The sequence below is a fragment of the Molothrus ater genome, chromosome 11, assembly GCF_012460135.2.
Source record: "Molothrus ater isolate BHLD 08-10-18 breed brown headed cowbird chromosome 11, BPBGC_Mater_1.1, whole genome shotgun sequence".
Lineage (NCBI taxonomy): Eukaryota > Metazoa > Chordata > Aves > Passeriformes > Icteridae > Molothrus > Molothrus ater.
In genome coordinates, this window is record NC_050488.2 from 8,730,499 (window position 1) to 8,842,526 (window position 112,028).

At 39.4% G+C, this 112,028-nt stretch overlaps 1 protein-coding gene across 1 annotated transcript; it reads right to left on the reverse strand.

Annotated features, from left to right (window-relative positions):
* Positions 1 to 1,634: 1,634 nt before the first annotated feature.
* Positions 1,635 to 108,470, reverse strand: ARHGEF3 (Rho guanine nucleotide exchange factor 3). The gene is given in 18 exon segments (XM_036391241.2): positions 1,635 to 3,798; positions 4,752 to 4,938; positions 5,655 to 5,825; positions 5,994 to 6,251; positions 7,515 to 7,591; positions 7,694 to 7,790; positions 8,078 to 8,140; positions 9,883 to 9,987; positions 9,989 to 10,054; positions 15,059 to 15,166; positions 52,567 to 52,629; positions 74,348 to 74,414; positions 96,662 to 96,757; positions 107,937 to 108,022; positions 108,025 to 108,170; positions 108,173 to 108,256; positions 108,259 to 108,382; positions 108,384 to 108,470. Coding segments are annotated over 18 exon segments (2,193 nt in total). The 3' UTR covers positions 1,635 to 3,490.
* Positions 108,471 to 112,028: the final 3,558 nt, after the last annotated feature.

The following is a 112,028-nucleotide window of genomic DNA, read 5'->3' on the forward strand; positions in this document are numbered from 1 at the left end:
AAAACTAAATCACAATAGTGTATAGAATTGTGACGTAAAAATTTGGAATAGAAACTGCTGATGAGTAAAAATTAGGAATAGAAACTGCTGAGAAAGCTGATGAGTACTGCTATAAATACCTGTAAGCCTCAACTACGGGTGTGCAGTTGGAGGGAAAACTTCCCCCACTGTACCCAGCGCTGTATTGCTCATACTTTACCATATTAATTAATAAATTGATTGCTGCTGGAATATTGGCCTAGTCAAGCTTCTCATTTATAACATACTCTGCAATTTTGGTCCTATCCTTACCCAGACTCTAGCAACTGTTCTTGGCACTGAGCTTCACAGATCTCAAACTTACAGTTCCTGGTGTCTCATTAGAGACCTTGGTGTTCCCGTTGTCATCCTGGCTTTGTTCTTTCCAGTGCTGCAGAGCAAATCTAGGGAAACAAAGACCACAGTTCAGTTTTGTGTTGCAGTCTCAGAGGACCCACGCAGTTCACAGTCCCAAGGCCATTCCCTTTGCTTACCTTTCCTTCTCAGTCAAAACAATTCCTGCTTTTACCTTTATTGCCTCTGGTCCATCAGGTCTTTCATAAGCTACAGCTACACTGACTCTCCTCATGAAGAGCAGAAGAGCAAACAGATTTGCCACAAAAGGATGGATCTGCCCCCTCAGACCACTGACATCCTGCTCTTGAGAGCAGGACAGCTCATCACTCACCCTTTTCCCCGAGTGGGAGATGCAGAGTGCTCGTGCCTCAGGTTTAGAGGTGTCTGTGTCCCTCTCCTCATTTTGCCATCTCCTCGTGGTGATCCTGGAAGCACTTGACACCTCAGGCTTTTCACTCACTGCCTCTTCACTGCTGCAACCTCAGCCTCCCCTCTGGACACCAGAATTACTGTGACAATCACTTGAACATATTTATGTATATGATTCTTCCTCTCTACTTCACACTCATAATTTTACACCTTACCCATTCTTTTTGGTACATTTTATTGTCCAAGCCCATCCCTCCACCACCATTCTCCTGCCACAATCTAAGTCATCCTTTCAAAAGCAGTGGCATTTTAAAAGTGCTAGAACTAAAACAAGCTTATGAAATCCAGCATGATAACAGTATTCTTAAACTGGAAAGCTTAATCCTTAGGATGATTTGAAGAGAAAAATCCAACATCATTAGGATTAGATCAATCAGTAGCTAAGTGCAGGTCAACTACAAAGCACAACCACAACACTCCAGAATGCTGAACAGTGAGTGGGTGGCTAAATTATAGTAAACAAATGTAAACTAATCTTCTGAGATTCCATGGCTGGTTGGAATAGCCGAAAATTAATAATTTCAATTATTAATTGTGACCCACAAGAATTATGAGAGAGCAACTGATGACAGGACAGTACATTTTTGTTCCACCTACTTACTAAATTAATTATGCCAAAGAGAACCTTGGGGAATGTGGTGAATTGAGTGTAGTGACTTGTTTCTGTTACTGCTGTGCATTTAGCAAATTAGACCCAAATATGTATCACTTTATCAGAACCAAAATACAAACTTTGGTCAATTACATTAAAGCCTCACTGCATGTACCACTGAAATATTTTTGTAGTCTTCTTCCACAACCAACCAAACAAAAAAAAAAAAAAATCAAAATGGTTTAATGTAATTTATTTGAAATGCTTCCAGAAAAGTTTAAGGCCATTAATAAAAAAAGTCAAAACACACATTCCTTCTTTCTTCTCTACCTGAACACCTTACATGCTTTTTGTTCTTTTTCAACATTTTTGCTTAACAACTTCCCTATGCCTTTCCTTTTGCACATTTTTCCTTTCATCTTCACTCATTCAGCTCTAAAAATGAAGCAGTTGAAATAAATTACAAAGCCTGAAACAGAAAAGAAAATTGCTTTTTTTTAAAAACTATAAATACAGAAATATGTTCTATAGGGTAAAAATGCCATTTTTTAAAAAATAAAAATACCTTGTTTTATATTGTTTATCATCTTGTCACACTGATTTCTGTAATGCACATCAGTATATATATATGTAAGTTAACTAGTAAATTTTATGTAAACTTGTAGAACACAAGAAAAATATTTTTGGCAATAACTTATTTTCTACTTTTGTTGTTACAAGTACTTTGCACAGGTTATCTTGTGTAATACCAAGAATCATTTAAAATTTGTAATATATCATTTTCATAGCTTGCCATACAGCACTGGCATTATTTCTTACAGTAAGAAATAAAATACTACCCAGGGATTCCTGAAAAATCACAGGATGATCACTACGTGTTTTAGACTGCATTTAAGTGACTCATCTGCTTCTCATCATAATGAGTAGGTTAAATCAGCCACCAGAAAACACAGTTACAATTCCAATTACAGTATGAAATGAAATGCAACAAAAACTTTTAAAACAAAACTTGAGGAAAGTAAAAAGGATGTAATACATCCTAAAGGACAAAAAATTCCCTTTTTGTTTAAACTCTCTCTACATAATCCCACAGGGTATATATGTAGAACATCATTTGTATAAAATCATCACTTAGTTTTAAAAACCAACTACATGTAATTGTAAACAGATATTTACAGAAAATTAAATGTTTTAACATTAGTGGTGCTTAAAACCAACAGTGGAGGTCAGTGGAGTGCAAAATGCTGAAGAGGGCCTATTCACAAGCAAAGCTCCTTTCCATTCTTATTCTGTTTGGGATAAGATAGATATATATATATATATATGTGGCACTGAAAGCAAATTACCAGCTTATTTACAAACATCCAGTATTCTCAGCATTTCATTTAATTCAGTGCTGGCTGTAAAGGTTTGGTTGTGGTTTTTTCAGTTTATTATTTTTAGCATTACATTCTTTGAAAAATAAACCATCTTACTAGGCTGACCATTTGAAATGTCCAGATTTTAGTAAGTTTGGCTGCTGGATCTTAGGACAGTGCTTCATTTTGAAAAATAAATCCCTAAAGAGTCCCTGGTTTCATGGCCCGCTGTTTGTAGTTCTTGCTGATTTAATATCACAGGAGTTTGGATAGCTTATTGCAAGATAGTTTTTGTTCCAAGAAACTACTTTTTCTTTCCATACCTTTAAGAAAACTTATTATCTTGAAATTCCATATTAAGTCCACATCTTCAGTTGCCCCCTTTAAAGGGCAAATAAAGTACTTAAAAATTAGGGAAAGGTTATTTATGTAATGCATATATAAACAGTAGTTTAGAGATTCTGTTTACAGCAGGACATTGAGAATAACTGGTCAAGTACCTCTTTCATCCACTTTGGGTGTTTATGGAATATAATCACAGGACACGAGTTGCAAGAGATTCCAGCTTATACAGATGGGCAGTTACAGTACGACACTCACAGGTACAAATACAAGAACTGCATTGACATTGTCACAAAAAACATTCTAAAAGTGCTTCTCCGATCGGTTCCACGAATGGAATGCAAATACTGTACAGGTAAGAGGCAGCCTCTCTTCCAGGAGCTGTAAGTTTTTGTCAAACATTGGTTTCTATTTGCTTTTGGCTGTCCCAGGAGTTCGTCTGCTCCATGCGCTCGCAGTCGGCGCCGAGCTCGCTGGTGTCCATGCTGCAGTCAGACTCGCAGTCCGACTGCTCCATGCGCTCCGGGGCCTCTGCCCGGGGGCACCCAGGGCCCCGCGCCTCCGCCGTGCCCGCCGCCAACTTCTCCTTGGCCTGCCGGATGCAGTTCAGCCACTGCTGCTTGTTGAAGGAGTCATTGGCTTGGAGAGAGTGAGTCTGGCTTTGGGATCCATTTTTGAAGCTGACTCGAAAGAAGTTTTTGACTGAAAGAAACAATATATATCAAACCCTGAATGATTTGGCTGAATGGATTTTATAATCAAAGAGTATATTTAAGTAACAAAATCTGCACAATTTTTGCTTTAAGGTCAGACAAGACCATATGAGACCAAGAAAAGAGTCTGGGTATCTTCTTGTTTTTGGGAGAAGACCACAGAACACTACAACTAGTTACTTCTAGTAACTTCATATTACTGGATTAAATAATTTTGGTTCTGTCATGCATGAGCTATCCATAAAGCTTAAAGTCAATCAGCAAGATTAAGGCTTCTCCCACACTTTAATGCCTTTCCTCCCACCTTCCTTCTCCTCTCCTTTCCTAAACCTTAACTGAATGCAGCGTCCTTGTGCCAGCCAAAGACTGCCTCATCTCTTCCTTTCACTTTGCTAATAGAGTGGATACATACAAAAACCCCTTGAAGTTTTGACCAGATGAAATTTAAAGGACCCTTGTAATAGAAAAAGTGTCTTCTATAATGTACTTAACTGGAAGGACATAAACATGAATAGCTGCAGTCTTGACCCTGAGTACTACAGTATCTGCCAGCTTCAAGAGTTATTGAATAGCAAACAGTGTCTCCAGTACAAGGAAAGGCAAAACAGCTCAAGATTTCAAAATATACTTGCTTATAACTTCACCTTGCAAAGTTTGCAAAACCACAAAACTTTGCAGTTTTGCCCCTACAGTCTGTATGTTCTCCCCTTCTCAATTCAGTACAGGAGCAGGCGTGTGGAGAAATTCTATTATCAACATAGGGAGCTTTGAGGAAGAATTGAAAAGAAACAACTTAGAACGTAATAAACTAGTCTGAAACAAGATTCAATATGTTGGATGGGGATAACGTTAATTTTAGAGAGACTATTCCCATGTCCCATTGGCTGGTATCTCCCAGTTGTGCTGAGCCCACAAGAGCAAGGCGAGGCAGCTGTTGCGTACTTCTCTCGTTGTTGCTGAAGGCCCCGCGCAGGGAGCCGCCCAGGCGCACCTCGCCGTCCTGCAGGTCCTCCAGCAGCAGCTCCCGCACGGGCATGGGCTGCCGGTACAGCTGGTAGCACAGCTGCTCGTTGTGGGTCACGGCGCGAGTGATCACCAGCACCTCCTCAAACAGGAACACGTGCAGCTTCTGTTCAAAGATGCACAGGTAGTACAGTTATTCCTTTCTTGAAACGTCATTAAACCAAATGGAAGAAGTAAAGTTTGCCAGAAAGATGAAAATTGCCAGTTTCTTCCTGGTAGTTTGGTACTGAGCTACCTGCCTGACCTTCATCAGGTGAGCCAGGAAACAGCACCTGTTCCACCTTTCCCTCTCAGCTGTGGGGTGAAACAGGACCCTTCCACTGTATGCAGAACCATGCTCCATAGAAGCAGTTCCAGAGCTGAAAAAATGCACTCCTTACTTTGTTACTTTCTAAAACAAATTTCCCCAAAGTTTTATCTACTTCCATAGGTGTCATACTTCCATTAGTGTCAGTAAATAGAAAAGATCATTTTTCATTGTTTGTCCATTCAAAAGTTCTATTTAACATTGAGGGAAAAAAAGCTAGGAAAGACTGAGTTCTCTTCTACTATTATAATCTTTCCCCCTTTTTAACTGAAAGCTCAGATTGTGAAACTTATCAGTAGTGCAGTATCCCTGTAGTGCAGTATCCAGAAACTGGAATTCAAAGTACCAAATTTCTCTAGTCAATAAATTAACCTTGATCTCAACGAAGAATCAAGTAAAGCATTTTGAATAACCACAGCCTTTGACAAATGTAATGTCTGTTGGTACATTTTGTGTGTACTTTATAGACATCTTAGATATCTTTTAAAGTTATTTATGACAAAATAGCTCCTTACCACTCCCCTGTTGTTCTTCAGTTCCCCATGACAACACACAGCACGTGAATTATCAATCAATGAATCCCTCTGGCCTTCTTCAAGATAAATAAGTCTCTCTTTGTAATACTGGCATTCAGATTCACCAGTCTTTATGTTGATTTCAGCCACAATGCCCTGAATTATATTTATCTGCAGAAACAAAATGAAAACACATGAATTTTAATAAAACATCCAATATTCAGCTGTTCATTTAAACATTTGTGGTTTTTTTATATTTTATATAGTTTCTCTTAATTCACTAATAAGCTAGAACTGCTATAATCTCCTAAAAAAACCCCAAACCCAACAGTAACTCACAGCTTCTTCCAGATGCTGTTGATCTGGATGATCATTTGGTGTGTGTCTTAAAATTTCTCTGAGCAGCAGAGGGTATTTCACCAAACGGCTTCTGGGGATGTCAAGGAAGTTCCACAGGTCCAGTTTGCGGCTGAAGGGAGACTCCAAGCAGCGCTGCAGGAAATCCTGCACTCTGTGGTCTTGCTTCTTGTGGTCCAATAAAGCTTTGGCTGCTACTTGATTGCTGCAGTAGCTGTCATAGGAGTTCAGGCATGGCAGCTGAGGAAAGAATAAATTATTCTGTAGCTGAACCAAAGCACAATTTCCTGCACTGAAATGTTCAGGTGATTCAGGACATCAGAATTCCTGCTGAGACTCCTTTAGCTGGAGATTTATCCACAGATAAATCCACAGATATCCACTCAGATCCTACAGATTCCTACAGATCTGTTACTATTGCAAAATATTAAAAAGATAAATTACTTAACACTGAACACTATTTAGTGCACAGAAAAATAGAACACAGAAGCCTGGCTCTAATTATGAATGGAGGTAAAAGTCTAGGAATGAGTACTCCCAAACCTGGCCTTTTTCAGATCAGCAAATTTCTACAATCAAGCTTCTACATTGCCCACAGGAACCTTGACCAAACTAAGATGACAAAACCGTATATATATATATAAACCTGAAAAAAACCCCCCTTGACTGTTGATTAGAGCATTATTGCTGTATTAACACCCAAAACCGCAAAATCTTTTAAGAAAGGAAATTATACTTGAATATATTTGAATCAAGAGAAGTTCACCTGATGTTCAACACACATCAGAAAATATATTTTAAATTACATAATGCAAAGATTATTTTGACATTTACAAATTATTTATCATTAACTATTTGCATTATATATATTATATAATGCTTCCCTTGTTGCCTATAGGTCACACTTTCACATAGAGCTGCTAAATATCATTACTTAATTCCTTAAAATTTCGAGCCTTTTTTTCCCCTGCTAAATTTCATTACTTACATTTACTTAAAAGCATACTTCTCACATATCTAAAACCAAAAATAACTCTTTCTGATAACAATGAACAATTTTATCAACAAAACTAACAAAAGTTATTTTCAGTATTTATGCTGTTGGATGCTAGTGAACATGAACCTATCTACTTTATCTTTTATGAGGCAGCAACATCTCTCTTGTATCCCTGTTTGACTTTCCAAGGAAACCAGAACAGAAACAGGAGCAGATTCTCAAAGGACCTACATAAGAAAAACTCTAGTCTGACTCTTGATTTTTATTTAAAGTATATTAAATAGTGCTCAACTCTGGAACAGCAAAACCTTTAAAACCAATATCCCAGTCTAAATCTTTTCATGGAAAATCCCTGAAAAGAGAAAATATTCTAATGTCTCCCTAAATAGTTGCCTTAACTTTTAAAAGTATTTTGAGAATATCTTTTTGACATGTTATAGAAAGGAAATTTTCTGAGAAAAACTACATTACTTAAGTCCCAAAATTAGTTATAAACTCTGCCTTACCCAACCCACAAGGATGTGGCCAACATGATCTGTTGATCCATCGGGTTTCCTGACTTCTTGAAGTCGCCTAAGAAGATCTGAGAGTGAATAGAACAAAAGAAGAGAAGCCTCACTTTAATAAACCTGACTTTAAATGTATCTGCTGTAATTATGCAGCCAAAGCCTATTAAGAGTTTTACCTTCATGCAGAGGAATTAGAGAGTCCAGTGTTCCAAAAATTTGGTTCAGCTCTTGCTCAGTCATTATGGAAAGCTTAAGCATTGGGTCATGATAAGCCTGAAAAGAAAAAACATTTGCGGTTTGTTGGTTGCAAAATTCATTATAGAATTTAGTGGTGTCTGTAAGTTTCATAACCATATATTAAATTATCAATTTCATACTAAAAAAAAAAGGCAGCACACTTAAGTGTTTCAGAAAGAATGGGAAGACTGAAATACGTTTTGGATTTTTTCCTCTTTTACTGTCTTAGCAATTATAAAAAACAAAGATTGTTTTAAATGTGTTATGAACCAATTAGTATTCTTTGTTGTGGTTTGGTTTTTGGTTTTGTTTTTTAAACAGACCTTTTTTGCCAACTTCAGATCTTCTATCAGGTCTTCTTCTCCCTGGGAAAGTTCAAAGATAGCCTGTAAAAACAGACACAAATATTAGAAAGTATCTTTATTTAATCTATGCTCCACTTCCTGGGTTGATGTTATATTTTGAACAGCTGTCTTAACACCATGTAACAGCATTTCTCTGCTAAATCTACAGAAATAAAGTAAGGCCTTATTCCATAACTACAGAATTAAGTGCATTGTTTTTAAAACAGTTATACCAGAATGTTCATTAAAAACTTATTTCAAATAGACAAAGATTTTTTTCCAAAGGGATGTGTTCCCAGATGTAGGAAACTACCTTCATTTTTGTGGTGTTTTGACTTTGACTTAGCCACTTATACAATTGCTTGCATATAGGAGTTTGTTGTGTTCCATTTTAGCACAAGCAGTGGCAGAAGTTACAGGGGATTCTGCCAAGTAGGAGACAGATCTTCCTTAAAGCATTTCATGGTACTGAGCACTTTTATTTTGGTACCAGTTCATTTTTTTTGTTACAAAGGCTGAGCTCTAGATAACTGTTGGCTGATGTTAGTTACTCCTCTTAAAGCACATTTCAGACTTTAAAGCTGGCAGATTAAAAATAACACCACCCTAATTCACTGGTTTATCAAAGCCCCATTGTTATTAACTTTTTACCTCCTTAAACTGGGGTACAGGAAGAGTTAAGGACATTTTGGGCTAGAATTCCTTGCTTTACAGTCAAAGCTTTCAACCAGTATAAATCATGGAAGGCCATCCCCAGCTGGAGCAGATTGCTGGGGCTCAGGAACCCCATTCCTGCCAGGTTTGCCCTAGTGCAGCTCACGGGCAGCAGGTCAGCTGTCCCAGCAAAGCACAAGATGGGATCAAACACAGAGCAGAACCCTCCTGCTGAACCTGCAGGGACACAGCTCACTTATTTGGGTTGTACCCAGAATCCTGGCTTTGCCCCCACACAGCAGTGACTGCTATACACTGTGCAAACAGTTTCTACAGTTAAGCTTTCAGTAAGCTGCCTTTGAAGTTCTCAATTACAAATTTATTTCCTATGAATTCCTGTACAATGTTAAAATTTGCACAAGAAATGCTTGACACTATTGTTGTTTGATTTATGACTCAGTCCTCGAAATACTTTCAGGGAGATTGTTACAAGCTTTGTTGATACAGCTAGAAATTTCTTTAGAAAATAACAATACCTTGATTCTGAAGGAGGTCTGCGTTGACTATAATATGGACTATTCAGACTTTGTCTTGTCTGACACATTAAAACCCCTGGCATGCTTTTGTTTTGCTTTGGAAGACACATCTTTTGATCAGTGTGTCATGTGTCTAGCACTGGAGCCTTCCTCAAGGACAGCCTTTCCCAAAAGGGAAATGATGGTGCATGTTTGTGTGTCTGCATCACCTGATGAACACCTGTTCCTGGCACAGCATGCTCACCTCACATTAACTGGACGACAAAATGAAACACCAAAATATCCACCATGACTAGAGCAAGTGTCAGACAGAACATGTACACACATGCAGCCAGCCACAAGACATCTCAGTGCCTTTGGTTTGTTAAGGAAATGCAATGAGCTGGATTGCACAAAGAATACATTAATCTAACGCAGCTTGGGTCATCATAAAGACTAGAGGTGGAATTCTGCTTCTGGAGCAGGTGGTGACACATTTGAACTTCTTCAAGTGCTGCCCCAATGCCTGGGAGCATTCCCAACTCTACACTTTAAAGGCAACTTTTGAACATGAAATTTATGGTTAATAAAACACATCCATATCTATATCTGTACCTCTTGCCTCTTGATTTCCTTGGATGTAAGCACATGATTGACACAGACATCGAAGGTCTCGCTCCAGAGTTTGCTGTCCCTCCTCTTGGTGTTGGCAGGGGGGCCCATTGCGGGACCACGGCCGCGGGCTGAACAGCTCGGGGCGGCTCTCGCTGCGGAAGCTGATGGAGCGCTGCGGAGAGACAAGGGGGCTTGTGTCACACAGCTTCAGCTCACACCCTCACTCTGCTCCTTTCTAAGGTTCAGTACAACAAACAAATGTTCTCTGATCTGTTTTTCCTTTGAACTTCATAGCAACACTTAGTACCAGGAACTCAAGAGAAATTATTTCAATACATTCTCGTGAAAGGGCAGGGCCTCCATTCCTGCAGTGAATTCTGTCCGTGTCCTGTCCTCAACATCTACAAAACTTCTGCAATGCATTCCCATACAACAGGCACCAAGAGTGTACTACAGGCACAGTGCAGAATGGTGCAGCACACTAAACTAACAGAACTGATCAAATACAGAGTTTCAGTTCAGTGAACAGACAGGAATTTCACTTCTGCTTCACCAAAAACTTAGAATTAATGCAAATATTAGACACTCTACCACTGTGTACCAGCACCTCTGTATCTACTATGTGGTCTGGTCCTAAACTTCAAAAAAGCCAATTTCAATTTTAAGGGAGACTTAAGAGTTCTAATTGCCTGTAAACTCTTAGAAGGATTCCAGGCTAAGGATGGATACTTTATGCTCTTACTATTCTATTTTGAAAAGGTTGGGGTTTTTTGCTTCATTAAAATGCAAGGCTTCTTTTTGAGGTCATACCTCTGAAATGCTTAAACTATCTCACATAGTTGAAATGCTCTACATTGTTATTGTTATTTAAAACCAACCTTGCATAACAAAATCATCTTTCAATTGCCTTGGGTAAGAATATTTAAAACAGAATAAATTCTCTCAATTTCCAAGTTGAAAGCAGCATATACAAAGGACAATATTTTAAATTCTTTTCTTAAGATAAGAGCCCATGAAATGCAAACCGAGCCTATAAATACTATGTTTTTACCATATCAGAAGACATGATATAAATAAAAAGCCTGTTCTTTAACAGAAGCCATTCTGTTGTACTTGGAATTGACAAAGACCTGAACAATAACCACACACACTCCCCCATCCAAAACTTTCCAAGTCAGGTGCTAGTCTTCCTTCAAGGGTTAAGAAGTACAGAAACACATATGAAATTACATGCTTAATTTGACTTGTTATAATGAGGAATCATGGAGCAAACTCAAATTCAGCAGTATTTTGGGAAAAGTGACCTTTCACATGCACTGACAGAATGTTCCTCCCTGCTGAAGGAGAACACTCCATTCAATTCTCCACAGCCCTAAATTGTCCTCATTGGGCAGAAGGGGCACAAAGAGGCTAAAAGACTCAAAATGAAACGAAATTCCCCAAAATCCTGCTTGTTTGTTTGCTTAGCATCCTTGCTCCCTAGACACAATGAGTATGTATTTAATTGATTCTCTCATCCATCATCCTTTTCATGAACCATACAAAGTGTACCTTGCTTAATAATGGACACAGAAACTGAGGTCATTTATTAGTGGAATACAGCCCTAAACTGAAGTTCTACCAAAAAATTCTAAAAACAAGTTTGTAGATACTCTCATACTATCTTTGATTTGCACTTGTCAAGAAGGAAAAATTTAAAAAACCAAAACAATCAGTCATGTGATAGAAACCCATGAAGGAACTGCAGGAATGTCAAAAGAGCATTTCTACATCTCCAGATTTTTTAAATCTTTTCCTATAAGGAAGTTTCTGGCTTCCTTAAAAAACATGTGCCACACACTGTTTAAAAATTATGGCCTTGTGAGATGATTAAAATTTTCATATAATTCCAAAAACTAAAGGAGCTGGGGAAAAATCCATCCACAACACCTCATTTTGTTTACCATATTTCTCTTGTGGCAACAGATTTCCCTGGCTGTTATAAGACTGTTTCTTAAAGGGTCTATATGTTACCAATGTTAATCAATGCAATTAAGAACCCTTAATTAGAGCTGCAGTAAAGCAAACAACTTCATATACTGGGCAAAAGCGACTACTTATCAAAGCTGTGGCATTCAGAACTGATATTAAAACCAATTCTCTTCTTGAGGATTTTTAGAAATTTTTGGTGTCCTAAGACAGAAAAAAGTAATTTGGACTCCCTACTTAAATTCAAGACACACTGATTAAAATGGAAGTTGCAGAGGAAGCCAGCCAGACTTCAATTTCTTTCTTCAGCATCAGCTGGAGTTCTTTTTCTGATCCTATTTTCTGCTTTAAGCCAAACAGCACAGCTGTGAATAAGACCAGGCAGATCATCACAATCATTGGTGTAGCTTGATGGAAACTGGAAATGCAGCTAATAAACTGGATTCCCAGGTGGGTTAACAAGTAAGAATACCTGCTTGGCATCAGGGATGCTGCAGCTGCACAGACAGAGTGTGGCTGGCAGAGATGAAGCTAACAGCATTTCATTGGTCAGCTGCTGTACACTGCCCTACACGACAGCACCAGAATGACTACAAAGAGTCAATAACAAACAAACCAAACAAACAAACAGAACAAAACAAAATGAAGGCCCAGAAAGAAAGCCTGAAAGACTTCAAATATTTTTTACTTGGAATCCTTATGAAAAAAGTATTGAAAATAAGTGGAAAATGGGAATAAAGTGAAGTACACACCAAAAAAATCAAATACTTCTATAATCAATAAAATATGCAAAATATAAAAAGTAGCCAAGAACATATCTTTAAAAAACTACACAAATCCCAGACTGAAAATTTTTTCCTCGTGCTGAAAGTCCATTAATGTCAATGGGAAGTCACATGTACAGAGGTAAGGAAAATTATACACAATAGGTGTTTTGTTTTTTTTCCTCTTGCATGTTTCTTCCATTTAGAATAATATCTAAGAAGGTTTGTTTGAAATGACATAAAGGAATCTCAGAATTTTCTAACTCATTTTACTGATGCTGTTGGAGTGGTCTTTTTAGATGGATGTTTTGTTGACTTTGTTCTGTTTTCTTCCAGGGGAAGAAGTTGTTTGTTCTGCATATTGTGGTGATGACAGAAGTTTTCTTCATTTTACAGACACAGAACATCTAACAGCAATGCAAGAAGAAACATGGGTTTGGACTGAAATAACAATGAAAATACATAAAAGTTCACTCAGTAAGAAAAATCAATTTTTTTTTTCTTTTTTACAGGAGATCACATGATGAAAAGAGACCTATACTGTTCCCAAGACACAGTGACAGCTATGTCAAAACATAATGAAGTGAAATAGCTATATGTACTTCCCAGAATGTTTCTAAGTAATTCCAAGTGGGACACCTGAGCACAAGGCCAGGTGCTCTATATAGCACCTGCTATATATTGTCCCTGCTCTGTAGCTATTGAGAAAATCAGATAAGACATCAATTTACAGCTGGGACATCACCAGCAGGATCTGGAGAACATAGAAGCTCATTTCTCATCACAGCTCCTTCAAGCACATAGTGAGAGGGGATGGTATAAATAATACCACTGTTTCATCTGCTAATTAAAATATATTCTTATGGGCAGCATGAACAGAGCAAAACAGAAATGCTTGCAACAGTAAGACTTGCAACAAAGCTGTTATTTTCCCTCCTATTTTTGACAAAGTATACCCTGAAACACATTAATATAGTTCTCATTTTGGGAAGCTGCTATTGCATACATGAAAGGATTGTTTTGGTTAGTCAGAAACAACTTTATTAAATACAATATTGTTCTGGGCACTGCATTGTGCTCTCCCAGAGGCTTTCACTGCAGAACAATAGCACAGGTACGTAAATGAGGCCAACAGCTGCCTAAGGCTGTGGAAAGGGAAGCACCCTGCTCAGCAGCAGCTTGGCCAAAAATTAAATCCTTTTCCACACTCCTCACAACTGGAACTGATGTGGCCCTTCCAGCTCTGAGCCAGTTTCCCCTGGAGGCAGACTGGCAGACTGTGCAGGAGATTCACAGAGCCCAGGGGATTAGGGAGCTCTGCTCCAGTCACGCAGACCTCACCTGCGCCGGGCCAGGCAGGGGCAGCCATTTGGCTGAGCCTCCAGCCCCGTGCAGAAATCTGCACTTTCAACATCACAGGAACCAAAGATGGGAAAACCAATGTCAGAAAATCCTGTAATATCAATTTTCTAGGTAATTACAACTACAGAAAAACTGAGTTCTTTCCCATTACTTTTTATTTCTCAATAGACTCTGATGTTTTATTTCTTTCCTTCTTAACAGGTAATTTCAGTAAAGCTCTAATTTAGGTAATTTTGATTAAGGAACATTTCTAACGCATTCAAGTTCCTTTTACAGTTCCTCTTGAAGAAATTAGGCTTGTTAAATAATTATCTTTAGATCTTTGACATACCTTCCTACATAAACTCTTTTAAAGAGGAAACAGTGGCTTTCTGGGCCAGACCCAGAGCAGTGCTGCAGCTCCCAGCTGTCACTGCAATTAGGAGTTGAGCACCCCAATACTTTGCCATCTCTAGGTCTGAAGGCTTTATGAACTAAAGTTTGAAGTTTGACTAATGAACTAAAGTTTCATTAGTCTCTAAGTATGTATAATATTACATTCCTAATCTGTAACATAGAAACAGCATTTAAAATTTGTTAGCCTTTTATTAATTTTCACCATCACCTTCAGAAAATGACGTGGAAATTTCCAATTATTCACTAACTCTTTTGTTTAGCTAAGGTCACTGTTCACTCTACAGGAGGAAATTTAGCAGTCCTACCTGACCAGCTATACCAAAAATAACACTTTCAAAGAAACCAATCAACATTAAGAAAAAGCATTACGGAATATTCTCATCATTAAATTTTAAAAGCAACTGTAATCCTTTAGTAAACTATTTTTAGATGCTACAGGTGCAATAGTTTTCTTCCTGGTAAGGGAAAAACATTAAACAGAGAAGTGTTTTTTTTGAGGTGACACTTGAGAGTTCTAAGCTGAGTGACCTTGTGGTGACGAGGCGCCTAAGCCTGTTTGGCACATTGCAGCAGTGGGGTGCCCGTGTGCATCCCTGCTGCAGGAAGGCAGCTGCAGCTGAGGGGGAGCACAGGAGCTGCAGCTGAGGGGGAGCAGCAGCAGCAGCAGCAGGAGGTGCTGCCCTTACCTGCAGGGTCTGGCTGAAGCGCTTCAGCGGAGTGGCTCGCACAGGGGGGATGAGGCTGGCCAGGGATGTGACTCTGGAAAGGGGCTTGAGCCGTTTGTTACTGGGCTCCTGCAGCACAAGGACGAGGAAGGAAAGGAAAAAAAGTCAGCAGAGTGTGAGCACAATCAGGTAAAGATTGCTAACAGTTCTGCTGATTTTCCTAAGAAAGCATTTGTAGCAAGAGTGTTTGCAAACCTGGTCTATCATTAGGGCAGTAAATAAACAAAAGCAGTTTCAAATGCTGACAGTGACAGATTGCTCTTGGCTGGTACATACAGGTCCTGGAAACTGCTGAAAAATGTAATGATGGAGAAGCTGCCATGGCCAGGAACGGGGAAGGGAGGCAAAGAAACAGAAAATAATTTGATTGTTTTTACTCATTCTTAGCAGAAAAAATTTCAGCAGTGCTCTGCAGCTAATGCACGTTATGATAATCTTCTCACTGAAAGGAATGCTTTCAAATAGAAACAATTCTGTGTGTGCCTTTGCTTCTGGCACTGTCAGCATGTGACTCTATTCAGTTAAATGTATTTTCTTCCAGAATATATAATTTAGACAGAAATCTTTAACTCTTACTGTCTCTGAATGCATGTTCTTATGAAAATACTCACATATACAGACAAACACATTAATAACATGCTTACATACACCTATTTTTTGCATACAATAGAAAGGAAAATCAACAAAATCTACCATAAAGCACTCAATTCAATGTTGTCCTTCTCATATATATTTTAACAGCACAAGAGCACCCAAAGTAATGTATAACCAAAATAATATGCCAATTGTCCTGCAGATATATATTTTAAAAAAAAACCCAAAAACCAGAAATCGTAACACAGAAAAAAGTGATTATAAATACATAAAAATAGAACAGTTACCCTTGACTTTCTAACCTCCATCTGACATTTAATGGATCTTGAACAGCACATGCAAAAGGCAACAGAAAAAGAGCCAAACCTTCCAAGTGAAGTTAAAAACCCCATCCAACACCATATTTCAAGGACATCCTAATGCAGTTCATCTTTCTTTTTCAGCCATGCTTATAAAGTTTGTGTAGGTTTGCTCTGCCTCCAGTTGTCTGGACATAGCTTTGAGAAAATGAAGCATGCCTATTATCCTTTTCTTAATATAAAGAAATATAAATCCTTCTGGAAATAATGCAGATTTGTCATCCTTCTTGATACCAAACAATAAACCTCAGCAGCGATGCCACCATCTGTATTACTGGCAAGAAAAATTCTCTTCCATTAGTGCAGCAACAGAGGAAAGGTGAGAAGCAGCCACATATTTAATTTACTTCTCAGCAGGCAGACCTGGAAATCCATAAAAACCAGCTGAGATGAGCGACAAAGTGTTTAACCCTCTAGCAAAAATAATGTATTCCATCACACATGACACCTGGCATTAAAGAAGTGCATCAGTCTAAAGCAAGTTAAATCCTGATCTTCATCACTGCACTGTTATTCACAACCCTTCCTTTTCAGCAGGCATGTCTTTGAGGCAGGTTTCAGGAGCATTGTTACGTCACTGCAGCACTCGCATGCTTATATACTCACACACCTCTCAGCCCCAGCATCCCACCCCCTCCCCAAAACAGAGAAAACCTTTGAGATTCCAGTGCAATTCTCCTCTAACTGGTGGCACAAGCAGGAGCTGTTTGTGCCCTGTTGTGAGTGCTGGTGCCCAGAGCAGAGCCCCTGGCAGGGCCAGCTGGTCAGGAAGGTGCTGCAGTGCAGGGCCACGGAGCCCAGGGCAGTGCCAGCAGCACAGCCTGTGCCAGCAGCTCTGCCTCAGCAGCACGGGCACTCAGCACCCCAGCCCTGCTGCAAAACCTGGAAATGAACAGTGTAGGGACTTCCCAGGAGATAGGGAGAGGAGGATTAGGATTAATAGAAATTATTATTCCTTCTTTATGCTGTATCCCTTCTGGTATCCATTGCCCCCATCCATTTCAAGGAGAAAAGTGCTAAAGCAGTATAATATTTAATTTCATGATGCAAAACCTCACTGAAAAAGAAACTGATTTTAAAGATGAACTCCAAGCAGAGTTCCAGCCACCATCAAACACCATTTAGATCTTGTGGAACCTCTTGCTGTGAGCCACTAGAGGCCAGCCGCTCCCCCAGCAGGCAAAGCCAGCTCGGGTAACTGCAGTCCCGCCCTTCTGTGCCAGCAGCCCACCTTGAATTCCTCATGCCATCTATCGTGCTCTGATTTCACATGGAAAATTCTGACCAGAATCAGAACAGCTAAATGTGCAGTTCAAACTGAGAATTCAATTTTATGTAAAGAAATCAGCATTATTACAGATTCTCTCAAATAACACTATTACAGATAACTTCAGAAGCCTGAGACTTTACACCTTTACCAATGAGTTCTAAAAGAAAATCTTGTTAATCCTAGGTTCTTAAATATGAGGAAAGCTTTTCTGAATACTTACAACATGATTTTCCCCTTCACTAGAAACTGTGTGGTAGGTGAAGATACTGAGCTGGAAGTGAAAAATCAAATCTTAGTGTTCCAGGTGTCATTTTATTCAGAGAAGTCTCCCAAAAGCCATCAGCATTGTGTCACCCTTTCTACTGTAGAAAAATGAAGTTTGTACAAATAAGGCTTCGATTGCAATGAAAATACAGCACTACCAGAGCAATTCTAACACTGCCAGACAGTAATGCTGAAACTGCTGCACATGTGATCCCAGGATTTCTGCTGTACTGTCTACATCCATTCTGCCTCTGCCTCCCCTCTCATCAGCACCCTCATTCCCAAGCTGGGTCACCTCTCCAAACCAGCACTGCAGAGAAGCTGAACAAACTACTGAGGCCAGTCCAGAGAGGGAAAACTTCCACAGCCAAGGGCAAGTTCTGAACAGGTGGGTGGTTTTTTCACCAAGTTCTGTTCATCACAGCCAACAACACAAATGGAAAGAGGGCACTGCATGAACTGTCCTGCTTTACCCAGAGATACTGACCAGAATCTGCACTTGCACATTAGTCCAACATGTTCATTATTACACTAATTTGTCTCTGAAGACTCTCCAATTTTCCAGTAAACCACAAGTCCCACAGCCATAAAACCCTTTGGGGAATGAATCTTGAGCAGTGTCTGGCCAGCAAGAGGAGGCTCCATGAGGACACACTGCACTGGTGGAATGAACCCCAGACTCCAGGCTGTCCTCAGAGCTGCCAAAGGCATCCCTGGTCCTCTCCTCCTGCCTCCCCCTCACAGCTCTGGGAACTTACAGGGGGGATCAAGAGAGAGGATTTAGGGGCTGGATCCACCGCAACAACCATCACCTGTCCAGACTGGGAAGCAGGCCAAGTTATGACAAAAAAATTGAGGAGTTACAATGTGCTGCCTGACCTTTTAAAGCCATTATGATTGGTATTTTTAAAAAACCTCTTCTTGCAGAGTTTTGAAATTACTGCATGTTGGACTGTATTTTCAGAGTTAGGAAGGCTTGCCAAAGCAATACGGGAAGTAAGTTTAAAAAAAAGACCCAGACTACAGTTTGGCAGAGTTTCCAAAACGTGGAGCTGGTATATGTGAATAAGTAACATTAATCTGACAGGGCTTTAAATTTGATATAAGGCTAAATAAAGCTGAGGGAAACATGAGTGCAGGAACTTCAAAGGCTGAACAGTCAAGTGAAGTCAAATTAATACCTGACTAGGCTAGAACAATGAGCAGATGGCTTTTGGAGGGAGCTGTATATTTGAACTCAAGATGACTTCAGGAACATTTGAATTCAGAGACAAAAAAAAAAAATTAGCTGCAAATACCATGAATACATGCAGCCTCAGAAAGAACTTGAAACTGTGAACAAACTCATAAAAGGAGCAAATCCATGTCCAAAATATAGACAGCTCTGAAAACCAGACAATGGACATTTCAAACACCTATTATGTCCTTTGTACATTTTTCTAATATAATATACTTTTCTGAAGAATTAGTAGGAAGAAAGACTAATCACCATAGCATAATCAGTGATTATCACCAATTTAAGATAGGAAGCTATCAAACAAGAAGTTTCAAAGGTGCTATTAATTAGGCATGAAGGACACAATGCTTCCAATTACTTCTTCATTCTAATTTACTTTTTATTTATAGGTACAATTATATCTCCAGTATCTTCTATATATTAAACTCTAAGCCGATGGTTTAGACTACTGAGTAAGCAAGGAAAGCTCGATCTTTTAATGTATAACTCTCAAAAAAGACCCTTCTGCTGTGGGACAGCAGGAAAATGCAGCATTCAGCTCCAACCAGAGCACTGCTGGGAAGCCACACTGAGCAGACTAGCAGACTAACAGCTGCCAGCTCCCTTTTCAGTAAAATTTAAGTCTTTTTGCCTTGCAGAACTGAGTAACGTCTTGCTTTCTAAACTGTCATACGGTAATTTCAAAATGATGACATCCTGACAAACAGGTAACTTTTGGGGCTGATGCACAGACCCAAACAGATTGCTATTTAAAAGCCTGAATCTCAGCACACAGCACGAGCTCCAAGGGCAAGCTGACCATTCCAACAGCCATGGAAGTGTGTAAAAGCAGAAGGTCCTGTGAAGAACTAGGCACTTACATTAGCTGAAATGCACTGACAGCTAAGCTCATGCTGTTTCTGCTTCTTCATTAGTGAAACTGGCACCTAATAATTGGTTACATTGTATCCAAGGACACAGTACACAGATATGAAATCTTCTAGAAGGCTGTTTAGGGGAAGAAGGTAATACTTTGGTGCTCTTCATCAGCAAAATTAAAAAAACCTCTTTTACTAGTATATGTAAAGAATGGAATATATTCCCTAAGTTCAAAGCAGAGTGAGTTAAACCCATTTAACTGTATCAGTTTTTGATACATTATCATTCAAGACCACACACAGCCTAATTATCACTCTTTGGTGGATAAATTACTCCAGCAAAAGACTGCTTTTCATTTCCTAACAAACAGAAAGAAAGGAAAGAAAAAGAATGAGGCCAGATTCCCTCCATATTGCCCTAAGAACATCAGAACCAATGACCTGGATAACACATGCTGAATAGCAGCCTAGGTGCCATATAAAAGGTCTTCACTTGCTCCAGTACCTCACTTCAAAATTCTTCCACTCTGTGCTCCTCAAGGGCTTAGCCACTGATTTCCTGCCAGTGAAGAGCCAATTATGTTCACTGCTGCTGAGATTGTTTTTCCACCTGACTCCCATCTCTTATCAGCAGCTTCAACAGTGGTCTCCGTGTCGGAGGGCTGGTGCTGAATCCCACGAACGAGGGAAAATGTTTCCCTGAGGGGCCATTATTCTTGTGTCTGCTGCACTACTGTGACCAGGATATTGTGCTGATTTTTCTGATTGTATTTAAAACCAAACTCAGCAAAAGGAACTTACAAAGGTTTTTACCCAGCACAGAAAATAAGTGCTATGTGAAAACTGGTACAGAAACTTAGCATTTTAGAATAGTAGAATTTATCCTGTTTACCTTTAACCTTCAGAGGCCAACTGAACCCACACACAAAGTGGCTGAAATTGCCAATGCCTCTTAGAACCTCAACTTACTGGAGTTCAGCAAGTTCTGAGACATTTACAGCAGTAATTTTGGATTTAAGGTGGCTACCTTGCTTAACATTTTATAAAAATAATGCTGGTTAACTTTTTTCCATTTTTGATGTGAATCAGGACAAACAGACATCCAAGCTATTCATTCTGTGCTATGGGAGCATTCATTAGGGAAAAATGTTTTAACTTAAATTAGTCTCAAGAGTGTTAAGAGTGTAATAAACAGAAGACACTATAAATTGAAACAGTACAGTAACCTTTGTTTCATACCTAATTCACAAGCAGTGCCAGGAAACTCAAACAGAACCATTCTGTTTCAGATTTCAAGTAACTGGCTATATTTCCATACGCCTTAAAGGTTTCCATACTTTAAAGGTTATTAGTTTTTAGTCAACTTTATAAGGGTAAGTCAACATTTGTCATGGCAGGAAGCCCAACAATATTATTTTTGTTAGTCTGCTACTAGTTAAATTGGCCTCAGATTAAACAGCTCTAATAAATGCCCCTGAAACTTGGAGTTTAATAAAAAAACCCCACATTCAAGCTCTGTTCCACAGGATGTTATCAGTATTTAACCTTCAGCAGGATAAAAAACAAAACAAAACAAAAAAGGTTAAAATAGAAAAAACAACCTATGTTACAACAATCCTTAACACAGCAAACACTTAAATCTAAAACTAAATTAAACCAAGCATCTCAAGCTTTTTGTACCTTCAGAGCGAAGAAAGTCTAAAACCAGAACAACATTCTCAATTAATTTTGGCACTAAAAAGACTGGGGTTTTATACTGAAACAGCAGAGAATTTCCCTTTGCTTCATAGTATCTTAGAAAGATTCTGATTGGAAAATTATAGAACAGGGCTTCTTCTAGAACTGAGGTGTATGGTAAAGAAAAACAAAGTAGGTGACTCTAAAGCAGATCTAAGTATAGTTCAGTGTTGTACAATGGTAACGAAATCACCCACCTGAGTCCATACTAAAACCTGGGGCATCCCTCTACTAAAACTGCCAGCATCTCAAGGAGAATTTAATAAGCAATTTTAGTGAATTGACACAAAGGCAACTTGATCATACAATTAAGTGTGTGCACTGGTGATACAATTTTCCTTGAAATCCATAAGCTCCCACACACCACCTGCACTCCCTGATGGTAGCAGGAAGAGGTTTGTTGTTCTTCCTCTGTCAGTCTCCTTGAAATCAGCGAGCAAACAAAGGAAAATCCAGAGACATTTTGTTTTAATCACAGCTTTACAAAGAAGAGAACCTGAAATGATAGCTGGGGTACAATCAACAACCATTTAGGGAAGTGATGAAATATTCCTGGTCAAAGACAACAGTGAAGTTTGCAGGATGTTATCCTAGCATGTGTTAATCAAGGATTGGCTCCTGGCTGCACACAGGCTGCCCTCCCTGGTCACCACCCTTAGGGCAGATTCCATTTGCCACAGACAGGGCAGAAGCACTCAAGTGTCAGCAGCATAAGCACAAGCTGCATCCAGCAATCTTCACTGATCATTTGTCTGCAATATCCAGAAATCAATGTCTCTATCAGGAGTTAGGAAATGAAGGCAAATTAACAGAAAAACCGCACACTGAGGTGAATTAACACAAGCAACAGAAACCCTGAAAAACCCAGACAACTAATGTAGAGTTGATTAAATTCTGCATTTCCTCTCATTACAAGCTGCTTGTACAGGCAATCTAAGAAAGACCTTTTCCATTCTGGAACTGACTGGATATTAACCTGGACTGCCAATTAACCAGCAGAAATCATACAGTGATTTACTGAATGGAAAAATAAAGACAAGCTGTTTGTTTCACACTGCCATTAAGCAGAACAGATCAGCAATTCTAAGTGCAGGGGTCTGACATGTTTCCAGCTACACTGCACATGAACTTACCTGAAATATGTCAAAACTGCAACTTACTAGTATTTCATTAACATGAAATACATACATTTAGGAAGATCAAAGAAAATTCATGACTTGGAGTTTATCTCATCATCTTCTGGCCTCTCTCCCTCTGGCTCCACACCTGGTTCCCTGTTAATGATGTGCCATAGCCTAGAGGCTGCTGGGTTTCCCTTCACATTCCCCACCCCCAAATAAACACAAATAAACACCAAATAAACACCATCCCGAGCAGCAGGCAGCCCAGAGCTCCTGCACCCGTGCTGGGAGGATGGCAGGAGACAACAGAAGACGGGCTGCAAACAGCCCTGGCCCCGAGGTCTGAGTCCTGCACTGCAAGGGCTGTAAGCAGATACACAACATACTGGACACACAGAGGAGTTGTCTGCCCCCTTTGTAGCTTTCAGAGCCTAAATCCTGTGTTGGATCCTGTATGGCAGAACAGGACATCCTTACTCTGAGGAATTCGGGAGTTCCTTGCCATGACCTCACATTGAGACCTTTAAACCTCAATCTGTGGCTGTGAATGCTCCTTCTCACCTGCTGCCCACCCAGCCTGGGTGGTGGCTTTAGAAGGGGAAAAATGGAAAATAGCGTTTGTCATCGGGAAAGGTGTGGGGCTTTTTATAACTACAGTAAGCAAGTTTCAAATGTTACTAATGTTTCTATTTTTGAACTATAAAAAAGTTGGGAAGAACCCAACACCTCTGTACTGTTCATCCCTAGAGTTGCACTACAGGATTTTAGGTGGGGCATGTAATGGTTCAAGTAAAGACCTTATAGTGTTTGCCATATTAACTCAGGTACTAGGTACTGCAGTGTTTTGCCTGCCCTTAAACTGCACTTAAAAAGAGCTATGATGACTTGGAACAGAACAACAGTTTTTTATCAGAATGCAGACTTTAGTGTTTACATATATTTTGGAAATTTCCTTTGTCATCGTTTTGTGACTGTGCAACTTTCCATGGAGTTTATGCCAAGGGAGCTGGCATAGCTGAAAGAAAGAGCCGGAAGCAGAAATCCTCACTTCTCTTTTCTGCTTTGTTCCTCAAAGCATCTACATAGCAGAAAATCTGTTCTAATCCAAATATACCAACGTTTATGCACAATTTGAGTTATTAAAAAAACCAACCAACTTCCCATGTTAATAACTAGAAGGCAATTGGCGTTTGCAAAGGCAGAAACGCCCAGCCCGGAGACAGGAGCGCTCTGCTGCAGTAACACCCAGCTGTGGTAGAAGGCGCCCAACAGCTTTAATTCCCCTTGTAAACGCTAAAAGCTGAAAGAACAGCTTCATGTTAGAGCTGAAGGATTTTTTCCCCGTACAGATTTCAAAGAAACAGGTTGCATACACCAGTCCTTATAATGCCTTTCCCAAAGAGTAGCTTTTATTTCTGCTTTCTTAATCAATGTTTTGGAGAGGTGGGTGGTCTTACAGGATATTTAAAAGTTTCTTTTTCAGAATGCTGGAATCCCATCCTACTCTCAGAAAACAGCTCGAAAGCAGAAGGGTGCATTTTCTTGTTCGTATAAAACACAAGCTATTTTCACGTTGTAATTTTGATTGATCACATCTGTTACTCAATACTTCCTCATGCTCTCAGCTTTCACTGAGTCTTTTTCTTTGGAATTTGATTATAATCCAGCTTCCTAACTGTAACAGCAACAATCCAGCTCTTCAGATCTCATAGTTCTATTAATTCACAAAAAATCCCTTCATGCAGTAAAGGCTAAAATCATGTTTCTTTAATATTATCATTAATATAATGAGTACCTTTGAGAAGAACATTTAGTACACCTAACAGCTTGTGTTTTCCATAGATGCATACACACACACACACACACACTTAAGGTGTTAATTTTTCAAAAACACATAGCTGAAAGAATTCCACTTCCCTTAAGCTCAATAATTTAGTCTCTCTATGTAAAAGTACACTGGAAAGCAACAGTGCAGCATCATCTCAGTTCTCAGCTGAACATCATGATTAAATAAGGTCACTGGGCTTATGTTACTTTTACTTTAGACCTAATCAAGTGGGGAGGTAATTAATCTTTGATGGAGATGTTTAAATGAACCTAACTTAATAAGCTGTCTTCAAGTTACTCAGCAAACAAAATTAATAAAGAAACTATATATTTAAGTAATAAAACCTTTCAGATAGATGTTCTGCCTTCCTCCAGAGCAGTCACAATCCTTAATGTCACTGGTTTTTTTCTAAACACAAACCAACGTTAACCTAAAGTATCAAATATTTAAGTTTTTCGTGAACATTGCTGAATTTGAGTTAGTGAATAAGATTTTGAATGTCACTTGAAAGGCTTCCATGCTTTTTAAGCAATACAGCAGTCAATCTGCTGATAGGACAGGATTTTCAGTTAACTGTACATCAGATTAATTTTTTGTTGATTGTGATGAGGAAAAGACAGTTAATGTAAAAGGTGTCCTAAAGTTAATGCTTTAAAGACACCATTTTACTGATTCCCTTCCAGGTCCTACATAAGTTTAACAATTTTAAGTAATGCTTAGTCCTGGAATAAATTACAACTAAGTCTCTTTAAGCTACTTATGTAAAACAGGTACATCTCAATCAGATATTTTAAAGATGAATTTTCCTAAAGTGACAGATGACAAAAAAAAAAAAAATCTAGATTCTGTTTCTGGCTTTATTCCAAAAGAAAGGTAAATACCTAGAGAAAGCAGTAAAGGATGCCTAAGCAAAACGGGTATCCATACACTGCAGCCTGTTCTCAAACCCCGTTAGTGTCCCCCAGCGCAATGCAGGTCACACAATAAAGAAAAATAAAGTTGCAACCGTGTCAGCAGTACCTCGGTCTCTTTAGCCGGGCTGGTCACCGTCTGCGCTCCCAGGGCGAAATTCGCCCTCTTGGCGGACAAGTAGCAGGGATAATCCTTGGCCACCATGGTGGCTGCGGGAGCGGCGCTCCCGGGGCTCGCTGCCGGCTCGGTGCGAGCGGCGGGCGGGAGGCGCCGGCCGTGCCCGGCCCCCGGCAGCGCTGTGGCTGAGCTGCGCCCCGGCCCGCGGCCCGGAGCGCGTCCCCGCGGCCGGCCCGCCGCACACTGCGAGCTGCGGCAGCGCCAGCGCCGGCCCGGGCGGGCCCAGGGGCGGGGCCGGGCCCCTCACGCACGCCCTCGGGGCCCGCCCGCTGTCGCTGCCGCGGAACGAGCGCTTTGGGCCTCGCTGTGCCTTCCGCTCCCCGTTCTGGCCGCCGCAGCACTGAGAGCGCACGGGGACAGGACACACGGAGCGGGCGCTGCCCGCAGGATGGCTGCGAGAGCGGCTCTGGCAGCCGAGTGACCCACAGGAGGCAGGGCAGGGGCAGGGCAGGAGGGCAGAACTGACAGCGCTCCCCCATGGCACAGACCCCAGTCCAGCCCGGGCTCCAGCCCTACACCCGGCACTGGCACCCACATTCAGTGCGCTGTGCTCCCGCTGATCCGAGCGGAACCTGCACCATGTCACTGAGGATGTCACGGCGCCACAACACAGAGCATTGCTTTTACTCCCTCCTCAGTATGCTTTTTCTTTTTTTTCTTTTTTTCCCCTCCTAGCCATATTGCTGCTTTTTTCCTGTCTGGCAAGCTGGAGTTTGTTTCTTGTGTTTTAAAAGTTCCACTTTTGTTCCTCTTGTTCAGCCAAATTGCTCCCCTGCCTGCATCTCTCATTGTACCGAGCTGAAAAAGTGGAAAACCACTTCTGACTATGGTATCTCACAGGGCATTTCAGTGTCTGTGCAGCCAGGCAAATTCTGTTCGATGGTTACCTTAAAACAAAGGTACTGAAAATTTCCTGAAAAGACATAGGAAGCATTAGGGGCCCTGTTTGCAACACAGGATCAGTCTGACACAGACTATAATACAGGGACAAGGAAAAGGAAATTGAGTAGGAAGCTGGATGGGGGAGGAGGGAAGAATATTTTCAGCCACATGGAAGCAGCCCAAACAAGAATAACTTCACAGACCTTGAAAATAACTGATTTTAAAGGGAGATCATATAATGGATGTAGCTTTACAAAAGGCTGTTTCTAAATAGCCTTTCTAAAGGCTGTTAATCAGATAATGATGACTTTAGAATAAGATTAGTCAAATAGCAAATCTAGTCCTGACTCGGACACTTTCCTTTGACTTCACCCACATCCCAAACGTATATAATAAGCTCTCACACTAATCCTCCCAGGCCGTTGGAGGAGTAGCTGCAGTACAATCAGAGATGCTCTCCTGTGCCTGTCATGCACATCTCTATTTAATGGTAGTCTGTCCTTAAAACACAACCTCCACTAGCTTCCCAACCCTGAAATTCCTGCAAAATCACTAGAACAGTTATCAGTACTTCTAGATGTGCAATGATTCTAGAACAAGATGTGACATTGGAACATTTGGATGTTCTGTGCCTCCTCATCTGCATCACAGTAGGGCAAGATAAGGTTGACTGAAAGTGAAAGTGCTGACAAGAGGCACAGAACAGCTTTCATGCAGATAATGGTTAAGCAGATAGGACGTACAGAAATGAGAGAGATTAGAGCAGATGCGATAAAGACCTACAAACCACAGCTGACAGAGGAAGCAAATATGGAATTATTTTTCACTGTGTTCAACAACAGGGAAAAAAATGGTGCATCAGATTAAATCAGACAGTGGCAGATTCAGAGCAAAGAACAAGAGCTAATTCTTCATATTATATACAACTTTTGTATTATACACAGTGGAAGTATCTGTCACAAGATGCTGCTCCTAAGAAACATTCTCAGACACAACTTCTTGACCGTTGGGGCAATATTTTGGGAATACCATGACTGGCTATTTCTGTTTTGGACTCTTGTCTAAGCATCTACTTCTCACTATCACTGGATATTTGGAGTTGCAGCCATCATGTTACTTAAAAAAAAAGAGAAAAATAATGTAGCATTTTATTTGAAGACTACATACAAGTCTTAGCTCAGGATCTCTGAAGCTATGAACAGTTACTTCAGTCACATGAATGCACACTCACTTCTGCAAGTCTTCCTCCATGTGATGTTCAGAGGACACAGCTCTGAGCGCTACAATGTTGGGTAGTTTATCCTCACATTTCAATCACATTAAAATACCACTACATACAAATTGTAAAAAATGGTCAAGAAGCTCCATGAGAACACTGCAGCTGCTGTGTAACCATCTAAACCCAAGAAGCCTTGATTTCAAATACCATCTGTGTATGTTTGTTTATGAAGGTGTATGTTAACACCATTTCAAAAATCAGCTTCACTTAAATCATTTAGACAAAATACCTTCAGGGCATGTTCTCAAAGCAATATAATCCTGTAACATGCTTCGTGGCATGAACAGCACTTCACACTGGACAAGAGTGTACTGGTTTGGAGATTGAATTAATGAACTTGAGTTTATACACAAAAAATATGCCAAGAAAGGGATCCTGTCATTTCTCCATTAATCAGGCCAGTGCATTTCAGCTTGACTAAGTATTCTGAAGAAACACAAGAAAAAATAATTCTAAGAGGAATATGATTGTCAATAGGCAGGACCTTTCATGTCAGTAAGTTTCAGAGCAACTTGTACCTACAAGACAGACTTCAATGAAAGTAGGATGCATTAGACTCCATGGACATTTGTTTACTCCACCAGAAAAGTGTAAATACAGTTTTAGAAATGAAATTTGGACCCAAAGTTCTTTGATGAATGGCACTGAACTTTGTAAGTATAATATTATCTGATGGAATAACAAATGCAAACAACTCTCAGAGAGATGAATGTCTGTAGAATGCCATGTGCATTTATAAACAATGAATTGTGATTACAGTTTAGTCATGGTATTGAATCCCCTCTGAACTGTGTATCAAACACTTGGAGTCCCTTCTGAAAGATCTTACAAACTTAGTGTGATTTATATTTCATTTCTGCATGAATTTAGATTGCACAGTGGCTGCCCATCAACATCACTGCACTGTGCATGTGCACATGGGCCCAGGCAGAGCCAAACATCAGCTCATAAACCTCTGGCTGAAAGACTCCCTAGAGAACTCCAGCTGTACAGCAGGAGAAACAAAGGTTTCAGTGATTCCACTAGGTGTGGAACCAGTGAGTCCACTCTTTCCTAAAATTATAGTTAGACTACAAGTCTACACTAACACTATAAAAATTGTGAATCTGAATTGTAAGGTACTTTCAAAAAAATCAACTAGTATTTCAGATAAAATGATGGTAGGAACTAGACTGCAGAGCAGGCCAGTGCATCAGTTTTGCCATTTCTGGAACACATTTTTTGTGGGTTTAGTTCAGTGGAGGAGGTGTAGGAGGGTTGTAAAACCTATTTAGGCCAACAAAGAGCTGACTTACCTGTCAGGGAGAAGTAAGGAAGGTACTTGGTAAGTCTGGAAAGCCCAGCTCAAAGGGCCCTAGCACTGCTGACCTGGTTGAGGTCTGAAGTTCACTGACAGAGCTGTTCTGTGGTCATGGTTCACACCTATGCCTTTAGTTCACTCCCTCACAGATTCAAAACTTAACACAGAAGTAACTCTTGCAAAAACATTTGTCAGCACAGCAAAGCCCTTTGAGATGTGCTCAGGTTCAAACTTTACAAAAGCCTTAAATTAAGCAGAAATATTTCATACACATTTCAAGGGAAAAAAAAAAACAGTAGCTTGCAGTTTATGAAGTATCTCTCATAACCTATGCACCCTTCCTTTCATTTAAATTGAAAGGAGGTAGATTTAGATTAAATATTGGGGAAAAAACTTGTCACTGTGAGGGTGGTGAGACCCTGGCACAGGTTCCCAGAGAAGTGGTGGGTGCCCCATCCCTGGAAGTGTCCAAGGCCAGGTTGGATGGGGCTCCCACCACCCTGGCCTAGTGGACAGCACCCCTGACCATTGCAGGGGGTTGGAATGAGAGGATCTTTAAGGTCCCTTCTAAATCAAACCATTCTGTGATTCCATGTATGTGGTTTCACAACAAACAAACCAACCAATAAACCAGAGGCCACTGCTTAGGAGAGATGCTATTCACTGCTAGGGATATTAAAGCAAAGCTACAATTCCTCCTATTCTGAAATGACCAGGGAAAGTCAGCCAGGCTAATGCTGCACATACTGAGTATCTCCAAAACCTCTCTCCAACATGCTCCAATCATTAGCAGTCTTTCCTTTCAGAAAAACAAACTAACAACCACCACTGAAACCACATTCAAACAATCCAAAAACTTTTCAAGCAGTCTTTTTAATCAAACTTGAAGAATTTGAATCTTCTCAGAAGATGCAATGCAGAATCACTGACAGTGTTGAATGAGAAGCCAGAAATTATATAAACTGCTAAAAAAAGAGCATTTATCAGGCAGTTACCCAGCTGTTCAAGAAACTGCAATTTCCTCATTGCAAATACAGAATGTTCACACGGTAACAAGTTCCAATTTACTAGGTAATAAATATTAGGAAGACACTGCTTGATTAAACACTTCGGTGCTGAGAAATTCCAATAAAATATTAGACACTAAGTGATTATCATTAAAAATGTGCTCTCAAAAACCACACCTGTAATTTTTCCAGAGTCCTAATCATGTAAAGATCAGTGCAGAAAAATGAAACACATTTCAATGAAACTCTGTGGAACATGTGACATCACCAATCTGAACCCCACATTCCTATTCTGTCTTGTTCTCCATTTGAAGACCTTTCACATGTTCATTATTAGTGCCACGTGTGGAGTACCATGAGAAGGAGGAAGTTATGTTTCCTCACTGTTATCATGGGCTGTGCTTTGGGATTTGCAGCCAAGATGCCCTGAACTATTCCCCAGCTTTTCAGTCAGTAGCAGGAGTCTCCCTTGTCTCCCACCATGAATGATGGCTGTTTCAAAACACCAGCCCTACCCTGAAGTACACTCATGTCAAAGTGATGGTCAGCCATGGTTCTCACACCAACCACCACAAATGGTTTGCTGTATAAACACACACCCAGTTCAGGCTGCAGGCTTTCAAACTCACACAGGGCTTCTCCATACAAATGTCACTGGTACAACAATTCTGCACTGGAAGAGAAACAGATCAAACAACCTGCCAAGTTGTTTTGATTTGGTTTTATTTTGCTAAATTCATGTAACTTTTGATTACCACAGGAAATATTGTACAGTTAAAGGATGCCTTCTAACAATCACTTTCACACTGAGGCAGAAGCACTCCTTTCACGAGCTTCTCTGGGGATAAATAACAGCTCATTTTGAAATCTACCTCAGATTCATACACAAAAACCATTTAGGTGACTGGCCTGCAGCTCAGTGCTAGGGCTGGCTGGCCTGGAGACACTGGGAAGGGTTCACACTTCTCCACCCCACACCCACACCCAGCAGTGCACAGCACTGGTGGTCCCTGAGGAGGGAATCACAGGGTGTGGTGAGTTGGCCAAAATGATCCTCCACGAGTCACACTTACAAAGAAGTTGGTTGAGTTTGTCTGAGTACACTTCCCTGGGGACAGCAGAAAGGAGGAGGATAGGGCTGATTTATCCATGTGACTTTAAACAGCTGCTCAAATTCTGTACAGGGTGAATTGATCACCCTAAGCGGAGCATCCTTTCCTGCATTTTGCATTGAAAGTCATTCTAGGGAGAGGAAATTACTGGAAATATTTGTATGATGTTCAAATGAGATTAAATGTAATTAAAATACTTTTGTTTAAGTTACAGACAGTGGGGGAGCAGGAATTTCTCTCTAGAGTATTTATGCTGACTGGAAAATTAAGTAACAAATTTCTTTATGAGAAATCATTATTCCTAATACAAAATGTTCAGCAAGACATCACAGTAGTGGTCTATTTTTTGCTTTGATTAAATTTTATTACAAAAACATTTATATTACATGAGTAACTCCATAAAATTAGTCCTCAGAGTGGATAGTATTTTGTAATTTTCGGCTGTATGTATGCATGTATGTTTTGCTTATATATGTATGTATGCCCAGATAAGAGGAAGAAGAAAATTCTGTTCTTCTATTCAGAAGCAACAGGAATTTCCCCTCTCTATAACTGATCTCAAAATACTGGCCAAACGCCACTTGGTTTGACCTTCCAACCATCCCCTCCAAGTGCAATGTGCAAAGCAAAATTTGGGGTTTCTAGGGTTTATTAGGCAAATCACATAACTGGGGGATGAAAAAAAATCTAAATCCAAACCAAAGCCTACAAAAAACCTCAAACAAAAATAAGTAAACAAAACCCCTAAAAAAAACCAACCAAACAAACAACAAAAGAAGAGCTTGCAGCTACAGAAATCCTTTTCAAGTCAGAAATAAAACTAGCAAAAAAGGATATGACCTGGGTCTTTTGTGTTGTCTTTTCCTATTCACCTCTTTACCTAACCATACAAACTTCAATCCTTATTACACATTTCTTTGTGTTCAGCTTGACACAGCTTACTGTGCTGCACTCACAGTCCCAAGGGCTGACACAGAATAGGATTTTACAGGATGGCTGAGGTGAATTGGCAATTTGCCACTTGTGCAAGTGTAAACCTCACTTCCCTCTCTACCCAAATTCCTCTTCCTCCCTCTCCTCCTGCTCTTCCACTGGCACTGTACCCTCTCTCTGTGTAGTCCTTCCCAGCCACCTTATTACGACTCTAACATTCATTTCCACACACAGCTAAGTCAGCAGTCTAGAAACCCAAAACCACTTTCTTTTGCCAGATCTCTTGCCTGCTGGTTTGGTGAGCTGAACAAGTTACTGTGGCATGAGAAAAGCACCAGAACTTACTGCAGATGAATGGTAAAAAAGCTTTCAGGTACAAATCAGGACAGGACAGGGAAAAGGTTGGCTTTTCTCCTCCTAGTAGCTCTAAACCGTTAGCTCAGCTTGCTTCATGAAGTCATACCCAAAGAATATTGTCATAATTTCATTCTTTGGATGAGAGACTTGGATCAGGAGCCTTATTTATTTATTTTTAAAAACAAACCCACCTACTAATTTCCATAACAACTGTGCACTATTACTCATCTAGTTGGTCATTTTTGCCAATTTGACTATCTTAAAATTAGAACATTTGTACCTCCTGAATGAACATTCAGAACACAAATCTTGAGACTGATTTAATGTTCTCCTTAATTCTCCTGAATTAAGGTTGGAAAAGACCTTTAAGATCATCACATCCAGCTGTTAACCCAGCACAGCCCACCACAATACATTAATTGCAAACGGTATTCAGAAAAATTAAATTTTGCCAATTAAGATCACCATGCAACTCTAGAAGTTTAGAGGTAATGGGCCTTATGAAATCTAACAACTTTAGGAAATTAAATCAGCAGCATGAAAATTACAATTCATGTACCCTTTTCCAGACCACAGCCAAGGATGTGCCAGCAGTGTTTCTAGCCCCAAAGGTAAGCAAATAAAAATTGTTTGACACAGATCACAAGACATCCATGGGAAAGAGTGGTGAAAGTGAAGCAAAACTCTGAGACTACAAACAGAAACAAGAGTCTGATAAATCCACTGCAGTGAAGCGCCCTTGAACCTGAGAGGTCTTTTTTTCCCACTGCAATACTGACTGACCACCCTGTGCAGAAAACCTCCACATTTGGTCCTTAACTAGTTCCTTGGATCACTCAATGCCTTGCAATCCAGATTGTTACAGTGATTGTGCAAATTTCAGTATTCCACTGCAGTGGTCCATTAATATCTTCAGAAATTTTGTTCAATTCCCCTATGCAGTGACCTACTGTACAAACACATCAGACAAAAATGAACACAAACTAAATCATCTTTCTGTTGCCCACATCCTCCCCCTAAGAGCAGGCAGGAAAACCACGTTATAACTTCAAAAAGAAATGTCCTTGCAAAAACTGGTAATGCTTCAACAACTGATAGAGCTACTCTACTCCCAGTACAACGGCACTGCTGACCTGTATCCTTAAAGATGGTGTGGCATGAAGTCATGATGTGACTAATCTTCAAAAGACAGCTGAAATGGGACATAACATCTTCAAACAGACAACAACAACTTACTCTGAGACAGAACTCCTTTGTTCATATCCCTTTATCAAGGATTAGGGAATGGAGAAACCATTGCCGGGAATAAAAAAGGTTTTATTTAAAGTTACAAAATAACTGTGTTCCCAAGTGTTAATAGAATGATGTAATTCCAACCCATGGTACAGAAGTTACTATAACAAGTTTTAATTGCCACAGAAATATAAACTAGAAACAGTTTTCTTGAATACTCTCCTGATTTAAGAAAGCCAGCTGTAATTTCTGAAGTCTCCTCTCTGGTCAAGCTGTTAACCACAAACTGCTCTCTGACACTGATCAAGTTCATCCTGCTTTTATGGGGTCATTATCAAATCTCCAACCACAACACACCACAAGTGTTCAACTATGAATTTTGGACAGGTGACTAATGATCACAGTTAATTTAGTTCCCAAGACAGGAGAGAGAGTCAATAGTTGGAAAAATGTCTCAAAGTAATTCGAACCATCACAGAGAAAATATTGTTTACTACTTTAAAAGCTAAGAAAATTCACAACTGCATCAGAACATACTTCTTGTATCCAATAATCTTGGAAATATAGCAATTGACTGAACACAAAAGCATGATGTTTTAGCAAACATTCTGATTTTATTATATAATTGGGATTGGTGTTAAATTACATGGACATCAAATACGGTGTCTTCAAATCCCCACAAAACCATGAACTCTTAATAAATTTCCTACACTAGGAAGCAGTGAAGTGTTAATATAAATGACAGTAGAACAACATGAGGAGACTTAAATATCAACCATAGCCCTAAAATGACTTTGTTTTAAGAATGCATGTTAAAGAGTATAGTGGGGGAATAGAGAAGCCATGTACTTCTAAAGCAAGGCACTGCCCTCAGGGCTATGGAACATTAACAGCTGACAAGTTTGTTCTGACCAACATGTAACTTTTGGGCAAGATTCTTCTGATAACAAGGGGATGTATAGCAGGAGAAAAGCACACAGATTAAAAAAGTAAATAAATAAAAATGAAGTTGAGAATGAAGGCTCTTATTCTAGACCAGACAGGAACAGAAGTGAACAACCTGAATGGCAGGTTTGTGGGATTGGGATAAATTATTTATCTATCCTTTCAAAAGCCTTTGTAGTTTCTTTTTGATACACAATAGAATTCATTAGAGCAATGCAAAGAGGAGCACAGAACAATCAAAGTGATTACCTAGGAAAATGGTAAATAATATAGAAAATTAGATACAGGGTGTATAAAAGGTCCATACTTCTCAGGTGATATTGATGCCATTCAAGAACACAGCAAAAAAATTTTAGAAGAGAAAGCATTGTCACATTAAATTAATTCTTGTATTATGAGAGGCAATATGTTCCTTAATTGATGGGTAGAACAAATTTAGTGTTGAAGGCTCTGTACCATGAATACCCCACCAGCAAACTACACACTACACTGCCCAGCATGAAATTCCCAGAGACAGTCCTTTAACTTAACATGACCTTCATTTACTTAACATTCTCAGAGTCCTTAACGTGATCTTCATCCCTGCACATAAGCAGCATTTTAAGTAGACATGCAAGTGATCTTGGATTTTTTTGAAAAATCCCTCCTAAGGAATCTTATTTCACTCCTCAGCTGTCAAACCCCGAGTTTATGTACGAGTTCTAGGCTGCTCCAGAAGAGAACAGGTTACATAACACTGCTTGGTAACTAAATTAGCTGTAGGAAATGGGCTTGCAAGCACTTGAACAAAGAACTGCTTTCCGTAATAAAAACAGAAAACAAACTTGTAACCATCCAGAACTGCTAATTTTGATTGAAGCAAAAATATTTTGTCACCTATAAAAGTTGAAAGAGGAAAAGGAAACTAAAATGTACAAAAGGAGTAAAGCCTATGTTTATCCAGGCAGCAGAACTCTGCACTTTCATTTTGATTAATAATTATCCATTAGAAACATGATAACATTTCACTGCCTCTGTACTTATCTTATTCTAAACCAAGTAGCAAACAAGTGGGACAAAAAAGTGAGCAGACTGCTGGCATGTGAACATGTTGCAATAAAGCAGAAGGAAAAATGTTAATCCTTGGGTTGTACTTGAAGCACATTGCCACACATGGTACAGGTGTTCTCGGTGTGGTCTGCCAGCTCCCCTTGCATTCACTACTCCATTCCTCCCTAAAGCAAAATGGGACCCAGGAAGAGAGAGCACACGCTGGGTGTTCAAGGGAGTTGCAATGATAATCCACAAGAAAAAAGGGTTAAGTCCTATGAAATGTCCAGCCCTTGCACTGATGAATCCAAACTGAAAGGCTGAAAGGACAGCTTCATAAAAGCATAGCTGTACAATAAAGATTGGAATGCACCTCATATCTGCAGTAGAAACACAGGTATGTTATTACATACTGTTCCCTGGAATTTGGTGGGTTTGTTTTTGTACAAACACTTAGAGACTACCTGCTTCTGTTCCTAATTGCTTCCTGTAGATCTGGTATTTTTATTAAACTAAAGGATAGCTATCCAAATGATTGCAGTTTTGCCACAGTAAGAATCCATCTATTTTGTTAGTTCAGGAAGTGCCATTTGTTTCAGTACGTGCTATCTAACAGCAGATGTGCATTAAATGTGTCATTGCAGGATATATTAACCACATCACATGAATAAGCCAAACAGCTGAAATAAGAAGCTACAAAGACCTTTTTGAACATGAGCAGCCTCCCTGATCTGTATGAAACTAAATCACTAGTCTGATATTACTTGCACATATGGGAAAGATACAATAACTGGCAACAGATCTTATGGAAGGCACAGTCTAATGCTTTGCATTTGTTTTACCATTGCTACCTACCCAACTAGCACCTCTTCTTCTGTCCTGAGTTATACATTTACATACCTACAGTGTATCTACAATAGAGGTTGGATACAGATATTTTTTCCCCAATACACAATAGCTCAAGGAGGGTAGCTCAAGGGGTACAGGTTTGGATTTTTTTAATCATTGCCTTGCCCTCACATTCTTTCTCAACACCTGCAGCATTTGATCAGCAAAAATCTCAAAATCAATCAGCTTCTGACCCAAAATTTCTATTAGAATTGTAATATTCCCCCATTCTCTGCAAGGTCCAAGGCAATCAAAAATCCTGTTAGTCAATTTTTACATTTGTACCCAGATCATGAGAAAGAAGCTTTGAGTGAGATATTAAAAATTTTCAAAAGTCATAGTAACAGAGATAAACCCAATTAACAAATTACTACAAACAAAGATACTCCTTGCAAAAAGAGAAAGTAGAAAGAGGGAAATCTTTAACCTGATCTATCTCTGGTGTTAAGGAGATGAGCAGCCTTCACTATGACTTGCTATCCATCTCAGTATGAAAATGTTACCAAAAAAAGGGCAAGAATACTAAAGATATATTTCCAAGAGATAACACTTTGATCACAGTTTTCAAGATTCTTATATGACAATTTTGTTAAATATTTTTCCATATGTGAATGAATTCCACTACCTAAGACCACAGCTTCTTTCCTACTGTGTTCAGTTCTTCTAGGGTGAGGATTATGTCTTGTTTGTCAAACTGGCTGGAAGTTTCTAATGGTTCTTTTCAGGAAGCATGCTTCTGTTTTCCAAACCTGTTCCTTCCTAAACTTGCTAAAGCTGGCCCAAAAATATATCAGGAAATAACCAGAGGATGAGGGGGATGGGGAAGGAACTTCAAAGACACCTTTTCTTAATTAAATCTCGCAGTGTTTCTTCTTCCTGTTGAACTGAGTCACGCAGGGCTTTAGCTGTCACACCTGACAGGGGGAGGGGAGGTGTCAGCACAGACAAGAGGTTTGTATTTCAGCTGCCTCCTGTAATTGGCAGCCTGGAATTAATTAATGAAGTGGAACCAGCACGCACTTGAGTGCAGCACACAATTAAGCATGGCAAGGAGTATCAAAAACCACTGCTGCTTGCTTTAATACTCTTTTATTGCTACAGAACATGGAGAGGTAAAAGAGGAAAGGCAAATGCCAATTAACAGAGACATGAGGGTGCCTCTGGCAGCCACTGGTACCATCTGGGTCTAGTCTGCTGCTAAGCTTTACCTGAACAAGCAGTGAGAATAGTTATCTTACCTAATAAACAATAGCCTTTTCCATTTTTAGTCTTTTTTGTCTCAGAATTATTTTAAATATTCTGTCTAAAGCTATATGATTCATGTGGCTTCTCCAAGTAGTCTCAGCTGGAACCTCTCAGTTCACTGTATCAGCATTTCAACTACCAATTCAGCTGGAAAGCCAGGGTCAGGAATGTGTCAACTCCATGGATTCATCGACTCATGACAGGAATGTCATTGCTGTAACCTCTCTTCTTGATCAGCTTCTAGTGCTCAGCACAAGCCACTTTCCCATAGATGAGGCCAGATATTTAACTTCTGTATTTTAAAGAACAATCTTTGGAGGGGTATAGAGAAAAAAAAATCCCCAGTTATTTTTGGAGCATTTCCTTCCATTTATTTTTGTTGTTAAGTAACAGCAGATTTTACATGCTTATTTTTGGGTTCTGCTTTAACTGCCCTGACTGAGTATTGCAAAGCATCAGCTGATTTATTCACAAATGATCTGCCTAAACAAACCAGCACAAGTGACTTTTGTAACCTTACAGCTACATTACATCATACCTACCAGAACCTAGGAGTGCCAGTGACTGCTGCTCACAGGGTAACTTGCACCCATTTGCAGCTGCACAGAGTTGCTGTTGATTCAGTTTTGCTGTACGTGAGCATCAATTCAAGTCATTATTAATCCTATAAAGGAGAAAGAAGCCATTTAAGCTATTTTCAGGTGATGCCATTCCAAACTCACAACTGCAAGCTTGGCTGGCTCAACCTGCTTCCACAGCAGGAAAGGACAGCAATCTGAGAACAATAAAGGGTTCCTTCATTACCTGTTGCAATCCCCAAGGATAAGACCTACTTTTTCCATATAGAAGCTTCCACATGGGAGAGCTATAACATTTTAGCTTTTCTGATGATCCTTTAACAGACAAAAGATATTAATGTTACCACTAACAATTTGTTCCTCCTTCCATTTCCTTTTTCTTTACGTAATGGGAAATTTCAACTCATTTTTCTGGAGTTACTTCTAAGAAGTAGAAGGTGATGCAAAGCAAAATGAAATCTGTCATAGCTTCATTACCAGTGTAGCTGTACCTACATATACCATAGCAACTGTTTCATAAAGGCTTTATCAACTCTCCCTTTCCCACTTACATATAGGTTTACTTTTTGGAATGACCTCACACATCAGGTTACAAGAAAAAAAACTGAATGCTGCTGAGTGCACCAATTCTTTGCTTCTTAAACTAAGGTCAATAAAAGGAGACTATAAGATGAGAGCTTTACCAGTAAATCCATCCAGCACTTACATATCTACAACTTTGTGGTCTGTTTAATGTTGAGAATTACTTTATAAGATGTCCTGATCTGTATCTCTCACTAGTAGAGGGTTTTTTAGCCTACTTTAGTGAACACCACAAAGAGGAAGTTATTTTTAAAGAGCACTAAGAAGTGACAAATGTGAGAAAATATATCCAGCAAGAGATACATGGTTGCTTAACTAATGGATGGAAAATTATTAATATGTTGACACTATGTATGTTTTCTGCTAATGTAAATAAAAACCACTAAAAGATGACAACAGTAAGAATCAGAGTATAGCTCTACTGTTGGTGCTGAAGAAATCACTTTGGGAAAAAGGCATCTCATTTGATGGGAGAGAACATTCATTCATATCATGCCATGTCATATCCCTAGACACAGGAAAGAAAAAGTCTCCCTGCCAGGGGAAAAACTATCTTAACTGCCTGAGGAGTTAGGCAAAAGCTGCCAGTCAGGCACCTAATCCTACCCATGGCCCAAGATTCCTCTTAGAAAAATCACTGAATTTAAAAATACAAAGTAGAGGAATGATGAAAAAGGCAACAAATGGGCAACAAATACTAGCTGTCTCCGACGAGGTAGTGTATTTTGGAACTTCTGTAAATGACATTTGGAAAGCCTGTGTGCAGAATAGTTCAAGTGAGAATTTAATACAGGTGCTGGCTAGAAAGTATTCTCAGAGATCAGTACATTTAGCTGTGCTCTAAGGGCTCTTATCATTTTGGGGTTTGGGGTTTTTCTTTTCCTTCTTACTCGATGACAGAAGACCATTGCATTGACTTCATGCAGTAAACTGATTTTAACAAATTTGTACCAAAGTACTTCCTGGCACTGCTTTTACTTTGCTTACTCCACAGCTATGCATCCTGCATCAAGACTGTCTCAACCACAGCAGGTCCTGGAATTCTGCACCCAGACCAAGCTCAATTACATCATAAATGAATACAAGAATAGTAGTTTCCATTTCAGTAACATTTCCATATTCCTTTAGGTTTAATGAATAAATTTTCTTAGTACCACTAAGGAAAAATAAGCTCATCAGCATTTCACAACCACAAAACCAAGCCAGAGAACATGTAAGTGATAGATGAAGTTCATGAGAAATATGTTCTGTAACCACAAACAACTTCAGGCAATGTCAAACCCAGCCTCCACATCACTTCCTTGGCCAATTCCACATAGATATAGGCAGCAAGTTCATTATCATTATCATAAGTGTTAAAAACTTCATGTGAGCAAAAAGGGCATAAAAAGTTGCTTATTCAGACAAGAGGTTAAAAAAGCAAAAATGTCTTCAAACATCAAAACACTCAAACTGCTTGAATTCAGAGCACATTTCATACAGAGTGCAGGAAGTCAGTATGCTATTCTAAGTGATGGTACAAAAGAAAAAAAAGCCACAAAAGAAGCACAGCAAACATGCTGTAAGCAAGAAGCACCAGAATATAAAACAAAGAATCTCCCAGAAACAACACAATGCATACCATGAATAACACAATGTAAACAACATATCCCAACACAACAATGCTTTTACAACTCTCAGCTTTATGCCTCAAAGTTGACTCATTTGTCTTAATTATGAAGCAACTACAGAGCTTCCATAAAAGAGGTAAGAAACACTTCATCCAACTACTCTGTACTACCTATAAATACTTTCAGAACTTTAATTATGGTTAATTAGTAAATAGTATTAGAAAAACTTGTGTAGTATCTCCAAGAATGCTTTTGCTCTCATGACAAACCCACTGGACACAGTTTGCCTCTTTCAAAGTCTCATCCTGTTCCCATCCTGTAACATACACATCCCTGACCACCTCTGGATCCAACAATAGATGGAAATTAGACAAAAAATATCTGATTTAGAAGATGAAACATCTGATACATCGATATCTATAAGCAATAAATAAGACCCTATGCCTATTCAAACTATGTTAATATTTTCACACAATCTGGGTTCCTACTCCTTCGATGAAATCAATAGTTTCTGGAAGTAATTTCATTAATTTCACAGGAAGAAGGAATTTACTGCCAGCTTCTCCCCCTCCAGCTAAGGGCTTGCATTTGTTTTGTTCATTATTGAAGTTCTGGAAGTGTACAATTAGTTTAATTTATTTTGAAAGGTCTTCACTAACCTTTGCAGGAGAGTAACTGTTCTGACAAGAACACAAAAGATCTTGACCAAGCTTATATATTTAAGCCTCAACTATCCTACCCTGCCACTGCCTGTCTCATAATTGAAAGCTACAACAAAGCCAGTGAGACCTCTTGAAAGATGGAGGATTCCTTAAAGGCCCAATAACACATAACCAGTTTTTACATTTCAGTGAAGAACTCACCTCAAACACTGAAAAGGAAAACCACAGAATCAGAACTTGGGCCTTAAGCAGGTGAACTGTAATTCCAGCAGTAATTCCAGCAGTCCTCTAGGCACTCTCTGTAATTACCAGGGTCCCTACACAGCCACCAGCTGTACCAGCAGGAACACATTCTTGTGTTATGTAAAATGGATTATTGAAACCTTTAATAATCAGTTGTTTCTCTGCAGGACTGTAAAACTAAATGGTCATAAATAGAAAATTTATTTCAGTAAGAGGCAGCTGATACAGGACAAACCTAATATTCACAACAGCACTATAATGCTTTGTTTTACTTTATCAAGTAGATAAGTCGCTCAGGCTGTCGATGCCTCACCAAGTAAGTGCCCTGAAGATATTAAGATCAAGTTTGTTTTAAAGACAAGGATGACAAATTTACATTTCTTTACAAACATGATTCAGTACAGTAAGGTAATTTGGAAAGATCTCAATTATAAGTTTTAAGAGGAAATACACAAAAACTCATTAAGTGTTTTTAATCAACATGCTAAAGAATAGCCAGATGAGTGGACTGTTGCTGTCCTCTGAATTACATTTTTAGAAAATCAAATCAAAAGTCAATTTCATTCTCACAGTGAGTTAAAATTGAGTAGAACCATTAAGCACACAGTAACAGATATTTAAATATATGAAGTTACCTACAGTAAGATTTGGAAATTAAATGCTTCAGCACCTTTGACAATTCTATGCAGATGAATGCATTCATCACTATCTAAACATCTTTAGAAAAACCTGGCATAAAATTCTAAGCAATGCAAAGGAATACCTCTGGCAGCTAAACTGCCTGCATTCCAGGAAGGAGAGCTTTAAAAGACTGGGGTTTTGTTTCCAATTCTATCAAATGTTCACTAAAGAAGCCAGCTGACTGAGATAAATCAGTGTATCCCTCCTCCATTAAGGGATTAAGCTCTTAGAGGCAAACAAACCTCAAAGGGCAACCTCTACCACAAGTACAAAGCAAATATATACAGTTTAAATAATGTATTTTACGTACAAAAATAGTAGATGAAAGTCTGAACATTGCCCAAGACAAAGTCAAATCCTTTCAGTATTGGTTTCTTCGAGAACAGTGGTGAAAAATATCAGCTAGATTGTAATAAACATTGCCTTAAGAATTACAGATCAATTTAAAAATGGACCTTTTAATCCAACTAATGGCTGATATCACAGATCAGACAGAAGAGAATATAGTGGAAGTAAATCAAAAATCCTCTACTACAGCAGCCGATTTACATTTTATCCTGCAAATGCAGAACTGTGTGAATGAACCTTGCAGGTTTACAGCAAATTTTTTTCATTTTTTGCTGATTCATTTTTGTAGTCGTTTAAATGAAGAAGTTTGAATAAGAGTAAATGTCTCATAAGTTACTACTAGAGATGTTCTGTCCTCATCCAGGTGGGATGACTTCACAAAATTCTATTGTTCAGTCTTCTGTATGTTAGTGGGTGTATCTAAACCACCAAGAGTATTACTCTGCAAGTTTTAGTTCTCTTTTTTTTGCAGTTTTGTTCATCAGCAGCAGAGGCGACATGCTAATATACTGTTGACAAACACATTCATACGCTTGGAAAAAATAACATTATGTTTTTTTGTAAAATGCTCTAGCAGCATTTAGAAACACTTAAGCTTCTACTTGCTGAGGGCTTTCCCCTTGTGGGGAAAGCATGGAAAGGGCACAGGGTGGAGGTGCACAACAGAGCCAGCAGCTGTAAGCAGACACCCTTCAGCTGTCCTGATTACAGAGTTACAGTGATAACAGAATGATAGAAAAAACAATAAAAATTTCCCTAAGAGATAAGAGGACCTAAAGGCTACAAGATGAATTGAAAAATCACTGCTATGCAGAGATCATTTTCTAGGATTATTGTGGCATTACCACAGCATTCTAAGATTACCCCAGAGAAAGGTATGAAACTTTTATGACAAATCCTGTTACACTTGTCTGTTGTAAGATTCAGTTGCTTAGGTGTCCCTACACTGCCCTGCACTGGAGCGGGGCATTGGGATGTGCCCTTCCCATTGCAGGCACAGCACTGGCACTGCAGAACACTCCCCCAGGAATTTCTGTGCTTTGGTCTCAAAGCAGGTCAGGAAAACAAACACACATTTGTTGCATTTTTCAGATAAGGATCTGATCAAGAGAGAAGTCCAATGAGCCACTGAAGGGTACACAGAAAACTTAATGCTTGTGAGGGAATAAAAACAAGCCAAATAGATAATGTAACCACAAATATGAGTGAAACTTCTTATCTCCTTTTAAAAAAAAACTACTTTCACCAGCTAAAATTAGGAAGTACCTACTAGAAAATGTTTAACAGTAAGCTTTTCTTTGTTTTCCTTGTTGCTAAGCTCTTGCTGAAGAAGTTATTTGATAATGACTTTCCTGCTAAGATGCAGCTTGTTTTAAAAAAACACAAGCCTAGTATAAGAAGTTTCTTCAAAAGATAGAAGCAGATGTTATCTATTATTCAATGAAAATCACCTCAACATATTGATAAAATTACTTTAGCTTCAAATTAGCTGAAACAAAAACACCTCCTCTGACCTACCTAAGGAAAAAGCATCATCTGAAAGAACTGGTTATCTGTAGGCCCTGGCTACAGTGAAAAAGTACAATATAGGATCCCCTGCCCCTACTGTTCAGGGGATTTTATACTGATCTGAATGCTTACATGTGGTGTAAGATAGTGCCTTCAACTGGTTTGTGACTGGGAAACCTTGTTAACAATAGACAGAGAAGCTCTAAGCTGGATTGCCTGCAGGAGTAGTAGAGGCTTCTAAAAAAAGACCATGCAAAACTATCTGTAATGAATAATTCCATTATCATCTAATTCAACCACCAGGAGATGGATGGGACAATGCCCTTACAAGGGCTGTCCTAATGCTATGATGTAGAGAGGCATCCTGGTGTATTTAAGTATTTATGTCCTTCTGTACCAACTTTATTTCCTGTCATGGTTGGTGACTTCTAGAGGCACAGCCAAAATGTAGCTGGCATTGCAAAACTGTAGGGACTTGTACTATACAGCCATGCTAATTCAGTGAATCCTGACTTGGCTTCCACTCCAGAATTCAGTAAGCACTGGACTATATCAAGCACTCCCAGTGGATGAATTTGAGGATGAATGGGCCATCCTTTCCTTCTTCCATAGAATATAGGCAGACTGCTTCAGTCAAAAGTTTAGCATAACTTGAAAAACCTCAACTCTTTGGCTCCAGGCCACACACAGCACATGGCTTACGTGGTGCCTTCATTTTTTTTACAAATTATGTCTGCACAGTCCATATTATAAATTCAATATAAAATACAGTTACCAATAATGATGTATAAAACTTAATTTTAGAAAATGCATGGCATTATATGTTATTTATCTCTATAGAACTAATATCAGGGTTTATTTTGACCTCTAAATAAACCAAATTACTGTAACTCATTACTTGATTGAATTTCATTATGAAAACCTGCCCTGCAAGCTTTCATCAAACCAACCACTACACACATTGCTTAATACATTTCCAACTTCATAGCTGCCAATAACATCTGGCTAATTTCAGTTCACAAATGCTCCCAAATTTGCCATGTGGAAAATAAGCAAATGTCAAGCCTGTCTCTGTAACCCAAAAGTAATTTAAACTGAATTCAAACTTCAGTTGCCATTTTCTGTTATGTAAAATATCATAAATTACACTGTTATTGCTATACAAAACAATTCTTTGAAACAGAACACAGACTTATATGCACCACTTTTGACTGAATCAGAAGGATAAACTGTGTTACTTGCAAATACTACAAGAATTACAAAATCTTCAGATTTCTGAAGATAAAGTTATCTTCCATTCATTATTTCTCACTGAGGTAATTTGCTGCTATTGAGAGCTAAGTCCACAGACTGAGTGGATGTTTTTGATGAAACCTTAGCTCCTTTTCTTCTCTTTCATCAGTATAGCCAAGGGAAGAAAAAATTGGCACCCCACCTAAGAATTGGTATAACCTGTTTCCAGATTTTTATCAGAAGCCTTCCACAGTTCCCAAGACTTTATCATAATCTAAGATTTGATCAACAATTATACCCCATGGCCAAAGTATAAAGGATAGCTTTGCAGTGTCTGAAAATCATCAGGTTTGGGTTTTTATCATATTTTTCTTGCTCCACAGTGATACACATTTCAATTTCAGAACAGTAAAACTGAACATGCCTCATCAGGAAAAAAAAAATTGAAGAAAAATAATTCTCTAGGAACCAACAAGTTCCCCAACAAAACTTCCCCACCAAGTCCCCCAACAAAACCTTTCTATGGCTTCACTTCCCCCTCAGAGACTGCAAAATACCAAGAACTGTATAAATAAAGAATTTCAAAGAAACGAAACTGTACATACAACAAATTGATGATGTTGTATCAAATAAAGCCTTGCACATTAATTTAAATAGGAGCAGACAAATACATGCCAGCAAGTCACAATAAGATAGTGCTATATTTTGAGTTAAACCATTAAAAAAGTTAGTTTTAATGATCATACTTCATTTAAGGTATCTATAGACCAGCTTTAATTTCTAGAAACAGGGTGAAAACATACAAGAGATATATTTTCTTACTCAATTCCCAAGTATGTTTCAAGAATGTTTGGTGTGTGTTTCCAAAGGTTTGGCATATTGGTACTGGCAGATTGGCACTGAAGATGTTCATCACATATTTGTTGTCTTCACCAAAATAATCCTTGAGATGTAATGGAACTATTAACCAAATTCTGAGAAATTGTTCACATAAATAAAGAGTAATTGTATAACTACACAGGAACTCTGAGATCATCCTAGAATGCAGAGGGGGAAAAATGCCGCCTGACCAGCAATTTACACATTTTTCCAATAGAGCATTGTGGGCCTTCTCTAATGAGAAATAGCAAGAGAATAACAAAACAGAGCCTTAAGATACAGAACATTACTCCAAATAATGCCAGCAGCTGAGGGTGCAGTCTATGACAATGATATGAGGGATTAATAATGGATTAAGAGTAGTCACTGTATAATGAAGTCTGAATCCACATAAGCACTGACCACCCTGCTGCATAGCAATATTCAAAGGTTATGAATAATTCCAACATATTGTATACATCTTACTGGGCAAGCTGAAGACCTTTTATACTACGAACATGCAACAGACCACAGTTTAGAGAAATAAAAGACCCAGATACAATATATATTTTCATTATCTTGACTCTGATAAGCTGATGTGGAAGTAATCCTCTCTAAGCTTATAAAGCTAGCTTGCCATACCTTAGCAATCAAATATAATTGAATTTATAATTAAGTTTAATTAGGTCAAATAATGTTTCAGCTGTATCGACTATTAAATACATAATAAATGATCACTTTGCACTAAAAGCAATCAAAATTAATGAACTCTGGTCTAGTGTATGCAAATGTAGCTGAAGTCTGGATACATTTTCGTCTGTATTTTATACTGGGACAAATTTTAATAACTTGCAAGTAGACAGATGAGCAATAAGACATTTCCAGTTCACTCAGCGATAAGCGACTATTTGGCAGAGCTTAATTTTCAGAAATGATAACTGTTCCATAGAGAACAAAAATAAATAGCTCTTCTGAAATTTTACCTTTACATGTCTAGTTCATCATGTATTTGTTGTACGTTCCTTCTCAAAATAACAACAACAGCAACTTTCATGAGTTTACAACAAATCTGCACACAATCAATTGCAGAGGAGAACTGCACACCATTGTCCTCATTCTTTTTCTGGACTGAATTTTGCTCAAGTATAATTTTATTCTGAAAAGCCCAGTTTTTGTAATAGGTTTTCCCAGCTTTTTGTTCTGGAAATCTCCTGAGTTACTTATGATTTTACAGAGCTCAGACATATGAGGCACACAATATCATCACCACTACAAGATTTCAGCTATGCAGTTACCCCCTTACAACAGCCATTAAAAATGCAGTGCTGTTAAGTACCTTGCTGAGTGCTCTGGGCAATAATCTCCAGATAACAGTGTTCACCACCACTTTGCTCAGTGGGATGTATTAACTCTATTTAATAGCTATGGAATACAAGAAAGAACCAGCTGCCTGTGCCTGAGTGAGGAGCACAGCCCTGCAGGGCTGCACCAGGCTCAGGACAAGGTCGCACTGAATGAAGAACCACGTTTCAAAGCCGGGTTATAAGGCAAGAACAAAAGTCACAGCAGCAACAAGGAGCAAAAGCACAGACAGAAATAATCCAGAAGCTGCTCAGAATTTAACTAAGGAGAGAATGTCTGCAACAGGAGGAATATAGAGCAGGGCTCATTGAGGTGTTTTAAATACAAAAAAATACTTTGCCCTCTCTGATCATTAAAGCTGTCTCAGTTTACATGCCCCGATTCCCCAGCCTTTAAAGAGAAAGCAATAAAATCTGAAGTTTATGTAAGCCAGGTTAATTACATAATGTCTGTAAATCATTATGCATACACAAATCAAGAAGCTATCACCATTCTAAGAGCACAAGCATGAAACATCACTGGCTGAGTTAACTGGACAGACTCAAGTCCATTGACTGAGTTAAGCCTCCCAGTGGAGGCCAACATGGACAAAGCCATGTCAGATATGGCTTTGGGCACACCTCCCTTTAAATAAACTCCTGACTGTTATGGCCTTGTCCATTCATGCACTCAGCCCTCACAGTCTGCTGGCCACATCTGTCACAAGTTATCACACACTATTTGACATTGAGGAGATTTGCAAATCCACTTATTTAAGCTGGCAATAAAATGAGCCAAGTCCAACCAGTCAGTTTAATAAGCCAGTTTATCAACTCCTGAAGCATCAATGCCAGTCCAGATCACTAAACAAATACAAAGATCATTTAACATGCTTAGGTTACCAGTCCTTGTCCTGAGTCAGCAAAGCTCCAAGCAGTGTTTCCTGTGAAAGGAAATTATGTCAGTATGACTTATTCCCTTGGAAAAGACAGGTATGTCTGGCAATGGTCAGTCATAGAAAAAAAAAATTTAGATCTATTTTTGTAAAAGGACTGTAGACACATGATGTAATTGGCAGGAGACCTATATGGATGTTGCTTTCCAAGGTATGAAGTAATGAAGTCATTAAATAGTTAATAGCCTCTTTCTTTGCCATCCCCACTCTCTCCTGAACAAAGGTGGCCACCAGATACATTTACACAAACTGCAATGTCAGTCAGTAAGGATGGCCAGATCTTTCCACTGCCAAGCACAAAAACGAGGTCCATCCCTGAGGTGATGCTGTGAAACCAGCACAGAGTGAATGCACCACCAGCTTTTCACATCAGCAGCTCAGGGAGCTGGAGACCTGAGCAGACCAGGAGTCATGCAAACCAGACAGTGTGCTGCACAGGAGAGCCTAATATACTGATTTGTTATATACATACAATCTTTAATAAAAAATAACCAATTTATTATTTGTAAAAATTCAATCATCTATCATTATCCCACTGAAAATCTGAATGTGTAATAGGGAACACATGCATTCAAATTTTCATATTCTTAGGCCTGGAAAATAAATGCATTCACTGAAAATAGAAACAATTTGGCAGATCTTTTCAGGCTACATTTTTTCAGGGCATAAGAGAGTTGCTAGACAAAAGAACCTGAACATTTAATTATTTACATCACACTATAATCCAAAGATTCCAATTAAGCATAGAGCCCCTCATTAAGTAATTTCAAAAGTGTCATTGCTTGGAAGAAAGGAAGGTATTGCATTGGGCTAAGCAAAGTCTCCTGAGAAAGGCCATGACAGGCTAAGGATGATCTCAGGCCAGCACCATTTCCCCAGCAATAGTGAAAAAAAGCTGTGCATGTGAAAGCAGAGTAAACACCTGGTGACAGACACACAGTCTGCTCTCCCAGACTCAGAAATATGCAGCTTCAAGGGCTTCCTCAGATGGATGGCTTCACTCAGTCTAACAGCTCTTGGCAGTTTTTTCTTCCATGAATTTACCCTATTTGTTTTTTGAACTCCTGCAAAACCTCTGGTATCCACAACACCCTGTGCCAGAATTGTGCCACTGTGTGGTAGGTGAAATGGCATCGCTTTTGCTTTGCTAAGAACCTACAAACAGCTTTATTTTGTGCCCGTAGTCCCAAGAGAAGAAATAACCTTACACAGACCATTTCTCATGGAACTAATCACATGCCAATTTGTTCCCAGGATATTTGATTTCAGTTTATATAAATTCCAGTATATTTGACTGTTTTTTAAACAGATACTGTTCCAACCTTTTAATTATTCTAGACACTTCTTCTCACCCCTTTCTTCAGCCCCCTCTCCGTTTTTGGGAATTAGTTACTCTGTACATGAGGCAACAGAGAAAGGAAAAGTGACCTTGCATAACACCACCACAGCTGGTTTCTGTGAGGTATGAACTGATTCTTTTTGACATTTTCCTTCTTTTTGAAATTTGCCATCACAAACATGAGAACAAAAGACAGCCAACTCTCTGCCTCATAACAGAAATCTTGAATTACCTATAATGTAAGCTATGGCTCCCTAAAATGAAAACCCACAACACAAAAAGACACATCTCTACTCAATATAAATAACATTTAAGCACACACAGAGAACAAAATGCTTCCACAGCTAAGTATTCAGCCATGAACTGCCAGATCCTAGCCATCCCTTAGGTGCCACAGCATTCCACAGTGCAATTAGAAGACCCCTCCAATGTTTTCCAAAACCACGATACATTTGGTATTCAGTCTAGCTGCATTCTCAGCACTGTCTTTATCATTAATCATAGAAAAATATGATGTGAAAGGAAAAATAAAAGTTCATTTGCTGTGTCTAGGAGGCTCACAAAGGTGATAGTCCTTCTTTACTTGGGGGGATGATAATCTAATGGGCAGGAACACAAGTCATGAGAAAATGTGAACTCTTCCTGCCCAACTTGTTTTAATGTCAACAGCACCTGGTTTTGATGGGCACACTTGAACCATTACCTGAAGTTAAAAACCTGAGGGTGTTGTTCTAAATTCACATGCCAGGCTCATTTCTTAACCAAAGGCACCTACCCTCTCCAAGTCAGTCATCTTGACAGTTTAAGTCTCCTTAAGTTAAGAGGCAAACTGGCCCTAACAGCAAATGCTGTCAGAGGGGAGGGCACAGCCACATGCTGGTGCAGTGTGATACCTTCCACCTCAGCAACATGCTGAACAGGAACCTGCAGAACTGCAATGGGCAAGAGTTCAGGGCAAAGTAAGCTCAGAGACACAAGAGACAATATAGCCTGTACAGCATAAATCAATCAGCACTTCCTGGGAACAGAAAAAAGGGGTGACCAGCTTGAAGTTATCTCAAGCAGAAAAAGATAAATCAACTAATGTTTACATAAATTGTACATTTAAATAAACTGATCATTCTTCAAGATGCAACGCATACCCTTTATATCCTCATGGGATATTCCCCACCCTCGTGACCTGAGTGATTCTGAAGCACTGTAAGGAAAGATTCAAACTTCTTCACCCATTCATTTCTCACCCCTATTTTCTAACACAGACTCCAGCATGCATTTACATTGAAACCGTGAAATTCTGGCCTGATGACAGTGGGAAGAGTTTTCTTAACAGCTCTTCACACATTTTATTGACAAGATCCCTCTAAAGTAGGGATTTACAAATCTTTTAATTAAAGTCCAAATTCAATTATTAGTTATTTTCTTATTACTCACTGTCTTGCAGATCAACATTTAGTGAATTACTTTATCTCTTCTCAGATTCATGTTTGTTTTGGCAATAATAATGGTTACACAGAAAAGCAATACCAAGAAAATAATATTTTATAAATTTAAGTGGTATTTAATAACTGCAAATGAAGGACATAGCTACTATTATTGCTGTATCTATTGCTCATCAGAAAACCACAAACCTCACTCTGCTCAGTGCTCTGTCTGTATTTCCATGGAGCAAACTCAGAGCTAAGATCACATTAGATCACCCTCCTCCAGGAATTCTATTAGCAGAAATTGTCCCCTTCAAGCAGAATTGAAATCTTTAGCTATTAGCCAAAGGAGAAGCTATATTTATCCAAGTATTTCTACAGCAGTGTAACAGATTCTACACAAGGAAATTTTACCTAATTGTCCTAATCACCCATGAATAAAATACACACTTTTCCCAGAAACATAATAGTAAAACCCAGCATTTTCCATTTTTAGAGTTAAGCATCTAAAATTATCAATTTGTCCAAAATAAAAATAAATAGTCAACAATTTCCAATTTTCCCTGAAGAATAACAATTTCTTTCAAACTCCTTTAAAGGAATAACATTTGAAGTTGGGCCCAATGTCAGGTCTGATGGGATGAACTAACATTGAAGCATTAGCTCACAGACAAGGTCAGGCTACTGTGGGTTTATGATTTCCAGAATAGTGCTGGATTCTACCCAGCTCACTTGAACTGCCTGCAAGTCTCTGTGTTTATCTGCAGCCATCCAGGCAAGGTGAGCCCTTAAATGTAATTAATGCTTCAAAGAACAGGCATACTTCAAACCAAAATTAACATCTGATCATTAAAGAAACCACAGTACTAAAGCACTGTTGAGTCTCTATTTTTTCCATTTCTTTTTCTGTCTGTACTATGTGAGAGGTCTACAGAAAAGGAAAACTGGTTCAACAGCTGGCTCTAAACAGAACACTGCAAATATTGATGAAAACGCTGAACAGAAGGAATGGCAAATTTTCCTACCTCTATATCAGTTCCATGGATTTGAAACTATATCTTCAAGTGTACCTTTATGTCACAAGTTTACAGGAAAAACAACACACATTACTGTTTACTGCATAATTACCCTCATTAATACTTTGATTCAACACACACCATAATCAACAGAAAGAGTTTGGTTCTTACAGCTTGCATTAACCACCACTGACAACTGAAATGGAATTTCTCATTCACCCATTCAACAGTATAAAAGGTCTATATTTGAATCCTGCATTCACAAAGCCTTTTTATCATGTTAATTATTTACTAATAAGAGATTCAATGCATTTTCTGTATTAAACCTTTAAAAGGTTTAATACAGAAAATGAGAGAGGTAATATAACAAACTTTTTTCATAACAAGCAGAAGAAGTTATTCATGCTGTGTATGAAAACAGCACAGCTGAGAAGATGGAACAGGCTTATTTCAGAGTACTCCTAACAGCCATATTTTAGTTTCAGGGGGTAGAGAGGCAGAGCAAAAGAGAAAATTAAATTACTCACACTTGTATCCAGGCTGCAGATACTGATTGTATCTTCATCTTGAGTGCTCTGTTTCCGTTTTTTCTATAAAGCAAAATAAAAAGAAAGCTCAGGTTTGATGAACAGTAGCAACTGCCTTTGGCTTGATCCCAAGACAGGTATACATCATGATGTCATACCCATAAATATATGTATATATATATTTAACTTACTCTCATTATCATTATAATCACCATGTATGCGAATATAAACTCTCTTTTCACGAGTTGAAAAGCTACCTATTAGCACATAGTGAATTAAATGCTGTTCCTTTTCTGCTCAGATAAGTTCACTTCAATTAAGAAATTTACTTCTAACTAAAAGCATAAATAATTATTCCATGTTGGAAACTGTACTTTGGCACTTGAACTTTTGTAACTAATAAGACTGTTAGGAAGAGAAATTCATATTTTGTGCTGAAAGCCTAAACATAAGATTTTCAAGGGCTACCTTCAGCAATCAAGCCCTATCCACAGACAGTCAATATAAAAGGTGAAATGTGCTGCAGGAATCACATGAGTGTATGTTAGGGTTTCACTCTCCAGTCAGTGATTGCATTCTGCTCCATATTCAGGTTTTGGGTTTGCAAATGGCAAGCCCTCCCTTGTGTAATTTCACAGGTTCACCACAAGATTAATCTTCATGCACTTCAAATAAGTGTGAAATGTCATTTAACAGAGCTCTGCATTGTCTACCAGGCCAGGAAGCTTCAGGAAACAAGAGAAGTCACAGAATACATGCATGGCTCTTATTTATCCAGCTGTGTTGTCTTCCAGTGTCAACCAGAGATAAGCAGTAACACAGAATTATAGCTGGGATTTAGTTTCCAGTCTACAGAAGTCAAAGATGAGCAATTTAGAGACCAAAAACCCCAGACAGATGCCATACAGAGTTCATAGCTTATGGGATCTCCAAAGCTCAGCTAAAAGGTAGAAGCTGCACACAATGAAGGTATTGCTTATTTAAAAAAAAATAAAGAAAGAAAGAAAGGTAGAAAAATTGCATCTCCCCCATCCCCAGTGTCCATGCCCCCCGCTCTTGTGAAGCCAGTGAAACAACTTCAAATCTGCAAGGTCAAGCATAAGGTTTCTGAGAACTGTTTCTTTGATGAGAAAAGATAAGGAATATATATCACAAAATCCACAAGTTTTGATTTCATACTCTTTTAAAACTAAACCCTTGGTGTTGAAATATTTTATGTTTACTCACTGGTTTTCAGCAGATATTTGACTCATTTAAATACAATTTTGCCTTTTTTTCAGAAAATAACTTCTGATACTTTTTTTAAACAATAATTTCAAAGTCAGCAACAGCTGTGTTTTAACATCATTATTATCCAGAAACTGGACCATGAGTTCTGTCGCCACATTGCACAGTCAGAGGTGTTTTATGAAAGTCATTCTTCACCCTCAGACTAAGCACAATCCAACCCCTATTACTGCTACAGTATGGATTATCAGCAACAAGTTAAAGCACTGGCTATAACAGAAATTTCTGGACCAGACCACACTGAGCTATGAACTGAGCTGTTTACTTATCCTCTATCAGTCTTTTGTAAGGTTTTTTTTTCCTCCTCACAGGATAAACTAATCTGAATTACTATTCTAGTGCTAGCAAATGTGAATTCATTGTGAAAAACACAAATCAGGGATGAGATCTGTCAGATCAGTACTTTGCCCAGAGAGTAACATCTCCTAAGATTCTTGTTGCAGACTAGAACATGTTGCAGACTGTTCTTCAAGCCTAATTAGAATTCTGGGGACCCAAACACATGCATCATTCATTTGTACTCCAGAAGTCATGTCTTGATTCTACTTAAGTCTACACAGAGTCTTTACTTCACAAAAAGAAACTATAAAACTGAAAAGTACCAGCCCTCCAAACAGTGGACACAGATTAAGTAAAAATGAAAAGCACTTGGATTTGGAATACAGCTTTGTACAAGAGAAGGATAAATTAAAATTGTGCATGGACCTGGTGGACCTGCGTCTACACTAACTGATGCTTTCAGTGCATGGATGGACAGGATGCAACTGCATCCACACACAGCAAATGGGCAGCTCCTTTGTTAAACAACCAACTATGAGATTCTTACTGCAGTCACATGGTTACAAATTAACACAGAAGGTGGCACTTCCAACACTGGCCAGCTCTAAGGAAAGTGGACTGAGACTCTAAATTACATAATATGAAGTAATAGGCAAGGCTACAGGATTAAAGTGAACTTGAATGAGGCAGGAGATGGTTTCACTGCAGAGGGAAGGTTACACAACAATGCGTGGGCTCTAAGTGCTGTGGGTCCAAAACACACAGGAACCATGGCCAAAGCAGTGGCCATGAGGACAAGCATCCATGGCAAGGCTATTCAGGTAATGTACAGCAGGAGTGGAGTCAGCAGGAACTAAAATACTCATATCTTATTTAAAGGCAACCTTTTTGGTTATATAGTACACATCAATATACTCCTGAGTTGATACAAATCAGTATCAACTGTGATATACAGACCAAAAGCAATAAAAAGATAAAAGTAAAGTGTAGGAAAAGCAATTACATATTAAGACTGGGGCAGCCTCCACAAAATAGATCTCTTGCTCTACCCCATACTTCACTGTGTTAATCAAAGGATCATTCCTCACTTTATTTTAGATCTTCTACTTACTGAAAAGTACTATACACTTCATATAAAAGCTACTGAATATGAAATGTTATCTGGAAGTTTGCAAATATTATACTCATTATGTTCTCTGTGAGCCTCAGTGATTATGCAACACCAGTCATTTCAAATAGAAATTGTTAAATATTAACCACTGCAGCAAGATTAATGATTTAATATTTCTGAGAGTTTCAAGAGCTATTATCATTGTATAAGTGGGGGCAGAACTCCATGGCAAAAAAAAAATGCAATAATTGAGCTAGCAGACCATAGATAAATTTATTTGCCCATAGTAAGTGGATTAGAAGCAAAGATTGCAGTGGATATTGTGCAGGGAGCATAAGGTGCTCATTAAATTAATCCCTGCTCTTTGTGAAGATCTTTTCCCCAAAGGGGTTACAAGTCCTGTCTCAGCTGTCATAGCACAATGCAACTGACCCCTGAATCTGCCTGTCCCACAAAATCACCCCTTGATTCTTGCTCTCCATTTTCTGTTTTAACTCACTTGGCACCTGGAGCAACACAAGCCGTCCCCAAAGCCCAGCCCGGTGTAGCAGCCTCTGGCAGAGGCCAGGGCTGGTGAGGAAGCACAGCAGGGTCCAGCAGGGCAGGCTCAGTCCTCACTCCAGCCCTGCTCCCCCCACCATCCCCAGCACACTCTGCCCTGAGTGTGACCCTGCAGCAGTGTGTGACACTCTGACCACAGGACAGCCTGGTAACCCCACACTGGGCTACGAGCAAAGGGCCAATGCCATCGGACCACAGAGCATCTCTTCACTGGAATTTGTATGTACATGAACCAGACTAAACTGAAACATATTATGATGCTTTTGCTTTGCTGGGAAAACAGGAAAGCTTGCAACACTTTGATAACTTTCTCTTGCACAGTATTTAGAGGCCTTAAAAAATGGGTACACACCTGCATGAAAACAGTAGCAAGTACATGCTCTGATGAGAAATGTGTCTGTGTTTTCTTACTGACCACAAAGGTGCATCACCTGCATGTGAACACAAACCTCTGTGCTGAAAAAGCTTTTTCTATCATAATTTTGAATCCTAATGTTTGTGATAGTGTTTCCCAAAAGGCTGTGCCTACATCCACAGTTACACAGACACGACTTCCTGGCCTTAACACAGCAGGAAGAGTTGCTTTCCATAATTATCTCACAGGAGATGAGAAGGTAAGATATCCAATTATATATTAAAGTATTGATTTCATTAATGGAATTAGAGCAATAAGACATTATTCCTTATTCTTATAAGGAAGGCTGGATTAACATAGTCTCCATCACAGGCTTTTAATTATCAATACCACAGATTTATACTTTACCACCTGGGAGATGAAATGCAAAGATGCACAAAAATAGCTTGACAAAACCCATCCTGTGATGAGGAAGGAAATGCTTTTCAGGAGAGCTGCTGACTTTTGTTAAATCATCTCTCCATTCTAGATGCTTAGAAACGGGTCTGCACACAGACTGGTATCCAAATAAATAACAGTTCAAGATCATGTATTTGCATAGGCACATCACACCCTTAGACCTTCTTAGTCAGACAGACTCATTTCAAAAACAAACACTAAAAAACTTTAAGCCTTTTTTCATACCAAAATCCATTCTAATGAAACAGACTTTTCCCATGTCCCCAAAACAAAAAGTCCAGAACAAAGAAAAATTAGAAACTATTCAATTAGCCTGTATTTCAGATTGTTTTCATATGAAAATATTTTCTAAAACAGCCTTTCCAGAACATACACCTGAACACACCTCAATACTGTTAATTGGAGGAAGTAACTTTTTAAATAACAGATTTATGATTTAAATAAATGTTAATAAGTAGAAGTGCATATATACACACACCTACACACACACACATAAAAATATATACATATTTTATGTATACATACAGATAACAAGTGTATATACATATGCATACATTTGCAATAATACAGAAAAGGGAAACCATTTAGCTAACAAAGTTTGATATCATTTTTACTGCTGAGAAGAAGGGAGGAAGGGATTCACTACTCGGGGCTCTATGTTCCTCTCTAGCTTATAGCACACTTTTATCAGGGACAATATCAGTATCAGACTAAATTAAAAGACAAAACTACCCAAAGACAAACAATTTGAAGAGATCAGGTAGAGCAAAGATAAAATCAAAAGAGATTAATGTAGAAGGATGGGAAAAAACTGATCAAAGACTTAATAAAAAGTCAAACATCACAGGCCAGGTTTAAGCCACACTCCAAAGGGTGGATTATGTCTGCATGAAAAGCAGCATTATTACATTATTGTTTTTCTTTTAATTTTAGAAAGCAATCACTATCTCCTGAGCCAGCTGAGAACCCCTCTACATCTACAAGGAACCTTCCCACCCAAAGCCTGATGATGGCTCTATACCCTAGGAATCACAGCTGGTGTTGAAGCAGCTCAGAGTAAGGCAGGAGAACATTGCTTTAGAGAAAGACATCAAATCACAACAATAATCTGACTTCCATGTGAATTTCTAGTCACATTTTTATCATAAATTTTATATAACTTATTTTTAAATCCATTTAGCCTATAAATTCTCTTGATGTGTAATTACCTTTTATCAGCAACATCCACATGTGTATACTCAAATATAGATGTGCACTCCTGAGCACCCTTCTAATTCTTAAATCTCTAACATGCCCAGAAGCTGCTAAGTTCAAAAGAATATTCAGACACTACAATTCTCATTCTTTTTTCTTTGTAGCTTGTCAGTACATCCACACCCATCCAACCAACACATGGATCTCGCTTCAAAAATCCCTGAAAAGTACCACTTGCTATGAACATATTTATTCTTTTAATGACTCCAAAAACTCCAGCTGCTCTTGCTTCTGTGTTACAAGATCTGTTTCAAATCACATTCGAATAACTCAAAATTATCAAGCTCCCAGTTAGTTACACCACAGAGTATGGAGGACTCAGTGAGGACAGAGTCCAGTGGTGAGGCACAAATAGTACAAAACAGATGTCAAGAGGAATGCAAAAAGGGAGGTAGGGTGAAACGAGAAAACTACAAACTGGATGCTTCAATGTTTCAATTCTCCTAGCTAATTTTAAATGTTTCCAAAAGTTTAACAGATGACACAGCCATCAAACAGAAAAATTAAAACATTTCAGTTTAGTCTTCCTAATACAAGAGGAAAACCAGCCTAAAAGCCAGCATTTTTCTTTCCTCGTGTTATTACTCAGTTAATGAAATATGCCTTGGATCCAGCTTAATTACTAAGCAAGATATTAATAACCTTCTATTAAGGTTAGTTGAATGATCACTAATTTAACATTTCCTGCTACAGGTGATGGGCTATAATCCCACCAAGCAGAGCTCAGAAGAGAACTAGAAGAGACAGCAGTGGTGTTGCACTACCCAGCTTCAAGCCAGAATGATCATGAAAAAAAGAGTAAACCTCACATGGGATTAGACACTTTCATCATATCACACCCCTGCTGCACTGGCATTAAAGTATGTAAAATGAAATAAAGGCAGAGAAGACACACACAAAAAAAAACCCACCCGAAAAACAACAACAAAAAGAAACAGAAAACAAAAACAAAACCAACCCAAACAAATTAAAAAAAAAAAAAACAACCAAAAAACAAAAGACCTTGAGCCTGGCTGATATAATGCACAGACCTAGAAGGTCTGTATAGCAGGAGAATGTGACCTATTAATGACACAAGCAGCTCAGTGTGCAATCCCCAACAAGAAATATCTGCATTTCCTGTTGATTGCAGGGCTTGGTTACAAGACAGCCAATTTCAGTTTCACAATAAAGTGACATTTCATTCTCTAGAGTTTAAGCCCTTTCAGAAAGAGATGGATCTTCTACCACCTTTAAAGGTCAGCACTCTTGGCCTTCACCAGAGCCTGTCACCCACCTTCATGCCAACACCTGTGAGCCTCCCTGTTCATCTCCCTGTTCTGTGGCTGTGCCACTGACAAGAGTTTGAGGGACGAGGAGACAAAAACATCTTAAAACAGTTTTCCCAGAGCATGGTGCCTTTTTTAGCTGAATAATGTGTCATATATGCTTTTTGAGACCAAAATCTCACAACAGTGATTTCAAACACAAAACTATTTGAAGTCCAGAACTTGCTACCCTGCATTTCAGTATCACAGTCCTTTATGTTATATTGGCAAAAGGAACTCGCAATCAGAAATTCTTTAGTGTTATAATAAAACTGGTTTCCATGTATATTTCCAGGGCCCTCTCCTGTTTGGAATACCAGAGACATTCCAGGTTTCATTTTCTCAAGAGTGACATAAAATCCTTAACATTATTGCTTTTAAAGAGAAATGGCCAGAGATGACCTGACTGCACAGTCTGCACTGAGACTGGCCACAGCGTGGACAGACCAGCTCCCCACCCTGCACACGTTCAGCTGGCAGGAGCCCTGGATACCAGTGTTAGGAACAGGACTTGCTTGTTCCTGATATTCCAAAGAAAACAAACAAATGAAAAAACAGACTCTGCTCTATTAGAGCACAGCAAAAACTGCAATGGAGGTGAGGTCATCTGTGCCACTGATGACTTTCACACTTTTCAAGCACTTCCAGGAGCCATCAGATCTCTGCTGGCCAAGATGGCAGCTCCTTGGCAGCCTCCCCTCGGCACAGCCAGCAGCTCTGCTTCTGCACTGCTTGTTGTGATGGATTGGAGATTTTCCGGTCAATGTAATGCAAAAGGAACACTGAAGTGAACAATGAAATGAAAGTTATATTCAATGTGTTTAACATCAACAACAGGAAATGGGTGTGCATGTACGGGATGCTGTAAGGACAAGGATTAGCACAGCTTTGTTTGAGGACTGGTATTTACTTTGTCTTTATTTAACCTTCTTCCTTCCCCTTTTTGGAAGACAGGGGAGAGGACCAGTAACTGGAATCTAGAACAGTTAAATACACTGACACTTCTGCAAACTTTACTGTAAAGTCCAGACCAAATTCAGCTAAATAAGTCACATTTATTTCTTCTGCACAGGAGGTCTTGGTTGCGTGAGAATCCTTTCTCAGCCAAAATCTGAACACTCCTACATAAATTAGGCTTCTAATGAACACAGTCAATTTCTAATGATTTTAAACTCACCAAGTATATAAATTAAAAATAAGATGCAATGTGAAAGAGTCCATACACTATTTAGATTCAGCTTCTGTTCTTCTTTCAAACACTTTTCAGCTGGGATCTGTCAGATCCAGTTCTGTATGTCTCCAAGTAACACAACCAGTCAGCACGCAAACATCCCTGGATTCCTTAGTCTTCGGCAAGCTGAGGTGATGAATTTGCAGCTCCTGGCCTTGTATGTTTGTGCTGAGGGAGTTTAGCATAGGATTTGTTGTAAAAGCAAGAATAATAAAAGTTGGGGTGTTTTAATGATCTAACTCTATCCTTAAAGGTTTTGTGCACTTGCAGGGCATACAGGCTCTTGAACATCAAGTCACAGAATCCCATAGGCTGGAAAGTCCCTCTAAGATCACCAAGTCCAACCTTTAACTCAGCACTGCCAAGCCACCACTAACTCACATCCCTCAGTGCCACAACTACATGGCTTTTAAACACCTCCAGGAATGGTGATTCCACTGCTGACCTAGGCAGCCCATTCCGGAGCTTGACAGTGCTTTTAGTGAAGAAATTTTCCTTAATATCCAATCTAAACCTTCCCATGTGCAACTTGAGGCTGATTCCTCTTGTCCTGTCACATGTTACACCTGGGAGAAGAGACTGACCCCCACATGGCTACACCTTCCTATCAGGTGTTGTAGAGCCATAAGGTTTCCATGTCCCTAACTTGCCTTGCAGTACAGCCCCCTGCCTTGATCACACATTTCTGAGAACTTCAAAGTATAGTTTTAGTCAACATATACGCAAATATTTTGAAATAGCTTGGATTCCTAAATGAGAGGATTTTTTAAGTTTTCCAAGAAGGATGCTGTAAACTGGGGCTGGAGCTGCAAAATCTGAGATCACATCTGTTCACTGGTGTCCTGAATGGGCTACTCTTATTCACCTATGAACAGTCCAAAATCAAAGCTCAACACAAATCATTAAGAACAAACAAGTACTAAATGCAAACCACTGCAACATGTAAGACAGGAAAGTTTTTATACAGCAGTTTGAAATTACAGATTTTAATTCTATACTTTGTTCTACTCTTGATGAACATGACAATCAGGAAGCATTTATCCACAAAATATCTAACCTGAATCTCCCTTGCCATGAAAAAAGCCCATTTCTTCCCATGCTGCACTTGGCAAAAACAGAGAACTAGTGCCCACTTTGCAATTGTTTACACACACTCAGATGAGCCTATACTCACATCTTATATCATCTTGTTTTTCTATACACAAGATGCACTGAATATTTTAAACCTCCCTCAAAGGCTGTATTTTCTACAGTTATTATCAACCTTGCTACTTTACTGTCCACATCTCTTCAAACTGCAGTGTTCACAACAGCATCCAGTTTTCCAGGTGCTACCACATCCACAGGCTACAGAGCAGAATCAGCCTGCAGTGTAAGTACAGTGTAAGTAGGATGTATCACCACTTTCACTTTGACAATGGAGACAATAATGCATCTTGCTATAAAGATTCCTCTTGAAGCCCTAGCATCAGCTAAAATGCACATTTTCAGGCTAGGAGACTGAGGCAGAGATGTTTACATGTTTACATGACAGATAAGCAGAAGAAAATATCTAATATCTAAATATCTAAATATCCCTGCAGCAACAAACAATGAATACAGAGAGAAAAATAAACCGTCCTCCACCCCATTGGGAATAGCAAAATATGTTACCTCAACCTTTCGCAAATTTCTTTCCTTACACAAGGAAACATTCCTGCCAAGCAACATTTTGGTTTAATCAATACCCAGTCTTAAATCCTGGCATGCTTGGAAGGAGTATCTGTGCAATTCCAACTTACACACAAACAATGAAAAGTCCCACGACCCCGATTCACGCTTACCTGATGATGCACAAATAAGCAGCACCACACCATGAGTTATTTTGTATTGTACTTAGATTTTAGCAGCTTTCTCAATTTCCAGTGTGACAGTGGAAAGCCTTTGCTACAAAGGAGTCCCTCTGTCTGTCCCTCAGTTTTCGGCAGGAACTCCTCCCCATGCAGCCTCAGTTTGCTCTCGCTTCCTGTCATGCAGTGCACTGCAAGTCTCAGAAGCTGATCTGCATTGCTGTGTCTATCTCTGTCGTGGTGTTTCTCTCACATGCTGGTCATAATAATATTTTAAACAGACAAAAGTGTTTTACAAAGAGCCAATAAGTGAACAGCAGTGGTATGGTGAAGGTAAAGATATCACTAACAGGTTTCTAAAATAACAGGTACATGTTTGGGAACTCTGAGCCTCAGCAACTGAAACAATCCACCTCCACCTGTGCAATTCTTACACAGCAGCAACAGGCTTTAAACTCAAGGGAAGACAACTATGTCCAAATGCAGATGTCTCAGCACACAAAACAGCTGGTAGATACTGGGCAGAACTTGTAATTATTTATTTTACAAAATTTTTTTAGCATTTGAGAAGTTATGGGATGTGTTTAGGAGAAGTTCTTAAATTAACAGAGGCGCAATGGTAAAAATTAAGAACAGATTGTTTTAGAATCAGCCTAGAATAAAGGAGCAAAGATAAGAATGACAAAGCACCCCAATTTTGTGTGTAAGGATAAGTGCAGACTTTGATTTTATCCCTGGAAATTCAATATAATTAGAAAGAATTACACCTCGCTCTTGATCTGCCCCTATATCCTGGTTAGTCTTCTGTGACTTGCTCAGATCTACAAAAACAGAGCTGGTTTTGCTACTAGCAGAATTCTGCATTCTTCCAGTGGGCAAGAATGTAAAAAAAAAATAATTTGGGTAGCAAGATAACAGCAATTCAAACTTCATCTTTAAAGAAAACAAGTCCTTAGTGAGCTGGTGCAATCGTTCTTCAAAATAAAAAATATCTGCTGAGCTTGGAGGAAGAAGATAAAAGGTGAAACTGATACCAGTGAGCAACCAGTTCCTTTGAGAAGAGGAGCCATGGCATCTCTGCAGACAGAAAACACTAACTGAATGATCTTTCAGAAAGCAGACATTTTAGGCCAAGACTTAAAAATTACTGAAGTACATCACTCTTGGTGAATGCTATTGGGCTGTCTCCTCCACCCAAAAGTAAGGAAAAACCCAACCTAGCCACCTTCTTTTCAGACCCTGCCAGCAGAATACAGTATACTTCTCCAAGGAAATACATATAAATTCTGTATATAAGCCTACAATATTCTTCAAGTATTATTTAGTCTCTATTAATTTAGATTAAAGTTATTTCTTAAATAATCTTTTATCCCATACAGGAAACCCTAATCCTCTGCTATCAGAATTTGGTAACACCTGACCTAGAATCAAATAAAGGAGTGCAATTTTTTCAAGTGTTATGCTATCCATAGCTCTTTAATTGCACCAAAGATGAAGATGGGTAGGCAGGCATTTCTCCATCAGATTTCCTGGTAACACTTGGATTTCTGTATTTCACAACACAAAGACTTGAACTGGCTGTGCTTCTATTTGCACCTGCACTACTCCTTAGGCTGCCTATAACCACCTGCCTAAACATCCATCAGAATTTAAGAAGCCTAAAGGCAGATACCAGAGATTTCAGCTTTATGTCAGGGTTTCTCTCATCAATCTAATAAACAACATTTAAAGCCTTCTGACCCCCTGCCTGTATCAATCAACACAAATTGATGGGATGGCAAAACCTGCTTTCTAAGGTCTGAGGGAAGAAAATATTCTGTGTTTTTTCCCTGTAGTTGCACAAGAATCACCTCCAAGGTACTCTGCACTTTGTTGACAGCAGCATCAAGGGCGTACACCTGAAAGAAAGTGCATCTTGAACTTACTTATATTGTAGACAGCCACACAAGTACCAAGGAAGGAAATACAAGATACCTTGTCTGGATTCCAGACAGCAACTTCAGCCAAAGAATGAGCTCCAGAAATCAGAACTGAAACCCTAAATATTTAAATACATGAAAGCTGCTCCTTTGGTCCCTGTGCAGTTACAGCAGTTCTGCCTAGTCCAACAAAACATGAAATGAAACAAGGCAGCACCATGAGCACAGGATCAAATAAACAGCCAAAAAATCCACAAAGCTGCATAAAGGGAATTAAATATTGCTGTAACTATAGTTTCCAAGAACAAAGGATGAACACCAGCTATTCTTTTTTCTTTTTTTTTTTTTTAATTAAAACAAATCTGACAACACTGTTTTACAAAGTTTTCTGCCTTAGTATTCTCACTTGTAAAATGCCCACAGCACTGTGGTGGCATAAGGCTGAAACCTGTCAAATGTCTGTAACCAGCAGTACATGACAAGTCTTTATTCACACATCACACAGACAGTTTCCAGCTGCTGTGTCAAAAACACAGCAAAATGCAAGCAAAGCTACCCTAAGCAGGTCCACTGTTGCTTTCTTCTCCAGAGTTCTTAAAATTACAGATATTACAAATAGGAAAAGAAATATGTAAAATCCTTATTCCAGGGCACTATCCTACTGCTGCAACCAGGATTTCTACTGCACAAAGGGGAACACACACATCTCAAGTGCTGTGAGGTTTGACCTGGCTCTTTCCAAGGGCTAGGAGAGACACTCACTGGTAGCAAATTCCCTGCAAGACATCCGAATTTGCCCATCCCATCTCCCATAGTACAAACCACTGAGTTTGTAGTTTCTCATGTATTCTCTCAGAGATAAAGATCTGGGGAATGCTCAGATAATGCTTCCCAGAATGGGAAAAAGATTGCCATGATGTGTTAATGACATTTAGAAAAGAATGATTTTTATTTTCTCTGAGAATATTTTTTTTTTCTTTTTGTAGTAGTCCAGAAGCAAGTGCCACAATAAACTGCACCAGCCACTGCCCAACTGAGGACCCTCAGGAAGCACTGCAGCTCTCTCCCATCTCCTCCCAGTATCCTTGCAGTCAGGACATGCAATCTAATCTCCTTAGGATCAGCACAAGTGCCCTCTTTCCATGACCTTTGCACAAGGCTACAGCTCTGCTTTGGACTCTTGGAAGGGTCTGAGAGGACACAGAGTTTGTTGAAACTTATGACTGCTACTTCTACGAATATTTAAAGTTGTGAATTACTGCAAACAGTGCTTGGAAAAGAACTAAGTTTCACAAATTCAGTGAGGAGCCTGCTGGCACAGAGACAGATTGAAACTGTTTTCTCATCGTGCATTATGAGTGCTTTAAGAATGCTAAATTTAACTCTCTCTGAAAAGCTTTACAAGTAGCCACAATCTAGAAAGAGACAGACACAGCCTGTGTACAACTTTTGCATCAAAAACAATGTAACAAATATTTTTAAATGTGCATTTTACATATCCTGAGAACATTACCTCAAATCATGTTAGGATCACATTATATATACTAAATATCAGGACTGTATATATACATATTATATTCATCTCCAATTAGGAATGGGATATCCCGTTACAAAATACGTAACAGAACCCAGGAATTACTAAGATTTGTCATCATGAATGAAATTTAGGAGCTTCAACAGATCTGAATTTACTTCAAAAATTTAATTTAGTATTATTAAAGAAATGTTACAGTATGTTCTTACACATGCTTAGATTGTAAATTCTTTGGAGAAATAATAGTTTATTACTATCTTTGTGTGATATCCAACAAAACAGAGACCTTATTTTCTGGTTGCTACTGTAACAACAAAATTTGTTTTCAGGCTGCAATAAATAGAAGGTACCATCATATTGTTCTTACTAAGCATTTGTGTCAGATTTTAAAAGATGGCCATCACTTTTAACTGCTGTGTAAATGCTAAACACAGCTTTCAAGAAGAATCTTGCTCTTATGTATAGAAATAATTAGGATTCATTCTACAACTGAGATGTTTGACCAATTCTGGTTGTGAAAGCCCCTCTGTGTTTGGAATGAAGGGGAGTCCTCATGGAGAAACCAAAAAACCCCTCAAAGTGCTTCCTCAAAATTGAGAGGAACTCAAACTTTCTTTTCTTTTCCCATCAGCTTCAGGACTGTTTATAAGCTGTTTCAGAAGTTCAGAACTTTTCAGGAGGTTTTCCTTCTCTCCTGGTCCTTAAAAGCATTTTGTTTAGCTTTCAGTCACAAGTACAACTTGACAAACTAAATTAGAACCTGTGGGACTGCAAATGGAGAGGAAGATGTTAGAATAAAACCTCCAGTATGGACGATTTCCCAACTCTCTTTGGATATACTTTTGAAACTTTTTCCAAACATGTAGTCCATCTATTTACTTGTTTTTTTAAATTTAATCCGCAGTTTCAAATAATAATACCTAAGCATTACCTAATTGAAAACTCTTACAATCAACTTAGAATGACCAGTGAGTTTTGCAGTATAAGCACCAGGAGATTAGACTACACACCACCAAAACAATTTGGTGAAAATGGAAAGTCACATTAACAATGTATCTTTGTAAGAGGTTGTGATCGCTCTCCTGCAAGATCACTAGCAAAAGCAAACACAACAGCAGTTCAAGCCCATGGGTGCAGCCCTTCATTTGCACAAGACAACTGAAAATAAAATTGCTAATATGAAACAGTGCAGCATCAATAAAATACCAACGTATAGTTCAAAACTGCTTCTAAAATGTTGGTTTCTCAGACTGGACAAGAGCATCACTCAGTTAACCATTAGAGGTTTCTGAAACAAAGTCATAGGAAAGAGTAATTTCACATCATGTGTTCTCAAAGAGCAGCCACTGGTGGAGTGGGGGGAAACAAAGACAAAGAAATGGGCAGAGTTTGGTTTGAGTTAAACTGAACAGGGGTCAAGTTCATCTGCTGCTGAACAAAGAAAAGAACAGTAAATGACAGCAGGAGTACAAGGTAACACCCAGTCTATGATTAAAGACAGGAAATCTGCTCTATAACAGAACATCCAACTTAGCATAAGAGAATCAAAATTGGACCTATCTGCTTAATCACATGCTGCTTCTTGCTCAGTATTGTTTGTATGTGCAAAATAGCTGGCATGGAGGGTTTATAGCGTATACAGAATATTTCTGCTATAAATAACAAACCACACCCGGAGCAAAAATAAACTTGTTACAAAGCACTGACAAAGATCCATAAAACAAAACCCTACACAGTAGCAGAATGACTATATGAAGTATTAAAAAAAAATCCATTATTTGAAAAGATAAAACGAAATTATACAAAACCTCTACAAATGAGAGATATCACAGTATTTTCATTATCAAAAAATTAAAGGTATTAATTGAATCACTGAGCTTTAGTAAGCAGAATATCTACCTTTTACAACAAAAGTCATGGGTGAAAAGTCTTGCAGATGTCCAAGTCTGTGGAGGTCTTTTCAGGAGTGCCTCAGCCAAGTGCTCTATAAGGGCCTCAGTACTCTTGCCCCAGGAAACATAGAATGTAAATATAACTGCCATGTAATCAACTTGGACACATCTCTGTAAACTAGGTGGACAGTTTAATGGCTATGTACTTAACTCCATAGATGACTTCTTGGGAGTCTTCTTTCACAGATGTAAAAGCTGTGAAAGTTTAATAAAACAGCTACTGAATTGAGTTAATGAAGTCAGTACTAACTCCTAAGCAGTGCAGTACTCCCTAGGTTTCATAAAACATGCACAGGTTTGTCTGAGTCCCCAACTATTGGAATTTTGAAGCCTAAAGGCCAGTCAGCATCATTCTCCTTTGTAACTAATTATAAACAACTCACAGCTGTCGCTCCAGCCCATTCCTGTTGCCACACTACTCTATGCAGAGGACCTTGTAACTTACAGTATCCATTGACCCTACAAAGAAATAAGGCCATTTTTTACAGGCCTAAGAATCCCACATATCAACAAACCATGTTTGGCTGGAATTCCAAATAAAACATTCTAGTGTGACATGGCTAATCTTGCATCACACACTGTGGGTACAAGTTATGGTGATTAAGCCATGCTGACTCAGCACATGGCTTTGGAATAATACAATTTTTAATTCCTCAAATTTTATAACTGGTCACTCCGAATTTGTACTTGAATTCAGTGGATACATTGAGAATATGACAATTCTGACATGTTTTGAAACTGCAGATGGAACTGTCCAGTTACGCAAATGCCACACAATGAATTTCTGATAACATCTCTACTTGTGTGCCAATACAAACCTTGCTGTTCCAAGAGAAATTAGTCTTGTGACGAATCAACAACAGTTCCAGTGGTTTGTTCAAAACCAAAACCAATAACAAGCTAAACCATTTAAAACTCCGCCCCATAGGTTAAGCAGGGAGACACCAAACCCAACTCTTTAACCAACAAAAATGTGTCCAGGGTGAATAGTTGGTACCATTTATAAGCTCCTGTCTTCTGAACCAGAAACTGTGTATCATGGGAGGATATTTATAATCAATGGTGTGAAGTCAAGTTTCCCTGCCCCCAAGAAAGAACTTCAAGAACAGACTTACAGAATTGCTTCTTACTATTTTTGGTGTCAGGTACTATCCTGGCCCAGACAAGGTCAGTGCTGGACAGCAGCACAACAGCTCCTCGACAGAGGCACACTAAAGGCAAGTCTGAGCAGAGCCAGGCAGTAAAAGAGAAGGGCTGAGACAAACTCTGAAACAGAAGAGCTTGAACCCACTGTAAGAAGACAAGAGGAAGAGATCTAAAAGGAGTGAGTGGCACACAGGAATTCACCATCTGCTGGAAAGCAGAAAAGGAATATGGAATTCTTCTGTTCAAAGACAAAGGAGGAGGAGACAGGTCAGAGATTAATCATCCATGTATCTTTACCCTGCTGCAGGTTAGAAGACATGGGACTCTCTGCAAAGGCAAAGGGAGGAGAGTAGCCATGGGGAGCAGGGATCCCAGCTGGACTCCCCTGCTCAGAGCCTCTCTATGGCACGGGAAGGAACTGACTGCTGACTGCTAGGTCACAACAGGTACAATTATTCCCCTGCCAGCTATGCTCTGAGTACACAAAATAGCCACTTATAAAACATGTTGTCAATGACAAAGTAACCATCCCCTTCTGAGGAAGCTGCTTAAATTGTGCACAGAAACAAACAGAACTAACAAAAAACCACGTGTTTTTTAATGCATGTGATACCTTGTGTTTTAAAATCATACTGGACATACCAAGAGATTATGGTATTTAAGCACATTTGATTTAGAGACAGTAGTGCATAACATTGTTTCAACAAGTATGAAAAAAGGCCTGAGTGATATCACTTCTAATAAGTTTCTGTTATAGGTAACATCATTGCTTAGGCAAACAACTATCAGTGGACACAAATTAAGTAAAACCAGGCAGAATCCAGGAGAGGTACAGAGGTGCTTTCTATGGTAGCAAATAATCATATCATTTATCCAATTATTCATCAATTTAAAGCCAGGATAAAACTTATTTTCTCTCTTAAAAATTTTTATCCTGTTGAGATTCATGCACTCTGAATGGGATAACTGAAGTGTGCCAGTCTGCACAAAAATATACTGTTTTCCAAATACTGTCTGAAAAGAGTGGAATTCTTCTCATTTGGCATGGCAGACACCTGTCCCCCCACAAACACAGTAAATGTGCAGTAAAACTAGCACAGAAACCACTTACATGTCTAAAATTGACTTTCCGCATATTCAACACTTTTTTATGACAAGTTTCTCATAAATTAGATCAGCCTTCCTCACAGGTGACCACATCTGCAGCTCAGCTAGATGCTTCTAAAAACTAGAAAGGAAACAATGAGGAAATAGGAAGAAGCCTCATTGCAATAAATTATCTTCAATCTTTAGGCAACTGTGCACTAAACACATGCCTCTAACTATTTCAAGTACAAAATGTTAGATTTCTCTATTTATTTTCAGCACTGAACATCTTCAGCCAAATCTGTTGTGAGTGGCAGGGAGGAAATAAAGAAACTACCATAATGGTTCAGATATTTGCTTAAAGCATGCAGGAAATTATGCTCTCTCAGTGGAACAGTGGAGAGGCACATCAGAGACAAGTGCAGACAAAACCAGCATCCTCTTCAGTTCTGCCTACAGCCCAGTATTCTTCACTGATCAGGTAACTGCTTTTCTTTTGATTGACTGGCAGCTTCTTCATAGCCAACTCCAATGTCATCATAGCAACACTGTACCACTACTTCTCCAAATTCACTTTTTTTTTTTAAGAAAAACAATCATTTGAAGATTTCCATTTGCATATCTGAGTCTAGAAGTTTATCCTGCTGGCATAAACAAAGTGGATGCTTTTAAGGGAGCAGGAAGGGAGATAGATAAAGCAGCTGAAATCTCAAACTCTCAAGAGATTCTTATTCTTCTTGAATTCAAAACTTCCTTGTTTATAAAACTGACTGCTCTTAGTGAGGTACAAAATAGCATACAAGCATATAACTCAAGACTGTATCATAACTACCAAAAAACCACAGAAGCTTTAATCCTCACATCTAATTGTGTGTGGATGACTGTACACATCATCCTCATTTGATGGAAGGCTTTGTGAACTGAAGCTGTTTCCCACTCTACACAGCAACATAACACATTATTTCCACAGACACTCAGAGCAGCACATTGACCTGCTCTCTCTTACTTACAAGCACCAAACAGTGATGAAGAGGAAAGCCACTTATCTGCATCAAGGTTTTAAGGGAAGGGTGGCATGGAGATGGGAAGGACAGTGAGAGTTAATGGTAATCAGAAGACAAAGCAAAAATAGAATTAATAATAGATCTGTGCTGGTGTTTTCTTTATATTCATTATTGACCTGCCTCTGAACTGCCCTATCCCTTCAGATTTTTGTGCTTCTTCTCCTTACCAAGTCCCAGGCACAATTTGCTCCCCACTGACATCATCTTATCATCTCAGGGTCAGCACTTCCAAAGGCTGAACTGATAAACCTGCAGTGCTCTACAGATTTCTGCCTCCACTTTATACGTCTATCTCTCTGCTTTTTTACTCCCTAGCTTTCCTCCATTTCTGTACTCTATCCATTTCCACTCTCTCTCACAATTCTTTCACAGCTCTTTGCTTTCTCCACCCTGGCTATCCCTCTTTCCAAGTTGCAGGTTCCTCCTCTTTCCTTCTCCAATCCTATATCCAAGATAGGATTTTGCTTTTATTCCTTTTCTATAGTCTATATTTTATATTCCTTTGCTTCAGTCCTTTTCTATTTTAAGTACCACCTCTAACACCTAACCTCCTACATTCTAGTCTTTCCTCCAGTATGGGATATTCTTATCCCCACAGGGTCTTTGTTTCTTCCTCTGGAATGACAGTTGTCACTGTAAGTACTTTCCCTTTATAATAGTCTATTTGCTAGATACCTGACTAAAAAAATCTCTTCAAACCCCAAATTAACCTGATGCTTTCTGTGTATGCACGAGGAGCTTGCAGCAAAAAGATTTCACTGCTCAGTAACATATTTCAACCAGATTTGGTTTATTCAGTTAAAACAAAATTATTAACTCCTTTCTCCCCAGTGATATCTAAACACTGCCCAAAATTCTGGAAGTCGCTGCTAGCACTACCTAGAAACAACAGAAACATGATGTCATTCCGACATGAAAATCCCCATTGAGAGACTTGAACATGACCTCTAACCATGGAACTCAGAAGTGCTGCTCAAGATGGAAATCTGCCTCTTCTGATAAATTTAAGTAAGGAAAAGAGAAGTGCAGAGGAGTTTCTTTGGTAAATGTGTCACATCCGGCCCTTCCTTATCTTACTCTGAGGTTTACGTTGGTGTATTTTCCAGGTTTCTTTAACGTGTCCTTGTATCAGCATGATACTGAGACATTGCAACTGAGCGAACTGCCTGCAGAGCGAGGACAGGGAGATGAGCACAATGTTGCAATTCTGTGCTAATCACTTTATTCTTTGTTATTATTTGTGACTGTTGAAATGATCCTGTATTACAGTCTGTAATAATAGAAAGAGAAGTTAAAAAAAACATAGCCATGAATAAATCAGCTCCAGAGTTGTGCTTGTTACACTCAGCTGTGGCTCTGCTCCACTGTCAACATTAACCTAGTTATTTTAGTCCTGTTTGAGAAAAGACTCAAAGCAAACCTATTATCTTTCACCATCTCTATGAAAACCTATGTGGCTTCAAGTCTGCCCACTGGGCTTTTCATAACACATTTTTTCCATCCATCAAAATAAAATTAATGCTCACACAATGCAAATATCAACAGACACTTAGCTCTCTCTTTACCAGTGCTCAGCTATCTTGGCTTCAGCATCCAATCAGATCAAGTGAACAACTCAAACAGGTTCTTCCCTTGATGCAGCCATTTATGTCTAACAATTAACTGCAATTGCCTACTACACACTGTATGAAATATTACAGCTGTAGAACTTGACATCTGTGTCACTATCTTACAAGTTTCCTTAAAAATAAGGTGGTAGCTACCTGCCACAGATCTTCATTTCTACACACGAAGGAAGCAGCTTGAAGATCCACTACCTTGTTGCCTGTTTGCTCTCTAATACTACTATTCCTATCTGCTTTCAGGTTCTTGATTCTGAAGGATTTTACTCCCCAGTTTCCATTCTTTGGGTACAGCTCACTCCACCTGCACCACACAGCCTCACAGACCTCATGCTGCCATTGTGAAGCCAGCCCTAAGTCTTCACTTCAGTGAGCTTCTGCTCTGAACTTGGGATCACTGTTTCTTCAGCTTTAACACATACCTACAGTACTCTTCCCACTATTTTCATACCAACCTTCTTCCACAATTACTTTTACAGCATAGCTAGGAGAGAACTGAAGGGAACACTCGAGTGAATTTTAATTTTATACTGCCTCTGAAATGTATAATTCATCTACAGCTTAGATATTGTCGGTATTTTGCCTACACTCTTGACCATGCCCTTGTGAACGAACTACTTTCTCAGTATCACTGACAACTTCACCCTGGTGCCACACAAGAAACAATGACAACAAAAAGCTCAACTAAACAATAGTGGATGCTCTGCTTAAAACACCAAATTAGAATGCAAAATTCAGTGAAAAATATTTTTTGTTTTAATGAAGTTGACCATATTATGAACAACACACATCAGTAAATCCATCAATGCCATTAACTCTTTCAGCAAAGCAGATAAGTAATGTCTGTCTACTTAACTATTTTGTTAGAAGAAGCTCAGAGTAAACAAATTTATAAGGTCTCCCAAATACAACTCAGTCCACATTAACAGTAATTTAGTGTTCATTATATTTAAGCAGTCTGCAAGGCAGAAAAGCCTTTCCTTTAACCAAAATATTAGTATGACTTGGATACAACATGCAGTGACTTCCCCTGGACTGTATCCCAGGCTCCAGTACTTACACACATGGTGAACACACCATTGCCACAAAACCACCATCACATGAAGTTTTACACCAAATGGTGTGGAAGGGCTCACAGGCCATATGGGACAGAGAGGGGATCACATGGCTGACTCTGAACAAATTAACCTGCTAATAAGCTACCTCTGAAACCTGAAGAGGACAAGAATTAAAGCTCCTGATACCATGAGCAAATATAAAGTTTTTTTATGTCATTTGCATTGCTTTTTCATGTATCTTTTCTGTTTCATTGGGAAGACACAAGCTTCCACATTTCCTTATTCAGCCAAGCAAATAAAACCTGTTCCCTTCTGCCTTGTAAGAGACCCACATAATTTTTGTTATGACTTAACTGTACTTCTGCACAGTTCACATATGTAAACTTGCAATAACTTCACAAATATCTATATTAGAATTAAACAGTATCATCCAGTTTCCATTATTCATTTTCAGATATGAAAACACATTCTATTTTTTTTTATTTAAAGTAGGTTAACATACAGTGTGATTATGTCCTGCACACCTCAGAATAATACAAACACATTAAAAAAAAACAAACCAAAAAAGCTGGTATTGTTAGAAAACCTTTTAAGGAGGGTACAAAACTAAAAGTTCCAGTCTAGTTGTTTGCCATGATTTTAGTCCTAACAGATCATGGTTTAACTACCAAGTTCCACTGCAACAGAAGGGAATGTTATACCCTGAACAAAACAATATGAAACTTACCCCTCTGAAATTCCAGCCCTTGGTGGAAGAAAACAAGGAAAAATTATTCTGTTGCTGCTGTTTCGGCCTGCAAGATGAGACAAAGAAATGTGTTTACATTTTCAGCTGCCATATTTTCTATCTCAGTAACAGAATGACAATAGAGGGAAAAAAGAAAAACACACGCTTCAAGTACTGAGAGACTTCCTTGGCTGTACCTCTGACAGGTTTCTGTCTTCAGTGCAGTTACATGTTTTAATTCAAATTGAGCACTAAGGGACATGGCAGCCTTTCAAGCATTCCGAGATGCTCTGACTTGATGTTTGATATCAACTTATTCCTCACACTGATTTTCAGCAGAGACAGCCCTGACCCAAACAGTCTGTGAAGATGCAATTTCGCCACCTGATGCAAGATGGTGCAGCCGGACTGGAGGGGGACACTTCAGAGCCTTTAATCATGACAGTGCAGCTACACAAAGCTGTAAAACAGCAAGTTAGCCAGCCTCTTGTTGACATTAAAAACTAAAGCTGACTTCTGTTTTTACTCCTTCCAAAAATCCTTCTCCTACCCTATAATTAAGACTGGTCAATTATTTCTGAAAAGTAACCATAACATGGCCCACTTCTCTCCTAATGGGTGCTTTTTACCAGTAAGATCCTCAATTAGTTCACAAAGGTAGGCAAACATTGCTGAGATTTTACACATGAAGTCAGATCAAAGCTCGAGTGACCTGCTGAAGCTGACCAGACCAACACATGGTTTGGCAGCAGGACCCAAGTGCTGAGCACGCTGCAACTCCAACCTTGCAATTAGACAGGTTACAGAAATGACCACAAATAGTAACAGGAACACAAAAACCTGGTTACAAACCAGCAAATTAAATGGCTGCTTGTCAAATCTCACCATCCAACAATAACACAACGTTAAAGCACTGAACTAACACACAAGTTCTTCCTGCTGCTTATAGTTCCTGAAGGACTCCAACACACCATATTTTTTTCATACAATCAGGATATGAATAGTTTCCACTGCCTTTTTTTCCGTCTTCTATTTTTTGGTGTAAAACATTTGGTGTATGAACGTTTTTGTTTTCATGTTCATTAAAACACATCACAGAATTGTGATCACAGTAAATATTTTTAGATGCCAGCATAACACAAACAATTATAATCATGACAATTAATTTTTGTAACATCAAAGGTTGAGATGTAAATTTTCTTAATTTTTCACTGTACCAGCCTGCCAACCAGAAAAAAAATGTTGATATTAAAGTGCATTGGTAAAGAGCAGAAGGCAGCACACACAACAGACTTTAGTTGTCCCACTAATAAATCCTCCACTACAGCTTTCCAAGTTAAAATATTTTGAAATTCAATTTCTAACATAAAAGCCTCACTGGAACAGTAAGAGCATTATAAAAAGAGAAGAATGAGAGAAACAAGAGCAAGTTACACAAATTATCAATTGTCCTAATGGTGCTTTGCACCTTTTTATCCAGATGATCTCGCACTGGAAACCAGTCAGGTTTTTGAGAAAGTACTGTGAGCTTTCTGTAAAGTTGTGCTCTGTAGTAATTTTTAAAAAAATATATGTTTGAACTTACATTTCATCATTTTTATCTTATATTTTAATGCTTTCTGTGCCTTTGTTTTCCAACTTGGTTAAGAATTGCAGTAATTCTATGCTAACGAAGATGAATGTAGGGGAAGCAAAAGATATTTCAACTTCAGTTTATGACAGTTTAGACAATATTTCAAGGGAAATTAATGACTTGATTAAAAATTATCTATCCCCCCAATCATTCAGTAATAAAAACTGAGAACTCTGTAATAAGCAATAAATTTGTCATATCATCCATCTACACTCAACTGAAGTCCATCCAGCAGAAGAAGGATGACTAAGCGATTGTTATCAGCAGTCTGTAACTTTGCCATTCACTGACAGCAACGCAGGCTACACAAAACCAGACAGTCTTTATAAAGAGCAAACACATCAAATTTGCATTTTGCAATAGGTATCACAATAGGTATCCTCCTGCCCCAAGAGCCTTACTTCATTTTGATGAGAATGAATCTCCCCCACCATTCACAAGGTCTGCTAACTCTTCTTTTTACTGCTACTGTGGCATTATTAAAGGGCCTTAAATGTAGCAGCCCAATCAAACAATGCAGTTTTACCAAAAGGAGCTAATTAAAAAGTGAGAGAAGCATATGGAGGCCACTGCATGCTCCTCCATGACTTGCTGACCCAATCTGATATTGGAGTACAACAAAATTCTCCACAAAATATTTTTTCCACCCAACGTGTGCAGCACTCTTCTAAAACCAGACTGAAGCATTCCCTATTTTCTACTCTATCAGAGGCATTTGAAGTCTGGAACACAGTGAATGCTCCAAGTCTCCTTTCCCATTACAAACAAGCACTTCATACAGCCCATCTCAAAGGTACGGAGATATCAGAACTGCAGAAGAACTATCCCCTCCATTTTCCTGACTGTCACAGAAATCTCACTGTTACCATAACTAGGGATGATCTACATTAAACACATTTGTAAATTGTTTACAATCACCATTCTGAACCAACATTTTCCAGCCTAACACACCCCCAAATTAAAATGAAGTAACATACATCTGATTCTCAAATGCACCTCAAGTGACAAAAATTAGTTCTGTCAAAAGCAAGACCTCATTTAAAGTTTTCAGTTTGGTCCTTCACTATCTTAAAGTTACTTTGATCACTTGGTCTTCCCACTGTCAACATCAATGAAAACTGTACTGAACAAGAAATAAAGCATTGCAGCTTTTTCAAACACATTTTAAATTAATGTTTTGCTCTTTTTTTTTCTACTAACACATTTCTAGTGTTACCTCAGATCATTCAGTTTACTGGATAAATCCTTTCTGAAGTGCTGCAGGATATGAGCTAATTAAGAAACAGCTTGTGTTATAAAACTATTAAAATACTAAATAGCTATTTGATATTTTAAACACAAAACTGTCAAGCATTTCTATTTTTGCAAGAGTCAATGGATATTAGACTTTGGTAGGAAGGATACGTGTCCAATAGTGCATTAGATGCACCTAGTTTCATAACAAAATAATTCACAAGACAAATAATAAAAATCATCACTGGCATAAGTAGGTAGTAGACAGAACAAAATAAAACATTAGCTTGAAGAAAAAAAGAGGGGCTATTAATGGGCATTAAAAGCAATGAACAGAACTGACTTTTAGAGGCACGTAAATCTAAAATAAATTATTCAGATACCATAGTAAGGATTTTTCAAATGTCAAGGGTGAGCCAGAGATGGTTCCTATAACTGAATGCACTGTGATAACACTCTTGAAATGCATCAAATGGGTTATCACAGACTAGATCCTGGTGAGATCACAGAGAAAGAACGAGGAGGAGTTCCTCCCTGAAGTTACTTAGAACAAGAGTCTCAGAGCTGCAATTTCTAACATGTGACCTTTCTTACACATGGATCTCTTTTCATTTAGCTAAAAGGGCACCAAAACATTTTCTCCTGGGCACCACGGTGTTAAGAAGGCAAGACTAAAAGATATAAAGGGATATAAAGGAACTCTGCAGACAGTGGGAGGGAGGGCTCACCAAACCCTCCATCTGAGCTTGGCTTGGGGCTCACTATGGAAAGTTTACCTTGGGAATAAAACCTGAAACCAAGTCCCTCCACTGTGAGGAAAGTACAAGTGGGGTCTGTCCCTTGAAGAGGCAGCCCTGGAGAAACTAAACATTGAGCTCATCCCTCTGTGTGACAAACTGCTCCTCCTCATCAGCACGAGTTTTAACTGCATATCCTCCATTTCACCTTTCAGCTCCAGCACTGGCAACCTAAGCCAGGAAATGGCACTTTCACTCCTTAGCAAGACAAATCCATCTTAGACCCCTTGAAACATTTACCAGGAATGATTGACTTGCTTACCTGCTAGCTCCCAGTGATCCTGCAGTTCAGTAAGAATAATTTAGATTTTTGGCAAACAAAACTTTTATTACTGCAGGAACTTCTGACACTGGTAACACCCTCTGTGCTCTGGCACTTGCTTTGACCAAGGTGCTTCTACCACTCTTTTGCAGCCTAGGGAATAAAATGCTTTTGGTCTTAAGACGTACAGGGCTTTCTGTTTAGGTTCTATCACACACACACAATGCATATATTATAAAAATATTTTTACACACTAAATTAACATGGCTCTCAGAATAAATCAGTGGAGCTTTTTTCTGCAACCTTTACTTTGCTGTGGGTTAGTTATATAATGACAATTGGTAGGTAAAAGTGTATAAAGGAATCTAAAAACTAAAATACAGACTGAATGTTGAAAAGTTTCTATTACATTTACTAACAAAATGTTTTATCTGCCTTGAAGCATAATAAGTTAAGTGAACAGTTTATGGCAGTTCATATTAAGCTCGCACAACTTTTACATTTTCATCTGATCTTCCAGTCTATCTGCACACAGAATCACTGACTACAAGAGTACTTCTAAGATATGAATATCCAAACTGTGCATGTTTTGTTTAAAATACTCCGCTGCTACATCCGTTCAAAGATAAAAGCTCATGTTTCAAATCTACATGAGTACTCAGATAATGAAAGGAAAGCTCAAACCAGTTGGAGACAAACTGTGCAAACTAAAATTTCTTTTCAATCTGCAAAAATAAAGGTTGATACTACAGCTGTGAATATTTTACCAAGATATTGTTAAATCATAAATAGTAGCTACTGCTCAGATCTGGTCTTTGTGATGTCATCTGCTCAACCCATCAAATACGTACACTAAAAAACTGGTCAGAAAGCACATTTATTTTTATTTTAATACAATGGAACAGTTGTGATACTGTTATAATTAAATTAATACTGATATAAATTCCACGCACAAAAAATGTCAAAGTGGTTTACCTGGTGAAGCCTGAGATGTGCAAGAACATTTTACCTTTGAACAGTAGTTTTGAATACAGACTTTCTCAGATATTTAAATAACAGGTAATAATAATGTACCTTTGGTACTGATTTTAAAAGCAGGAAAAAAGCTCATGCTTTGACCTACTTAATAAAAAACATTGAATTATCCACTTGTAATCTCAAACACTATTTCTCTTTTATACTAAGCCTGTGCATTTTGGCACCAAACTGAGACTGCAGAAAATTCCATTTATTTTCCAGAAGCGTAAAACAAATCTAACACAACAGAATTTGGCTCAGAAAATATTTAAGTTCATACAAAGAGTTTACTTGATGGGTTTTTCTTGCTAAAGGCAAAGTAACTCTAAGACTGGGTGCAGGTTTTATTTGCCAGGGCCCCATGCTGCAGACAAACTCATCACAAATGGGTAACTGGGGGTGGAGAGGCCACTCAGCAGAGCAAGACTGAACACTTCGTGTCTTGAGAGAAACAAAAATACCAAGGAAAAAACCAGATGACTGGTTTTCAGCTGCTGTGCTGACTTCCTGAATGTGAACATAATCTTTTACTGTCCTACTCTCATGAACTGGCACAAATGCATTAAGAAAGAAAAACAGCCCCTGTGAATGTGGCTGCAGAGCCAAAGCAGGTACATGTAGCAGTGAGCTGTCACACACCTACTCTTTTCCCATGCTTTCTGCAGAACATGTTTATTTACACTGTGAATCTATGCACCCTACCATAAAGAAGCTCTAACAGAACCCAAAGAAGCTACAAAATGCATTTCTTTCATTTCTGTATTTGATTCATTTCCTGCAAAAATTAAAAACATCCTTATCAAAGATGAAAAAAAGAAATCTGAAGGCCAACTGAACAGCTACTTTCCAATCTAAAACTCAGACATTCCACATGATGTAACATTTCACCTTCTGAAGAATAACAAGCTTGATTTAAAGCTTTAAAGAAATAAATTATTTCTTAATTTCCAATTATTGCAGGTTGATGCAATAAATGCCAAAATATACAGGACTACAAAGCATCCCTCTTGATATCCATGAATTCCGGTCACATCTGAGAGAGAAATCCTGGCTCTGGCCAGCAGGAGGACCCAGACTTTTCCGCTGTTGCACAAAGGTACAGCTGTTATCTTTATGTTTCTATGAAAAATATCACTTTTTCATGAATATTATTAAAGGCTGAGATGACAAAGATAGTTCACAGCTTTATTTTGACTATGCAGCCTAAAAACATTCCTGTATCGTTTCAATTATATTCAGAAGAAAAAACAGCAATAATGCTTGTCAATTTTTAGTCATTACCTCAGCCCACTTGTGCATCTCAGAGACACACTGAATTCTTTATAAGGAGCACAGCTGCTTATTCTAAAGAAATGTTTTGCTCATTTCCACCCAACAGCCGCAGAGGATCCTCTGGTCCATGGAGAAACAAGATCTGATGGTTTAACTGCCCTCATCATCACCGTCAGAAAAAGCCAAGCCTCAGGGCAAAAGCCCAACAACACTCATGCTCAAGGAAAAACAACAAGCCTGCTTCGTTTTATTTTCAAACTAGAACCTAAAGCTGGGAAATCCACCGAGGTTAGCAAGACTGAATACTTGCTGGTTAGACAGGAAAAAAAAAAAAAGGTTTCCACACAGAGAAGTCAAACAAGGGATTTCTTAGCTGTTCAAAATCCAACCAAATACCATTTCCATCTCTACCATAGAGAACCTACCGACACCGTCAAAACCCATTCAAGTGCCACCACATCATGTTCTTTATAAAGGAAATGGGTGTGTTCTGAAAGCCCTTTCTGTTTGGATCTATCTCATCTGGCTCTTTCTGAAGGTAAACTTGAGTTCCTGAGGAGCTGTGATTCACTAACAGGCATTCAGAGAGATCAGAGGCACTGAACAAAGAGGGCACAGTATTTAAAACCAGTAACATCTGGGGGCAAGTCAACCCTGTACACAATTTTAAAACTTTTGTACTGCTGGTTCCTTATCCTTCATTTGTAACTTCAAATTTTTTTCTGCATTACAGCTTGCATTTCACCTGAAAGGGCAAAAATTGTAGGCTTCTAACTAAAATGTTGTATAGGATCATTATAGTCAATTTTGAGACTTTTCTGTGTTGAAAAGTAAAACACTCCTACACACCTTTTCAAGAGAGCTGCGTGATACTTTCACACCCTGCTCTCAAGGATATGGCACTAAGCCAGTCAGACAAGGAAAGCAATCTGTTTTTATTAAATGTGATCAGTTATAGAGGACTAACTTTCAGCATAATGGTTCACTGAGCGAGACTGTTCTTGCTTGAAGGGTTTCACACTGAGTGACAAGAACCACTCCTGCAATCTCTATGCAGACAGACCAGAACATCTTATCTTGAGATTGTAACGGGCCTGTCACCACCAGAGCTAAGAAACTGAACTTTTCCAGTGGATGCAGCCATGCCCATGACTTATCTTCAGCATGCAGTAACTACCTCTCCTGAAAAGTCAAATCATACCACAATTTCCTGTCTCCATTTGTTCTGCCTTCCAGCACGCCTAAAGGATTGGAGGCTGTCATGGCAAATTCCACTTAGCTACTTTGTCACATACAGGTCAATAACTTGGACATAAATACCTCACCAAAGATTAAATTCTGCAGCATCCTGGGGCCCTGCTCAGAATACAAGCAAGTATTTTACGATGGCATGACTACAACATGGACAACAGAAATTCTCCCACACATTGTCAGTTAAATAAAGAACAATGCTTGACCACCCTTTCAGTGAAGAAATCCTTCCTGATGTCTCATCTGAACCTCCCTTGATGCAGCTTGAGGTCATTTCCTCTTGTCCTCATCACGTTATCAATAACAAAACCTTTCATGGGATGTTGCAATATTTTATCAAGTCTGAGGGATAAAGCTTTAAGTTGTTCAATATTTTGCCATTTCTAGATATTTTACTTAGAATTTTTTTTAATCCCAAATCACAATACTTTATCTTTTTCCTTTGAGTGTTGTTTTAAACACAAGCTTCCAACAAAACCTGGGAGAAAACACCTATGACCAATTAGATTACCAAGACCAGTAAGTACAATAAATGCAACAAGGTATTTAAGAGACTCACAGCTGAAACATCTGTAATGCCCGTGATACCAGCATGCGATATATAGATACAAGCCATCAAGATCAAACTATGCAGCTTTTAGACTTAGAAAGACATTTCTGCTTATAAGACTTTCACCTGCATTACTAGCAGATTGTACACCACAGGGGCCCAAATAAATAGTGATTTCACCTCCATTTCATCACATTTCCATCTGCACAGTAATTCCTATTAAGTTGCATAAATAACTCTAAGAGCAACTATCAGCCCCCAGGGCTTAAAAAACTGCTTTCTCCTCATATTTAACAAAGTGCTCGTCATTCATATTCAACTTTACCATATTCTTGTAGATCTCAAAAATAATTTAAATGTAAACATTTACTAGTTTAGTTTCCCTTTTTCTATACATAAAACTCATTAGAACTTTTCTTTGTGGCCACAAATGCCCAGAGTACCAAAAGTATTTTGTGTTACTCCATGACAGTGAAGCTACCAAATCAAGCCCTGAAATGCTTTCAAGTTTCAAAGTTTATTCATATCATAAACACCAGACTGGTTCCCCCTTTGTTCTGAACTAAAGTGAAATAAATATGAACAAGGCAATTGTATGCACAAAGGCCAGTTTACTAGTACAAGGAGAGCTAGATGCAACAACAAACAGTTTCAGGATATTTCATTTAACACTGAAAAAATTTATTTCTGAAAAAAGCAGAAGAGTTTTTGAAGGAAATTTATAAATAGACACTGAAGTCAACAAACACTGACCTCTACCATGTGACTTGTGTGATCCTGACCTTTGTTGCACAGTGAGGTCAGAAGGCTACTAAGACAGTGTTTATTAACAGTATTTGTCATATGTAAATTATTTACATAATTCTTCAAGATACAACTAAGTTATAGTTCCTGAGCAGATTTTATACTACAAATTTGGCTGAAGAAGTTTCTTTACAACATGGAACATTTGAAGCCAGTGACAAATATTACACCTAACATTTGTAACACTTTTCATTGATCTCTGGGCTGATACTTCAGCAATAGATTGAAAAGGTGTTTCTATTCTGAAACCAGACACACCTGTCAGCACATGTGAGGTTTTATGCAAGAGAATTACTTCCTATTAAGTAAGCAACCCCCCCCATACTTTCACTGAAGGAATGTTTAACATGAGATGCAAAAGCAAAATGTTTTCACTTAGTTATTATTCACAGCTGGATTCCTGTGGGAACATTTTCTGCATCACTGTTGCCATAGTAATTACTATAGAAACCCTGAATGCAATGGGCTCTAACCTGTTCAAACTGTGGTACCATTAAAGCTCCATTCAAAATATCCACTCAGGACAGAAAATGTTCACTTAGATCTACTTTTGCCAGCAACAAGTTAGGTTTTCTACTCTCTTCAATATAAATGCACTAACTACATTAATTTCAGCCCAAGACCATTTCACAAGAACATACAGGAAACCTTGTTAAAATAATTTTCTTGCAAGTACAGAATCCTCTATTTTAAAATAACATTATACCAGTGATGGCTCTTAAATTGTTTATGTTTTGTCCCAGGTCAAAGAACATTCCTTAAAAAGGACATTTATCAGTAGGAGATATCTGGAGCTAGTTTTTTTCCAAAATGCATATACAAGTACATATAAAAAAATAAAATTTATTTCTATGGATACATACACCCCTATGCTTTTTCCTTTCCTTCTTGATTACAATCCCTGCAAAACCAGGCATTGACACATAAAGTGAGGCACAAAATGGCATTTTGTTGTAAAGCAGAACAGTGATGAGCCACCAGTGGAGGAAATTAGTAGCACTTGCACATCTGCACACACAGTTTTGTTCTTTATTTCCAGCATGTTCTGGGTTTGGTTTTTTTTTTTTCTGACACTCTCTGAAACTTTTAATGCCATGCCTTTAAAATAGAGCACATTTATCTTTGTTCTTACTCTTGCTGATAGCTAATGTATTTGGGTTTCAACGAGGTACATTAGAGAAAACACTGAAATATTTCATTATAAAAACTGAAAATCTCCCCAGTCACAAACACAAAAGAACAGGCTTTTCAGTCTCTATACACAAAGTACTGGAAGACAAGGACAATATCCCCAGTCATTACAGCAGCTGAAATAAGAGTCAAACCACAAGGGAAGAAATGAAATAGATGTTGATTTGATCAATGATGATGCAAAAGTATTAAACGTTTCCTTTGTGGTCATGGACACCAGAAGTGCTGTTGGTAGCCTCGGTGAGTGGTCCTACTCCTTTTGAATACATCGAGTATGTTTCTGGAGCCAAGCTGTTGGATTTTTTCCAATCACACTATATCTCTTGCTTAATAAAACACTATCTGTGCTTTCAGAACAGCATTTTTCATTTCCAAATGCATCAAAATCAATGTTTTATGAACAACTGATGTGAAAAGAGCTCACTTCAGCTGATACTCTCCCCACCCTCCAACTGAAGTGAGGGTCCCACATCAAGGATTTCAGGCTGCTGCAGGATGCACTGAGAATGTTATCCAAGAGGCCTCCAGGCAGATCTCCCAACCCTGACATCTTCAAACCCAGAAAGAAGAGACATGCAGCACATTTGATAGATCAATCACTTGGGAGAAGTGGCACAGTAACGAAGGACGAGTTTGCAATTCTCATGTTACACTATGGCTCTTTGTTCAGGGTAAAGACTGAAGATAAAAGCTGCTTTCTTACTTCCAGGAGACCAAGGTGGCACCAGAATGAGGTGAAGCAGCACTCACAAGGCACGGGGTGGGATGTGACCTCATGGTCACAGCCAGAGCCGAAGATCTGAGGTTTGGCACTGAGCACGCAGGGTGACAGCAGAACCCCACCTCCCGCTGCAGGCAGACCGTGCTGGGGCAGCTGAGCAAGGTCCTTCCAGAGGCAGCAGCCCCAGGCTGTGTCCCCCAGGCTGTGTCCCCACCTCTGTGAGCCCCTGCCACGCCAGGGCTGTGCTCAGCTCAGGGCAGCGCCTGTGCTGCTGCTCACACCAAGGACGGCAATGGCCACGCTCTGTGGGGCCTCCCTCGCCAGGCCAGCCCTGACCGGCACCTCTCAGCCCAACCACACATTTCACACACTTCTGCTAAACTGGAGCACGTTTGCTCTGGCAGTTCTTCTATCTTCTAAAACACGAAACGAGGCAATGAGATCAAAAGTTGCTGGCAAGACTAAGAGCAGAGTGACATGTCATTTCCTGAGGAAACCAGGCTCTCTTCAAACCACACACATGCACCTACTTTCTGCAAGTCTGACTTGCTGAGATACCTCGAGAAGCACAGAAAATGGTTTCAGAACTCCGAGCTGCCATGTCCCTCAGTGTCCTACTGAGAAAGATAAAAGTTTGGGGAGTTACTTAGTTGGATCTTTAAACTCAAAATGTGTCATAACTTCCATTCTTCAAGTAAACATATGGAATAGAAAAAACAGCTTTTTCTTTAAATTGGCATAATCAATCAACCACCCTACTTGGGGAGAAATGAAATTATTTTTTGTCCAAGTTCATAAAATGAGGTGGCTCTTCTCAAGAGAAAAATATTTAAAATTACTAGCAAGTGAAAAAGATTTAATATTTAATCTTATCCACAAAGACAAACATTAACACTGTGTTTGATATGCAAACAAGGAGCTTTAAGATGATCACTAAACTCAACTGCACTGTGAAAAAAGATGCAGAAAAGAAGCATCACAGTCTTTTTACGTTATCTTTAAATGGAAACCAGATCAAAGCAGTTACATCTTTGCTTTAGTGGAATATAAACAGAGTTGCAGTACACTTGTAATGGAGTTCTACTGTGAGCAAAAGCCTCAGTTAACAAAAGAAATTGCCCTATAGTGCATTTGAGATGTAACTGATTGCTAAAAGGCTATTAAGGCATTAAATTACCATAGCAGACATTTATTGTAAGCATGATCTGGTATCAGGAGTGTCAATCTTTGCACACCAATTACAAAGCCTAATAGACAATTAACACATAATAAAGTGGGTGTAACTACATTTTTACAAGAGGTTCACACAAAAACCTTTCTGTTCTTACAGAAATCTCAAAACATGTACAAAGTACTGTGTAAAGAACCTGAAATTTTAGACATTTCACTTTCAAATAAATACAGGCACTTGAGTAACTCAGCTTGTTTTCCTACACAAGTTAGCACTGTAAACAAAAGAAATTCACGTGTTTTGTTAAAATCGCCTCTTGACTAAGTCTGCAACAAAGCAAGACAGCCGGCATCCATACTGATCCCAAATCTTGCTCTGCAGCACCACAGTGTTGTTTACCTGAGCAATCTCTAAACTCCCGGGTTAGGCTGAGAAAACAGCTCAGCACTCTCTCCAGGGAAACACAGCTTGTTGCTTCGCAAGACTACAAACTATCCTCATCTATTCACCTACCAATGCAAAATCCCAAATCAACAGTGACCTGGAGATTGATTAGACACTTTTGGAGACTACCAATATCTTGGCAAAAGAATCACAGATTCCTGACTGGACAAAAAATAGTATTTTAATCACCAATTAAAACAGTTTGACTTGAAATTGGCAAGGAAATAATACTCAGGAACTTTGATGGGATTTAACACAAGACCATTTCCTATAAATAAGGACACCAGAGATTCAGAATCCAAAACAAGTTTTTACCAGTTCTCAAGTCTTGGGTCAATCTTCCTACCTGCCCTTTGTGACAATTATGTGCTTCTGTGGGTAGAAGCCAGCTGCTGACAGGCCTGAGGCAGGAGCACGGTAAGAAAATCATGATCCTATCCTACCTTTATGAGAAAAACAAAGAGCTGAACATTCATGGCCTGTGTTCCTCAGGGAGACAGGGACAGCTGCTTCAGTCACATGAAATTACACATTAGTAGAGGAACATAAGAAATCACTATTCTGTTTATGACTACAATATTAGAATAAACAATTTTTCCAAAGTGTACAGAGTCAGGGGACATCCCTCAGCTGTCTTCTTGCAAAAGAAACCTGCTCAACCTGACAGGAGAAAGCTCTGCAAAGCACACCTACAGACCTGAAGGACACTGCTGGTCAGAAAAGTCCAGCCCTACCCATACAGCACACAAACTATGAGCAAAACCAGACACATACAAACTTCAGAGAGGAAATGCAGAAATGGCTCTGGTGCTAAAGAATTGACCTTTTCAATACCTTGGGGTACACTAAAAAACTACCACAAAACCAAGTATTGTAATTGTATGAAGTCCTTCAAAACAAAAGACAAACACCAGTAGGTGGGAGAAGCTTGGCTACAGTTGAACTGGAATTAAAACATGACATATTTCCCAAAGGAAAGAGCCCCAGGAGGGCCGGTCCCATGCCAGGAGCGCCCTCGGGGGCACAGCGCAGGCAGCAGCGACTCACAGGGCCCAGCGCTGCTCCCCCGCTCCAGCACACGGAGAACGAAAAGATTTATTTCCATTTTGTTATTGCAGGAATAATAAACCAGCAGATTATCAAATAAATTTCAATGGTTAATGATAAACTAATTTAGCCCTCTAAATCCTCTTTTTTCTCTCCGCTTTCTTCTTTATTTGTATGGAGATCAGATATTTCCCACAATTTTCTGTTTTGTTATGTAGTGCCCCCTTGTCAACACAGAACAGGGGAAGAAAATGAAAGAGCTCTTTGGGTCAGTTGCTAATTTAGACAAAGGAGGATACCCGGGAGAAGGAAAAAATCTCCAAACTTATGAAATCTGATGGATGGGACAGAGAAGGTGCTATATACCAGGGCAGATACAATAAAAGCACATCAACACCTTCCCTGCCTGCACTTTGCTACAAATCCCTTCCTGATCTGTAGTTGACTCAGCGTGACTCCCTCCCTGCGCTGAGTTAGGGAACAGCAGATTTGAGAGGGAGGGAAACGTGCTGAAGCATGCCCAGGTACAACCTGCCAGATCTAGCTCTGTGTAGTAATAAATAATGCATTATCAAGTGTCAGATGTGAATGTATCTAAAGAAATTGCAAAGACACATCAGTTTTTTAGAAATTGAGTGCAACGTGTCTTCTTTTTTTAATCTATCTAGTCACATACAACTTGCATTTAATCTGTGGAATACAAACACATTATATAGCTTTGAAAATAGAGTCACATTTATCTTAGTGTTCTGTACAGAGTGGGGCTGGGGAGAGACACCAAGAGAGAAAAACTGAGAGCTCCTCCTTTTTCGTGCAGTTTGCAGCAATTAATGAGTCTTTGAAACAAAAATCTTCTCTACACTCAGAAGCATAGTAGTAATTAAATTCACTGTTTTAAAAACAACTATAGAATCCATTTTTTAAAATGAAGACATAACTAACCAGACAGCTCATAAAACACAGTCAGCTCTTGGCCTTCACCACTGAGTACAAAGCCTGACAGAAGATGACAACAAACCACCGCTATTCCTGCCAACAGGTTAGGTTAATTTTTAATTTATGCTTCTTATAATAATTAAGTTGAAAGACAGGAAAGAAAAACATGAGTTCTTCATACTAACCAACACAAGAGGATATTCTGAAATACTTGCAGGTAGTTTTTTGTCACATATTTGTAGCAAGTTTCTGTTCATAATGACCTTAATACTCCTATTCACACAGGTTCTCTCTTTCCACATCAAAAGAAACGAGGCTGCTGAAGAAGTTCCTTGTGTAGTTTTAAGGCAATGGAATCACAACCTAATACAGAAAAGCTGTCTTCTGTATCCCACAGATTGGCAGGTGACCAAACATATTCAGCTTGAAAGATATACATATTCAAATCATTGTCTCTTCCAACACTTAGCTATTGAAATTTTCAGGGCCCCACAGGAAAATGCAGTTAATTTAACCAGTTCACCTCCAGCCTACCTTCCCCCACAAAGGAAAGATCAAATTACAAATCACCCTTTGTTTCTGATCTTCTGTTTCCAAATACTGCAATGTGTAAATATTCCCAAAGAAATATCATTTTTGTTCCTTAAAACTTTAGCACCAGCTCCCTCTACAGCCAGAGAATTAACTAAACATATGTAAGAACTACATTTTTAGGGGGAGGGTGGCAAGAAGTGTCTTCCTATCAGTATTAGAGTATTAACTAGAAACTCAGCTGTAATACATGCTGAACAAGTGTATAAAATAAAACAGACTGTTTATAAGAACAGATTCTGTAGTCAGTGAAAAGGAATCATGACCAAGGCCAAGAACCTTTAGAAACAGAAGTAGGGTAAGCACACAGGAAACAGACGGTCACCAGTGGTAGATCACTGGGTTTGGGGGGTTTTTTACGTAAAAAAAGTTGCGGTTCATATAGATACATGCACCCCCAGAGAGAATGAAGATGTTTCAAAGAGAGTAGCAGAAACTCACACTCACTGTCCCCTGCCAGTGAGCAGCTGCACAAGGGGTGGAGTTGGTCAGGGCAGCTGTTCCGAGCTGGCCCCAGGGACACGGACAGGCCAGGAGGCCGCGCCCAGGGCAGAGGGAGCTGGAGGGGCCGATGGCTGCATGGGCACAGGCCAGTGACGGTGAGCAAAGCCCCTGTGCATGGCCTGTTTGTCTGTCCCTTCAACTGCACTTACTGCTCGTGCTGGGAAAAGCTGTCATTGTAACAAACAGCCTTTAAGCCCTGTGAATTCCTTTAGTGCTAGCTAAAGCAGGGCAGTGCTGAGTCCTGAATTAATATGTGCAAGTGGTTCCTGCAGCCTTAAAGACCACGGGCCTGAGCAATGCTGATAAGAAGCTGCATCTCAGCCAGATCACGCTGGGGTGCACTCAAAGAAAAGGTACCTTTTTTTTTTGGAGGCCTCTGACCAAATAAGATGATCTGAGGAATAGAATATTCCCCAAATGACCACCAGAGACCCTCTGATGCCTACTCTGATGTAAATAAGCTCCAAGAAGTTATTTGAATATGCAAAAGAATTCATGTGAATGTTTAGCACGTATGTATGAGTCTTGGGAAATGTAATGAATAGGTAAAAGCTACATAGATTTAAACCAGTGTGTTACCTAATGGGTTAGGCAGAAATATCCCCCTCACCTAAAATCTGGCACCCAAAGAAAAGTGATGCCTCTTCCTAATACTGAAATTACAGTGCTAGAGAGTTTTATTTCTGACTTGTGGTGACACTATCATTAGTAAGGGGTTAAGCCATGACAGCCACGAAGGAGGAAAGGCAGTGTTTTCCTTGACTTGGCTTGTAAAGTGTTTCATATTTTTCAACAAGAAATTTTGACTATTTCTGCAATTTTTGTGGGTTTTTTTCAGAAGATAATAAAGAAGGAAAAGAAAATACATCAAGATGCTGCATATCTGAATGAGAAAATGAGGCTCTATAGCATGAATAAGAACTAAGACAGATGACAAATTTCATCCTTGTTCTAAACGACACAAACTCATTTACTTTGTATTTGCAAGACAACACTGAAGGAGATGTTTTCATCCCCTACAATCATAATTTCAACTTACAAATGACCAAACCCTGAGTTAGGGATGGTGAGGCATCCTTCCATAGTGTATTAGTTACTAACATTGGTGATCCAAGCCCAATCACCTGTGTTGTTTACCACCCTGATAGCAGGCACTCTCTAATACATGGAGGGGGGCGCAGGGAGAGGCAAATGAAAGGAAGCTTAAAAAATTTCACATACTGAAATGTGAAAGCCTGGTTCCTTATTTAAAGTTATACAGATTGAGCTTCTCAGTACCAGTGATTCCTGTTCAAGTGAGTTACTCACACAGTCCAAAGTGATATTTTCTATTAAAGTTATTTTTTTTTCGATTTCACCAGGATAGTCCATAAGGAAGAATACAACAAGATACTTTTAAAAAACAGATGGACTGACAGACTTTCACATTCCTTTCCTACATCAAAGTAAGTAAAAGTTACAGTTTTAAAGCATTCTGCAGCTCTTTAATACAGAAATATATTTCACTCCCTCTATACACTCCCTGTGAGCACTCAATTTATTTGTCAGAGTACAAAAGCTTTGTCATCAGCCATGCACTAACACACATTCATAAACAAAATACCATTGAGGGCAGCCTAAAGATGTAATTACCTTTTACTTGGATAAAAATTTCTTGACATTCAACTGGAACCAATCAGGTATTTCAGAAATGTTTGTTCTAACTCCCTCCCTCAGCTAACAGCTATAATAAAGAGACATGTAACATTAAAAAAGCAGGTAGGACACAATAGTCATAACCAAGTATTCAGCAACTGTTTTAAGAGACACACTACCAACAAAAATTATTTGCAGTATGACCTAGAGACAATGCAATCATATGTACAAGATGCAGGTTACAGCTTTATCCAAGAACCTAGTGAGTGATGATCTCTCACCAAAATTAAAAAAAAAAAAAAAATGAACCCCCTTCAAAAACCCACCAAGCAGTAGGCTTAACTTAGTAAGGTGTTTTTTGAACAACCTCGGCTGCTATGTCCTTATGTGATCCCAGAAAAAAGCCAAGGGCGGGGTGGGAAGGGGGAAGGAGAACAGCCAGAGAGGGAGTGGGCACAGCCCCTCACCCGAACCAAGGCTGCCACCTCGTGGGCTTGGGCCGGGAGCAGCCCCAGCGCTTTTCTTTCTCAAGGCAAAATCAAGAGGTTTTTGATCCCATCCAGGATGAGGAAATGCAATCCATACTTAGTTTTGCAAGACATAATGATTGAACATATGTTTAAACTTGTATTTGCCTCTGGGGCATATTTTCTTCAGCTACAAAGCCCATTTCATGTATGCATGAGGCAAAGTCAGCAGTTGGTGAGTGCACTTAACTTTAACCATTTCATCACATTCTCATCTCTCACTGTTTGTAGGTGTGCTACAGAGCCTCATGAGTCACCCTCTCCATGTCCTACGTCACTCTCCTGGATCTTCATCCACTTCCTTTAAGGGACTGCTCCCAGGCTGCAAGGCCCAATGCAAGTGATTTCCTGGTAATAATTTTCAATTCTACTACTCCTTTTATGGGCAGAGGAGTACTTTAAATAAACTGGGAGAGTTAGGTAAGAGACAAGTGACTTCACATACATACAGTAAATATTTATCTGCTTTATTAAAAGTGGTTGGTGATAACATACAATATGTTATGCTAACTGTCCTGAATATTTTATGGCTTTCCAAGAAAAGCATTTTCTCTCTTTGTAATAAGACATACTAGAAAGCAACTAATTCAAGGCCTCTTGCAGATAAGGTTAATTTTACTCAGCTATCTGAAATGTTAATCTGTAATTTATAGGGCTTCCTTTTTGCACACACTGTAACCTTGTATTCCCTGAACATGCATGTGCCTTTTGTAATCAAACATCTGCAGTTAAACCACACTTGACTAGAGCCAGTTTAAGTGAGTCCTTCAGGATGACGCATTTCTACTGATTAAACAAGGATATAAGAGAAACAGGGAAGGTTGTGAAACTTGTTTCTCTTCTTACTGTAATTCCAGACACATAATTCTTCCTTCATCAACTGGCAGCTGGCAAAAGCTGCAACAGAGCCATGATGATTTATTGTCACGAAACCTGACTTCCCACACAGGCTACGACTCGGCCCGTGCACTTGTCTGTCTGAGGTACAGAAGGCAGCAACTCAGCTGCTCCCTCCTGATCCTCACTGAGGAACAAGGGCTGTGTGATTAAAGCCACAGGCATTCAGGTAAGATCTATGGGTATCTACTTTGCTCCTCATGGAGTGAAGATGAGGATTTTCAGCTGCTCACCATTGCTTTCCTTCTTGCTTTTACCCAGTCATGGGGATGTCAGTTCAAGTATTGTTTTCATCTCAGTTGACTCTTATTTCTATTTCATTATTGAAAGATGAACTTTTTTTAAAAAAAAAGTGATTCAAGTACAGGTTATACAATTCTCCAGAATAATTACTTTTTCTATACCAAAGAGTTTCCAGACATCTGCACACTTAGATATGACAGTAAGCTGTTCTTTTTCAACGTATGCCATGATGGAGCTGGGTTTAGTTAGTTTAAGCAATATCTAAATTCAGTATCTAAGCATGTCTTCCTTCTCACTCTATGGACTGAAGTTTCAAGAGCTTCCCTTCCCCACAAAATCACCAGTGTCAGCTTAGAAAAGAAAGCTGAAACAAAAACTGTCTGTTACAGCATAAAACAAAAAAGATGTTACAATGTTTCTGTCCTCAAACTCAGTTTAACCCAAGTCGTAAGTACAGAGTCAGAATGCATTAGAGTCCACATATAACAGTGCTTGTTTGGTTAGTTCTAAGATGTATAGATTTATTTATTCATAACATGGACAGTTTTCAGAGAAATTTTGTCTAAAAATGATTAAAACTCTGTTATAGAAATAGCAGAACACTGCATACTTCATAAGGAAGATGGCAGAGTATTTGGAGACAGAAATAGAAAGCCAAGGCACCAAAACTGTCATGAGACACCCAGAACCCAAATTTCAATTATTAGTTTTAAAAGGATTAAATAGTTCCTGACTTAATCCTAAGTAACATCATGAAGTAGTGACTAGCAAGATTTCATCCAGCCTAGAGGAAGCATGTTATAAAATCCACACACAATAACAACACCTGGAAAATTTCCAATTCTCCTGCACATTTGTTTTGAAAAACAATGTGCCAGCCAGCTACTTTCACAGAAAGCCTGGATGAATTGACACAGTTCCCACTTGCTCCCTAATCTTTAGTTCCTTTCTCGCAATTTTCAACATTAAGACACTGACAATCTGCCAAATCAGGAGCTGCTACAATTTCAAGGCTCTCAAGCCTCAGTTGTTCAACACTCTTGCACACCAGCTCAGAGAGCTGATATTGTTGATGTTATGACCATCCACCACGTTCCTTCACCTTCCTGCTTATCAAGAGCAGCTTAATTTGGTTTGCACATGAACTGTGCCACAATACCCTGCAGTTATCAGACACTCGCAGCAGTCACACTTCTGCTACTACCAGCATTCTTCTGCTGCTGTAATCTTGTTTATGTATGTTGGGAGGGGAAAAAAGCAACAGAATCAAGTGAAGCATTGCAAGTTTGAGAATTCAATTATTTTTTCATCAGGTAGATACACCAAACTATGCAGATGCAAAGCACTGATACACCAGAATGGCAGACTTGGTAAATGGCTGTACAAGGTAACTGGGGTTCAGTCAATTATTTACTCTCCCCTCTGTTTCTAGGGGCCTTGTGCAACATCAAAGCCTTTTATATGCATCCTAAATGATGCTTAAATGCTAGATAAGGTCCAGCTCAGGGCTTTTCTCTGTGGATGCTTTTGACTTAATTGAATATATTATCCTGTCACTGTATACTTTTAACAGACATTTCTAATCTTCCTATGACTAACACCAGTCCTTACCAATACTCATATTTTCATGAAAAAAAAACCTCCAGAACCATCAGAATGTAAATAAGTTCCAAGAATCAGACAATGAATAAACAGCAATAAAAGAACAATGCAGCAAGGCAGTGCACCATTGCAGTTTATTAGGCTGAGAAAAATAATGTTCATTCAACTGTAGTATTCACAGAAGCCCAGAATAAAAAATAGTATTTTAGAAACCTAACCAGACATGCACCACTCTGCTATTGATAAAGTCCTCCCTGGGCCTCCTTATCTCCAGGTTAAACAATCTCAATTCCCTCAGCTGCTCCTCATCAGACTTGTGCTCCAGCCCTTCTCTGGACACACTCCAGCCCCTCAATGTCTTTGTGTAATGAGGGGCCCAAAACTGAACCCAGGATTTGAGCTGTGGCCTCAGCAGTGCCCAGTACAGGGGGACAATCACTGCCCTGGTCCTGCTGGCCACACTACTGCTGATACAGCCAGGATGCCACTGGCCTTCTTGGCCACCTGGCCTCACCTGGGCTCATGTTCAGCTGCTGCCAACCAACATCCCCAGATCCTTTCCTGCCAGGCAGCTTTCCAGCCACTCTGTCCCCAGCTGGAGATGCAGGGGGCTGCTGTGACCCAAAGGCAGGATCCATCTTTACCTTGTTGAACCTCACACCACTGGCCTTGGCCCATGGATCCAGCCTGTCCAGATCCCTCGGCAGAGCCCTGCTACCCTGAGCAGATCAACACTCCCACCCAGTTTGGGATGCAACCTGCAAATTTACTGAGTGCCCTCCATCCCCTCATGCAGATCACTGATAAAGATATTAACCAGAACTGTCCCCAGCTCAATACCACAAGCAGGATATAAAAATCAGCAGAAGACATCAAATGAAAAAAGTGTTTGTGTCAACTTCCCACCCCCCTCAGTAGATTTGTGAGTTAGGAGGGAAGCCCACAGTTCTTCCTCATCCTGCCCTTTTATCCAAAGATTTTGTTGAGAATGTTCCAGAAGAAATGTTTAAAAGAAACTACTTTCAGGTATTATTATGCTGTTAGTTTAATATTACATTAAAACCAAAGCAAAAAAAAAAAAAAAGATTATTTGATTTCCTGACAGCATGCAACAGGAAACAGAACATTGATTTGCTAATATTTCTTCAATTCTTTAGCTTTTCAAGAGTATTTCTCAGACAACAAAAACAACATAAGGTAGGTTTTTGTTCATATGGGTGTCATGCTTCCTGTCATGAATTTACTGGTTGTTTGACACATGGTAAATAAATAATGTAAAAAATCCTTAGCAAACAATAGCAAATAAAAACCAGCAGGCTCTCAAGAAAAAGCTCATTAACCCAGGTGGAATAGTCTCAAAGCCTTTTCAACACCCTGTTCCCTTCATGGAAACAAAGCAGGTGCTAGAAATTGCATGGTCTGTGGCAATTTTCACCAAAAAATTTGTTATGAAGTGTAAGCATTTCTCCACCTTTAACATTGCAATTGCTAACCTTTACCCTTGAACATTGCAATTGCTTTTTTCCTCCAGCACAGAGTAAATTTTTCTCTATACACAAAGAAGAAACTATTGGCTTCGTAATGTCTCCCAGGACAGGAATCTCAGGAGCCTCAGAGCAGTGAAAGTCCTGGTACCAGCATGGCCCAGCACCCCAGCAGCACTGGGAGATTAAAACATTTGCCATATGTGAAAGATTCCCTGAGCACAACTGCTGCACTGCTGAAATGAGCAGAGTTTTTCCACAGCCCATCCCCCATGACACCCTGTATCATGTCATCTGCTAAAACCTCAAAAGCAAAATAAAAAATTCCCCTTTTTTCTTCTCTGCTGTTAAATAACACAAACTTAATGTATCAGTTACATTTGTTACATCAGTTACATTTGTATAATTATTGTATAATTATAAATAATTATTTTACCTAATTTTCAAACTACATCTCCCAATATTGCTGCCTACTAACCTCTTAGAAAATTATAATGCTTACCAAATTTTTTCTTGTTCCATTCCTCCTCTGGCACACTGGTTTATTACAGCAGGACTACTCATGGTAAGAGCTGAGCTTTCAGAATTCATTTTTTTTCTATAAAAGAACAATAACAAGAAAAAATGCTATTTAAGTAAAGACTGTGGTTACTAATTAAGTAGAAAATGGAAACTTTAAGACAAGAACTTTTAAAAACCAAATACAGTATATTTTACTCATTTAAGTAAATGTCCTACATCAATGTCATTAATTGGATGAATACACTGAGAAGGATTTGGCAGTTTTATGGACTTGCTACTTATGCCAAATGCAACACTGATTGTCTTCTGTTTCCTTTTCTGAACATATGCCAAGAGAGTTGATGTCAGCACGCCTGTAAGCAGGGCTGTGCACCATGGCAGCTCTGCTCATTCAGAGCAGCAGCCACAGCCAGCACTGCTCTGCAATGACCCACACACACAACACGGGCGAGAAAACTTCCATTTCTAACATGGCAAGATTTACAGAAGCTTTTCAGCATATTTCAATAACTTAAGATGATACTTTGCTACTTTGCAAAAAATAACCATTCATGGCTGAAGTCCTTCCCTAAAACAGCACAGACATATTCCAGTTGCAAAAGCAATTCCCAAGTTACACCACCTACAAAAGGTCTATATGGTCAAGTAAGTTTCCAGTAAATGACTTGCATGGCAAGAACAAATGAAGACTACATAATGCAAGTTAATTCCACCATGAAACAGTAATCTTTTTTAGTAACAGGATCCACAATGTTAACCTGAAACTTCTGAGTCCTACACCTTCCCTACCCACTCCCAATTTCTTTTAAGGGGGGGAGGATATTTTTAGCTATCAGTCATCTTATTCACTTGATTTGACACCTAGCTTGTATTCTGATCAGCAAAGACCTAACTGTTTAACAGAAATCAGGCTCAACTGTATATGAATTAAAACCTACTAGTATATAACCAGAAAATAAGCTGTGCTTGTCAAGATAATAATTCCTTACTTTTTTCAAGTAGGTACAAAGAACCATTAAAAAGCTGGTTTAACCTGTGTGAAACCTGGGTCAAAATCTGACTTGACAGATTTCAGGGACAGCATGAAAAGCTGAGTACAGGGCACACATCCCATCAGTGGCAGGTAGATCAGGCAAACCTGCACAAACTAAATGCTCTGAAGAGAATGCCCATCCAGTTTCAAAAGTCTGCCCACGCAGGAGTGGATAAACAGCCCTGGCAAAGCCCCTCTGTGAGGGCAGGAACAGACACTCAGCCATCCATCCTCTTTTTGGATCAGTACTTGACCTCAAATTTACTCTTGATTCTCAAGTATATCATTTTAGAAGAAATTAAGAGAAAACAAACAAAAATGCCACAAATTAAAAAAAAAAATTAGTAACACAAAAACCCCACCAAACAAATCCACACAAAAAACCCTTTATTTCTAAAGTGGCTCAAGGAGCAAGACATGTTGAAAACAAAATTACCTTCCTCTCTAGTCTATAATAGCACAGGAATAAAAGAGTTTTTCTTAAAAACATGTTAAAGCAATATTGGAAGAGTCCATACTTAGCATCTTCTGCAGAGTTCCCCTTTCTGAGGCAGCAATTTCCTAACCTGGGGAAAGCCCTGATTCTTCAATGATCACACAAGTTATGGCAGCAAGAGTTTTCCCTCCTCTTGCAGGCACCTGTACCAGTAAGATCAAAAGTCTAGGGCACGGTTACAAGGAGTCCATTAACTCTCAGAGTTGGAAGGTCAAAGATTCAGATTACAAAACCACAAAGGTTGCCATTCCAGAAAAAAAAGGTACAACTTCCACTATTTTCTAGTGAGCTGGTACTAGAGCAGCACTAGCTCAGCACTTTCCTCCCCACCCTTGGAAACATCCAAGCCAATAGTCCATACCTATCTCTGCAGTGAGGCTTCCACACTCAAACTGCAGCAAAAGCAGAGGCCAGAAGTGATAAAAGTTACTGTTTAAAGTATTAAGTTATTCCTTTCCATGAACAGTTGTGAAAATGTTGACATAAATCTAACAGAAAATTAATTAAATATGGCATTAACCTAATTTATGTTCTGAGATGCTCTGCAAAAGAAAGCCACCTAAAGTAATAGAGAAAGGAATACACCTTGTCAAACCCCCCCACATTGCCAGGCTGATACCTGAGAACAACAGCAGCACACTGTGCACCTCGAGTGACTTTTGTCTGTATCAGCTTCTTCCCAGCCACACTCCCTGGTTACTGTCTGTGGACACGGAGGCACTGCCAGGGGTTGGAGGCCACCCCGGGACTGCCACCAGCAGCTGTCCCCAGCCACAGCTGGCAGGTGGGACTGCAGGGACTCAGACAAGCTTTGGGGACACACGTGTGTCACGCTGTTCCTCTCAACAGGTCTGTACAGGTCCTTTTCACTCTCCACCAGGAGCAACAGGTAATTAAACAGCTGATCCTCACAATACTGACAAGTTTTATGGCCTTGTCAAAACACTCATGGTTTTTTAGTTTCTAAATGGCAAACAGAAAATTGCTATCTGTCAACACTTGACAAAGCCAGGGATACCAAGTGTTACCACTACTTCTCTTACTTGAAAGTCATTTCAGAGAAAAATTCTCAGCCTGTAGAGTCCCTCCTTACTCATGCACCACAGAGTTCCCTTAAGACCCTTTCTTAATTTTTTTTAATAAAAAAAAAATTAAATATGTACAAGGGGAATATATTTTTTCAAGCATTAAGAATATTTTATGGACATATTTCCAATGAACATACTGCTTCAGTAGGTCTAAAATAAAACTGAAATTTTTTTTGTGAAAATTGTAAGGCTTATATTCTCTAAAAAATATTATCGATATTCAAAGTGACCACACAGAATGAAAGCTAAAACTAGCAAAGGCAAATTTTGTATATGTTTAAAAATATATATATGCACACAGCCAGAATACTACCACTATCCTCAGAAATCAGCCTGCAGTAACAAAAACATATTAGAAAATGAAATGCAACTCAAGAAGCAAAAGAACAATGTTCAGGAAAAAATATACTGTTCACAGGTGCCTCTTTCTGTATCACCATCCAACTCCTGTTTGGACTTGAACTCTACAGCACAGGCAAGGTTCATGATGAAACTTGAAGGAGGAAAATAAATCCATCATCTTCCCTCCTAATAACTTGAAGCCAGATGCTAAGACAAGTCAATGAATATTAATTTAAGAGAGTGCTCAGACACATTCTGTTCCTCAGCCTCTGCACACTGAACCTTGCCTGTTCCACATAAGGGGCACACGCTTGGATTAGGTGCTGTCCTGGAGACCAGGCTGTGCTGTAACAGCAGCAAGTGGGCAAAAACAAGTGCAGAACAAACACACAGCAAAACAAAGCCAGAGAGTTTATTTATAGCAGCTAAGTTTATCACTACTCTCTCTGTCTTACTGAGGAAACTTGAAGAAACATCCTTGCTGGTTCTGATAACACGCGAGTCCCCAGAGGGAAACCTGAACCCTAAAGTTCTCATATGTTATCTCTTCTATGTTTCCATTAAAAGTACTAACTCTGTTCTATACTCTAAATTCTGTTTAGAGTATTAGCTCTGTGAAGCCTAATCAGGGCACCTGCCTTAGAGCAGATTCTTACATCACATAGTGGCAGAGAAAAGCCTAGCAGTGGTAAGCCACTAGCTCAAATACTGACAAGAGTGTTATATTTAAGTATATTTTATTCATTTGTATTTAATTTTGGGACTGCTGCAATTACCCTTAAGGGGACAAAGACAAAGCTGGGGGAAGGGCTGTAGTGTAGCACAGCACTGAAGCCCTGAATAGCTGCACAGAACAGCACTGCAGGACCTCTTGGACAGAAAAACACGAGAAGGTTCAAGAGAAGTACTGAAGTCACAACACCCCATAGGCTCAAACCTGACTTAGATCTGGACATATGGGGTAAGTATTAGCCAATCTTGCTAAAACTGATTCCCTATACAAAGCCCATTTTCTCCTCCACCTTTTTTTTCCCCTTCCCCCTGTGTTACTAAGTGTAGATACACTTTGATCCTCAGGCTAAAAAGATTTTTTGCCTTTCCCTCCACACCCTATTTGTATCTCTAGACAAGATATTCACAGTAGCCGTAGTTAAAAAATAACATATCATTCAACAGCTGTTCACCACAGTTAAAGCAAAAATAATTACTATCTTCTGATGAAACATGTTCCCACAGTTCCTCAGCCTCACTAAAATGCTTTGCATTGTTGAAACAGTATCTTGTTATACTTAGCTGATAGGGAAACCATGAGGAAAAAAAATCTTTTCTGAACTCTAAGAAGCCTCAATCAGAAACTATTATTCTTTTTAATGAAAAAGAAGGCAGTAGCAGCACTATGTAATGGGCAAAAATGAGCATCTACTGGAAGGAAAAAGATGTGCTACCCAAACTCGGCTCTCTGAAGCAAACGTCTCTATGCTCTCACAGCCTGAAGAGCTGGTTACCTGTTAGCAGATTTAGCGCGACATCTCACCAACTGCCTGCAATCTGCTGTTTCCAGTGAACCACCACATTTACCCCGGCATTGCTTTGTGAAAAGCCACCTTTCCACACCCAAAGTCAGCAAACAGGAGCACCTCCCATCTGGAGAGCACTCAGCTCCCAGCCAGCTGCCGCCTTAGGCAAACAGTTTGCTAAAGGGCACATTTGAACTTGAAACTAAACTTCGCTATTTAACTGCATAACAACAAATTCTAAAAACAGGATTTTCTTCAAATTGTTTTCCTAAGACTCTCAGATCTAGGAGCTGCAAAACATTTTTATGCCACTACAGCAACGCTTCAGTGAAACCAGGTGAAAACTCAAGAAGCTCTTGAATATTTCCAAGTAGCAGCCAGTGCTGAGAATTCCACTTTGTATGAGCACTTCAATCCAATCCATGCTGCATACCATAAACTTGGTTCCACACACAGCATGGTTCTTTCAAGTTTTGACCTCAATGAACACATCTGGCACGTTATTACTTACTCTACTGGAGTGTAAAAATGCACCCAATGCTCTAAAGAAGGATGTTTTAGAGGACCTCTCCAAATACCTATTTTTGAGAGTTTTTATTCCTTTTCTGAAGGCATCCTAGTAAAAATATATGCCTTGTGTCCTCTTTAGACAGTGTGCAGTTAAATTTTATACAGGTACTTTATAGAAGCACATATACAAAGACATTTGGAGGCAGCACTTCAGAGAACCACAAATGCTGCACATTTTCGGTGAATCTGTCAGAACTCTTCGAGGTGACAGAGAAGCAGCTTTGAAGTAATGGAATGATCCTGCTTCACAACAAGTGTTCAGTTTGGCTCCCTCTCTCATAGACACACAGCTGCTATAGACAGCAAGATAGTCCACCCAGCATATAGAAAAGACAATATTTAGTTTTGAGAGAACATAAATGTTGTACTTATTCTCAGCACAAAGTACATTAAAAGGCAAAAGACAACTATTAAATAAATAAATAAAAGTTCAATCCAGGCTGAAGCCAGAGCACTGACATGAGAGAGTGCTTCATGCTGGAGAAATACAGCCCAACATGAGACAACATTACCAAGAGATCCAGTCCTTTGGCCAACTGAGCCTTAGCTCTTTTCCCTTAAAAATACCAAAATAAATGGAAGGCAACCAATAACATTGTAATCCAGCTAACATTAGCATCAATGAAAGCCCTGGAGAAGTTTCCCAGCATCAAAGAGAGGACAGGGTTACATCTCAGCTTTCAGAACCATGGTAAGAAAGAACAAGAAATAATGGAGAATGCTGGTTTAGTCTGTCTTGCACATCAGCATATTAAATAATCCTGTCCATCACCGCCAGGATTAGAGGAGCAAGGACCCATCCACACTCTCCAATCTGCAGTTACCAGGAGCTGCCAGTGGTTTCAAGCCAAACTCCAGCAGTGCAGGGCACAGCAGGGAATGTTTGTGAGCTGAGTTGTCACTTTTAGGCACAGTAGTTGATTGCCATACCAAGTTAAAAAAATTTAAGGCTTCAGTACTCCTGTATCTTAAAACATGCAACCACATCACTCATCTGATTAGGACAAAATTGAACATTGTAAAACACTTGCAAAGACTTCAACAAAGCATTTTAAAGACAAGGTTTAAAATGCAGAAGGATAGACACACAAAATGAAATTTACTGTTTAAGCAGCATACAGAGAACACCAAGTACTATATTCTATTCAACACGCACAGGCATCAAGAATTTTTTTGTCATTGATGTTTAAATTACATACTTGTCCTACAACAAATCTGTTTCTCTCTGGACTAAAAGATCCAGATGTTCCTATTTCAAGTCTCTGGCTTCAGCACCAGGCAGCAACCAAAACAACCCATCCCTTCTATCATCATGCAGGGAGACTTCTCCAGCACTGCCCGTTGCTCTACCCTTTACCCCTCTCCAAGGTTTTATTTCTTTTCAGCAAAGCAAGCAAACAAAAGACATCAGTATGATAATGCAGCTTCCACTGGAGACTTAATGCTAGCCTTAGGTCAGTTTCCCATGCAAAAGGTTATCTGACTTTTATCATAAACTATGATTTCAAATGCAAATACAACTACTTTTAAGCTAAACATATTGTATTGTGTTTTGCAGTTGACACTAAGCAGGAAAACAATGTTGAGAGGTCCTTTCCAAAGAATATGAGTATTTATGTTCTCAATTTAGTGACTCATACAACAAGCAATTTGAGATTTATTTAACTCTATCCTCCTCAAACTTCTGTATTTGAAAGCAAACACTAAGTTTCTATTCAAAAGTTGTAACAATAAAACACCAAGATTTTTTTTCTATGTTTTTTTTAAATCTAGATTTTATCTAGAGGAAAACTACTTCCAGAAGTATCCTTTTTTGCTGTTTCTGTGAAGAATATTAAAAGGGCTATACAAAGCTAAGTCAATTAAGGAACAACTTACTAAACAAAAAAAATGCATTTTCTGAAACTAGCACTGAAATTAAACCTTTTTCATGGTAAAGGCAGACTCAGAAAAACAAAAGAAAAATGAGATAGAGCATGCATACCCAGTATAAAGTTAATGCAACCACTGTCCCTTTTCTTCATATTCTTCTCATCTCTTCAGCATATTCCTGCTTCCCTCAACAAAAATACATTAAGAACAAAGTAAAACCAAGAGAAATACCACCACATTTTTCCCTTTATCAGAATCGTCACTACCAGGAAACAGCAGCAGGTTAAAATTTTATCTGCCTGGAAGGTTATCATATTTTCTGCCTAAAATTAAAATGATGATGCTTTTAGCCTACCACCTTAATAATCATAATTATTTTATTCAGGATTATTGCACAGTTCAATAAAATTCAAGTTTGTCAAGTTTGCCTTGCATTTATATTTTTGGTTATTCAATACATTGAAAGGCAGACAGAATTGTATTGCCCTAAAATTGAATTTTTACAGCTTTTCACCCGCAATTGCTAAGCACAGTCAGAAAGCTTGCAAGACCACCCATCCACACAACAATCAACTCACTTGACTGAGTTTTTTCCTTGGCTATTAATTACTTATATCTGTGGAGCATCAACCAATGTTAACTTGGACAGCACCTACTTCTGTAAGCCAAGTATTTCATTAAGAACCTCACTGTCCTCGGGGATGGCAGGCCTGGGACACCCTCATCACTGCACATGTCCACACAAACCTGCTGCTGCTGCAATTCCCACCTGCCTTTTTTGACCTCTCCCAAGTACAGGCCGTACATGAGCAGAAGGAGTCGGTCAGCCCAAAAATACACCCTGTCCAAAAAGCTGATTGTCATCTTCAGGAAACAGGCGATAGTCCTGACAGAACCTTCTGAAGGAACACTACATGGGCACACTGCTGTATTAAAATAGAGCCAGTAGGATTCCTGATACAGTACATACAGTGGAATGGACATACTCTTCTCCTCATTATAATACTGAAAATTAATTTAGGAGAAACAGTGAAGTGTTTAAAATAAACTACAAAAAGCCGCACTTTAACAACTAAAACGTCTGAGAGATGATACCAGCAGAGCAGCTGTTCTTGTTCTACAGAAACCACACAAGTCCAGATAATTCTTGCCAACTTTCCAAGTTTATGTAAGCTTCAGCAGTGTAAAAGTCAGGAAGCTTTTCCGAATGCAAGTTGTACCTCACACTGATTACACCTGCAGAGCTATGAGGGCAACTAGAGGACTGTGAGGGTAATTAACTCTACAGAAAGGGGAAAATTAAGAACAATAGTATGGAGCACCTTCCTAGTTACATTTCTGATTGCATATATAACGATTTAACACAAAAGGCCAAAACCCCCTTTCATTGCCAAGAACGTAAGCTTCTACTTCTTGTCCAGTTCAAGCAATTTTTTGGAGGAGTTGTTACATTTTACTGATGGCCATACCTTCAATCACCACTACAATACCTCAGCAGTGGTTTGGGTAAGACACATACAAAGACCTCCTCCAGCCAGGCCTCAGCCTCCCCTCGGGCCACTGAGCAGCCCTGATTAGGAAGTAAACGAAAAGTAAATGCATGTACACAGCGCTGTGTTCGGGTATTAACAGCCTGATCCTTTGGCCAGGAAGCCTTGCAGCTGATCCCGGGCTGTGCCGAGCACCTGCGGGTTAATGATTGCCCCCATTTCGGTACCTGACAGCACATCCCGGCACGTTCTGCCCCGGCTGGCACCAGAACAGTCTGTGCGTGTTTGCACATCCCCCGGGTCACATCTGGGGTGGAGACCACCACAGCCACATCCTAAATAAACACTTCTTTCAGAATAGTTACTTTATAGCTGTTACAGTCACAAGAAAAGCAGGAGGTGCCTGTTAATCACACATTAATGGAGTGTATTTACCAAGTCCTTTATTTTCCAATTTTTTTTAGATACTACACAACAGTAAATTTACACACTCCTGAAGACTTATGCAAGACCTCAGCCTTTTGTTAATTCCACATTTCATATGACCTGAACAACTGGAATCCACAACACATCCCACAAATTGAGAGGCACACTTTGGTAACAAAGCAAAGACACATAAAGAGGCTAGTTGAGTTAAACAAAATTGTCTTCCACAAACCTATCATTCAGCAGTTTCCCTCCACATTTCACAGCAATTAAACAGCAACAAATTATTTCTCTAAATGCAGCTCTCATTCGTACACTGGGTGTAAGCTGTCTTCAATAAAATACAGCACCTACAGAAAGCACTGCAAAAGGACTCTAAATGCATTCATTACAGCACATTTGTAGCAGCAGGCAGATGCTCTCACAAAAAACAAACAAACAAACCAACAAACAAACAAAAAAAAACCAAAAAGAAACCCAGAAAATTTCTTTCATCAAAGGAGACTGTTCAAAAACCTAAACCACTGAAACATACAAATAAAACACCAGGGTAAACAAAATTTAAGAGGTCAGGTTAATTTTCTTCAACACTTAAAGCAAAATATTTAAGATAGGATAAAAAGAACCACTCAGGAGCTTTTTAACACAGGAGAAAAGCTCCTGAATCAATATGAAGGTGTTACACATAAACTCCCGAGCAGAAGCGGGTGTCACCCACTTCAATTCATGAGCAGCAAAACAAAACAGTTTTGTTTAAGGCCACGTGGTCTCACTTGCCACTTGCTGGAAGCAACTCCACATAATACACCTCCAAATTATGTGCACATACAACTCCCATAACCTGGAATCACGCCAGAACAACTGTCTACACAAAAACAGTGCAGAGAAGAAGTGAGCTATTGAAAACAGAGCAGAGGTCTGTGAGAATGTGCAGGGAATGATACCGAGTGTTACAGTGGGTCACAAGGCCCTGTCACACTGCTAACTCATACACACCGCTCCCATGGAGAGTGAATGGCATCTCTGTTCAAAACAATGACATTTTATTGACTGACACTGTCTAACAAATATTTACTGAGAACAGGTATCATATCATACATATGAAAAATTTAAATAGGATTCGATGCACTAAATGACAAGCCAGAGATACACCCATGCATTTCCTTACCTCATCTGCACCAGAGCAGCTCTGTTTCACACACTCTACCACCTACAAGTGTGCAAGCGCTGTTATTCTGTAATAAATACTTAGCTCCATTTATTTCCAAATCCCATGGATTCTCCTATTCTGAACTCAAATTCTTACAGATACAACATCCATCTCATAACTTGTTGCACTCAGCAGACCTCTGTACCTGCTGCAGAACTAAGTATACAACCAAAGTAATGCCATAGCAAGTGTTTGATGATGAGGGAATTTCCTCTGCCCTTTAACTGTGAAAACGTACTAAAGGATAATATTGAACTAGAAATTGCATTAATAAATGTAGGTATACATGGGAAAGGTACACAAGAACGTTTATAGAGTCATAAGAACTATAAAAGAACTTAATTAAAAAATGAAATTCAAGGAAAAAAATTTAATTTTTTGCATGGACGTAAATGGTTCCGCAGCAAATCCCAGCTCCTGGCCGCTGCCGAGCCCAGCGCTGAGGAGCAGCAGCGCACTGACCCCGCAGCCACACGAACCGCCCCGCGCCTTCACCTGCGCGCCGCAGAGAGCGGCTCCGCGCTGCCTCCTCACAGCCCGCCGCGGCCGCGGAGCCCCGCTCCGCAAGTGTAACTCACTACGCTCCCTGCTTGTTTTTTCCACTTTGCTTTCGGCCCGAGTCTCCCCCACTCCTCGCCCGAGGCGGAGGGAAGGGCCGAGAGCCGGCTGCGGGCCCCGCCGAGGCGAACAGCAGCGGGGCACAGCCCGCCCGTGACAGCCACCGCGGAGCTCAAAGCAGGCGGCCGGCTCCGGGCACCGCGGCCCTTCCCTGGAAGCCGACGCTCCTGTGAGATTGGCCACTAAACAAACGCTGAAAGTTCTTCAAAAGCATGAACTAACCGAGGCACCCGAGAGGGAGCGGGTCGAGCGCCCGCCGGCCCCGGAGCCGCCCCCTCAGGGCCCCTCACGGGGCACGAGCGGCGCCAGCACCGAGCGGGGCAGGGCGGAGCTGCGGCCTCCGCTGCCCGGGGCATCCGGAGCGGGGCGAGGAGCTGGAGCAGGACCGGCCCCGTTCCAGCCAGCAGGAGCCGGCGGGAGTCCCCCTCCCGACCCGCCGCTACCGCTCCGAGTCCCGTAAGGCGCGGCGGGTCCTCCCGGAGCGACCTCCGCTCAGCTCCGCCACTGCCGCCGCCGGCCGCCCCAGGAGAGCCGAGCCCGTCCCGCTCCGCCGGGCAGCGCCCACCTGTCCAGCCCCAAGGGACAGCACTCACCTTGCGCCCTCCTGCCCCGCTCCTGGCATGCGGCTGGCGGAGCTGCCGCCCCGGCCCGGCGGCAGCGAGAAGGGGCTGCGGAGGGTGGGCAGGCACGGGGAGCCGGCGGCAGCGGGCGGGACGCAGTCCGGGGGCTCCGGGCGGCTGTCACGGCAGGCGGAGGCAGGGGCTGGGTCTCTGTGTGTGCGCTCGCCTCGCCCCGCCGCCCGCCCCTCCGCGCCGGCCCCGCCCGGATCCTTTCCCGGCTCCCATCTGCTCCTCGCTTGTGTGTCCCGTCCTTCCATTCCGCTCCGGGTCTCTTCTGCACGCCTGGTCCCGGCTGCTCGGGCCCACAGCAGCTGCGGCCGCAGCCCCCGCGTCTGCCGGGGCTCCGGGCTGCGCTGCCCCGGCCTCCCCCCCTGGGAAGGTGAAGGAAGCCAGGCTGGGGTTGAGAACAGCTAAGGACTCAGGCCGACCAGAGAAAGGCAAAGGACATCGCGCCACGCTGATTGACTCAAACTATATTAACAGCAAGTGACCAGGAGCCGGTCTCATGAGGTTAAAAACTTGCGGAAAATAGCAACAAATAATGTACAGGTGGTAACAGGCCACGTGTGTTTTGGACAAAATAGTAGTATGGAAGTACACTCAAAAGTCCTACTGACCTGGAAAACCATAGCAATGCAAAGATGGAGGTAGATGATGAGCACTTTAGATGAGGAACTCTTTCTAGTCTATGTTTGTACTGTGCCTGGTAAAGACCATCTTAATTTCTTGGACCAAAGTCAGTATAATAATAATAAATACTAACAATTATATGACTTAAATAGAAATTCAAAAGACATGTAGGTGGTAGGTCTCTCACAGTAGTAGCATTGCCAACATAAAACAGCCAGTGGAAAAACAATAATAATGGCACTCATCACATTTTGTAGCCCAGACACCAGAAACACTTGACAGCAGAATAACTAATACTTAACTATGGCTTGGCCTTACTTTCTAAGCCAACATCTTGTGAGGAGATTTCATCTCTCAGTTGTTTCTAATTGCTGAGGATAGCAATGTGGTATAGAAGAGACATATGGACATCAGACCTTGCTTTAAGTAAAGGTCTCAAATTCCATGTCATTTCTGCAGACAGGAATACTACAGTCATCTCTGAACTCCACACTGTATGAAAACATTCTGGAATTAATATCATATTTAAAGATACTGGTTCGTAAGGTGAATTATTTTTAAGCTAAGGACAATTCAACTGGATAATAGCCATCAAGATTCCATAGTTGTTTTACATAATAGTTTACAGCTGGACTTTTTTTTCTGCTCTTAAAGTAGCAATTCACAGATTACACAGGTGTGTGGAGACTTGGTACTTCTCTTGCCCTATGGCAAAGTCAGGGATTTATGTTTTAAACACCAGGTTATGGGCAAAACCTGGGCTCCCAGCAGCTTTGATAGAATTAGCAGAAGGGAGAAACGTGTGAGGTTACTCACTGATGGGTTCCTGAAACATTGACCTTTGTCATAGCTGCAGCCAAGGTAAGTGGAAAACAGGCATCCCACCCCCTGCTTTGGCAGTGCCTGTTACAAAAGCAGAGATGCACAGGATATAAGTGCAGGTCCATTTTTCATCCAGGACTTACCATGCCTGTCATGGAAAGCAGCAGTTCCAGACCCCTGTTTTAAAGCTTAATTTGATACTCATTATCAGGAAATGGGAAGAGATGGTCTGTTTAGAGACCTTTAACTTTCAGAGTATTTTATGTGTCCACAAAATTTCCACTTACTTAGGATGTCAAAGTGAAATTGTTCTTCCAGAGAAAGAACAATTAATTGATGTAACGTTTATAATTATATAACCAAGTAGAATCTGCTCAAACACACCAACTAAAAACATTGTCCAGGGAGATCAAACACTTTTAAGTAATTACTAATTTGTATTTCCTGGGTTTAAAGATAATATATTATATAATGTAATTTGTAATTGTTGTTTGCTCAGCATTTTAAAATCATAGCAAGCATGGAATTTTCTTTAGTATGCAAAATATAAAACTCAACTGTTAATGTATTATTACTTCAGTCCAAAACATTATCTTAAAAACACAATTATATCTGACTATTATACTTTAAAAAAAAGTTTAGCAAGCCAATTAAAGGTTAAAAACATGAATATTCAAATGAATGTAGTGGTATTTCTCAGCTTTGGAGGCAGTCTAAGCAAAAAGAGGGAAGGTCAGAAACACAAATCCCGCCCTGTTTTCCTGATTCACTGTCACTGGTATTCCCACTCCACCCTCAGTAGCTGAGCATTGTCCAACTCTTCAGCAGAGAGATGGTGACTTCCTTCCTAACACCTAAACACACCTTGGCAAGTTTGCAAAAGCTACAGTAAAGAGCAGACAGTTTCCTTTCTGTTGATGACTCACAGCTTTTATGGGTGCATCCCCTCTATGAGACATTGCTAAAGACAAGTAGGTCTAATCCTATTCTCACTTTTAATTATTTTGAAATAAGTATGATGTAACTGACAGCAATTAAATCACTCTAGATTTTCATCAACATTATAAAGGAGTCATTCTTGCAAACCAGGTTCTCATCAAGCAGGGCACTTGCAGAGGAACAGCACCAAGGAGTGCTGTGGGGCTGAAACAGGCTCCTGCAGAGTCTGCCCCGAGGTGCCTCACACCTCAGAGGTCTCTGTGGGCTGTTGTGAAGGAAATGAAACATTGCTCCATGTCTGCCCCAAATCTACCTCTTCCTCCTGCTGCAGTTCTTACTGTGCCTCTGTTTCCCACCATGCTCCAGCAGGAGATGACTGCAGTGGTGCTGCAGCACTCTGAGACATCAACCAGTGCCCTGCAGTTCCATCACACAAATTATTGCAAAACTCCAAAGCTGCAACAATCATCTCTAACCAAACACACTGACTGCTCACAGAATCACCACTGTGGCTCAAGACCATGACATGAAGCCCTGTGCTCTGCCTTCAGCTGACACCAGCCCACCTCCATTCCCAAGGGAAGTATTTCCTATATTTTACCCAATTCCTACCCAGTTCTCATTTAACATGAAGATAGTAACACTTGCTCATGGCCTGTATGTGACCAGTTGTGCACCTATACAGAAAAATCTGCCTCATCCATGTCCCACTCCCATCATTAGCATCTGATTTCATAACCAGACCCATTGAGATTGGTTGAATCACCTGAGAAATAAAGCACTACTAAAAAGGGTGTGGCCACTGCCTTCCAGAAAGGCCTGAAGAATGTTGCCAAAAAACACTTTTATATTGTGATTATAGTTCTACAGCTTGCATCAGAAATTATTTTCACCAGACAGTAGCTTGCTGCCCTGAAAATATTCCTGGCTTCCTGGAATATTGGTTTCCTCGTTTCCTCAATGTAAAATCCTTTTGGGAAATTTTTTCTTAAAAACACAGTTTAGCTTGGCAACTATGTGAAATGTGAAAAATAAATAAGCCCATTTCCAACTGTTTAATTTTCCCTTTTACTATACAAGGAATCCAATTTGACAAATTTAAGCTTCTGTAATTGGGTTAGAAATAATTTTTTTTTAACCATGAAGAAGGTGATTTCTGTTTTTAGGTTTGATCTGTATTTTTACTGTACTGGCAAAGGTAATGAAAAACTCCTGGTTTGCAGTTATTTGAAGTAGTCAATATTCCAATGAAAGACAAGCTCTAAAGTTAATTTAGCTTAAAATGGAAAAAAAAAGACTGTATCAGTTTCCAAAGCCCTTGGTATAATCCAGGGTTCTATGGCTGTTAAGATATGCAATATTGAAGATATATTGTGTTCCTAGGAAAATGAATTATGATTATCAATAGCAAGTATTTTAGATTGAGTAAAATCTCATCATAAACCTGTCTGGCTATTACAAAAATTCAGAGCAAGTTTTGTGAGCAATTTGACCTTAATTTACAGTTAAAGGGTTAACACAGAACTTGCACAGGGAGCAGATGGTCAGAGAGTTTAGAATTACATGAAACCACAGACACACACTTCCCCCATGGAGAAAAAAAGCCAAAATGATGGACTGCCACAAAACAAACTTACCTGACTCATAATCAACAAGACTGCCTCTTTTCAAGCA